The 141701-nt window shown below is 48.5% G+C and overlaps 1 long non-coding RNA gene across 1 annotated transcript, besides 11 other annotated features; it reads right to left on the bottom strand.

Annotated features, from left to right (window-relative positions):
• Nucleotides 2929-3644: an enhancer, noted in NCBI's record as "NANOG-H3K27ac-H3K4me1 hESC enhancer chr16:87132609-87133324 (GRCh37/hg19 assembly coordinates)". NCBI's record gives its function as "activates a minimal SCP1, AML or CMV promoter by ChIP-STARR-seq in naive H9 embryonic stem cells {active_cell/tissue: H9 hESC(naive)}" and the evidence as "EXISTENCE:reporter gene assay evidence [ECO:0000049][PMID:30033119]".
• Nucleotides 7880-8806: an enhancer, noted in NCBI's record as "NANOG-H3K4me1 hESC enhancer chr16:87127447-87128373 (GRCh37/hg19 assembly coordinates)". NCBI's record gives its function as "activates a minimal SCP1, AML or CMV promoter by ChIP-STARR-seq in primed H9 embryonic stem cells {active_cell/tissue: H9 hESC(primed)}" and the evidence as "EXISTENCE:reporter gene assay evidence [ECO:0000049][PMID:30033119]".
• Nucleotides 13478-14127: an enhancer, noted in NCBI's record as "NANOG hESC enhancer chr16:87122126-87122775 (GRCh37/hg19 assembly coordinates)". NCBI's record gives its function as "activates a minimal SCP1, AML or CMV promoter by ChIP-STARR-seq in naive H9 embryonic stem cells {active_cell/tissue: H9 hESC(naive)}" and the evidence as "EXISTENCE:reporter gene assay evidence [ECO:0000049][PMID:30033119]".
• Nucleotides 38656-44863, bottom strand: LINC02181 (long intergenic non-protein coding RNA 2181). The gene is made up of 3 exons (NR_126008.1): nucleotides 42148-44863; nucleotides 41463-41589; nucleotides 38656-39895 (listed from the first exon to the last, which is right to left on the bottom strand). It is a non-coding gene; the product is annotated as a long intergenic non-protein coding RNA 2181 (long non-coding RNA).
• Nucleotides 68788-68961: a silencer, noted in NCBI's record as "fragment chr16:87067292-87067465 (GRCh37/hg19 assembly coordinates)". NCBI's record gives its function as "represses an EF-1alpha promoter that drives an FKBP-Casp9 reporter gene in an ReSE screen in K562 erythroleukemia cells {active_cell/tissue: K562}" and the evidence as "EXISTENCE:reporter gene assay evidence [ECO:0000049][PMID:32094911]".
• Nucleotides 73130-73630: an enhancer, noted in NCBI's record as "H3K4me1 hESC enhancer chr16:87062623-87063123 (GRCh37/hg19 assembly coordinates)". NCBI's record gives its function as "activates a minimal SCP1, AML or CMV promoter by ChIP-STARR-seq in primed H9 embryonic stem cells {active_cell/tissue: H9 hESC(primed)}" and the evidence as "EXISTENCE:reporter gene assay evidence [ECO:0000049][PMID:30033119]".
• Nucleotides 73631-74131: an enhancer, noted in NCBI's record as "H3K4me1 hESC enhancer chr16:87062122-87062622 (GRCh37/hg19 assembly coordinates)". NCBI's record gives its function as "activates a minimal SCP1, AML or CMV promoter by ChIP-STARR-seq in primed H9 embryonic stem cells {active_cell/tissue: H9 hESC(primed)}" and the evidence as "EXISTENCE:reporter gene assay evidence [ECO:0000049][PMID:30033119]".
• Nucleotides 88711-89271: an enhancer, noted in NCBI's record as "H3K27ac-H3K4me1 hESC enhancer chr16:87046982-87047542 (GRCh37/hg19 assembly coordinates)". NCBI's record gives its function as "activates a minimal SCP1, AML or CMV promoter by ChIP-STARR-seq in naive H9 embryonic stem cells {active_cell/tissue: H9 hESC(naive)}" and the evidence as "EXISTENCE:reporter gene assay evidence [ECO:0000049][PMID:30033119]".
• Nucleotides 89272-89833: an enhancer, noted in NCBI's record as "H3K27ac-H3K4me1 hESC enhancer chr16:87046420-87046981 (GRCh37/hg19 assembly coordinates)". NCBI's record gives its function as "activates a minimal SCP1, AML or CMV promoter by ChIP-STARR-seq in naive H9 embryonic stem cells {active_cell/tissue: H9 hESC(naive)}" and the evidence as "EXISTENCE:reporter gene assay evidence [ECO:0000049][PMID:30033119]".
• Nucleotides 121801-122302: an enhancer, noted in NCBI's record as "H3K4me1 hESC enhancer chr16:87013951-87014452 (GRCh37/hg19 assembly coordinates)". NCBI's record gives its function as "activates a minimal SCP1, AML or CMV promoter by ChIP-STARR-seq in naive H9 embryonic stem cells {active_cell/tissue: H9 hESC(naive)}" and the evidence as "EXISTENCE:reporter gene assay evidence [ECO:0000049][PMID:30033119]".
• Nucleotides 123426-123926: an enhancer, noted in NCBI's record as "H3K4me1 hESC enhancer chr16:87012327-87012827 (GRCh37/hg19 assembly coordinates)". NCBI's record gives its function as "activates a minimal SCP1, AML or CMV promoter by ChIP-STARR-seq in primed H9 embryonic stem cells {active_cell/tissue: H9 hESC(primed)}" and the evidence as "EXISTENCE:reporter gene assay evidence [ECO:0000049][PMID:30033119]".
• Nucleotides 133118-133618: an enhancer, noted in NCBI's record as "H3K4me1 hESC enhancer chr16:87002635-87003135 (GRCh37/hg19 assembly coordinates)". NCBI's record gives its function as "activates a minimal SCP1, AML or CMV promoter by ChIP-STARR-seq in primed H9 embryonic stem cells {active_cell/tissue: H9 hESC(primed)}" and the evidence as "EXISTENCE:reporter gene assay evidence [ECO:0000049][PMID:30033119]".

Here is a 141701-nt window from a genome sequence, read left to right as displayed (position 1 = left end):
ACTTTTGTTACGCTCAAAAACAAAAGGAAAACAGAAGGAAAAAACCATTTGCCAGTATACTGGCTATATTACTTTCATTTGAGTAGGATCTCAAGGCCAAATATGGTCCTTCAGTGATCTGGGGGTCACACCCGTCCCTTTCCATGAGTGCAAATAATCAAAAGTTGGCCTGTTCATTCTACTTTATCAGCAAATATCTTGTTTTTAAGGGTTTCCAGGAATTGTACCTAAATTTTAATTCCTTTTCCAATTAGTCAGTACTCCAGTTGGAGGAACTGACATTGATTATAACCACTCCATCTATCAATGCCGCCTTCTCAATCCACTTTCCTTTCTTCTTTGTTTTCTAACTCACTGGCCTAGGAGACTAGTGGTGCTGCTAATTCTGCAGAGTTCACAAAGTTTCTTTCAAATACAGTTTTTTCTCCTTCGGATTTGTTGAATGAATGAATGAGTCACCATGAGATTTCAATCCAATAGATTTTTGTGTGTTTGCTTTATGAGGAATGAAATGGAACGTCATGACTTCAAGGGCCCCAGGGACATGTGGATGGGTTTCTACAGAATGTAATGCAACTTTGAGTGAGCGTTTCTGGGCTGAGAGTCCATATCTTTCAGAAGAATTTGAAAAGGCCCCAGGATCCCTTCAAAAGTTAATAACAGCTGACAGTTTCCCAGTGCCTTTTGCTGATGGCTGATTGGATGGGGGCCATATTTTAGGTGCCCTGACTGCCTCTTCTAGAGGTGGCGTGGGGGTGTCTGGAGGATGGAGTGAAGGTGGTCAGCTATGGGAGTGGGGGTGGGGGGTGGGAGAGAGCAGGGCTTTTGAAGATGCTTCTGTATTTGAGTCCTAGTATTTCACTTTGTGGAAATTGCTTAATCTCTCTGAGCCTCCATTTCCTTATCTATAAGATGGGATCTAGGAAAATGCACTTCCTAGCTCATACAATAGCTGGGGGGAAGGGAGGGTGTTCAGTAATACAATGTACAAATGAGATAGCTATACAATGTATATATATGAAAACTACTTCCTAGATCGTAGGGTAGCTGGGGGGTTCAGTGATACAATGTACATATGAAATAGGTATACAATGTATATATATGTGAAAACTACTTCCTAGGTCCTAGGTAGCTGGGGGTTTCAGTGATACAATGTATATCTGAACATATATACAATGTATAGCTTGGATTTAATGATACAATGTACGTATGAATACATAGGTACAATGTGTATGTATATACAATTATGACTGAAGCATAACAGTTCCTTTTCAGTGCAACTTTCTCTCGCTATGGTTATGACAGCTGTCATAGTAGTTGCCATTGATTGAGGACTTACTATGTCTTAGTTACTCTCCCAAACCTTTTTCCATGTCTTATTCCACTTAATCTGTCTAGGAAACCTTTGTGGTTGCTCCTGTAACACTGAAAGGCTCCGAGAGGATAGATAACTTGTCTAAGGTCACACAGCTAGTGAGTGGCAGAGCTGAGACTTGAATTCAAGTCTATCTGACTTGAAAGTTTGTGGCACCAGCTACCAGGGTGGAGTTGCATTCACTGTATGCCATGCTCCCTGCTTGAGCCCCAAGGGAAGTGGTGAGGGCAAGTGTTGGCGCATCTGCCAGATCTACCTTAAACACCCCCTGCCCCAAGTACAGGCATGTGCAAAGTGCCTGAGAGCCCAGCCATTTTGGTGGATGTGGGCCAGGTCAGCAGAGACTGTGCAATCTGTTCTGACTGTTAAGGTGGAGGTAACGCTAGGCTGAACCCCAGAGGACTCCCGAGGCTCTGGAGCAGGTGAGGAAGGGGGATGTCTGGAGCCACCCCCAAGGCCTGTGGCTCTCCCTGGCAGAGTTTTGCTGAGGCATATGATGCATACAAAATGCTCTGTGTACACTTGTGTAGGAAAAATCACCACCTCTGCAGAGGCTTGTTTACTAGGAGGGGAGGCGCATTCACAAATGAATAAACAAAAACAAGACCCCAGTCACTAATAAACATGGACCGCTGCACTGCAGGGTTCCCCTCTTCCTGCTGGGCCACCTCTGCCCGTCAATGGGTCTTGCAGCCCCGCCTGCCCCCCGTCGTGGTGTGTGAGCCCTGCAGGGTCAGAAACGCTAGGCTGAGTCTCCACCACCTACTCCACCACCTAATGGTTGAGTAACTTGGCTTTTAGCTCTGCAAGCCTGAGAGTCCTCACCTAAGTGTGACATGGGGCTAATCCTTCCCTTAACAACACCCATTTAGCACACTGCTGTGACCATGCAGTGAAATCGAGGACATTGTAAGAGGTTGCCACATGATGAGTATCTCCTTAATAAATGCTTTTCCTTCTAAGTGCTAAATAAATCTGAAAGAATAAATACACGTGAACTCGGAAAGGAAAGTTCTCTAGTCTCTCTGTGATTGGAACACACCATGTCTCTGGGCTCCCTTCACTGTGCTCTAGCGTGAGCGCTCTCTGCATGCTGGAATTGGAATTCACCCTTCTTGCCGTCCTGCTTGTCCTCCACAATGCACCCCTTTAGGCTCTCAAATGCAATCATTGCTGTGTTCTAGAACGGTGGTTCTCAAACTGGCTTCTTCCTTTGCAGTGTGCAGCATTCGGTGGCAGCCAGGGGTCATCTCAGAGAGAATGGGGGTTGGGGAGGTGGGCTGCAGACATGCTCTGGAGCCTGTGTGTGGTGGATTCCTTTCCTGGCATTGTGTTTATTCAACATGAGCCATGTTGCAAGGAATGGATTTCTACTAATTGTTCAAGCACCCACAGCTGCACATGTTTTGCTCTTAAAAATCTAAGAGTAGGTTCAGGCTTCTCCAGTTGTCTTTCCTACCCACCTCCCAGTGTGCTTTCTTGCCTGGGGCCAGTGCTTAGGACCTAGACATCTTAGGGGCCATTATTCAGGTGCCCGCAAATGGTAAAGAACACAGCGCTAGGAAAAGGTGAGAGCTTTACTACCCAAGCTACCTCCTTCTCCTGCTGTGCTTCCCATGGCACGGATCCATGACTGGCAGCTGAAGGGAAGGGGACCCGCTATCACTGCGCTGTGCTGGAGAGAAGGTTGGGGAGCAGCGCTGGAAGAGCAAATGCAAAAAACAGGTGTGAGGACATGAAAAGCTCCCAGCAAATGCTGTTTGTAGCCCTGGAGGGAGGGGGCAGTGACCATCAGGAAAACAAAAGGCTTCAGTAGCAGAGGTCACTCCTTGGCCCATTAATCCTTTGTGCTGGGGATTTTACAAGCTGTCAGCCCTCCTCCTTTGGGTCTGAGGGAGGGGTTGAACTCCCCCATTAGCTTTATGATGGCAGTTTTTCCTCCAGACACTACAGGGAGGTAATGCTTTGAGGATTTCTTGAGTTTGTCCCTTCTTACCAGTTAATAACATACTTGAAATGCTTGTTACCATGTGGGATGGGGACACAGCCTAACCAAGGCCCTTTCTAATCTGGGTCCTGCTTAATTTATGAATGCCCTCAGCATGTAACTCTGAATACCGGCCACATGGAATCATTTGCAATTTTCCTGAGCAATCCACACCCAGGCCTTTGCACAGGCGGTTCCTTCTGCCCGGAGCACGCACCTGACTGGTTCCTACTCATGCTTCAGAACCCAGCTCAAATATGGAGCTGGGGTTGGAATCTAGACCTGTCTCCACCTAGAACCCAGGTCTGTCTTCTTCTGGAATCCAGGTCTCTCTCCCTCCGAATGGCTTGGTCTTTACTACACAGTGGGACACACAGACCCTGGCCATGATCTGGGCTCCCCTATCCTACTTTTACCTCCTAGGACTTCCCGTCTAGAGCCCCCGGCCCAACTCCAGCCACTCTGGGCTCCTTCCTCACACCCAACGTGCGAGTCCCCTCCCTGGCCTTTTGCACGTGCCATTCCCTCTGCCTGGATGCCTTTCTCCCAGGTGTCTTGGAACTTTCTCCCTTCCTCGGGATATTTGCTCTGGGCGCTTTAGGACCGTGGCCCTCCCTGCCCATGCAAAGCGGCACCCCCAGTGCTCTGCAGTCTCCAGCCCTCCTCTGATTTTAAAAACCACACCATGAGGTGACATCACCAATATTGTTTGTTTTTCCTGATCTCCCCTGCCCCCACTAGTTGGCAAGCCCTACAGGTCCAGGACTTTATCGGGTGCACCTGCTGTATTCTCAGCCCCAAGATTAGCACCTGACACATGGCAGGTGCTGAATAAGCATCTGTTGGGTGAAATAATGCTGGACTCTCTCCAGGGAAGTTATTGGCCCAAGGTCATGCAGCTGTTGCTGGTGTAGATCCCAGTACTAACCCGACTGAGAGAAAAGTATGTAACAAAAGTCAGAGTGTCATTGCATCTGTGTGCATGATGGAATATTATTCTGCCACGAAAAGGAATGAAGCAGAGGCACTTGCTGCAACAGGGATGAGCCCCACAAACACGCTGAGCGAAAGCAGCCAGATGCACATAGCCACCCACCACCTGGTGCTGTTTAAAGGGAATGTTTAGAAGGGGCAAATCTACAGACACAGAACATAGGCTGCTGGTTGCCAATGGCGGAGGAAATAGGAAGCTTTTGCTTAATGGTGGTTTCTTCTTGAGGTGATTCAAATGCTTTAGAACTAGACAGAGATGGGGGTTGTACAACAATGTGAATGAACAAAGTGACATTGAATTGTTCACTTCCTTATAATTATTATGATTGTTATTATTTTAGACAGAGTCTTACTCTGTCACCCAGGCTGGAGAGCAGTGGTGCGATCTGGGCTCATTGCAACCTCTGCCTCCTGGGTTCAAGTGATTCTCCTGCCTCAGCCTCCCGAGTAGCTGGGATTACAAGTGTGCACCATCATGCCTGGCTAATTTTTGTATTTTTAGTAGAGACAGGGTTTCATCATGTTGCATCGGCTGGTCTCGAACTCCTTGACCTGAGGTCATCCACACAGCCACCCAAAGTGCTGGGATTACAGGTGTGAGCCACCACGCCCAGGCTGAATTGTTCACTTTAAAATGGTTAATTTTATGTTATGTGAATTTCTCCTCACTGAAAATAGCTCATGCACGCGCGTACACCCCCCCCCGCCCCCCCTGACACACACGCGAGAATCAATATCCTGGGTGTGACATTGTACTATATAGTTTTGTGAGATGTTACCATAGGGGTGAACTGGGTGAAGGGTACATGGGACCTCTCTATATTATTTGTTACAACTGCATGTGAATCTATAATGATCTCAAAATTTTAAGAACTGTTTCAAGGATTGTTATTGCAGATAGAAGATTGTAGATACTTATGTAAACTTCAATTACTTTGAAGTATAAAATTCAACAAATGTCTACCAAGCACACACGGTGAGCAAAAGGCAGAGTGGGGCTGGTACCTCCTGCCTGCCTATGCCGTGGGCTGGTACCCACCGCCTGCCTATGCCGTGGGGCTGGTACCCACTGCCTGCCTATGCCCTGGCCCTGCCCTGGAGTGTCTGGGAGTTTCCAGGTCTTCCCCTCAGACTGTCTTGGGAGCAAAACACAACAGCTGTCTCACGCCCCAGACGCCGGGGTTATCATGTTTATGCGCATGAAGCCACTGAAGATGGAAAATAGACAAGTTACAGGGTCTAGGTTATGCTGAGGAGTAAAATAGTTGATAAAAATGAAAATCAAGCCCAGCTTTCATCCAAACTGAAGCTGGCACGGGCTACAGAAGTTCGGTGTGTTTGCCCTGTAGCTGGCATCAGCTGGAATCAAGGCCTCCTAACATATGTTATGCAGCAAGAACGGATTGGATTATGAAGCTGTGTCTCAGGGTTGCCCAATTTGGAAGAAAAAGGGATTTTGAAGTTGATGGAACTTAAGCAGGGAGTTTGGCACAAACCCATTCTCACAAACTCCCTCCTGGGTGTTCCTGCTGAATAACCCCCTCTTGCCGCTGCACGATTGGGCATCGCTATTCACTGAGGGAAATGCCCCTCAGCGGTGTCTTTGGGATTGGAGGGCAGAGTTCTCAGTCCTCACATTTACCCACTGGGGCTCCGAAGCGCCCATTTTCAGGGGTTAGTTACAAAGGTAACATGGAGAAGGTCCCTGCAAGGTGCTCGTGAAGCCATAACCACTCTCAAAGGCATGAAAATTTCTCATGTTTAATAGAGAGCAAGCAAGCCTCAGCTCAGAGTCATGAGAAGGCAATTATAGCTAACATTTTTCATTATATTTATTTGTATGCTTATCTTCTTTTTAGGAAAAAATGATACTAGCGATTCATTTATAGTGGGGTATGTCATTACCATTTAAGATAATTAAGCAAAAAATGAGTGTATTTGGAGAAAACACTAAGTTGATGCAGATAGAAATTGTAGATGGATGCTAAAACCATGGGTGAAAATGTATTGGGAACCGGGCAGTTACACCTCTCTGTGTATGTCCCTGCAGATTAATGATGAATTACTAAGGAAAGATAAGAACCGTGGGGGACCCCACACCATAGCTAAGTGATCAAAATCCACATCACTGTTAATGGAACAAATGGCATCGTGTGCCTCTGATATGGGGCACTGAGAAGGGAATGCCTCCACTTCTGGGGTGTTCCTGCTGCAAATCATAGCCAGAGTCTCATCACAAGGACACAGCAGAATAACCCAAATTAGGGAAACTTTATAAAGTAAGTGACTCCAAAAATGCCAGTGATGTGAGGAACAGCAAAGGACTGAGGAATGTCTCAGATTAAAGGAGATTAAAGCGATGAGACGATTAAAGGCAGCACATTCTCCCCCACTGGAAAATGTTGCTGTGAAGGACAGTTGAGACGACTGGGGAAAACTGAATATGAGCTGTGTATGAAAGCATAGCAGATTATTAGTGATAATGTTCCTAAATTTCACAGTTGTAGTTCTTTCAGAGAATGCCCCTGTTTTTAGGAGATATATATTGAAGTACACATTTGATAGGGGTACTTGTGTCTAAAATTACTCAAAAATTGTCCAGCAATAATATAATTGTGTGTGTGTGTGTGTGTGTGTGTGTGTGTAGAGAGAGGAGAGAGAGAGAGAGAAGAGAGCACTGTCGGGTGTTGGAACCAAAGCAACTCCGTCTTGAGTAGGAGCTGGGTAAAATAAGGCTGAGACCACTGGGCTGCATTCCCAGGAGGTTAAGGCATTCTTAGACACAGGATAAAGTTACAGGTCATAAAGACCTTGCTGATAAAACAGGCGGCAATAAAGAAGCCAGCCGAAACCCACCAAGATGGTGATGAGAGTGACCTCTGGTCGTCCTCACTGCTACACTCCCACCAGCTCCATGACAGTTTACAAATGTCCTGGCAATGTCAGGAAGTTACCCTGTATGGTCTAAAAAGGGGAGGCCTGAATAATCCACCCCTTGTTTAATATATCATCAAGAAATAACTATAAAAATGGGCAACCAGCAGCCCTCGGGGTGCTTTGCCTATGGAGTGGCCATTCTTCATTCCTTTACTTTCTTAATAAACTTGCTTTCACTTTACTGTATGGATTCACTTCGAGTTCTTTCTTGTGTGAGATCCAAGAACCCTCTCTTGGGGTCTGGATCGGGACCCCTTTCTGGTAACAGCACTATTCCAGCAAACTGTTACTGGGTGGCTCTATGGGAAAGGCATACGTTTGTTCACTTACAGCTTTCCTGTAGGTTTGACATTTTCCAAAATAAAATCTTTTAAAAAGATAAATGAAATACCCGGTAAATAAGCAAAGATGTGATTTGCACGTGTGGAGTGGGCACAGCCCTACTCAGTCTCTGGTTGGGGAAAATGGGATGAGCAAATCTCTTGGGAGTCTCCCGGCTTTCACGTTCAAGGGTACTATCCCCACCAGCAAATGAACCATTTTCATATTTTCCACTCATAAAGCACATATGAAAATTAGCTGGGGGAAACAAACAAACAAAAAACCCGTGAGTTTCGGCAAGTTTCCTCCAGGGGCCTACAAACAAGCTCTTGTGCAGGTTCCTCTCATAAACAGGGTGCACAAAAACACAGGCTGACTTCCTCCTTCACCAAGAGCTCCTGCAGCTTCACAACCACTCTGCAGTGCATTCTTTTCTTTCGTTTCTTCCATGCTTCTGGTGAGGTTTACTGGTGAGTTCTGTTTGCTCCTTGCCACCTTGCAGTTAAGAGTTTTTCCAAGCGCCCATTGTTCCTGCTGAGTGCCTAATTGTTATTTCTTAGGCAGAATGAGCAGCCCCCTGAGACGTCTGGTTAGTTTCCAAGAGGGTCCTGGTGAGAGGTGGAGAATACCGGCCACCACCAGCAACCTTAGACAGCCAGGCAGCCCCAGGGAAAAATAAAACCTGCGCCCTGGGCCTTGAAATGAAGCCTGAACACGATATCCTCTGCCACAAACACCCATGAATAATGGCCCTGCCTGCAACAACGTCTGGCCCTGAGACCAACCAAGCCAGCCAGGAGTTGTAATCCCAGGACAAGACACGTTGTGGTACGCTGGCTTCCAGGGCTTGCTACTCACTTGGAGATGCCGTAGGAAGAAGCAGGCTTCCAGTGAGATAGACCTGGAGGGTGGGATCAGCCTCAAAAGCCTTCTGCTCAGCGACACCAACCATCCCGGGTCTCCCTGCCAGACCCTCTTCAGTTGAGAGGCCTGCTGCATGGGCCGGCACTGCGGGACGCCGTGGGAAGCCAGCTCCCAGGGTATTTGGGGAAAGGGTGTGCCCTGCTGCTGCATCCGGGGTCTGGGTGGGACCTGGGGGGCTGCATGGCTAACAACCTCCCTGCGGCTGCTGCGGCTGCTCCAAGGTCTTCATCCCATGGAACAGTCTGTCCCCAGCACAAACCTGAGTTGCAGAACTCACTTCTGACATGGGGGCCTCTGAGGAAGACACTGTTACATCTCATGCATTTTACTGTAAAACCGAGCTGCTGCAGTTTAGGACAGCCCCGTGCTGAGGTCAATCAAACCCACCATTTCCAAGCAGGGTTGGTATGCAGGCAGAGTGCGTGCTTGGACATCAGAGAGGAGAAGAATGTGCCAGTAATCACAAGTGCAGACAAACAGGGCACTGCCCAGAGCACCCCGATCAGAAGCAAATGTGTTCCCAGGGATGCTTGTCAATATGTCCATGTCCCTTCTGTGTTGGCTGCTCCCTTGGGCTATGGGATTTGCCATTTTATTCCACACTGACAGCGCCCTTCAGGCCAGAAGAGAGCACCACCCCAAGACGGCGCTCACCTTCCTGTGGCTCTTTCAGGCAATGCCCTGCCATTTGCCATGAGTGTGGGAGACCTGCAGGGGCTGGGGGTGGACAGGAGGCTGACAGGGCTCTGCTGTTGACAAAGGCCCACTTGAAGTTGAAAAGATGGCCAAGAGACACCCTGGATGTGGAGGAATTGGAGCCACCTACACTGCGGATGGGAGTGAGACACAGTGTAGGGCCAAGGAAAACAGCCAGGCAGCTCCATAGTAAGTGAAACACAAGAGTTCTAGGACCCAGAGATTCCACTCCTGGATATGTACCTGAAAGAACCAAGCACAGGTGTTCAAACAACAGCGTGCACGTGAATGTCCACAGCAGCATTACTCACAGTGGGCGAAAGGCAGACACAACCCACGCATCTATCAATGGATAAACAAATGTGGTCCATCCACCCAGTGGAATATCACTTAGCCACTAAGAGGGAATGAAGCTCTGACACATGCTACAACCTGGATGAAGCTTGAAAACATGATGCTGAGTGGAAAAAGCCAGAAACAAGGTCACAAGTTGGATGATTTTATGTCTATAAAGTGTCCAGAATAGGCAACTCCATAGACAGAAAGCAGATTAGTGGCTGGCTGGGCAGAAGGGAATGGGGAGTCATCAATGAATTGGGTACGAGGATTCCTTTTGGGGTGATAAAATCTTCTGGAACTAGGTAGTGGTGATGTTTGCACAAAATTATTAATGTACTAAATATCATTAGTGGTTAAGTTATGTGTATTTTACCAAATACAATTTTTTTTTCTTTTTTTTTGAGACAGAGTCTCCCCCTGTTGCTCAGGCTGGAGTGCAGTGGCGCGATCTCGGCTCACTGCAACCTCTGCCTCCTGGGTTCAAGCGATTCTACTGCCTCAGCCTTCTGAGTAGCTGGGATTACAGGCGCGCCACCATCCCCGGCTAATTTTGGTATTTTTAGTAGAGACAGGGTTTCACCATGTTGGTCAGGCTGGTCTCGAACTCCTGACCTCGTGATCCACCCGCCTCAGCCTCCCAAAGTGCTGGGATTACAGGCGTGAGCCACCGCGCCTGGCCGCAAAGGGGCATTTTTGATTCACAAAAGCATGGTGTAGATCTGCTTGCTGCAGGCATCCTGTGGACAGCTGGGTTGTTTAGTTTTCAGAAGAGGTTGCTGGAGACACCCAAGATGAACAGAGGAAGCACTGATCACAGACAGCAAATATTGACTGAACACTTACTAGACGCCAGGTGTGCTTCTTAGTGTTTTTGTGTTATGTTAAGTCTTTAAATCCACACAACTACCCCAGAAGGTAGGTTTTATTTTGTCTCCATTTTACATCGTAGGCACAGAGAGGTAAAATAATTCACCTTGGGGCACAGAGAGAGTCCCTCGAAGATCTGGGATTTGAATCAGAAGTCCAGTCCACCTGTTAAGACATTGCTGCTGCTGAAGAGAAAAAATGCCTGCAGGGCCCAGGATTAGGGCTCCCAGAGCCCAACATTGTTGGCAAGAAGACATCATTTTTGGAATTACCAAAAGGCCTTGTAGTTCTCATGCTGAAGGAACTGTGGATGTCAACTCCCTCAGCTTTGGCGTCTTCTCCCATGAGATGAAAAGCCTGGATCTGAGAAAGTATGTGACCAAGATGGCGGCACTAGGATGAGGGCAGGTGGGAGAGAGGCGTGGCCAGTGCTGCTCCACAGTCCTCCGAGCAGACTGCTGAGGAGGCACCATGACTGTTCCCGTTCTGTGCGTTAGGGAACAGAGGTACAGAGGGGCAAAGGCACTTGCTCAAGGTCACATAGCTCAAAGATGAGGGGGCCAGAATTTAGACTCAAGGCTGACTGAGTTGGAGAGTCTGCTCCTTGCATTGCATCAAGCAGGTCTCTCGATGCTCCCAGAGACACTCAGTGTCCTGTTTCTCATGCCAAATTCAGAAAGAAAGAGATGCAGAGGGGCAAAGGCACTTGCTGAAGGTCACATAGCTCAAAGATGAGGGGGCCAGGATTTAGACTCAAGGCTGACTGAGTTGGAGAGTCTGCTCCTTGCATTGCATCAAGCAGCTCTCTTGATGCTCCCAGAGACACTCAATGTCCTGTTTCTCATGCCAAACTCAGAAAGAAAGATACACAGAAAAAAATAGAAGGTCGCTCGTAGTGATGTCATCCAGAGAGATCTACCGTTGCCTCTTTGATGTGCTGTGTGCCATTTTAGTCTATGTTAATGCATAAATGTACATATTTACATATTCTTATAAAATTGGGATCATGACAAACATATGGTTGTCTCATACTTTTAATATTTTGTTTATATTTCAGATTAATTCATTAGGAGAAAATTTGTTTTTTAAGGCCTGCGTAGTCTTCCATCATCTGGATCCCCCAGAATATAACTATTTGTGTTATAACCGTATCTGCTGTTGACCACGTGGGTTTTATTTGTTTACAAATAAGAGTTTATTTGCTCTTAAAAATCAATGCAGTAATGATGGTCCTTGAACATAAGTGTTGAATTTGACATATAGTAGGTGCTTAATTAATATTTATGAGTGAATGAGTGATGGATGGATAAATAGATTTTTTAAGAGTGGGTCCTGGGTGTTAGCTTACTTGGTCTAAAGTAGGCTGTCTATACCACAGGTTTGCCTGCGATAGTTTCTGTTTTCTCCTGTTGTCCTGGTATAATTAGTCATAGTGCTCCCTTTTATCTTTGAAAATGTCCTTATTTGGATGGTAAATTATGAGGTCAGGCAATCAAATGGTAGGAACCTTTCTGAGGTTCTTTATACACATTACTAATATGCTCTACAGATAAGTTGTACCAATGTACACCCAACTGGTGATCTATTCCTGAAAGAGGAGGGCTGGATGAAAAATATCTTGATGAAAAATTTGAGGAAAGGAATTAGCCTTGTGAAAAAGAAACTTGCCTTGGAAAATTCAGAAATAGCTTACCAATGAGTTCAACTCCTCCTAAGTTCTTATATTCTTAAAATCCACCGCGGCACATTGAGCTTGTTACTTACCGTTCTTCCAGAATTTTAATAAAAGTTTACTGATTCTAAATGGTTATAGCTCTTAGGTGGGAGAACATTGTGATCCTGAAACTATTCAGATTTGAATCCCAACTCAACCACTCACCACTAGTTGTTAAACTTTCAGCAAATCCCATAACTGAGTCTTAGTTTCCTCCTCTTCAAAATGTGGATGGATGTATGTTCGTTTCAGAAGGCTATGAGGATTAGACATCAGGGCCCAACACCAAGAAAACCAGCCTCATGCTAACTCCATCTAAATTCATCCTTTGCCTAGGGAACTGCCCACCCCATCTGTCCAGAAGCAGCATGGGCTCTTTTCCCATTTTCCACACACATCTTCACTGTTCATTCTTGGGATCCAACTTGGTCCCAAGGCCTGAAGGAGTTGCCTTGCTGAATTAACTTTGTAGGAGGACTAGTTAGGCTTATGGCAGTTGTGAATGGTTCCTTGCTTTAAAATGCACCCATGTGCAGACTGTCATCCTGTCTGAAGCGCCCCTTTTAGAGGCTGATCCTCTCTATGTGTCTCCTCTTAGGCAATGCCCCTTAGAGCCAGTTAATTATCAGTTTCCCTCATCTTTCGGGTCAGTAGGAATTGCTTGATGTGTGGGAGGAAGATTTACAGAAAGGAAGGAAAAAGGAGCCAGGAGGTGGATCTAGCCCCCATCCTAACTCGCTGAGTTCCTCTCTTGGAGAGAGTACTGCTACCAGAACTGTTGTCCAGGCAGGTGCTCCTGTAAAGATATGCTAAACATCGAAGTGTGGAATGATCCCACATTTCTACTTGGCTGAACATGTGGCACTGGTTGCAAGTGGCCTCATGGCTGTTGACAGGAAAAAAGAAAAAGCAGGCCAGGTGCAGTGGCTCACACCTATCATCCCCACACTTTTGGAGGCCGAGGCAGGTGGATTGCTTGAACCCAGCCTGAACAACATAGAGAGATCCTATCTCTACAAAAAATACAAAAAAAAAAAAAAAAAAAAAAAAAAAACAAACAAAAGCTGGGTGTGGTGGTGCACGCCTGAAGTCCTAGCTACTCAGGAGACTGGTTGAGGGAGGAGGATTGCTTGAGCCCGAGAGGTTGAGGCCATAGTATGCTGAGATTATGCCACTGCACTTCAGCCTGGGCAATGGGAGTAAGACCCTGTCTCAATTTTTTTTTTTAAGCCAACTTTGTAAAATACGAAAAGGGGTTTATTTTGAGCCAATATGAGTGGCGATGGCCTGAAGGATGGTCTCAGTAGGTCCTGAGAAAGTGTACCCAAAGCGGTCAGGTTACAGCTTAATTTTATACATTTTAGGGAGACAGAAGTTACAGGCAAAGACATAAGTCAGTATGTGTAATGTGTATATTGGTTTGGCCCAGAAAGGTAGAACATCGCAAAGCAGGGAGGCTTACAGGTCATAGGTAGATTCAAAGATTTTCTGATTAGCAATTGGTTGAAAGAGTTAAGCTTTGTCTAAAGACTTAAAGTCAGTAGAAAGTTCAGATAAGGGGTGTTGTGGAGACCAAGGTTCTTGTTATGTAGTTGATGCCTCCTGGGTAGCAGTCTTCAGAGAGAATAGGTGCTAAAGGTGTTAGACTTTTACTTAATCTCTCTTAAATCCAATAAAGATCTGGCTGCATTAATGAAGATTCTCTACAGATGCAAAAATTTCCCTACAAATAACTGTGTTGCAGGACCATTATAAAATATGTCAAGGAAATATATTTTGGGGCAAAATATTTTGATTTCCTTCAGGCTCTGCTGTTATGTGATGCTATACTAGAATCATGTTGGGATTTGATATGTTATTGCCGCAAAGAATATGTTTTGTCTGTCTCACGATCTCTATTTTAATGTTAATGCTGGTCAGTTGTGCCTAAACTCCAAAAGGGAGGTGTGTAACAAAGTGTATCCAACCTCCCTTCCTGTTAGGGCCTGGATTCCAGTTTTTTTTTTTTTTCTTTTTTTTTTTTTGAGACAGAGTTTTATTCTGTCCCCCAGGCTAGAGTGCAGTGGTGCGATCTCAGCTCACTGCACCCTCCAGCTGGCAGGTTCAAGCAGTTCTCCCGCGTCAGCCCCCCTGAGCAGCTGGGATGACAGGTGTGCAGCACCACTGCCAGCTAATTTTTGTATTTTTTGTAGAGACAGGGCTTCACCATGTTGGCCAGGCTGGTCTTGAACTCCTGACCTCAAGTGATCCTGTCAGAAGCATGTTAACCAGAGCAACTCCATCTTGAATAGAAGCTAGCTAAAATGAGGCTGAGACCTACTGGGCTGCATTCCCAAACAGTTAAGGCATTCCAAGTCACAAGGTGAGATAGGAGATCAGCACAAAATACAGGTCATAAAGACCTTGCTGATAAAAACAGGTTGCAGTAAAGGAGCTGGCTAAAACCCACCAAAACCAAGATGGTGTGACCAAGGATGGAACTCTGATCATTCTCACTGCTACATCCCACCAGTGTCATGACAGTTTACAGATGCCGTGGTAATGTCAGATGGTTACCATACATGGTCTAAAAAGGGGAGGCAGGAATAATCCACCTATTGTGGAGTATATCATCAAGAGATAACCATAAAAATAGGCAACCAGCCACCCTTGGGGCTGCTCTGTCTATGGAGTAGCCATTCTTTTATTCCTTTACTTTCCTGATGAACTTGCTTTCACTTTACTCGATGGACAAGCCCTGAATCCAAGAACTGAGTGAGATCCAAGAACCCTCTCCTGAGGTCTGGATCGGGACCCCTTTCCTGTAGCAATCTGCCCTCCTTGGCCTCCCAAAGTGCTAGGATTACAGATGTGAGCCACTGTGCCTGGCCTGGAATTTAGTTTTTCAGGTTGCTATGGGGTCCTCTTGGCCAAGAGGGGGTGTCCTTTCAGTTGGTTTGGGACTTAGGGTTTCATTTGGGGTTTATGTGGCCCAACGAAGCAGGTGAGAACACCCAATGAAGAAGGTGAGAGCACCCTTGGGCGCCTGAGGGACAACATCTCCTTGCACCCTTCAGCTGGCTTGAGATCTCCACTCCATGGTGATTGAGCTCAGTCTCTTGGGTTTGGGTCTCAGAACTCCACTCTGCCTCCTGAGGGCTCTAATCCCACCATTTCCTCAGTGACTGGGAAGGTCAACCCCTTCTATTTTGTCCACTCTGCCTTCCCTGTTTGTTTTTAAATAGACTTAATGTTTTAGGGTTGTTTTAGGTTTACGGCAACATTGAGCAGAAGGTACAGAGATTACGCTGTTTTCATCTCCTGGTTTCTGTTGATGCGAAGGTGCACATCTACCTCCTCTTAGCTCCTGGATTCTACCCACTCAGAGTTTCTGTTTCTCCTAACCTCAGTTAGGCATGACTCCTGAATGTCTGTCTTTTAACTTTTCCTTCTTTGCTCCTGTCATCAACTGATTAATTCTTTCTTTTTCCCAAGTAAACACCCTGATGGGTGCCTCCTATGAATTGGCAGCGCTCTATTCAGGAGCCCAAAATTAACCCAGTAAATCATGGCCTCAGTGACTGCAGGATTAGGAACAGGGTTGCCTGGGGTCTGTGGGTATTGCATACCTTGTGATTGACTTTTACTGTAGCCAATTGAATTTCACATTTAGGGAGTTGTATGCTTCCTCACTCTAGCAGCATAGTAGCCCTGGGAAACAGTCTAGTCATGATTATCTGGATATGTGAATTTTGGGATGATCCCTTGGCTGACTTTCAGCAGTTAGAGGCAGAATTGCTGATGCCCAGGGGCAGGCTTTGGGTGATGGTGTTGTTGGTGGATGGGGAAAAATGGTGAACTCCTGATTCTTTCCTTCCCAGCCCAGGGAGCCAGAGGAAATATGCCAGGGGAGTTTGACTATCCAGTGTTGGATGCAGTCTCTTGTGTTTTGGTCTGTGTTGGCCACAGGAGCCTTCATTATAGCTGAGCTAAATCAGAAGCCCCAGAGTCAAATGAAGGTCATGTCTGAGGCTGCATGTGCTAGCCCACTAAAAAGCCATTTCCTGGTACAGAGTTGTAAACAGGCTTGCATGCACATATAAGCTCTTTCTTTCTGATCGCAGTAGCTGGCTGCACAGTCTGTGGCTCAGTCGCTTCTCTCTGGCCTGACCCTTCCATGGTGGGCCTGTGAGGTGAGTCATTGCTGAGACACACGGATATCCACAGCCTCTGTGGATGTCCGTGCCAAGCAGAATGCTCCTGGCCACTGTAAATCTGGCTCCAATTTGGACTTAAATTCATGCATGAGTCCTTTTCCTTGGGCTTGGATGCTCTGGGACCACCTGCTCCCTTCTGGGAAATCAGGACTTTTCCTTTTTATCCAAATCAAAGGGTGACTGAGCCAGTGGCCAAAAGGGTGTTTGCATTGGTATGAAGAGGAAGAGTGGTTCAGTCCCCCTGGAAGTGGACTCAGCACCCTCATCCAAATTCCAAACCCATAGAACCCAGCAAGGCTCCAGGGCCCTTGGCTGAATCTTATCCTTTGGAATTTGGACTGGGGTGAAATTCTTTTTGAAGGTAGCATGGACCTGGGTCAAGGAGAGGACTTGAACAGATCTCTGTCCAGCCTGGAAATTTGATGATTTACATGAAAGGAATTGAATGCTGGCATTGAATTTCTCTTGGATACCATGGGACCTAAAATGTAAAGGAAGCAAATTGAGCAAACACCAGCGTGCATTTGACTATAACGAATATACTCTGAAATGTCCTTCGGAATGTTATAGCAAAACCCAAATTGGGGCATGTCAGAAGCAACTCTGGATATAATCCTCAGCCACCTGGATTTTCCAGCTTGCACTCACCCCGAGTGGACTCCAGCCAAGTTCCTCTCTGTTCTAACACAGGAAAAAATTACTTTGGTGATTGGATGGGGTAGGTGTCTCCCACTCCAACAGCTAATTGTGGAAATGCAATTTCATCAAGTCTTGATATTTCTAAAACCAAACAGGGAAACTGTGATGAAAATGTGTTCCCAGTTCGTTCTCCATCCCTCTCCTGGGGAGAGAAGGGGATGCTGCATGGGAAAAGGACTCATGCATGAATGTGAGTCCAAGTTGGAGCTGGATCTATATTGGCCAGGAGCACTTTGCTTGGGAAACTTCTCTGTTGCTGAAGAGTTTGCTGGAGAGCAAACCTACCTGAAGCTTGTGCTTTATAGGATATAACTACGAGGTGACACAGGATATGATTATGAGGTGACTTCAAAAAGTTTGTGGAAAAATGGAATTAAAAGATACAAATAAAAAATATAAACTTTATTTCTCAACATAAGCTTCACCAAGGTCAAGACACTTTTGTCAGTGATGACACCAGCCATTTAGTCCATCCCTAAAGAACTGAAGCTCCTGGAAATTTAAACACATCAGTGTAGTCTTTTATATATTATTAACTAGAGAAAAATGGGTGCCCTTTAAAGATTTTTCAAGATTAGGAAACAAAAAGAAGTCCAGACAAGCCAACTCAGGACTGTAAGGTGGACGCCTAATGATGTCTCACTGACATTCTCACAAAATTGCCCTTGTTTGATGAGAGGAATGAGCAGGAGCATTGCTGTGGTGGGGAAGGACTCACTCCACCACCAAAGGATTTCACAGGCATTTTTCTGCTAGAGCTTTGGCTAACTTTCTTAAGCCACTTCCATAACAAGCAGATGTTATAATGCTTTGGCCTTCCAGAAAGTCAGCAAGCAAAATGCCTTGAACATCTCCAAAAATTGTTGTCACGACCTTTGCTCTTGACAAGTCTCCTTTTGTTGCGACTGGACCGCTTCCACCTCTTGGTAGCCATTGCTTTGATTGTGCTTTGTCTTCAGGATGGTACTGGTGAAGCAATGCTTTACTGCCTGTTATAATTCCTTGAAGAAAATGCTTTAGAATCTTGATCACACTTGTTAAAAATTTCCATTAAAAGCTCTGCTCTTCTCAGCAGCTGGTCTAAGCACAATGGTTTTGGCATCCACCAAGTGAAAAGTTTGTTCATCTTAAGTTTTCAGTCAGAATTGTGTAAGCTGGCCCAGTTGAGATGTCTATGGTGTTGGCTATTGTTTCTGCTGTTAATCACTGGTACCCTTCAATAAGGGCATGAACAAGATACATTTTTTCCTTGAAAATTGATGTGGATGGTCTGATGCTGTGGGCTTCATCCTCAGCGCTGTCTCATTTCTTCTTAAAATGAATTAATTATCTGTAAACTGCTGATTTCTTTGGGGCATTGTCCCCATGAACATCTTGTAAAGCATCAGTGATTTCACCCTTCTTCCATCCAAGCTCACCATAAATGTGATGTTTGTTGTGGCTTCAATTTTAGCAGAATTTATGTTGCTCTAATAGAAGCTCCTTTTAAACTGATGTCTTGTCCCTTCCTAGTGCCTCAAGCTAGATCCTGTTTAGATATGTTATAACCAGTTAACATGAGTTTATTTTTATGCAAACAAATTTGAAATTTATAGTTTTTTTCATAACACATAAGAAGACCTCTTGTATTTCTACATTATTTCAAACATTTTTTACTCTCAAAATTTGACTGGCCCCTTTCTTCGTTTGCAGAAGTTGGATTTGTCTCCTACTCCATAGAAGAAATAGAGGCCATCAGATAAGAATTTCCTCAACTTGGCCAGGTGTGGTGGCTCACTCCTGTAATCCCAGCACTTCGAGAGGCCGAGGCGGATGGATCACGAGGTCAGGAGATCGAGACCATCCTGGCTAACCTGGTGAAACTCCGTCTCTACTAAAAATACAAAAAATTAGCTGGGCGTGGTGGCAGACGCCTGTACTCCCAACTACTTGGGAGGCTGAGGCAGGAGAATGGCATGAACCCAGGAGGTGGAGCTTGCAGTGAGCTGAGATTGCACCACTGCCCTCCAGCCTGGGTGACAGAGCAAGACACCATCTCAAAAAAAAAAAAAAAAAAAAAAAAAAAAAAGAATTTCCTCAACTTGTGCTCCCAAAGATGTTCTAGTAGATTGATTATTGTCCCATACATGTTCACACTCCCTTCCCCATGCTTCCCATAGAGCATACTTCCCTGTCCAGTAACTTTGGCCTTGACCATGTGACCTGCTTTGACCAAAGGAATATGGCAGAAGTGACAAGGTACTGTTTTAAGAACAGGCTTTAGGAGTCATTTTGAGTTCTTGCTCCAGCTTTTTTGCTCCTGCCATTCATTGTGAGAAGAGCGTGCCCAAGTATCTGCTTCTCTTCCGCCTGGATCAGGGACATGGAGCAGACCCCAGACAAAGCCCTGCTGAGCCAAGCCACAGAACTATGATGGAGAAATACATGTCTATTAGTATAAGCCACTGAGATTGTGTAATTGTTTGTTATACTGATTATTCCAGAAAAAACTTGACTAATGATACAAATTCTACATATGGCAACACTCCTTCTTGCTCTTCTTGCTCTTCACTTCTTCTACAAGGAAGAATTGTCCTTCCTCACATTTATTGCCCATCTTCCCACTGGACTGTGCATTTTATCTTCCCTCATCTTCTCAGGAACCTTAATGATCAAATATTTTCTTTTCTCTTGAAATATCCTCTTAACTAGATCCTTCTCATCATTTTAAATGTGATACATTCCTTTTGGCTTCCACTCAGGGATAGAAAACTGGAAAGAGAGCCGTGCATACCCTAACAAAAAGTAAAAGTTAAAAAACTTACTAGAATCACACGTTTTCTTGAACCTATCGGAGCAGAGGTCACAAGGAAAACAAGTATTCTGAAATCTCAAAGAAAGATGAGGGCCTCCAAAAAGAGGTGGGACTTGAGCACCAGGCTACCTACCACAAAACACAGGAGGAAGACAGGGCCACCATACTAGTGGGTAAGAATATTTTAGCTGAAATTTTTAATGGATTGCTAAATGTTGGCTTGGGGCTAGTATAAGATATAGAACCCCTGAGAGCCATAGGAACAAGGGGAGTTCACATCTACTTGTAAACCTCACAACCTCACCAGGTGTTCATGAGAAATACTAGGGGAAGGGTGGAGGCTGAAGACATCTCTCTCATGGTAAGCCCTGGGGTAGAGAGCAGCCACCATATCAGAGCAGGCACAAGGCTCTGCCCAGATTCCTCTCAAGGAAATAAAAGCCTGGGGGTAGGACCAGCAATCCTAGAAACTCATTATGGTTGGGGGAAGGAAATAGGCAAACAACATTTTGGGAGACAGAGCAGGAAACCACCATGGGCCCAGACCATTAGAGATCCTCCTCCACTGCTGTGATAGGCAATATCACAGAGAAAGCCCCACCTCTGAGACCCAGGGGCTTAAGGTTTACTAAAGACTGAGGCAGAACCAGCCCAGCAAAGACCCCCTACCCTCATCGCAAGCACCAGTCTAGCAGGCACTGCTAACAATGATCAGCAGTCTTCTGTGCAGAGAGACAAAAGCATAGAGAGAGACTCCTTCTGTGATGCAGGCTCACAAGCAAAAGCTAAAGCCAAAGTGGAACAGCAAAACTGAGAAGCACCCCCTTGCAACCCAGTTCCCATCCTAAGCACCAAGTAACACTAAAATAACTGGAAACCAGCAGTTCCCTGAGGGTAATTATAATAACAACAGAACAGAAATCTATGCTCAAAGCCTAGAAAAAAGGAGGCATGCCCATTTTCAGACATAAATTTTATTTACCAAAGTATTGACTGTCCTAAACATGGTATATAGCTTTCAACCAAAAATGATAAGACACACAACAAGGCAAGGAAAGTGACTCACTGTCAAAAGACAAAGAGATCAACAGAACCAAACTTAGATACAATCCAGATGTTGGCATTATCAGACAGGGAGTTTAAAATGATTCATATGTTAAAAGGATCTATTGGAAAAGGTGGAAAATGTGTTAATTGATAGGGAATTAAAGCAGAGACATACAAACTGTAATGAAGAGTCAATTGGAAATGCTGGCTGGGTGTGGTGGCCCATGCTTGTAATCCCAGCACTTCGGGAGGTCGAGGCAGGCGGATCACTTGAGGCCAGGAAGTTCAAGACCAGCATTGCCAACATGGTGAAACCATGTCTCTACTAAAAATACAAAAAGAAAAAACAATTAGCTGGGTGGGGTGGTGCATGCCTGTAGTCCCAGCTACTCTTTAAAAAAATGGTAGCAGAGATGAAGTAAGCCTTGGCATAGCCAAGAAAAGAATCAGTGTGCTTAAGACTAAGTACACCATCCTCACTAAAACACATGAGAAATAAGAGGTGTGAACAGCAGCAACCACCACCAATGGAACAGAGCACCCAAGAGCTATGGGACAATATTAAACAGTCTCATAAGCAAAACTCAGAATCCTAGAAGGAAGAGAGAAAGAGAGAGAGAGAGAGAGATGGAGACATAGAGATAGAGCCATAGAGAGAGCTAGGGAAAGACACACACACAGAGATAGAAAAATAGGTAAAGGGGAGAGGAAAGAGGGAAGAAAAATATTTAATAAGCTAATGGCCAAAACTTATCAAACATAATGAAAGACATCACATTACAGAACCAAAAATCCCACAGAATACTAACGAGAATAAACACGAATATTTTTCATGTAGAATCCTAGATATAAAATATTTAAACTGCTGAAAACTGAAGATAAAGAGAAAATATTAAAAGTGGCCAGAGATAAAGGACATTTCTCATAGAGGACAGCAAAGGTAAGAATTACAGAAGACTTGTCCACAGAAACTATGCAAGCTATAAGACAATGGAATTATATCATTAAAATGCTAAAAGAAAACACAAAGAAAAATCTGGCAACCCAAAATTCTTTTCCCAGTGAAAATATCTTTCAAAAACGAAAGAGAAATAAAGATTTTTTTCTCAGAAAAACAAAAAAGGGGAGAATTTATTACAAGACGTTAAAGAGAGTGCATCAGGAAGAAGGTAAATGAAACCAGTCAGAATCTTAGATCTACATACAGAAATGAATAGTCATGGACATGGTAAAAATGAAGATCAATAGGAAGTTTATTTTTTGTATGTTTAATTGCTGTAAAATTACTAGACAGTTGAAAGTTAAAAGAGTTGCAATGTATGGTGTGTTTAAAATTGCACATAAAAGTAAAATGTAGAATAAGAGCAAAAACCAACATAAGGGGGGAACTGGGAGTATAGAGTTATATGCTATGTGTGAATCATATGATATTATTTGGAAGTAGATTGTGATCAAATAAAGGTGTATATTGCAAACCCCAGGGTAACTAATTATAGATTTGAACATCCGTAATGAGAAAACCCAAAATCCCAAACTTTTTGAATGCCAACATGATGCTCAAAGGAAATGCTGATTGGAACATTTTGAATTTTGGATTTTCTGATTAGGGATGCTCAACTGATGTGTATTTCTATGTATATTCCAAAATCTGAAAAAAATTTCAAAACCTGAAATACTGGTCTCAAGCATTTTGGGTAAGACATATTCAATTTGTATTAAAAATTTTTCAAAAAAGGTGTATAAATATGACCAATTCTCTGACATTAAGCAAAAAAAAAAAAAAAAGTCGTCCTCTAAGTACCACCTGATCACTCCCCTCACCTTTGAAGCTACATTTCCCAGGAGTGTTGTCTACATTTGCTACCTTCATTTTCTAACCTTCTACTGACTTTTCAATCAATTATAGTCTGGCTCTCACTTCCATTATTCTAATCAAATAGCTTTTTCCAAAATTACCAATGACCTTGCTATCACTCTATCCAATAGGCATTTTTCAGACCTAACTTCAGACTGCTCACAGCCTTTGACACTGATCTCCATGCCACCCCCCAGCACCCCTTCTTTCCTGGCTTTCCTGGTGCTGCATCCCCTATTTTCCACCTAACAGTCTGGGGTGCCTCTGCTCTATTTTTTTTTTGCAGGCTTATCTCCTCTATTTGGCCATGAAATGTTTCCATTCTTCAAAATTCATATGTAGGCCTGCTCTACTTCCTACTCGATACTTTCTCCCTAAGTGAACTTGTTCATAACCACACCTTTAACTGTTGCCTTCACCCAGAAGACAGATACAACTCTTTCTATCTACCCTGCACCTCTCCTCTGAGCTTCAGTCCACATCCTGAGCTGTAAATTGAGTATGGCTCAAAGGTAACTCAGATCTCAGAGCTCAATATAAATTTTATATACATATAAATATATTTTAAATACATATATTTTACATACATATAAAGGGATCATTTTATCCGTTTACCTGGTCTCTTTCCATGTGCCCTACCTCAGAAAATGTCACTCCTACATTCATTCCCACCGCCATTCATTCACTTTGAAAATGTTCATTGAGCACTTACTTTGTGCCAGAGGCTGGAGATATGGTCAACACATGGACAAGGTCCCTACCATCTTGGAGCTTGTACCCAGTGAGCAGGCAAACATAAACCAACAAAAAGCCAAACACCATAGAATTCTAGGCAAGGATCAGTGCTACAAGCAAAACTCAAGCTGGGTGAAGGGAGAGGCAGATGGCACTTGTGTGTGTATAATCTCCCTTGTTACAGGAAGCTAGTAATCAATCTCAACTTGGTTGACTACGGCTATGTTCTGGGGGACTTGGGCTGAGGGCTTTACCATGATGCTAATATGTTTTGGAAGAGTCCAGGTGCTCTCTGCCCTATCTGCCTTTCCAGCAACACCTCCAGGCACTTGCCCCAGCTTGTTCCCATTGCCTTGGCTTTCTGTTGGGTTCTTTTCTTTTCTTTTCTTTTCTTTTCTTTTCTTTTCTTTTCTTTTCTGTTTTCTTTTCTCTCTTTCTTTCTTTCTTTCTTTTTTTTTTTTCTGAGATGGAGTTTTGCTCTTGTTGCCCAGAGTGGAGTGCAATGGCGTGATCTTGGCTCACTGGAACCTCCGCCTCATGGGTTCAAGTGATTCTCCAGCCTCAGCCTCCCAAGTAGCTGGGATCACAGGTGCCCACCAACCCCCCGGCGAATTTTTTTATTTTTAGTAGAGACGGGGTTTCACCATGTTGTCCAGGCTGGTCTTGAACTCCTGACCTCAGGTGATCCACCCGCTTCGGCCTCCCAAAATGCTGGGATTACAGGCGTGACTGTTGGGTTCTTTCTATTGCTTTCTGTTGGGTTCTTTCTGTTGAGTCTGCCATATTCCCTCCCTCATGACGCCTTGGCGCCTGTGAGGCTCTCTACTCCCAAAGCTCTTCCTGGTTTGAATAATGAACATCTCCTGCTTCAGTTTGCCCCTTCAACATAATTTTGCACTTCCTCAGCAGGGAGGTCTCCTTCACCTTCTCAGATGAGGTCGGCTGTGACTTTCAGGCTTTGTAACACAGCTCACTTGGTTGACCCTAAAACGTATTACAGTCATCACTTTCCCTGCACTTGGTGATTTTATTAACATTTCTTTCTGCCACTGGACAGAGTTCTAGGAGGGTGGGAGATGGGTCTGTGTAGCAGACGCAGATACACGACATCTTGTTGAATAAAGAGATGCATGCGTGAACACTTGCAGAAAGCTGGAAACCAAATGGGTTTGGGAAGTGCTGACTTGAGTGCAGTGAAACAGCTCCCCCCCACAGCAGGGTGTCCCCCCACAGCAGGGTGTCCCCCCACAGCAGGGTGTCCCTCCACAGCAGGGTGTCCCCCCACAGCAGTGTGCCCAGAGCCTCTGACCTGTTGCAAAGCCCCGGGAGATGGCTGGTTAGTTACATTTGGCAAATTCTGCTTCCTCCAGGTAATTAACCGTGGAACATTTTAGTTGGAGTAAGGCATAACATTTTCTGGAACATTCATATCTTGGGGAGGGAAGATTTGGTTTGGGAAATGCTGACTTTTGGTATAGTTATCTCCCCTCTACATATGCTTGCATGTGTTCCCATTCCCCCATGTGTGCATGTATGTATATACATGTGTATGTGTGTGTTTGTATGTGTGTGTGTGTGTGTGTATTTTCCCCTTTTATTCCCATTGCCTGCAACTGCAGGTGGAAGTGACAAAGGCCATGTTTAGGTCAAGGACAAATGGAGCAGGTGCTGTGGGCGTCTTGCTAGGTCACACCAGCCTCTAGGGGGAGCTCCTGGGCCTTGGCAGGCAGCTAAGCACAGGGCCTCTGGGGCCGGTCTCCCTGGCTTGAATCCTCTCAGGCCAGCTTGTCAGCTCCTGGCCTTGGGCAAGTGATGTACCTGTGACTCAGTGGCCTCCTCTGTATGAGGGGCAGCAGCAGCAGCTACTCGTGGGATCATTGTGAGGCCTGAGTGGGTCACTACAGGCCGACAGCGGGCAGAGGCCCTGCACAGAGCACAGGCACCATGGGCACGGTGGGTACTCTGGCTGGGAAGATGACTCATTTCCCGGACTCAGTGCCCTCCCGGCCCTCAGGCCCGTCTCCTTGGGCGGGGAGTGTGAAGTCATGGATTGCTGCTTGGATTCAGGGGCAGATGAAAGGGCCTCCTCCGAGGAGAACCCAGGAAGATCAGTGCAACCACTTCAAATCCTCTGAGGAATGAGGTGTGTGGGGAAACAGACAAACCAGCACTTGCACAGGTGGCGTCATGCCTTATCCTGCAGCCCCGATTCAGCCACCAGGATCCTCCGCACGCAGCTGGGAAGGGAACTGGAGCCAGTGCCAATGGAGGGGGAAATAGATGTTTCCTTCCGGCTGAGATGCGACGGAGATAGGAATCTGGAGAGAATTCAGATGGGGAAAATAAAAGATCGATAACACCTAAGGCTGGGGGTGTGTGTGGGAAAGCAGCTGCTGGTAAGTTGCGTGTGGCTGCCTAAATTGCCGTAAGTTTGTGAGAGAGGAAAATCTGACCATTGTTTTGGAAATTTGAAACACGCGTAAAATTTGACCCTGCAGTCTGATGTGGAGGAATCTAACTTAGAGCGTCAGGGAGTAATGACACTGGAGGAGGCACTGACCACCTGATGAGCAGGGGCGAGAGCGGCCATCAGCCAGTCTTTAGAGTGACGGGGAATGGTAGGACAGATGGTGGCTCACTAGCCGCAATGCTGAGCAGTATGCTGCTGGCAGTGTGAGCGTGTTAGCGCTTTATGTGTTGGCGTTGCACACGTGTGTAATTGAGTAAAATGGCAAGTTGTTGAGTTTTTTTTGATTTTTGAGTTGGGGTCTGGCTCTGTCACTCAGGCTGGAGTGCAGTGGCACAATCTCACTCACTGCAGCCTCGACCTCCTGGGCCCAAGCCATCCTCCCACCTCAATCTCCTTAGTAGCTGGGACTACAGGTGTGTGCCACCACACCCTGCTAATTTTTAAAATTTTTCTTTTTGTAGAGATGGGGTTTTGCTTTGTCACCCAGGCTGGTCTTGAACGCCTGAGCTCAAGTCGTCCTCCTGCCTCAGCCTCCCAAAGTGCTGGGATTACATGCTTGAGTTACCTGCCTGGCCCATTGAGTAGTTTTGAAAAGAAGAAAAACACAAGCTATAGATGGGTTGGGGTGACCATAGGAAAGTGTGGAAGAATTCACAGCAGATAAACCCTGCTCAGCCTCCGCCAGTGGGGCTGGAGGAAGGGGTAGCAGAGAAACCAACCAACAAAAATATTAAAATGGGGGCAGGGAGGGGGACAAAAAATACTTATCCCTATAAAGAGAGAGGAGAAGAATCCAAGTAGCGGTATGGAGAAGTGGTCACATTAATTTGACAATTTGGAGGAAGGAAAAGGATTTGTTAGGCAAGAAGAAAATGTAATTTTGTCATTGTGGGGCCCCCTTCTTTCTGCTGGGGGCGAGGCCCCGGCATTCTCCTTCCGTCTCCTCACACCCTCTGAGGGTCAGAGCTTGTCCCCTGGCCTTCTATGACAATACTAGTCACCGCTGGCCACTGGCCCCAGCCGCGTGAGGCAGTGTCCACGCTCAGCCAGTGATGGGTGCTTTCCGACTTGCTCCGCAGCCATGTGGACTGGGGTCACATTAGGTCTAGCAGCCATGTGGACTGGGGTCTCCTCAGGTCTCACAGCCATGTGGATTGGGGTCTCCTTAGGTCTCTCAGCCATGTGGACTGGGGTCTCCTTAGGTCTCACAGCCATGTGGACTGGGGTCTCCTTAGGTCTCTCAGCCATGTGGATTGGGGTCTCCTTAGGTCTCGCAGCCATGTGGATTGGGGTCTCCTTAGGTCTCGCCATCTCTGTCTGGGCTTTGGGTTTTCCATTAGTAAATTCCCTTTCAGTGCTGTTTAAGTTTTCTCGTTGTTGTTATTTTGCTTTTGTTTGTTACTGTGGTTATTTTTAGCCCGGTGGCTGAAACCGGGACACTGAAGCGTGACAGAAAGAGACCCACCGTGAGTGAGGCGGGTCATCAACACATCCGCACTGTCTGCCAGAGCTGGCTGGGTCTCATCATCATAACCTGAGCTGCTGAAAACAAAGCAGAACAACAAAGAGACTCTGGGGCCCACCCGCTGGGTCCGGACCCAGCACGTCGCTGGGGCGTGCAGTTTAAATGAGTTTGTCTCCTGTGTACTCATCCGGAATGCTAGGTTGCTTTTGTGCACAAATACACCAGTTACATCACTGTCTGTAGATGAAAAAAAAAATAAGAAAAGAAGAAGGTGTGTAAAGCACCACACATGTTCCACGCAAGGGAAGGGTGAGCGGATCCCTGATGGTGGGAGGCAGTCAGGCAAAGCTAAAACTAGCTTCAGGCTCAGGGCTGTCTCCCCAAAGGGCCTCTTGGGCCATCTGCTGATGCCTGAAACTCCTGGTCCTTGCAGTAGCAGAGGGACGAGGCAGGAGTGGGGTATTCCTGAAGGGCTGGACGCTGGCCCCAAGCAAGGTTGGGAGGTCGCCTGAAACTCTTCTAACACGATAAGGTGGGCTTCAGTAGTCACCAGGTATGTGGAAAATGAGCGTCATTCAGGAGAAAAAGGTATTTATTTTCCTCTTATTTATATTTCTTTGTTTTTTCCAAATTTCCTCTATGTATTATCAAGGTAGTTACCTAATCATATTATGAATTGAAAAAAAGGGGTTCTCAGAAGTCTTATTACTGAAACGGAGTTAGATGTTTTGGTGTGTTTCCTTCCAGTATTTGTCTAAGCATTGGGCTATTTTATAAAATGCTGCACGTGCTATATACAGTAGGTATTTTCTATACACATTTCCCCATTGATGGTACAAGCTGATGTTACAATTCAGGCTGCGCTCTGTGATCCCAGAAGCACCATGTGAGGTGTTTTATAGTTATGTAAGGATTTATTTAGCCAGTCCCCCACTTTCTTTGACTCTTAGGCTGTCATTTCTGCCAGGCCCACTTTTTGCTTTTATTATAAATAATGCTATAATGGACATGTTTTGTGTACAAACCTTTCTTTTATATTGGTTGATATTCATATGTAATATTTATAAGTATTATTTATAATATAGGTATAATATAATTTTAAAAATGTTTAATATTATTTCTATACGTTAATTCCCAGAATTACAAAGACAAAAGTTTACATATTAAAAATATAAAATTTTATATTATAAAATTAATACATGGACATTGTAGAAAATGTAGAAAATGGAAAGGTAAATAAATAATAGTAATAAAATAAACGAACTTCTCAAATCAGATAACTATTGTTATGATTTTGGTAATAACTACTTAGTCTTTTGTTTCTGTGCATTTTACAAAATCAGACATTTCGTTCTAGGTAGTCTTTTGTAACACTTTTTTTCACCTCATGGAATATGAATATTTGATATTTAAAAAATACTCTTCAAATTACTTGATTTTTTAATGGCTGCATAATACTCTCCACAGATTTATCATAATTTCTTTTTTTACATTTCAGTCCTGCTCCTTCTGTAAGACTTATCCTCACACAGCTCCTACATTGCACTTGCTTCCCGTTTTTTCTTGCTGCAAAAATTGCCCAGTAAAGACAATAACTCTTGCATGAATCTCCACAGGAGAATGTAGAAAATGAATCAAAGTGTGCGATCACTTGTAAAACTTAGAAAATATGTTACTGAATTTCTTACCAGAAAGGCTGTTTGAATTTAAAACAACTTCGCTGTCATGAAATATTTTTTAAAACCCTCATCTCATCAATTTAAGGCAAAAAGTGGCAATCTAGTATTTGTTTCAATTTGCACTTCTTTGATTACTAGTCAGGATGGTGTGTTTAAAAACGTGTTTATAGGGCATTTGTATTTCTTCTCTTCATGTCCCATTGTACATTTTTCTCGGGGATTTGTAAGCATTATTTACAGATGAAGGACGGTGCTTTATATGTTATTTAAGTTGCAGATTTTTCTCACTTGTTCGTTTGTATTTTAATTTTGTTTTCTGACTTTTTGTCAAATAGGTGTTATAAATTGTATGCAGATGTTTCAAAGTGTACGATCTATTTATCTTTCGTTGTTTCTTTGGTTTTATACTTTGAAAGGCCTTTCCCACTCTAAAGTAAGAAATGTATATTTTATTTTATTTTTAATTTTTATTTATTTATTTATTTTGAGAAGGAATCTCACTCTGTCACCCAGGCTGGAGTGCAGTGGCACAATCTTGGCTCACTGCAACCTCTGCCTCCCAGGTTCAAGCGATACTCCTGCCTCAGCCTCCTGAGTAGTTGGGATTAAAGACACATTCCACCATGCCCAGCTAATTTTTGTATTTTTAGTAGAGATTGGGTTTCATTATGTTGGCCAGGCTTGTCTTGAACTCCTGACCTCGTGATCTGCCCGCGTTGGCCTCCCAAAGTGCTGGGATTACAGGCGTGAGCCACCATGCCCTGCCTGTTTTTTTTTTTTTTTTTCAATAGTTTAAAAAATGGGATGAGTTGCTTCTTGATCTAATGGAGTTCCCAGTCTGGAAGAGTGTAGCAGGAGCTGCGAGAACATTCACCAGGGGCCGACATCTTCATTGAGTGTCTCTTCTCTGCCTGACACTGGACGAGGCTTTTGCGTGTTATCGTACAAGCCTCCCATGAATTCGATATGAGGGTCCCCATTCTGCCAATGGAAATGCCAAGGCTCCTCTAGCTCAGACAGTCTGCTCAAAAGCAAGGACTCAGCTACCAAAACCAGGTGTTTTTAGCTCTAAAGCCTCTGGGCTTAACCTCATTTTATGTTGCACAAGTCCCTGTCACAGTGACTTTGGAAACTGTCCGTTCTCCTATAGAAGGGCCATAGGTAGGGGCTGTAACCCCTGGAGTCTTTCCAGGCTCTCAGGAGAGATCCGCTGCCAGCTGACATCTGGAAAGGCAAGTGGGATCCTGAGTCAGCATATTTCGTCCGACGGCATCCTGGTGTCCAGGTAGGAAAACAGCCCTCCCGTGACTGTGGGCTCAGCCAAGCCTATTTTCCAGTCAAGTCTCCTCTGAATCCAGCGTTTTCCCCTTAGGCTTCCTTTCTGATTCCTGTTTCCTAAAACAGTTTTGGTGAAGAAATGAATGGAGTGGAACGTGTTTTTCTTAGCTCTTGGGTTTTCATAACCAGCCTTAGCAAGAGGCGGCCCCTCAAGTCACCTCCGCTTACGAGAGGCAGTCATGGCCTAGTGGCCAGGTGCCCAGACCCAGGACCAGGTGGTGGGGTTAAAATCCCAGCTCTCCCAGCACTTTGGGAGGCCGAGGTGGGTGGATTGCTTGAGGTCAGGAGTTGGAGACCAGGCTGGCCAACATAGTGAAACCCTGTCTCTACTAAAAATACAAAAAATATTAACTGGGCATGGTGGCATGTGCCTGTAATCCCAGCTACTCGGGAGGCTGAGGTGGGAGAATTGCTTGAACCTGGGAGGCGGAGGTTGCAGTGAGCTGAGATCGTACCACTGCACCAGCCTGGGTGACAAGAGTGAAACTCCGTCAGAAAAAAAGAAAAAAAAGAAAAAATCCCAGCGCTGCCACTTATGAGCTAAACAGCAGTTGGCAAATCACTTCTCCTCCCTTGACTTGGTTCTCTGACCTGTAAAATGGGAATGAAACAGCCTCTGCCTTCTAGGGGACTTGGTGCAGTGTGGTGAGGGTTATAGGTGTTAACATGTGCTAGGTACTTAGACTGGCTGGTTGGAAGCACCATATAAACATAAACTCTGACAATTTTTTCTTGTTTATGGTTAGAACTAGCTGAAGTTTATTTTTAAATGCCACCACCAGTTAAGAAGTGCCATATAAACATCTGTGGCTCAGACTAGAAAATAACGAGGAAGGACTGTGAATGGGAGGATCCCAATGTGTCAGGCATTTCCAGCACTCTCACTGTGCCTCTTCTGGTGCCTGACCGCCCCCACCCGCAAGAGATGGTCAACAGCCTCACGGAATATGAACAACACCCACCTTTAACATTTTGAGTGTGTATTTCATGCTAGATAGCACTGATGACCTCTAATCCTCACAGCCTGGGAAGTAGGTGAAATTTTACCCATGAGGGGAGTAAGCAAGGATCAGAGGTTCAGAAACGGCTGAAGTTCTCTGAGCCCGGAAGGGCAGGAATCGGGCTCCTGTTCACAGGGGCCTGAGATTCCAAATCCCAGTGCAAGGAGTTCCCCAGTGTCCCTCCTTTTTTGGCCTTCTGTGAAATGGGAGCTGGCTGGAAATGCATCCCCCCATTGTGGAGGGGCCAGGATCTGCTCCCCCAAGCTGCAACTGGCCTGGGTTCCAGTGCAGAGAGGAATCCCATCGCACAGGGGTTGCGCCATGCAGGGCTGGCGCTGGCCACAGCAACATCCTCCCAGCCTCTCCCTGTGTGCACAGCTTCTGAAGTCATGGGACCACCCCCGTCCTCCAACCTCCACCTAGAGGAGCCGGAGGAGGGCGCCTGAGTTTGTCCCACCACCACCCGGTGGCATCCCCTTGGCTGCAGAAATGGAGGAAACTGCAAGAGGGCTGGGCTGACGCTTGGTGTGGAGCATGGTCCCAGGGTCAGCCCAGCGGCCATGCCCGCATCCACAGTGGAATGATGGTGTCTGCAGATGTCTCTCCCCAGGGAGGACACCAGGGTGGCACTGCTTCTGGTTTATATGCACTGCTGTGTCCGTCTCTCTCCCTCCCCATCTCTATCTGTCTCTCTCTCCCTCCCTCTGTTTCTCTATCTCTGCCTATCTCTATCCCTCTTATATCTGTCTCTGTGTCTCTCTTTGTCTCTATCTCTGTCTCTCTCTTCTCTGTCCCTCTCTCTTTCTCTCTCTCTCTCTCTAACCAGGGACAGGGCCCATCTCCTGCCAAACCCGGCAGGGGGGACCATCTCCTGCCAAAGCCTGACGGGGAGGCACATGTTGAGCCAGGAACTCCCAGGTAAACCATCACCCCGGAGTCCCCTCCCAAAGGAGACCTCCTCTGTAAACCTGTGGCAGGTTTGCAGACCGTGGGTGGGCAGACTCAACCCTTCTCTCTGGCCTCCGAGGACGGGGTAGTATTATCCTTTAATCCCAGTTGACAGGCTTACACTGGACTGTAAATTGGTTCGCGTCAACTGCGAAAGGAAAGCAGAATTTCAGTTTATTTAAAGTGATCTTGTCACTGCACTCAGCGCCATGGGACATTAGCGTAACAAATAAAAATGAATGAGAATACAGTTTAAACAACTTGGCTTTCATTGTCGTCACTGCAGCAGACGCTCCAAACACCCCTGTCTTTGCTGAGATCAGTCTCAGAAAATGTCCTCCGAGATGGGACCCTGCACGGAGTGGCCTCAGGTGGGAGGCAGGAATAGCTGCGCATTGGTGCGAGTTTTTTGTTTTGTTTTGAACGTTGCTACTTTCTGAAAGTCTTTTCCCAGGAAATACCAAACTGGAAGAGAACAGGCGAAGAAAAAAAATCCTATCATTTTAGCAGTGAATTTTTTAAATTACTAGACTTTATTTTTTAGAGTAGTTTCACATTTACAGAAAAACTGAGCAGAAATAGAGTTCCCCTCTAATCCTCCCCATGCCCCTATTATTCTCGTCTTGCATTGGCGTGTTATGTTTGTTACAACCCATAAGCCAAAATGGATACATTATTATTAACTAAAGTCCACAGTCTGCATCAGGGTTGACTCTTGGTGTTGAATATTCTATGGGTTTGGACAAATGTAAAGAAAATGTAAAGAAAAATATCCAGCCCTAGAGTATCATACAAATAGTTTTGTCACTCTAAAAATCCCCTGTAGTGGTGACATTTTAAAGCAACTTAAAAAAAAAAAGGAACAGTCCCAACTTTCAGAGCTGCATAAAAAGCCCAGGAGTTGGATGCCTGATGAATACACAAGTGAGGACCGACTTATTCCCATCAGTGCTCGGCAAGGACCTGAAACATGGCTGCGGTAGAGGCACTGCACCCAGAGGATAGAACACGGCTCAGGAAGGGAGCAGAGGACAACATGGGGACGTCTATAGAACATATGAGTGCATATATGTACATATGTACACGAAGGGACGGCCTGTGGGGAGGTGTGTGCTGGCCCATTGGGTCGGGCTAGACTTTCCTTTCTCTGCTGGACTCAGGAGGCAGCGGTTGTGGGTGCCGGGGCTTGTTGATTCTGTGGGTGCATTGCCACATCCGTGACCGTGCAGCGGTGCCAGCACTGAGGCTGGCGGGCACCTACGCAGGAACCAGACTGAAGGCAGAGCCCCTCTCCTGCGCGTGCTCTCACCGACGCGTCTGGCACTGGGCTGTCCTCCCTTCCTGTGCAGGGACACTGCAAACACAGGCCTCCAGCCGCCTTTGCCCGGGGATCCAGAGATCATAAATTGCTCTCTTGCTTTCTGGGGGTCCAAGGTGAGTAAGCGGGTGGCCTCGTAAAGTCCCGCGGACAAAGCGGGTTCTTATGTCCACACAGCAGTGGCCTGCGGGACATGGCCACTCACGGCTCCGGGAGCTATGCGGCCGCAGCTCCCACTAGCCAGTGTCCTAAAATAGACGCTCACAGGCCCTGGTTGGTTCCAAAGTGTAGGGTCCAGAAGGTATTTGTGTATAAAAGAAACCCTCTCATGCCTGTGTGCGCTTGATTTATTTGCTCTAATTCATGATCCTTCACTTTCTGAAAGGCAGGCGCTGGATGAGATTCCTGGGGGCTGACACATTCCCCTCCCCGACCTCGGACGGCTGGGGCAGGATCCCTTTTGTGCTCCAAGTTGCCGGGAAGACAGGCCTTGGCCACTTTCCTCTCGCATTCCCTGGCTTTGGTGTTAAATAAGATGAAAAAGCACTAATTTGTAACACATCCCTGTGGGCTGTTGTCGCATTTGCTCGCTGATCTGCCCAAATCAGACATTAGCGGCGCACGCAGGGTCTTCTTGGGAGCTGCTCCTGGCCTCCCATATAATTCTGAATATACTCAAAGACGGTTCACTGACTGCGCTCTCCTGCATTTATTCTTCCAGCTGAAATTTTCCTGACTTTTTTCCCTCTCATTTTATTAGGTTAATAAAACTTGGTTTTCGAGCATTTGGCTGCCCCAGGAGGGCCATCGGCCCCATGTCCAATTCATCAGGCGCTAATGAGTGGCCTCGCAGGCCCCGGCCCTCCAGCCCCGAAGCTCTCCGTGGCTCGTAAAGGGGAGGCCCACGGGCTGTGCTGTATATTTTGTCTGTTGGTTTCCCAAATTCTCTCGCCAGCTCGACCGTCACTTTTTGGGATTTATTTGAGGCCGACAGCACCGTCAGGGAGCTCCTCCGCAGCCGGACCCTCCTCCCTGGCCCGGGCTCCACACACCCCACACACTCAGAGCCGTAAAATAAAGTCTGCAATAAAACGAAATAGAAATGTGTCGATGCTGCATTTTAGAACATTCCAGCAAAAGGCTCTGGGAAATGCCTTCGTTTACATTAAAGAGGGAAGCTCCGTGGGAGCAGGGGTAACACAGTCAGAAAAAGGGCCTCTAGGAGGAAGACACGACCTGGTGTTTCAAATAAATAAAGTAAAAATAAAACGCAGTCGGGTGTGCGCACGCATGAAATCTCTAAACTCTTTCTGCACGTACATTTATGTCGTCCCTGGTTTATTTTTTTGGCATTTTAGGGAAAGACCAGTGAAAGAGAAAAGTGTATGGCGCCTGCCTTCTGGGTCAAGGAACTGGGCTCTGTCTCCCTTCTAGAACATTCTTGTTTTCTCTTCCCCCACGGGTACACCCTCTCTCTCGCTCTCTCACCTTCACCAAGCTGTCAGCTCCCTGCTAGCCCCAGGCGTGGGGTTGTGTCAGCCACAACACGGTTGAAAACTAGAATGTGAGCAGCCAAGAGCCCGGGGAGTATTCACTGGCGCAGTGGCCTAGGACCCGGAGAGGTGGGCGGGGGAGACGGCCGCTAGGTTATTGGGTCCCCGAATGTCCACGTGGCAGCTGGCCTTGTCAGCGTTTGTAACAAGTGTCCTGGTCCCTCTCCTCCACCTTAAACATCTAGAAAACGCCTTGCCTTCCCTTGCACTCCACCCGGGCCTGTGCCACCGCTAATAAATCACGCCCCAGGCCTGCGGCTCCAGGGAACGTTACCTTGCCCCCCTTGGCGCCTGCCTTGAGCATGGAGGGCTCTGCGCATTCTGCATGCAGCAAAAGGAGAAATGCCAAAGCCGCCTCAGACGGTTCTCCTTTGAAATTTTCAGCACCGTCCTCCGTGTGGTATTGTCCACTTGGCCCCCACGCCAGGCAAAAGACTGTCCATACAATTGGCTGGGTTTGGGGGAAGTTCTTTGGGTCCCTAGGACATGAACAGGCAGGGTGGTGGCTCCCAGGCTGTGGGGGGCATAGCAGGGATCACTGCCCCTCTGCTACGGGGTCCTTGCACTTGTGGGCGAGGGGGATTCTAGGGCAGTCTCTGGGGTCACGGGGACTGTTCTCTGCCTTGGTAGAGGTGAAGGTCCCCTCACCTTCACACGCTAAGGCCTGCGTGGAGATGCCGGCTGGCTGCAGAGATGACAGGGCACCTCTTCTGAGTCACTGGCCCGGCTGGCATCTCCTTCCTCCAACTGGAGAAGATGCCACACAAAGGGCGTCACTCTCAGTGGTGGCTCAAGATGCCCACGGCCCGGGATCTGCACCGCAGCTTCGCACACCGTCCGGGGTGCCAGGGAGGCCCTGTGTTGTTGGTGGCTTAGACGCTGCACGTGGGGGGCCCTGAGCAGCCATTTCCATGGGGGCTTGGATGGAGTCGGCCGGTTTCCTGTCCCTTGAAGAGCCTCAGCCCAGCCCTGGCTTTTCTTGGTTGTCTCCATTAAAGCTCTAGGTTCTCAGGGGTCCTTGTTCAGAATGTCCTACCCGGAGCCGGCCCTTCTCCCCCGCACACTCCTCTTAGTAGATTATCTTCTGAAAATATACTTTGAAGGGCTTTTGTTTTGTTTTGTTTTCCCTACTTGACACTCTTGAATAAAGTAGGCCATTTATCTTTCGGGCAGAAGAATTTCAACAGTGAAGCTGCGCGGTGCAGGCTCCGTGCGGGGAGGCAGTTTTACGTTTTTTTTTCATCACGGGTTTATTTCTGTCTTAGCTTCCCCTAAAGTTTGTAGCCTTCCTCCCCTCCTTCTAACGAATCCCCCCAACTGTCATCCTCTCCCCTCACCCCCCTAAATGCATCCAGCCCACCTCAAGCTACTCGAACTGAAAGAAGCACTCATGGCCAGGCCGCGTGTTTGTTTAGGCTCACCCTGTGTTAGTCCATGTGAAATGCAACAGAATGGAGAAAAATGTAATTCTTTGCCGGCTTTTGATCAAAGAGAGGACTTTAAAAAAAAATTCAAGATGGATTTCTGAAGGACAATTTTATACACATGCTGCGTGTTTCGGAGCTCCAGTATTTAGGTGATTTTGGGGAAAAAAAAATCTTTTTTCCTCTTTTGATCCCAGAGAGAAAACACTCGCACAAACACATCTCCACCCCACAAACACTGCAAGATGCCATTTTTCATAAGTCTAACCGGCTGAAAAGAGGAAGCATTTCTCTTCCAATTTATCAACAACACAAGAGAATGTAAAATACGGCCCTACTGCAACAGGCAATCTCTTTCTTGCTTTTGTGGGAATTCAGAGCAAAGTTACCCTTGTTGCTGAGGCTAATTGCAGGACCCAGGATGTCCGGTCTGGGTCCTTGAAACACACATGCGTCCACACTTCCTCCATCCATCTTAATTTCACAACCAGCATTAAACGTACGTTTCTCCTCTAACTCCCTCAGCTTCAGAGCAAATGCAAATAAAAAGTGCTTAAAATGGCAAACATTTCCTGTCATTGAAGGCCTTCGTTAGGGTGGGGGTCGCTGAGTTCTAAAGTATATTTTCATAGGAAAACTCATTTCAGATCGTCGGCAGGAGCTTAGACTGTTCATACAGCGAAGTTTGGGGTTTGCGATCAGCCTGAATTTATTGCAGTCAAGTGACCCTTTATAGGATGTAGATGTAGGAGAGCAAAGATTCCAGATTCAAACTTGGATTAACCTGGGGCCCAGCTCAGGTCACAGGAAAAAATTAAAATATACTGAAAACTGTCCTCTTCCCCTCCCCTCCCTTCAATTCATTTTCTGTTCCATTATGGAAAAAAAACCCCAAATTTGGAATTTTAATGTTGTTTTTCCTCCATTGGTTGTTTAGTTAGTGATTTTGCCGACTTCCTGGATGTTCATTTCTGGTTCTGCACAAAAGAGTCACATTTCCTTTTGGAATCAGGACCAGGAGACAGAAGCGGACTCGGGAACTGTGAGTGCCCCCCGGTCTTCCCCGGCGCCTCTGACCCCTTCCTCCATCTCGCCGCCTTCCCTGCCTTCAGCGCGGAGTTCCCTTTCTCCAGGGCTTCTTGTCTGAACTCACCCCCTCGGCTCTCAGCACCATTCTCCACTTTTAGGAAAAGAAACTCTACAATTTCTATGCAAACATCGGATAAGAAGGGGAGGGGGAGTGACTTTGATTTTCATTTTAAGACTCTGAAAGACGGAGAAAGTAAGCAGAAGCGGGCTGGTGTATTTCAGAGGCTCCCAGTGAGTCCCTACTAAATTTACCTAATAAAATGAATTTTTAAAATTTTCGTTTTCTCATTTCATTCCAGCAGAAAATGAGTTTGCCTTTATAATGTCCAGATCTTTCCAACTCTATTGAGTGAGAAATTAACTTACAAAATTTAAATACTTTGGTACACACATGCACACACACCCGAAATGAAGTAAAGTGTGCCTGTAACACAATAGCAAGCCTGATTTTAGGGTCCTAGGACACATTTTTTTTAATGATGTGTAATAAAGAAAAATCAGATTCAGTTAAAAAAATTTCTCTCTTAAAATGGGTGAATTGTAATACTCAGTAAATTTAATTGTAATTTTTATTTGTTAATATAAGTTGCCTTTTTAAAATCTTCTGCACGTCTTGTCAAATTATTGAGAGGACTGCAAAGAAAACATATGTTAATGTGCTAGGCCACAGTTGACTCCTTTCCTTTCCACGAAACTAGTCCAAGTAGTGTAGGAAATTATGAAACTATAGAGTTCTCTGTGAAAAGAATACCCTGCCTTTCATTTCCAAGATAAAGCAATTAATACTGGAATTTCAAGGCAAATCTAATGATCAGTTAGGAGGGAAAAGGAGGAGGAAGGCAGGATGGTTATTTGCGTAAGAAAGTCCAGAAATCGACATCGGACAGATGTATCGTGGAATGTGATGATATTTATAAGGAAAAATCACATAAACTTTAAAAATGAAAGTTGTTTTGCTTAAACGACTGAAAAAAAGAATTCAGAATAATATTTGGGTTATCCTAGTTTTGTACGCTTGTGTTCACCAAAGCGTTCAGGGTCCAGGAGGATTAAAGAGCTCCATCACAAGGAGTGTTTTTGTGTGTGTGCATGCGTGTGCGTGTCTGTGTGCGCGTGTGTGCGTGTCTGGGTGCATGTGTGTGCGTGTATGTGCGCGCGCGTGTGTCTGGGTGCGTGTGTGTGCGCACGTGTGTGTCTGTGTGTGCGTGTGTGTGCGCGTGTGTGTGAGTGTGTGTGTCTCTACCCAGCTCTCCTACACCTTAGCCCCAAGGATGATGGGGAGAAAAATGTGGGAGCTGACTAGGTGGAACCAAATCTTTACTCCAGAAATTTATAGCTAATATAAAACTCTTAAAAATGAAAAAAAAACAGTTTTCTTACCTTTTTAAAAAGTCTTCTCTTTGGGGGGTTATGTCAGGGGATAGAGGAATGGGCTTGAGCCAGTTTTCAAAATTGCTATAGGCCAGGCGTGGTGGCTCCTGCCTGTAATCCCAGCACTTTGAGAGGCCGAGGCGGGAGGATCGCTTGAGCTCAGGAGTTTGAGACCAGCCTGGGAAACATAGCAATGCCCTGTCTCTACAAAAAATTTAAAAATTAGCCGGGCGTGGTGGTGTGCGCCTGTGTTCCCAGCTGCTCGGGAGGCTGAGGCAGGAGGGTCGCTTGAGCCCAGAAGGTCCAGACTGCATTGAGTGGAGATCGCACTACTGCACTCCAGCCTGAATGACAGAGTGAGACCGTCTCAAAACAAAAACAAAAACAAAAACCAACCAAAAAACCAAAACCAACTCCCTCCCCGCCCCCGAAACAACAACAACAACAACAAAACCCCCAAAAACCAAATTGCTATAGACCAATATTTCCAGGTCCCTGTGATTTTGATTAGAGAGTTTTGTTCTTGTTCTTCTGTTCCGTAAACTATGGTATTCTACCTCTTAAACGCATTTTTAAGCTTTCTAGTTTGGATGGCCTTAAACAGAGAAGCCCGTCCCTGGGTGGGGAGGTTTGTCCGCTGTCCAGTAGATGGCGCTGTGACTTCTAGAGTGAGGGGGGTGGGGGTGGGGACGACACCGCGTCGCAGCCCGAAGTCACAGGGGCCACCCCGTCGCCTCTCCCAGGGTGTATCCATCGGGCTCTAAACCCAAGAAGAAAAACTTTTTGAGGCCTCTCCTGAAATGTGCTAATCTATCAAAGAGCATTTATAGTATTTAAGCCAAATGTTAATTAACAAATAGCTCACCCTCCTCAAACAGTCTGAGATAGTGCCCAGCTAGAGTTTAAAGAAATACTTCCTGGAAATGTTTGAGATAAAAATGGAATAACGTAGTAGCTATTTCAATATTTTATCAGTTGCCCATATTTAAAAAAATAAAAGATCCTCACCTTTCTCCTAGAGTAATCATGAAGAACGTACATTTTATGTTATATGAAATGTTATGTGCGTAAAAATGGTCAAATGAAACCAGGCAGGTATAGATAATGGTAGTCTCGCCTTCTCAAAAAGCGTTTTCCTTTTCATGCAGTGGTGGCGTGAATACGCACCCTGGACATTGTATTTCACTACATCAGCACCTGCTAAAATGGTAAACCAGCTTCTTAGACGCGTTAAACCTCCACCTCCCTTGAGTGATTCCAGGGTAATCTTCTCCTCTTCCCCACTCAGAAAAGTTTCTAGTTTATTTTAAAAACAAACATTTTTCTATCCCCATCTCTTGCTACAGAGAATCTCAACTAAGGATGGTGCTTATCACTCTTCAACATATTTGATATTAAAATTAAAATAATTTTAAAACAATTTTGAATAATTTCAATGTTTAGACTCTTCATGGGATGACGTGATTTCTTACTATGTTTTAAGTAATGATTTGCGATATCTTTTTTTAATTTAAAAAGAAGTAGTGTGCATGTTGACAAGTATTGTAAACAAACTGGCATTCAACAACAGCAACAAAAAGATTTATTCCTTTTCCTAAGAATGATGTTATCCTTTATTCTGGAAAAAAAAAATGAAGCAGTATTCATTTGCCTCCAGTTTGAAATACTACTTAAAGACTTAGAAATATGTAAATGTAGCTTAGGACAATGACTTCATCGAGCCTGGTAGTAATTAATCTTGTACAGTTCTTTAAAAATTTAATTGAATGACATGTTAGTTTTATAGTTGTATGAATTTAAAAATTGTGCAAGTCACTCACTATTCATAACTCGAGCCTATGTATTAATAAAATGATTGTGCAAAAAACCAGCTGTTTAAATAAATTCTGTTCTGCTTTAAAGATTTTGCCCTTTGGGGAGAAAGTCATTTAAGTATTGAGTGGCAGTGGCCAGTGAACAATAGTCAAAATGTAAATAAATCTTCCTGAAACTTAGTTCTAATTTTCTTGAGCAAGATACTAACCCATAAAAAATAAACATTGTTTATTGAACCACGTTTGCATCAGTGAACCTTTGTAAAATGATATGGAGAAAATATGAACTTCTATGTCCCAAGTACTTTACTTTGCTTCCTTAGCAGAACAGAGAGAGCTATTCGATAGGTATGAACTGAAGAAAATAGAATTAGTGCCTCTGGTGAGAGAGTCATTCAGATTTGTACAGTTGCACGGAGGTGATCATACTAGAATTAACACCAAAAAATTGTGTCATTTGGCATCTTGGCTTAAGGGATAATTTAATTACACCACCTATTAGTGTTGACTTACGTTTCTGCGCCAGCCAGCCTTCTTATAATCTTGTTTATTTCCAGAAATCACATTTGTGACAGCTCTAATAGGCCATTCAACAGCAAAGATTTTCTCATTTAGTTGAAAATATTTCAGGCTTCAGAAACTAGCAAGGAAGGAAAGGCATATTTAGACTTCATATGTCAGAGTAAACTGATTTGGGGCAAGATTTAAAAACTGAACTCAACATGCCTGTTTGACCAATTTCAGCCTAAAATATTTTTATGTTTTAATTTGACAACTAAGCTGACAAGACTTCAGCTGATGCAGAGATTATTGCTCCGTCTGACTTGTGTGTGTGTGTGTGTGTGTGTAAGGGTAGAAAGTGGATCAGGCACGGTCTTTGCATGTGGGTTTACAGAAACACCTCAGAGGTTTGCATTGCCAGCAAGTGCGTCCATCTGCACCTATCACTGACTTGGAGTAATGGTGAACTCTTTCAGATTCTGGGTCCTGTGTTTGTAAACTTCCCACTTTTCGTTTTTTGAGAACGTTATTTTGATCTCTGCAAACGAAGGTGGGGAGATGTAGTTACTTCCCTCTTAACAGCTGAATGCAATCAGAGTGCTTTTGGGTGTTGTTTTAGTTAAGAGGCAAAAGAGAAGAGAAAAACACACCCAAACAAACCAGCAGACACACTTGGCATCCAGTGTTTAACGCTCACCCTTTAGTCCCGTCAGTGGGGGAGTGAATCCTGCAGGATACACCACGTTTCACGTCCTCCCCATTCTCCCTGCACCCCGTGAAATTCTCTTGGAAGGAGATGGAAAACTGTGGGGGTTTCATTTAAGGGTCAGCTCACATGTTTAAGCTGCATGTCAGGAAGAAGAAGGCTGAGATCCTTTGAGCAAACAAGTGCCAGAAACTGAAACCCCTGCCTGTCTCTTGTGCAACGCCTCCCCAGCGGTTTGGAGACTTGAGCATTTGAATGGGAGGCGTCCCAAACATTTCAGTCCAGATCTCCTCCAGGAGAGGGTGCTGGGGACCCAGGTCTCTCTCTAGGGCTTTGAAAGAGGCTTGCTCGGTGGAGACAGAAAACATGGGAGCAGTCCAGGGGAGCAGTTGGGCTTTCACAGAGCAAAAGCTGCCATGGCCATCCGGTTCCAGGCACTTGCCATGCAGACATGGGCATGAGGCCTAGCCAGGCCAGGAGCTTGGACAGGGCCACACTGCTACTCAGTGACAGAGGCTCTCCTGACCACTCCAGAGCGCCATACTTTTCCTTGGAACGCTAATCTTGGTCATTCAGTCCTTTAACAAATGCCTTAGTTTTTAATTTGTTAGGTGACCATCTCCCATGACTAGAATCTTTGTTGTGATTGCTATATTCCCAGTGCCTTGAGTGATCCATGAGCTGCACTTATAAGAAAGCTCGGTAATTATCCAGAGTTTACAAGGGAGCGGGTGCGGCATGGGATAACTCAATGCTACCTCCCAACAAGTCAATGAGGTAGGAAATGTCATTACTCCCATTTGACAATCAAGGAAACTGAGTCCCTGAGAGGTTGAGTGAAATTTGCAAGGCCACACAGCTAGTGTGGAGAGTTGTGGGGCAACAGGGATTTGAATCCAGGCTGTCAGATCGAGGACCACACATTCTTAACTGGGCCTCATAGTGCTTTGGTAAATAAATATTGGTTGAGTGAATAAATAAGAAGATGAAATTGAAAAACAGTGGGGTGCGATGTCTGCAGCGAGAGTTTCAGAGGAGGGCAGATTTGGGTTCACACAGGCCTTTACTCTCGTTTACTGATGACCGGTAAATTCCTTAAATTTTCTGAGCCTCGACAGTTTCCTCCTACATGAAATGGAACTAACCATCTTTCTTTCTGGGTTGGGAAGACTTGAGCTTGTGAATGAAGGACTTGGCCCATAGCAAGTGCTGAATAAAGGGCTGCATTATGACTATCTCTGGGCCAGCCCCCAAAGCCCAGACGTAAGCGGGCAGAGGAGCTGCTGCCCGTAACACATCTCTGACTCCAACCAACTGGGTGACCCTGGTAAGTTTCTCAGCTTGCTGTGTCTTGCTTTTCTCTTCTGTAGAGGATGGCTCACTCTTAGTTCCTGCCTGGAAGGCTTGCATGAGGAAAGGGGGCCAGGCCCAAAGTCAGTACTGAATGATCGTCCACTTGGAGGTTCACATTAGGCACTTGTATCCTTGCGGCACTCACATGTTGGGATGCGTGGCCCACTGGTGGCTGGCGGGAATGCCCGCGCTCGGTCATGCTTCGGTGCTTTTGCACACGCTGGCCCTTCGCCCTGGAGTGTTTTTCCAACCAGTGAATCTCCTTTCACCACTTAAGTGCACTGCGTCGCTGAAGGGTAATTATCTGAGTGTTCCAACTCTCCCTCTTGCCCTTTCTGGGCTGTTCTATCCGAGAGCATATTTGTCACTTAGCGCTGGGTCACCTGGGTTACCCATCTCTCTGACTGTGGAGTGTGAGGGTTAACTCACGTCATCCCAGACCAACTTGGTAAAACGCCCCTGGCCACATTTCCCTACGGATACAAGATGTAAGGGTGTGACATTGTGGTAGAAGAAGGCATGAGTGTGATAGAAGAAGGCATGAGTGTGGCAAAAGGAAGCTTTGTTTCTAAGATCTCCAAACCCAGGCCCACGAGCGGCATCCATGCATTCACTCTTGCAGCTGGTTGCCGTTCAATCAGCAAGGAGTATTTATTGAGCACCTGCTATGTGCCCGGCACTTGAGTGGCTCTAGGTTTAAGGCTATGAACAAGAGACCAGGGCGACCCTTACCCCTCCACAGCTTATCAGAAGGACGACACCGCACGGGCGATAGCAGGCCTGGGTGTGGCAGGCTTGGTGGGGATGGTGGGTGTCTCAAGGAGGAAGTTTCAGGGAAGGCTTTGGAGACGGGGCCTCTGAGCTGAGGTGCAAAGGATTAGCCTGGTGTAGGGACGGGGCAGAGGCTTTGCAGGCACGGGGAGTGGAGGGTGCAAGACCGCGGCGAGGGGGCCGGCGAGGGGGGCGTGGGAGTCGGGGCAGGACCCTGCTGGACACCTGGTCTGTCCTCAGTGCCGCTTTCCCCAGGGCCACACAGGCTGGCTCTGGTTATACCCATTTTACAGACGGAGACACTGAGATCAGGGAGCACCGGTGGCCCTGGGAAATGGCCGGGCCTGCTCGTTAATCCCCAGGTGAGCGGGATTCGCTGGCCTGGGGGGCTCCTCTCCCAAGAGACCATCTCCAGGGACGTCATAGTTCATGTCCTGAGCAAGCCGGCAGGCTGGTTTTACCAAGAAAGTAAATAGGTAAATAAAACAAGTAATACAATAAAACAAAGAAACCGATCAACGACATCTTGACCTTAGTATGCCCGGGTGGTCTGCTTTTCGGTGTCCCCAAGGAGAGAGGAAATGTTGTAATTGGATGGCATTGCTGTCAATCATCTCAGATTGGCGGAGGCTGCGGAACCCCTGGGCCTGGGAGGTTGTTGCCATGGAGACGGCCTGCGGCCATGCGGGGCGGGAAGCCCCCTCCTCCTCTCCTGGCCGCCATGCCTGTGGCCTCAGGAGACAAGGTGAATGCCGCACCTGTGGACTCTCAGCCCGTCTAGGAGGAGGATAAAGCACAAATCCGAAATGCAGTGTCCCTGGAAGGGACGCCCTCTCTGGGCCCGCTGGCTCCCGTCTCATTGGGCTGAATGGGGTCATGTGACCACTCTCCGCTGCAAAGGAGTCTGGGAAATTGCATTTTGTTGTTGTTGGAACTCATTTTGAAGCCAAATGAAACGAGAATCGTGTCAACGAGGAAGGTTTAGGGAGGGGGTGGATGTGTAGGCAACCAGCAGAGGGCCCCGAAATCCGTGAAGATCAGGTCTGACGGTGGCTCCATGCTCCCTCCATTAAAGGGCTTCACAAAAACCCTTCCGAAAAGGTATTTCTTGTTTAATATTCGGAATATTTCACTCACTGCCTCATTAGAAAGACAATAAATTAATGTGTTCACGACTTAGAAAAATCAGGAGGAATTAGAGGAATCGGGATTTTTGGGCCAAGAGTCTCCTTGAAATAGGCGCGGGTCGTTGATGATTATCTTTCCACACGGAAGGAAATCCAGGCTCAGGAAGGTCTGGTGATTTTCCCAGAGTCACACAGGCAGAGGGACTCAGACCACAGAACCCCTGCCTGGCTCCAGAATCCCAGCCGCGATGGGCGATGCGGGGGAGTCATCGCAGGTGGGGGCCTGGGAGGCCTGGGAGGCCTGATCTCATCCTCCAGTGTGGCCCTGCCATGTTGCGCCCTGGGGTACCCAGGGCTTCCTCCCCCTCCTCCCGCCCTACCCGGCCCACACCTCTCAGGCTCCCGGTTGGTCAGGGATTTTTTGCAAGTCAGTTATCTGAGCTCAGACTGCTGGCCGTGGAGGGAACCCTTCTCACTGCCTCTGGCTGAAAGCGTTTGCCTCACCTCTCTAAGCCCCGAGGGGACAGAGGAGGCTCTATTGCAGCGGGCGGGCCTGACAGGTCACAAGGAGAGCCCAGATGTGCCGGCAGCCGCCTGTGTTTACACCCATCCCCAAGCATCGCAGCATCGGGGGCAAGACGCTAAGTTTCTCTCAGGTCGTGGCTTCCTCATCATGAGAGTGGGCAGCACACGGCCCCCCACGGGGCTCTTGTGGGGTCTGAGAGAGGAGTGTGGTCACATGGCGCCCGGCCTGCAGAGACAGCATGAGGGCTGTGGATGCCAAGGCCAGTATCTGCCGTGGCGGCCACAGCCCTCATGCCTCCCTGTCAGGAGGCACCAACAAGGCAGTGGGACAATGCGCCCCTTTCTCAGTCTGAGTCCTGTAACCTCTCAGCCTTGGATTCCCGGTCTGCAGTAGGGGAAAATTCCCCAGATCTCCCTCATAGGGGTGCTGTGAGCATGAGAGAGAAAAGCATTGCAATGATGAGTAGTTACTGAGCACCATGAGTAGTTACTAAGCACTGCTCACTTGCCAGGCTCCTGGCTGGCCCTTCTTCTCTCTTCTGCAGAGCTGGGCATCAGAGCACACTGAGCAGCAGGATGAAATGCCCACAGAGCTTCTGAGGCCAAGTCCTGTCTGACAGGTAGGAGGTGGGCCCATGACAAATGACCTTGCCTTCCTAACTCCTTGATTAACTTATCCATCCATGAATGCGCAAAGGCAGTCCCAACACCTCACTAGAACCCATTCCTGGAAACTCCGTTGTAAAGTAAGGAATAAAATTGGTCGGCAGGAATCAGCTTAGAAATAACAACACAGTAAAGTCACGTTCCTGAAAATGGACTGTGCACTGATGAAGTCATATTGAAGATAAAGGGCCTGCTGTTAAGGCAGAGCCCAGGGACACTTATCCTATGTAACCATTTCAACTGGAGAACAATTTCACCCAGTCTAGGACATGGCAGACTATGAACACACCTGTTATCCCGGACACCTGATCTGCCATAGAGCAGCCCTGATGCCTACACAAACCCACTCTCTTGTTTATTGCAATTAGCTTTTTCTATTTTTTTTTTTTTTTGGTCTTAGGTCTACTTTATGATTCAGTAAACATTGAATTAACAATCCATTTTTCTTCTTAGAATGTTGAAGGCCGTTAGGGCATTATATGGAAGGAAAATATTTTCTTAGGAAACCCTGATCTTATTTTCCCTTTCTCTGCCAGAAAAGGTTCCAAAATTCATCTTCACACCTCAGCACCATCCTAGGGGGTTCAACTCATTTAGCTGCTAATGTGGTTTCTCTCCCATAAAAAAAAAATTCTTCAAAAAAGAACTTTGAAGTAAAGTCCCCGTCAGGTGACACAGATGCCAAGTAGGAATGCACTGGGCTTCAAATCACAATAACCCAACTTAAGATGGCTTAAACAAGGGCAGGCTTGTCCTTATCATGCAGTAAGGATGTCGGAGGAAGGCAGCCTCGGGTATCTACTCAGCTATTCACCAGCGGCAGAGATGGCACCTTCTTCCTGCTTGTAGTGGTGTCCCGTGGCTGCTGTAACAAATGCCCATCAACTCAGTGGCTTAAAACACACATGCTTTTATCATCTTAGGGCTCTGTAGTGTAGAAGTTCAGTGCTGGTCTCACCGGGCTAAAATCAAGGTGTAGGAAGGGCTGGTTCCTTCTGGGGAGACCCCTCTGATGATGCCAGGGTCTGAAGATGAATTTGGGATGTCTCTGGAACCTTTTCTGGCAAAGGAAGGGACAGTAAGATCAGGGGTCCCTGAGTGTGTTTCCTGGGAAAATGTTTCCATGAATGTCATGCCGAGTCCTTGCCTTCTCCAGCTTCCAGAGGCTGCCTCATTCTTTGGCTCATGGCCCATTCCTTCGTCTTCAAAGACAGCAGGGTCCCATCTATCCCTCCACCCTCTGCATCCGTTTCTTCTATGACTTCCTCTTCCAGCTCTATTTTCCACTTTTATGGAGCCTGTGCTTACACTGGACTCACTCAGATAATCCAGGACTATCTCTTTATTTTAAGGTCAGCTGATTAGCAACCTACTTCCATCTGCAACTCCAGTGTCCTGGTTCTGGAGTTTAGGATGTGGACATCTCTTGGGGGGCTAATATGATGTCTACCACATTGCTATTGTCTGTTCTGTCATGGCCTCAACATGGCTGCTAGATCTCCAGACATCAGATCTGTATTCACAGAGGGAAGAGAGGAGAAGGTTACTAGCGCTGTGCCTTTTGATTAAGAAAACAAAAGGTTTCCCGGAAGTGTCCCAACAGACTCTGTTTGTATCCCATGGGTCACATGGTCACATCTAGCTGCAAGGGATGCTGGCAAGGTATACAATAGGCAGGAGGCAGCAAGGGAGAAGTTGTGTGCCAGTGACTCAAGGAGGCACATCCGTGGAATCTGTGCAGCCTCCTCCCAGATCCTTAATTTCAGCAAATCCTTGAGGACAGGCCACCCGTAATAGGAAGTGGTGGCTTCCAAAGTGTTTCTTTATGGCTTTCTAGTGGAATATAGTTTATAGGCGCTCTGGGAGTTCTAAAACAGAACTTTAATATCTACCCCTGGAATTGTGCGGGAGGCCATGGGCTTTGGAATGGGCTGACCTGGGTTCTAGCACCTTTTTGACTTGAGAACTAGAGAGAATGTGTGCATAAGTTAAGCTCTCCCTAGCTCGAAAACGCTTCATAACCTGGCATACATCAGTTTCCTCATGGGGTAAATGGTACTGGTAAGGGCGTGAGGCTTGCAGGCCTCTGTGAGGTGAGATGGGATCATACAGAAGAGTTCAGAGCATCTCAGGGTCCTCAGCCGCCAGCCGTTAACCAAACCCACATGATCACAGCGAGGCCTGGAAGAATGCAGAGGGGTAGTTTCCACCTGCAGCACCTTTTAGCAGGTGGGGAAACTGAGGCACAGAGACAAGCGGCCACTCTTCCAGGCCTCCGCAACCAGTATGTGTTAGGGTGGAGCTAAAGTCAGCCTGAGGAGTGATTTCAGGGATGAGCAAAATCAGCGACCAGGGTCCCCGGTCAGTGTGGGTCCCCCTGCCCTGACCCTGGGCCCCCTCCCCAACAAGGTCCTGTCCCAAGGTGGGTGAAGGGTGAAGGGGCCTGCGCAGCTCCCCTGCTGGCGGGCGGGTGCTTCCCTGCCAGGCTGTTTGTTTTGGGCATCTTTCTCATGTCCTCCAAGCTTGCCGCCAGCAGTGTGCTCCCCGGGGGGATGCCGGCGGTGAGAACCTGGGAACTGCCTCTTATCTCTGCAGAGCAGGATGTGTCCTGTGCTGCGCGTCCCCGGTGAGCTTTCCAAGCGCTGTGATGAGCTTGCAGATTTCAGCAGGCGATTGCTCCGGCCGTCCCCCGCCAGCCTTGGGGGGGCTGTGTTTTGTTTCCCAGGCCCCTCGGCACCGCACCAGGTATCCTGCCACCTCCTGCTCCCGTGTCCCTGGCCTTTCAGCTGCTCTGAGTCCATGATCGCCCCTGTAGGTCCGGCCCAGCCGACGGCCAGTGAGAAATGGCACGGGGTGAACTCCTGTTTCCGCCCATTCTTTGTGCAGGGGCAGTGGGTGGTTCCCAGCTGGGGAGGGCTGGGGGCGGGGGGAGGGGGGGCGCAGTGCCCCACATGGCCCTCGGAGGCGCTGTGCAGGCCCGGTTCCGCCCTCATCCCATCCCATCCATACCAACTTCTGAAAGGTGCTCCGACCCAGTGGTGAGTGGATGGAAACAGGTAATTAACCTAATTATACAATGGAGTGTGGGCAGGGCGTCTCAATCTTACCTCCAGTGATATTTGTTTAAAATGCAGATTCTCAGGTCCTGGGGTTCGGCGAGGCACATTCGAACTGGGGTAGGACCCATGATTCTTAATTTACACCAGGCCTCCAGCGATTCTTCTGATGTGGCAAATTTGGGAAAATACTGGCCTGGCAGTTTGGCCCAGGCTCTGGAAACAGGCTAAGTTCCAACTTCACTGCAATCCCCGGTCACTGCGCCTCTTGGAGCTTCTCAGACCACAGTCTCCTCTTCTGTTGACTGGGTCTGATGTTATCTTCCTTCTGTGATTGTTGGGAGAAATCCCAGAGTGCTCTGCACACAGCCAAGCATCCACTGGGTGTTCAGGAAAGGATTAATGCTTATTGTCCAGATGATATTCAAAGACAGAAATCTCCTGGCAAGGTTTCTGATAATCACAAAAACCAGACAGAGCAAACTGAGCTAATTGGGTTGGAGTTAAAAGTAGAGACCTTGAATGTTTTGAGCACACTTGGTGGCCTCGTTTTAGGCATGAACACAATTTCCATTGGAAAATTTTAAACATTGACAGCAATAGAAGGGACTCCATTTCTTTGCTGTCCTCTGTATCCAGGAGCCCTTAAGGAGATCACTGAGTAACTGTGGGGTTCTCAGAGCTGAAGGCATTGGGGCAAGAGAGGGGGTTGAGTCTTCTCAGGATACAGCACGTTGATGAAAGAACCAGCACAGTCGAACATGCATCCCACAAGGAGACATACAGCGGCAAGGAAGGACCCTGCGAGGCCATTGGAGACACTGCTGTCAGATGGGATGAGCAGGCCCCTTCTGGCAGCATCTGTTGAGTTAGCATCAGGCTGGACCACAGAGACGATGCCTGCAAGAGCTGCAAACGCAGGCCATCCCGCCAGCTCTCGTGCAGGAGATGCTAGCTCCTCATCAGGCTCTGAGCCAAGCACATCATCTGCCTTCTGCCCCTCAGTTTCCTAGTGTGTAAAATGAGGATGTTGTGACTCTTACTCCATCAGTCCTTAGGAGGATTCAGGGAGGTGAGGCATAGGAAGTGCTCTGCTTGGTCGCTAGCGAACATCGGTGTTGGTAGAGTTATTTCTTTTTTTACACGTAGGAGAACTGGAGCAGGCATGGCAGAATTCCTCACTAGCAGAAGACCCCCTGGCAGACGTGGAGAGATCTGAGCCACTATAGACACGGCAGCAGGACAGGGCTCTGGAGGAGGGACCTGAGCGGTAGCCTTGGTCCACTGCAGACATCAGCAAGTTCTTAGATCAGGCGGGGAACCGGTCCACCCACTCATGCTCTGGTTTAGCTCCCTACTCTGCTTTCTGAGAGTCAGTTTGGAAGGGAACCTAGCGGAGCTCCTCAGAGTCTCAGGGTCCTTGTCTTTGATGAACTTTCTGCTTGGTCATAGGCAGCCTCTGAATATTCTCTCCTCCCAAGGTTTCTGTTGATCCCAAGCAGGAGGCGCGTGCGCAGAGCTGGTTTATGCCGATTGGCTTGTGTTTTGCCAAGCAAGGGTGCAATGAAATGGGAAGAGTGGGGGCTGCAGGAACGGCCTCATGCTGTATTTCTGAGAGGTGTTTTTCTGCAACAGGAACACATATACACACATGTGCTCACCAACACACAATTCCCCTGTACACACACACACATTACATGACATGCATATACACACACTGTACACATTCATTCACATGCACAGAACATGCACCAACATACATGTACACACACACACACACACACACACACACACACAAGGGGACTGACTTTGGAAACCCAAGTCAAGCCCATCCTCCATGACCCAACCCGAGCTCCTTCCTCCCCTCCACCTGAGACGCGGCTGCTTCTGTGCATTAGGTCGTTCTGTTCCTGTTGAATTCAGGCTCCACCACTGTGGGGTCTTGGTCATATTGCTGAATGGCCCTGATGCTCAGCTTCCTTGTCTGTGAAGTGGACACAGTAACAGCGCTTACCTCATTGGGCCACGTGGAACCTGTGCAGAGAAAAGGGTTAGGAGAAGGCCTGTGCATTGCAAGGCTCCTGCTGCCTGATCACCTGAAGTCACATCACTGTCACTTGCCTGATTGCCCCTAAGCCACATCACCATCCCCTTTCCATGCTGACCTTCTCTTCCAAAAGGCCCCTGTGGGCTTCCAAAACTTTTGAATGTCACCAGCTTGACATTCTGTCTGGTTTGCTGGAGCAAGATGTTAGGTAAGTCATTTCATTTGCGTGTCTTCTTCGGGGTAACAAATGTGGCCTCATATTAACTTACGGACCAGTAGGGCTCAGGATCTCCAAGAGAGGTCTGCAGATAAAGGCTTATTGAGGGATGGAACTAGAATGATTCATTTATTCAAACACAGATGGCGCCTGCCCAGCCTGGGCAATGGGGACAGGGAGATGAATATACTCAGCCCCTGCTCAGGAGCTCACACTCTGGGGAGAACGAGAAAGGAAGGAAACAAACGACTGGTTGTGTGGCCAGGCATCCCCCGTGCGGGCCAAGTGCCTGCCCAGTACTCGGGGGAGATGAGCATCACAGCTCCCGACCTCAAAGGGTGGGGACACTGGGACCCGTGAAGTCAGCACGGACATAGCTGGGACAGAAGTGATGACGTCTTTAGTTATGAGCAGGAACCGTCCAGGTGGCCAAGGGGCAGACACGTTTCCACCAAAGAGAATGGCCACTGTCAGAACTCAGGCATGCGCTGCAGTGGGGACTGACAGTGGCTTAGGAAGGGGTCGGTGGACGGCAGGATGGGTCTGCCTCTGACCTACCAATGAATGAACGCTGGGTGGGTGGGAGGGTCTCAAGACAGGCTGGCTTTATGTGGGTGTCTCAATGCAGGTAGCTTCTGAGACCTGGAATTGTCCCTGGAAAGCCCTAGTTCATGCGTAGATAAATTGGTCACTCGCTGATGATGGCACCACTTGTGTAATTTAAGGCCTTGTTCTTCTATATTTCCTGTCAAAGAACTTCTAACAGAGGAGGATCCCCTTTCCAGGAGTGTGGGCCATAGACCAAAACCTGCCCAAGCACCAGCGTTTGGGCATTTCTTTATGTGAAAAGTCTGAGCCCATTTGTTCCATATTCCTGACTATATACACATTTATTGTTGAAAGCCATTGCTTCCTCTTCCCCCACTCTTATTTTGGTAAAAATGATAATATTGGATCATCATGTTGATCTTGGGTCTTGATATGGTTTTGCTGTGTCCTCACCCAAATCTCACCTTGAATCGTAGCTCCCATAATTCCCTTGTGTTGTGGGAGGGACCAGGTGGGAGATAACTGAATCATGGGGGTGGTTTCCCCCATACTGTTCTCATGGTACTGAATAAGTCTCATGAGATCTGATGGCTTTATAAGGGGAAACCCCTTTTGCTTGGTTCTCTGATTCTCTCTTGTCTGCCACCATGTAAGACACTCTTTTCACTTTTTGCCAAGATTGTGAAACCTCCCCAGCCACGTGGAACTGTGAGCCATTAGACCTCTCCCCAGCCACGTGGAACTGTGAGCCATTAGACCTCTCCCCAGCCACGTGGAACTGTGAGCCATTAGACCTCTCCCCAGCCACGTGGAACTGTGAGCCATTAGACCTCTTTTTCTTTGTAAATGACCCAGTCTCGGGTATGTCTTTATCAGCAGCGTGAAAACAGACTAATATAGGTCTTCTCCGAGCCTCTTGTTTGAAAAGCCAAATGGATCTGAAGGTGGTAACATGAAGTGCAATCTCCTCTTCCTCAGTATCAGTCATTTGCACCTTAGCAAGAATGGGACACAATCTTAAGGGCAAGTTTTCAATGACAACACGAGATGAGACACCCTAAAACCCAAGGTCCCTGTGCAGGTCGGGAGAAGGGAATACTGACCTCTAAAAAGAGTCAAATGTAACGCAGAGTCGGAATAAGTATATTTGTCAGTTTCTCTCTGGGGTCTTGGCCTCCCCATCACTCTCTGCTGTGGGAGCTGCTGTTACTAGAATCCTCTTGGCAAAGATTGGGGACGAGAGGCTTCCATGGAAACTTCCGTCCCCGGCCAGGCGCTCAGTGTTCGTCTCTCCTTGGTTTCCTTCTGCTCCAACCCAGGGCAGAGGAAGCTTCTGATGTGCTGCTCTTTTGTACCTGCCCATTTTCACAGGTTTGTCAGAGCATGAGAAGTATCAGTGCCTGGGCTCTTCTTAAAATATTTGGACTTTTCCAAGCCCTTACACAAACCTTTAGCTTGGCTTAGTAGGTACAACATGTCTACTGTGTATTAATAAAGTTTTTATCAAATTGTTTTTAAAAATCCAATGGAATCTTGGTTGTATACATTCAGAGTGTCTGCTTCCTCACTTAGTTTCAAATCCCATTCCCACTACTGGCCAGCTGTGTGACTTTGGGTAAGTTAGTTAACCTCTCTGTGCCACAGTTTTCTATAAATGGGGGAGAAAAACAGTGCTTAGGTTATTGTGAGGATTAATAAGTGAGTATGTGTGAAGTGCTGGAAATGGTTCCTGGTACATGTGACTTCCATAACTATTGGAGGGGTTTGTCCCCATCCCTGGAAAGAACAATGTGATTTTCAAAACAGACACTGGACTGTGATCCGTTGCAGTGCGAGACCACTCTGCCGTGTGCTGAAAGCCTCACTATAGTAACTCCAGCTCACGGAAACTCAAAGGGGTGAATTGACAGACAGTCACATACGGGTTTTTGGCAGCAGGTTGATCCCCATGTGGGGTGCCCCCCTGTTTGTGCTGATGGAGAAACAGTGCCTCCCGGGGGGCTGCCCCGGGGCAGGCAGGCCGCGGACAAAGCTGTAGGGGGACATGATGGGGTCTGAGCCTCTAGCTTGCTGTTTCCAGAAACAGCATGCTTTGAGCTTGCAGAACTGTCTGGCCCCCCAAATGCACTTGGGTCTCAGGGCCTCTGGGCCTGTGATCTCCCTAGGCAGGCCCCAGGGGCCTGTGTGCAGGGCCCCTCTGTTTGGGGTGGGACGCATGTCATTTGTCAGTGGCATGGGGTGACTTGCTGGGCACCCCTTGCAGCGAGCTTGCGGAGTTCAAGGCTGGGCGCACCTCAGCTCTCATTATCAGATCTAATTGTGGGCTCGGATTTCACAAATCGGGGCCTGTGCAGGTGGAGGACAAGCGGCAGAGGTCATGCCTAAAAGCTTATTAAGCTGCCGGTGTGAAAGGTAAGGCCATCTGGTTGCCATTTGACAACTTAAGTGGTAATTACACCATTTGGCACAGGAATTAGTGAGAGCTGGGGCTTGAACTGTGGCAGGGACCACTTTTTTTTCTGCAGGAGGGTGGCTTGGGGCAGTCCCGATCCTAGCAGCTCACAGTCCTAGCCGCTGTTTGTGGCTTACAGGTTCTCTGCCCAGCTCCTTGGATGGGCAGGCTTGATAACCAGGAACACCTGCCTTTTCAGCTCTCCTGTCCAGGGAAGGGAGGTGGGCAGCGGGGGCAGCTTCCAGCAACATTCCACCCCAGCAATATGGAAGTGCTTAAGCAGGGTTTGCACCAGGCAGGGTAGCTGAGATCTGAACCTTTAAATTACAGCCATTCCCGGGCTGAGGAAAAGTAAATAAACAGTTCACAGCTGCAGCCAACTCAACACAGAAACGGGCTATCTCTTCTGATTGCAGGGCAAGTAATTAAGTGAGAAATGTGAGCCCTGCAGTCAGGGTGAGATGGTAAAGGTCTGGAGCAGTAAGTCCACCCAACTCCAGAGACCTTCCGATTAACCCTCGCAGAGCCAGGAGGGGAGAGGGACGCGCAGGCTTGGAGGTGAAGCCCAGATGAGGGGCACTGGCTTTGTGATTGTCAAAAGCCAGCTAACTATAAATGACCTTACCTCGCTGTGCTTGGCTGAGGGAATACGCTGAGGGTGAGAATCCGCGTTCTCAGCAGTCCACCCATGGACGCACGTCTCAACAGGTACTGTCTCTGTTTACTCATTATAGGCTGAATTTTGTTCCTGATAAATTCCTGTGTGGAAGCTCTAGCCCCGGGCCCTCAGAATGTCACCATGTTTGGAGATAGGGTCTTTAAGGAGGTGCTTAACTTAAAGTGAGTCATTGGGCCCTAATCCAATGACTGGTGTCCCCATAGAACAGGGGATGAGGACACAGACACATACAGAGGGATGACCATATGAGAACACAGGGAGAAGATGGCTGCCTACAAGCCAGGGAGGGAAGCCTCGGGAGGAACCAGCCCTGCTGGCACCTGATCCTAGATGTTCAGCCTTGAGAATGATAAGAAAGTGCATATCTGGGGTTTGAGCTGCCTGGTCTCACGACGTGGTTATGGCAGCCCGGGAAAATCAGTTCACCCAGCTCTGCCTGCATGCAGAGAGCCACGTGTGCTTTAGAGTAAGGGCTGACAACGACGTGGTTCACGGGCTGTACCAGGGCCCAGCGAGGTGTGTGTGTGACACGCAGCTTCTCACACCAAAGCGGTAGCATTCCCATTTCACAGATGGGGAAACTGAGGCCTGGGGAGGTCAAGCAAGTATTCCAGGGTCATGTAGCTGGAATCTGTGGACACAGCAGGTGTTCTCAAACCTGGCTTCACAGTGCAGTGGCATGGGAAGCCTTAACAGGCACTGACTCCTGGGCTCCAGCCCACACTAAGGGAATCAAATTCTGGGCAGCAGTTTTCAGGGCGCCCCAGGCGATTCTCAGGTATAGCCAGGTGCATAGCTACTGCCTTGTACCTCATTCGTCTGGCTGGCCTTAAAAAACAAATAAAGTACGTTAGCAGTGCCTTCCGTCCCATGCGGCAGCTCCCGTCTCCATTTCCCCTGGCAAAGTGGGTTCACTGTGTCCCTCACACTCATGGTGGGGCAGCTTGTGTTTCTGAGACCATTAGCACGGGCTCTGGAGCCCAAATGGCTGGGTTTGAATCCAGTCTTTGCTACTCATTTGCTGTGTGACCTTGGGCAAGTGGCTTGGTCTCTCTGGGCTTCAATTTCCTCATCTGTAAAATGTGATAAGAGTACGTACCTTGTAAGGTTGTGATTCACCAAGTTAGCCTTTGTAAAGTGCTTAGAGCAAGGCCTAGCATGTGGAGAGTGCTGGAAAAATGTTTGTTACAAACAAGACAACTGTCTCCTGTGCGTACCCTGGATGATGAGAAGCTGGGGAGATGGGTAGGAGATGGGAGACAGAAGCCAAGCCTGAGTCCACGCCGTGTTCCCTGGGGACCCGCGGCATCCGACACAGGGGAGGCCTCAGGAAACTTTAGCGTCGAGGAACAGGTGTCGTTTGTGCAAGGTATTCGGCACCACCTCCCCGCACCATGCACACCCCGTCCCTGTGGGAGGGATGGCGAAAGCAGCCCCTTCTGTTCCTGTGGAGGTCGTAGAGGGAGGCGCACTGAACCTGTGATGACACCAGCGTGGGTTTCTCCTCCAGGAGGGAGGCTTGACACCGAGAACCGGGAGGTTCCCTGCCTGTGAGTGCTGGCGGCAGGATGTGGATAAGCCTGTTCTTTTGTACTTGGTATATTCTCCTCCTCTTCCTGCATGAATGAATGCATATCCCTTTCGTTATAACAACGTAGTTTTGGGTGGGGGCTTTTTGGTAAAAAAAAAAAAAAAAAAAAAAAAAAAGGATAATACAGAAGTTGACTGAGTTACTTCAGGCAGATTTTTCTCTGGGGCATGTTTTAGCATTTCCTTGACATCCTCTGCAGGCTGCTCCAGGCCTAGGCCCCATCCTCACCTCTCAGAGCACACACCTGCCTGTGTTCTGGCTTGTGGTTCAGGAGCGGACAGCCATGTGTCACCTGGCTGTGGGTCTCCAGGAGCCATTGCAGGGGACCGGCCACACGGCCATATTCCAGAGGCCCTGAGCCCGGAGGCACTGACTGCATGGAATCATGGATCTCTGGGCTTGTGGGGCCTCGGGGACCTTGTGCAGAAAGCACTTCTTCTGGGGGGTTGGGCGGGCAGGAACACATGGCTTCCTTACGTGAGCCACAGTTCGGGTCCAACTGGGAGGGGCTCCCAGAAGAGGCTTGGGGACAAGAACAGGAGGGACCCTGGACCCTCTGCACTGTGAGCTCCCTCAGCAGGTCTGTGGCCCGTGGAGACGGCCCAGGTTTCCCCATTCGCTGGCCAGAAAGTGCAGAAAGGGAACTGCCGGAACCCCAAGTGTGCCAGCTCCAGAGCTGCGTTCAGTCCCAGCCTGCCTCCTCAGCTGACTCAGTTCTGCCCCGTCTCCTCTTCTGTGAAATGGGAATAAGAGCAAAACCTGCCTTAGAAAGAAAAAGGCTGCTGGGCGGATTAAGCAAATTAAAACAGGGGATGGTGCCTGCCACTTAGTCAGGCATCTCTGGTGTCAGCCCCTGGTACGATCTTCATTTGCTTTGTTTGTTTGTTTTTTGAGACAGTCTCTCTCTCTCTCTCTCTGTCACCCAGGCTGGGGTGCAGTGGTATGATCTCTGCTCACTTCAACCTCTATCTCCTGGATTCAAGTGATTCTCCTGTCTCAGCCTCCCGAGTAGCTGGGATTATAGGCACACACCACCACGCCCAGCTGATTTTTTGTATTTTTAGTAGAAACGGGGTTGCCCAGGCTGGTCTCGAACTCCTGGGCCCTAGAGATCCACCTGCCTTGGCCTCCCAAAGTGCTAGGATTACAAGCATGAGCCACTGCACCTGGCCTAAGATCTTCATTTGCTTTCTTGTGACGGCTCTGAGTCGTGTCCACGTGCAGGGGACCTGGAGACTCAGGAGGGTGATACATTTACTCAGCTCTTCAGCCAGAGGGGTCAGCCCTGGAGTAGGTGCTGGCACCTAACAGGAAACGAGCTGACATTCCACCTTGGGACACATAACATCTTTCGAGGGAGGCAGCCGTCAGTCAAACGATCACAGGAAGGGATTATAAAAAAATTCTGAGGTGGCCAGGTGGGGTGGCCGAGTGACTGAGCTGGGGTCTGAGGGCAGTGAAGGAGTTAGCTAGGAGATAGGAGAGGAAGTGTCCTGGCAGAGGGAACAGCCTCTGTGAAGAGCTTGTTCCCCTTCAGAGGAACAGAAGGAAGCCCTCTGTAGCCGGCACGTGGAGAGGGAGGCTGACACGGCTGATTGTTTTCCACCCTCGTTTCCCCCTCCCTTCCACAGTGAGAGTGTTTAACTAGGCAAGCTACAGAACACGGAATGCTTTTCCCAGGCTTTTTGACGGCTGATGTGTGTGTAACAGGCTGCGTGTGTCTTGAAGTAAGAGAAGCCTTCTTGCAGTAGCTGGGTGGAGACACGGTACCGAATCGCTATTGTGTGGGTGGACACAACCATTAACAAGAGAGGAAAATCCTGGTGATTTCAGAGAGCACAGCTCAGACCCTTATGTGAAAAAAACAAATTCCACCAGCACTTTGTTGGAGCCGCTGCTCCCGTGGTGCCTGTGGGTGCAGCTGAATCCTGGCTGTAACGCAGTGCACTTGGATGCTGGGGCTGGAGGCGGTGGGCAGGAATCTCCGCTGCACCAGCTCTTGGCATGATCTGGGCTCCAACCCTACTCCCTGGTGCCAAACAACATGCTCTGAGGTTGTTTTATCACTTAGTTCAGCCCAGTCTGGCTTCAGTTATGCTGGGCAAATGCTCTCGTCTGATAACCTTCTAGGTCACAATATGAACTGTGATATTTTTCCAAAAAGCCATGGGAAGCCCGGGCGAGGTTTGTGGGACTAACCAGTCACAGGGCCCGTCTGTGACAGCACCAGGGCTCAGAGGCACGTTCATGGCCCTGGTCTTTTTACAGAGTTCATGTCGATGTGAGGAATGGTGTGGTTTGGGGAAGCTCGTGGTTTGGGGAAGCTCGTGGTTTGGGGAAGCTCGTGGGTTGGGGAAGCTCGTGGTTTGGGGAAGCTCGTGGGTTGGGGAAGCTCGTGGGTTGGAGAGGCTCATGGGGAGGCTGTGAATGCTCCGCTCACACCTCGCCTGTCTTAGGGGCCATTCGGCCTGCTGCTGCGTGCGGGACATGGCACCCAGGGAGCCCGGGTGTGATTCCTCCAGCCCTGGAGCCAGCTCAGCCTCCCAGGTCCCAGGGGAGATGGGGGCTTTCTGGGGAAAGGTTTCTTTCTTGCATGGAGGAATCCTGGGTACATGGTCTCCCTTCTGTCCCTGGCCTCTGCCTGTCTGGATGGAGGCAGCAAGTACACAGCTGGCTTGCTGCCAGGCGGAGCAGGAGGCTGAAGTGCCCCAGGCAGAGCAGAGAGATGGGAAGACCCAGAGTCCCGAGGTGTTGATGAGCCTCCGTCACCGTCCCTAACGTGGCCTGTCCTGGGGCATCCAGATGGTGGGTTGGTGCATCTCCTTTTGGCCTGAACCAATTTTAGCTGAGATTTCTGCTGCTTCCCAACACAGCGTCTTCACCAAGGCTGGTGCCAGCATCTGTCCTCTGCACGTGTCCTGACAAGACACCTGTTAGGTGTTTTCCTGGGGCTTTCGCTTCTCTGGACGCCCCCTCCTGGGTTCCCTTTGCTTTTGTTGATGGCTCTGCCTGTTCCTGCCCAAGACCCACTTTCTCAGGGCTTCCTGGCCGTTTCTGATGCCACCCTGTGCAGGCTGGGTGGACTTCGGAGGGGCTCACCCCATCATGGTGCTCACACTGACTGGGGAGGAGCAGACCCCATTTCTGTGGTCCTGAGAGCTCCTGCTGCTGCTTTTTTTTTTTTTTTTTTTTTTGAGACAGAGTCTCACTCTGTCACCCAGGCTGGAGTGCAGTGGCATGATCTCAGCTCACTGCAACCTTCTCCTCCCGGGTTTAAGCAGTTCTCCTGCCTCTGAGTAGCTGGGATTACAGGCACACACCACCATGTCTGGCTAATTTTTGTTTTTGTTTTTTTAGTAGAGTCGGGGTTTTACCATGTTGGCCAGGCTGGTCTCGGACTCCTGACCTCAAGTGATCCGCCCACCTCTGACTCCCAGAGTGCTGGGATTATAGGCATGAGCCACTGCGCCAGGCCTCTCCCTGCTTCTTCATTCATATGAGAGCCCCCTCTTCTGACGTCAGAGGCTCTCGGATGCCTTTGTGATGCTGTGGGACCCAACCCTCCTAGGCCGTGTCTTCAGGAAGGAGAAGTGGAATTAGGAGGGTCCCCAGGAACCCACCCGGTGCTCACAGAGCCATGGGACGTCACAGCACCCCTCTCTACCGTAGCCTCCTGCCCCTCTAATGCTCTCCACTGGGGCCTCACCTGGAATTTCTCTTCTGGAATAATGATCTGGGCCTTCCCCTTCCCCAACGAGGCCTTGCCCAGCAAGCCTGGCTGCCCCAGCTCTTCCCTGAGGCCTCTCCAACATGTGGGAAAGCAGGATGTGGAGGAGGAACCAGGGCTGGGGTTGGAGAGGCTACCTGGGTGCCCGTGCGGGGCTGCTGCTTGCCAGGGGTGTGGTCTTAGGGAATTACACGCTACTCATGTATCCCGGCTTCCACATTACACAACGGGCCTCCACACCGTTCCCCACATCCTGGGGTTGTTTGAGGATTCCATAAGAGACTATCTGGAAGCAGGGCATGCGGGAGGAGTTGGCGACGAGCCAGGCAGGTCCTGCGGGGCGTGGGTGGGACCGGCTGCATCACTGGGGGTGGGGGCGGCCCAGAAAGTCATGAAGAATCTCACGTTGGCAACAGCAGAGGGTTAGACCGAGGACGAGGTCCTCTGTACACTTGAGAAGCCAGCCCTGCATGTGGGGAAGAGAGCCCTGGTGGCCAAGCCCTTTTAATATTTATGTCCTGGCCCAGGTGATACTGGAAAGTGGCAGGACTCCCCAAACACCAAGGTGTCAATGGGCAGTGACACTCAACTGTCACTTCCAGGAGCCTTTGCCCTTTAATCCAATATCGCAAGCAGGGCAATATCCAGAGACATCATTCCCTCATGGTGGAGGGTAGGTGGTGTCTGTGAATGGCATAGTGTGGGAAAGAAGCGTGTGGGTTTCACAGGCACCCTAGGCTCCAGCCTTAGGACCAGCCTGAGGGTGACAGCCCCATGCAGCTGGAAACAGCTGATTTCCAGGTTCTGGGTTCCAAGGTGGGCAGCCCCGCCCACCACGGTGACATCATGTGCTAGGGAGGCCTCTGGACCTCATTACTCTGGCAGTTTTTATAGGATTGGGTGCCAGGCCATAAAGCTGTCAGGGAGGATGCTGCCCCTTGGCCTCCTTTATGCCAGTCCCGGTTGTCCCACGCTGCCAAGGCCTGGGCCTTGCTGACCTCTGGCTCTGCAGTGACCGCTCCCATATCCACGCAGAGCCTGCCGCACGGCTGCATCCCTGTACATGCTGCTGACTGCAGCTTGCCATTTGGTGCCAATGATGCTTCCAGGTTAAGTCTCGTTAGGATAATAAAAGGGATGAAAAAACAGTATTTGAGCTGTATTTTTTCCTGGGGTGTCATGACAGATTGAGGACCCATGGCTCCAGCACACCAGCTGATCCCAGCTCCTGTGATCCTGAGGGGGGGTGAGCACACGGACACCCCGCGGACTTCCTGTGCAGACCTGGCCTGGCCCCTCAGCCCCTGGCCCATCTCACTGGCCCTGCTCCCAGCAGTGCCTGTGGGAATGTGGCTTTTTGGAGGCCAGGCTGATGCCCCTGTCCTGAGAGCCTGTTCAGCCTCCTGGGTCCTGGAGAGCATCATTCAAATGGGTTAGCTGCCCCGGCCCTGCTGGCTGAGTTGCAGGGGACAGAATTGGCCAGGCTCTTCCTCTTGTACTCAGGACAGGAGAGAGCCTGAGATAAGTGTGTGTCTGGGTACCTGGTACCTCACTGGTTTGTCTAGAAGAGTGGCTTGTTCTTTGCTATCCAAGGGATGCTGCTCCGGAAAGCCAGGCTGGGTTCTGCCTTCATGGAGGAATTCCTGATAATAAGAATGCTGAAAAAAGGGTCATTGTACCCATATCCCCATCTATACACTGCCCAAACTCAGCAAATCCATCCAAATAGCAAGGGCCACGATGCACCTGTAATGAACATAACAGCACTCCCTCTCCGAGTGCTTGTGCTGTGCCAGACACTGTGTGTGGAGCATCTGAGCAAAGGTTCCCAGCAGCTCCAATGAATAATAGTAACAAAACACATCACACATGTTCCGTGCCTGCTAACGCCGATGATAGTCTAAATCTTTGCGGCGGTTGAGGAGGTGCTGTCGGTGCCCCCCCACTGCTCTTTACACAGAAGGAACACAAGGGTCAGGCAGGTGGAGTGACTTGGCCACAGTCACAGAGCTGGTGCATGTCCAGAGCTAGAACCTCACGTGGTCAGCCTTGCTCCAGGGTCCACTAACCTTTACCATGCCCATAACGTGCCGTGGGTCTTATTATTGGAGGCTGGTGCTCTGATGCGAGAGTGGCAGCTTCTCCAAGGGCTTCTGGATCAACTGATGAGATAATAAAACCCCCAAGTCTAGCATCTAGATTGAAGCAAAAGAAGCCTAAATTAACAAACAAAAAATATCCTCTAGAAAGCCCCTGAGATGGCAATTCTGGATTTGCATCTGACTGTCTAGACAATCATCTGTTCTGTTCTACATATTTTCATGGATCCCTGTTCTCTGCCAGCACTGCCCTTGTTTCAGTGATATATCAGGGCTCCCAGCCCTCATCTTTGTTATGCAATTTGGTATTTCTTTGAGCTCAGCCTGGGTTCATTCCTCCTCATCTTGCCCCACATCATGAACCCACTAGCTGACCTTGCAGATCCTCCCTGAATGCAAACTGAATTTAATATTGGCCCAAACCAGACATAAGCAGCAAAGTCAAGGAGGGGCAGCAAGGACCAGCCCAGCCCAGGTTCCCCAAAGCCACCTGAGTGTGACCTGAGTCTCCAAGGGAAGCTGAGCCCAGGGCATGGTGGTTGGTTAGTCCCAGAGAGTCTTGCCACTCCAGGGTCCTCTTTTTATAAAAATTCCTAGAATGATCCTTAACTCAAGATTTTCTTAAGAGGAATAATTGAGGATATCTGAGCGCACACTCTGAAAAAGACATATCCATTACTCATTGTCAGTGAGTTCTGATGTCAACTTTTTGCTTCCCTGCTGAGTACCTGGAAATAGGGTTTAACAAGCACGGGGCATAGAAGTCTGGGCACTGTTCCCCTTGCTGTGTGTTCCCTGCTGCTCTCAGTTTCCCTGGGAGGTCTTGTTTCAAAACCCTGAAGCCTATCTCACGTTAGTCCTTTACTTTTTCTTCTCCTTTCTTTTTTCTTTTCTTTTCCTTTCTCTTTCTCTTTCTCTTTCTCTCTCTCCCTTCCTTCCTTCCTTCCTTCCTTCCTTCCTTCCTTCCTTCCTTCCTTCCTTCCCTCCCTCCCTCCCTCCCTCCCTCCCTCCCTCCTTCCTTCCTTCCTTCCTTCCTTCCTTCCTTCCTTAGATGGAGTCTTGCTCTGTCACCCAGGCTGGAGTGCAGTGGCACGATTTTGGCTCACTGCAACTTCCACCTCCTGGGTTCAAGTGATTCTCGTGCCCCAACCTCCTGAGTAGCTGGGATTACAGGTGTGAGCCACCATGCCCAGCTAATTTTTGTATTTTTAGTAGAGCCAGGGTTTCACCATGTTGGCCAGGCTGGTCTTGAACTCCTGACCTAAGGTGAACTGCCCACCTTGGCCTCCCAAAGTTCTGGGATTACAAGAGTGAGTCACTGCGCCTAGCCCCTTTGCATTTTTTTATGAGCCTCTCAAAGCACTAACCTGAGGAATATAATGCTATGAATGGATTCCCTGGAAACCTTTTTCTTCCTCTCAAATGCTCTGTGTGGAGCTGGTAGTCAGCTCTCCTGCATAAGGAAAGTGGCTGCCTGGTGGTCTCTGTGCTGGTTCCCAGTAGGGTCTGCATTGTCTCTATAGGATCAAAATTATTTTGTTTTCCTTGGGAGTTGGAGAAGAGTTTTAAACTCTTTTGGTGGAAAAAGTTACTCCTGCTTGAAGTTCAAGCTGTAAATGGGCCCACCTGTGGTACATGAACTTCCCTTTGTAACACCGCTCAGTATCTCCCCAGTAACACAACCTCCTGGGCCTGGTCTGATTTCCATTTACTCCCTTATAGTGCTCCTGGATTGGTGAAATCCATGGGCCACTTTCATTTGACCTGATTGTCCTCACTGACCTTGCAGGCTCAGAGAAAAACAAGACATGTCATAAAAATGACAAGAATTCTTGAATTTGGAATCACCGAGGAGTTCATATAGTAAAATCCATCTATAAAGTTCCTTGTTCTGCTACTAATTTGGTCACTCTGTGGGTTAAAACATATGTACCCTGAGCCGGGCATGGTGGCTCACACGTGTAATCCCAGCAGTTTGGGAGGCTGAGGCAGGTGCATCACCTGAGGTCAGGAGCTCAAGACCAGCCTGGCCAACATGGTGAAACCCTGTCTCTACTTAAAATACAAAAAGTTAGCTGCTCATGGTGGCAGGTGCCTGTAATCCCAGCTACTAAGGAGGCTGAGGCAGGAAAATGGCTTGAACCCGGGAGGCAGAGGTTGCAGTGAGCTGAGATCATGCCATCGCACTCCAGCATGGGAAACAAGAGTGAAACTCTGTCTCAAAAAACAAACAACCAACCCCATATGTCCCCTGTCCTTTGTGGGTGTAGAGGTAGCTCAGGAGGGGCTATCGGGAGGTCTGGGCTGAAGCCCTTCCTCCACCCATGGGTGGGGTATGACCGTGTACAGGTTCTCACCAAGCCTTGTTTGTTTCACTCATGCCCTGGAGGAATGCCCTGGCATTCCCAGTCCGTGCTACAGAGCCCCGCACCAGGATCTGGTATCACCATTTCCACGTCGCGATGAGGTGTGTGCCTCTCTAAATATAAAACCAAGAGGAATATCACACTCTCTCAATGCCTGGAAAAACATTTCATTTCCCTCCCATCTGTGTGTTTCTCTAATCAGAGTGCATTTTGTCACTGATGAGCACATATAGGCTGGCATCTCTTTGCTCCTTAAAATCTCTTAGCCAGTTGATGGTGAATCACAATCGATGTTGCCTTAGGATAGAAGAAATACAGTAATCATGAGGAAGGCTGCTCATCGATGGCCCCTCTGTGCCACTTGGTTTTACTTCTATTCCCTCACTCAGTCTTCACCAGCAACCTGTGAGGAAGACTCAGGTGAAGCAGGTGCCGGTGTTTCCATTTTGTGGCATAGAATCGGAGAGAGTGAGTCGCGTCTCCAAACTCACACAGCTGGTAACTGTTTTGATTTTGAACTCAGATCTAACTGTAGGCTGAATGGAAGCCTTTTTCATAAAATGTAGCTGTACATTATCAGACATTTTCCATGGGTACTCTGTTGAGAAGCCTTATTAGCTATAATTGTGTGTGGGGCTGCCATAAAGTCCCACAGACTGGGAGGCTCAGACAGCAGAAATGCCCAGCTCCGGAGGCTGCAAGTCTGAGGTCAAGATGCCTACAGGGTTGGTTCCTCCAAGGCCCCCTCCTTGGCTCGCAGACGTACGTCTTCTCCCTGGGTCCTCACGGGGACTTCCTTCCGTGTCTGTGTCCTCCTAATTTTCTCCTCTTATGAGGACACACCGGTTCTATTGAATTGGGGCCCACCCTGATGACCTATTTTACTCTCATCATCTCTTTAAAGGCTGTGTCTCCAAAGACAGTCGTGTTCTGAGGGACTGGGGGTTAGGGTGCAACACGGGATCCTTGAGAGAATCCAGTTCAGCCCCTATTTGTGTTCTTTCTTCTTCTGCAGGGTGGTCCCTTCTATCTTTTTTTTTTTTTTTTTTTTTTGAGATGGAATCTCGTTCTGTCGCCCAGGCTGGACTGCAGTGGTGCGATCTTGGCTCACTCTGCCTCCCAGGTTCATGCCATTCTCTTGCCTCAGCCTCCCAAGTAGCTGGGACTACAGGCGCCCGCCACCACGCCTGGCTAATTTTTTGTATTTTTTTTTTAGTAGAGATGGGGTTTCACTGTGTTAGCCAGGATGGTCTTGATCTCCTGACCTCATGATCCACCCACCTTGGCCTCCCAAAGTGCTGGGATTGCAGGCCTGAGCCACTGCGCCTGGCGACTTCTATCTTATTTTATGGATCTATCTCTTATCCTCTGTTTTAGCAAGATGGAGTTTTCCATATTAGAAATAATCAATTATTGGTAATAAAACAATTTCTCTCCTGAACAAACGGAACCTTTTAATTTGGTTGTGTGGATGCGGTATTCTTACGTGTCTCAAGAGCTGGTTAAGTAACCACATGAATGACGTTCTTGTGCCTGCTGTGTCAGGCCGGAGGTGTCCGAAAATGGACACAGGGTGTTTTCCTCGTGGTGACTGTTCTCACACGTATTTCTTCCGTGCACATACAAGCACACATGTGCACACACACCAGTATCTCCCAAAATGTGTCCTAGGAAGGGCATCCTATGAGAGGAATTAATACATGTCTTAGAGAGGGAAAAGTTTTTTTAAAATTAAATGTAGTTGAGAATATTATGCTAGACCAAGTGGACTAGAGTTCCCTGTGGCAGGATCTCTCGGAGTGTTTAACGTGCTGACTCTCTAATTTGTGAATCTCTAAGGTCTTAGAGTTTGCTGACCCCTGCTCTGCTCTATCTCTAAAGGGCCAGCTAGTAAAGCTTTTGGCTTCGTGGGTCATCTGGGCTGTCGCAAGGACACACTGAGCTGTTGTGGCAGGCAGCTGCCATGGACAGTCTATAATCAAATGGGCATGGCTGTGTTCCAATAAAACTTTATTTATAAAAACACGTGGAGGGTCCAACATGGCCCCGGGACATGGTTGGCCAGCCCTGTCTTAGAGTACCTTGTGCTTTCCAAGCGTATTGGACCATGAAGTTCTTTGCCAAGTGTTGCTGATGTCCCACAGGACACTTCATTCAGCCAGGGCCTGGAATCACAGCCCTGGGGCATCGTCCCACTGTCCCATGCCCATCGTCCTGTTCCTGCCGATGCCATAGCATGAGGGGATGCTCTTTGAGTATGCTCATCTGAGGACTTGGATAAATCATCCAGACTCCTATTCGGAATTTCTCCTAAATGATCCAAACCACACTGGGCTGGAAAAATTGCCCAGATAGGGTTCGCATACGTGATTTTTTTTCAGTACTTCTTGGGATCGGCAGAACTTGAGGCATGTTTTGTTACAGTACTTAGTGACTCTGGAGAGACCATGCTTTATGGAGAGCCTGATTTTTCCTTCTTTCAAATTAGTCATTTTCGTGCTGTCCTTGGGGCCTGTGTGTGTATATTTGAGGAGGGTGAAAGCAGAGAAAGGGTTAAAGTGGGAAGGAGGTGTGAGTCAGGCCTCGCATTTGTCAGCTACCGTCACTTATATTTAAAAAGTGTTCAGTCTTTGTCTTTAAGCTGATGGCTTTGAATTCATTTTGGACAGAGAGTTTTAAGAAAGGGGGAACTGTTTGTATTAAGGCAGATGTGGATATAGTCTTTCAAGGTGCTAAATTTGTGCTGACTTGGTCCAAAATACAACCGCATCTGGTTATGTCTGGTGTTGACTACTCCAAAAATGCCCTAAATTCCAGACAACCTCTTGGGCTTAGAAATAGAAGTCATTAATCCTGCATTTGAATTTAATATTTGAAATTTTATCCTAATCTTTTTTTTTTTCTTCCACATGAATTAACTTTTGAACAGTTGGAAAGAAACGTGAAGTGTTTTTATTTTGTTTTTTTGGGTTTTTTTAAGGGCATATTCTTAACAAAAGGGTATAAAATTAAACTAGGTTTGACCTTTTGAGTTGAGCAGATTTTCCACCTGGTCGGAGCAGGGAATAGGCTTCTGGGTGGGACGGCAGCTGCCTCCCCCGCTTCTGGAAGGATACTGTGTACATTCGCAGAGTGGTGTGCTTCTTGGCCAAGCCGTGATGTGAGTTCCTTGTTGACGGTTAGTAGATAAGTGGTGAGGTTGTGCATCTGGGTAGATGATCCAATTCAGAGAATGGTTCCAGGCAGCTCCAGTTCAGTCTCATCAGAAATATTTAAGCTCCACTCTCCCCACCAAAAAATGCACATAATTCTGCAGGAATCTCACACGTGGGTGGATAGGGCCAGCTTGAGTTTCATCCGCTCAGGGGCCAACTTCTTTCTGGCATGAGGGGTGCAAGCTTGGGGCTTAGACCCAGCCACCTGGGGATTTCGACTGACCTGGTAAAAGAGAGAATCTGGAAAGGAAGGGTCTGGTAGCCTGCTGGTTGGGGGACGGGAGTCGGGAGGTCCATGCGGGAGGGAGGGGGATTACCCCTTGGAGCAATGGAGGATTTGGAATGTTGTGGCTCTCAGAGTCGGGGATTTGGGGAACATGACTTCTGGCACAGATGGCTGGGGGCCTCCTTCCAGCAGAGGAGGGGGCTTCCTCCGTGAGAGTCATCGCCGCCTGCTCATAAGGGCGTCTGCTGCTTCCGACAGCCAGGGTTTGAATCTTGGCCATGTTCTACTGAGTGAAAGACTGCAGAGAAGCCACTTAACCTCTCTGAGCCTTGGTCTTCTCTTGTGTAAAATGGGAATAAAATAGCACCTTCCCCCCATGGGCTGCTGTGGGGCTCACAGGGGATGACACGTTTACTGTTGGCCTCAGGGCTGGCACCCCGTGATGGGATTAAAATGCAACTCCCTTATGTAACTCGAGATTATTTTTACTCTTGAATTTATCGTGTTCGCCAAGGCAAAGGAGAGGGCCCGCCCGGTCCCTTTTACCATCCCCCGCCTGCCTTTTTGTGACTTGTTTTTCCTTTCAAGGGTGGTCTCTGTTCACTCCACTCTGATGTCACTGCCTAAAAATGTCGGGTCCTGGCTTGGGTGGTGGAAGTGGCATGCAGGGCGATCTCTCCCTGGCCAGCCCTGTGCCCCCCGGGGCCGCCCTGGCGTGGGCTCAGGAGTTCCAGGGCTCTTTCCCAGAGGGATTTATGATTCCTTCGGCCGGGGCTGGATTGCTCACTCCAGAAATAAAGCAAAGTTATGGAAAGCTGAGGCCATAGCCCTTACTTTTTTCTTCCCTTATTCATAAGATTAATGAAGCGACAGAAGAATCAGGTGCAGGCAAAGTGTCCGGACTGAACTGGGCTCCGATGTGAAGTTGTCATCAAACGGCTGTGGGGCTGGGGCCTGTCACTGCGACCTCGCTGGGCCTCAGTTTCCTCACTTGGGAGAGAGGGATTTGCACCAGCAGACATGAAAGGCGTCCTCTGCTTCACTGATTCTATTTTAGGCAGGTGAAGTGAGTGTTTCCAAAGTGTGGGACTCAAGAGGTCTCAGGTGACACGGGCATGATTATTTCGAGCTTCCACTTAAATAATTCTGCAGGACTGGAACTGAAGTAGGGCAGGTAAGATGCTTGCCTTGGGTGAAAATTTAAGAGGACATTAAAAACCCCCATAATCATTGAGATACATAATAATTTAATCCAATGTAAAACAATCAAAATGCAAAAATATTCCCGATGAACAAAATACTGAAATTTTGAACAGAGGTAGCATCCATATTATTGATGTTTTCCCTTCTGCCTCCAGCTCTAATATGGCCTGGCATATGCAAATATGCATTATTGAAACATTTCGAACACATTGCAACCCTCGACTTCACAGGTGCCACTGCCTACAAAATGGCCACATTCAAGTTTAAAAAGTGAGTTTATTAAAAGGAGAAAAGGAAAGGCTGTCTAGTGTATGGTTAATGGTAAATAGATACAGCAAAATATTATGACAATTGGAAGAAAAAGAGTATTGTGGGGGTGTGAGCTGGTGGGAGAGGGATGAGGTAGACTGCAAGCAGCTCTCTAACACCAGTCACCAGTACCTGGGAGGCTGTTTTTGTACCACAGAAGTCTGTATTAGTCTGTTCTTGAACTGCTATAAAGAAATGCCTGGGCTGGGTGTGGTGGTTCACACCTGTAATCCCAGCACTTTGGGAGGCCGAGGGCGGCAGATCACTTGAGGTCAGGAGTTGGAGACCAGCCTGCCCAACATGGCGAAACCCCATCTCTACTACAAATACAAAAAATTAGCCAGGCATGGTGATGGGTGCCTGTAATCCCAGCTACCTGGGAGGCCGAGGCAGGAGAATCGCTTGAACTTGGGAGATGGAGGTTGCAATGAGCCGAGATTGCACCATTGAACTCCAGCCTGGGCGACAAGAGCAAAACTCGGTCTCAAAAAAAAAATTAATAATAATAATGCCTGAGGCTGGGTAACTTATAAAGAAAAGAGGTTTAATTGGAAACTTACAATCATGGCGGAAGGCGAAGGGGAAGCAAATATATCTTACATGGCTGGAGCAGGAGGAAGAGAGAGAGGGGAGGGCCCCACACGCTTGTAAACGACCAGATCTCGTGAGAACTCTATCATGAGAACAGGACTAGGAGGATGGTGCCAAATTATTCCAGAGAAACCACCCCCATGATCCAGTCACCTCCCCGCAGGCCCCACCTCCAACAATGAGGATGACATTTGATGCAAAGTGTAGACAGGGACACAGACATCAAACCATATTATGGTCCACCCCTTTGACCTCAGTTAACTGGTCCCGGAGGTCACCCCACCCCCACTAGTATGATCAGAGCCTCCTGTGGGACCCAGGCTGCGCTGATGTCTTCATGGGGAGATGTGCACACGGGCGTCCTGAAGACTGCCCCTCTTGGCTCTGCGGATGGAGAAGCAGAGAAGGCAGAGAGAGGGCTGGATGCAGAAGCAGTAATTTGGGGTGGGCAACGGCCTTCCAGTTCCTGCTGCAGCCTCATCCTGGACTTCCACAGACACCCTGAGTCCTCATCACTACCCCCTCCTTTGGTATATGCCTGTTGGATTGAGTTTTTTCCTTTTAAAATGAAACAGCCCAACCAATGCAATGAGGAAGAAAAAGATAACCTACTTGGGTATTAGGGAGCAAAATCTGCAAGGTGATTTTTTTCATCTAATGTTCCCCAACTGTGGTTACATATTAGAAACATCAGAAGAACTTTTAAAAATACAGATGTCTGGGTCCCCCCAGATTCATTAAGTCAGAATCTGCTATGGTCTGAATGTTTGTGCCCCCCATTAAATTCATGTTGAGACCTAATCTCCAGTGCAATTGTATTAAGAAAGAGCTTTTAAGAGGTGATGTGGTCATGGAGGCAGAGCCCTCAAGAATGGGATTAGTGCCCTTATAAAAGCGGCCTGAGGGAGGCTGGGTGCAGTGGCTCATGCCTGTAATCCCAGCACTTTGGGACGCCAAGGTGGGAGGACTGCTCGAGGCCAGGACTTCAAGACCAGCCTGGGCAACATGGGGAAACCCCGTCTGCATTAAAAATACAAAAACAAATTAGCCAGCTGTGGTGGCATGCCCCTGTAATCCCAGCTATTCAGGAGGCTGAGGCATGAGAATTGTTTGAACCCGGGAGGTGAAGGTTGTAGTGAGCTGAGATTGTGCCACTGCACTCCAGCCTGGGTGAGACTCTGTCTGAAAAAAAAAAAAAAAAAGAGGCCTGAGGGAGTTTGTTTGCCTCTTTTTCCTGTGAGGATGCATAGAAGGCACTGTCTGTGAGGAATAGACCTTGAATCTGCCAACACCTTGATCTTGGACTTCACAGCCTCCAGAACTGTGAGCAATACATTTCTTTTGTTTATAAATGGCCCAGTCTAAGGCATTTTGCTACAGCAACCTGAATGGACTAAGACAGAATCTCTGGGCAGTGGGGCCCAGGCACTTGCATTTTATTATTATTTTTTGAGACAGTTTCGCTCTTGTTGCCCAGGCTGGAGTGCAATGGCACCATCTTGGCTCACTGCAACATCCACCTCCTGGGTTCAAGCGATTCTCCTGGCTCAGCCACCTGAGTAGCTGGGATTACAGGCGCCTGCCACCACGCCTAGCTAATTTTCTGTATTTTTAGTAGAGATGAGGTTTCACCATATTGGTCAGGCTGGTCTCAAACTCCTGACCTCAGGTGATCCACCCACCTCAGCCTCCCACAGTGCTGGGATTACAGGTGTGAGCCACCACTCCTGGTGGCATTTACATTTTAAAAATGTTTCTTAGGCAACTCTAACCACAGTGGTTTAACCACTACACTTGTAAACACAAGCGTCTACCTCCCCTCTGGGTCACCTCTCACTTTTTACTCCACTCTTCCCCTCTTATCCTGGTGGAAACACCTCTCTACCTCCCCGGTAGGTCACCTCTCACTTTTTACTCCAGTTTTCCCCTCTTAGCCTGATGGAAACACCTCCACTGATGGTCTGGAGACAGGAGGTGGAGTCCTTGGTCTTCACCAGCTACTGACCATGTGCCCTTGGGAAGTCATTTTTTTTTCCTCACCATCCTTCAAGCTTCCTGACATGCAAATTGGCCCATCCACTTTGAATAATAGCATCGATTCTCAGAGGATAAGGCCGAAGCATTTTAATAGAGTCATCTTCTTAATTACATTTTAAGGGTACCTGCAGGTGTACTGGGGGTTCAGTGGGAGAAAATAGGCAGAAATCCTCACCCATCTGGAGCTTCCTGAAGCAGAGCCTGAGACAAGGACCCAAACCTCCTCCTCCAGGAGGTGATTGTGGGAAGCTCTGCTGGGTGTGGGGTGGGGAGACGAGGAAGAGGAGGGACCAAGAAAGCCTACGCAAAGGGGCAGCACATTGCTGGGCAGTTGGAGCTCATCTTTCTGGGGGTATTTGGGTCTATACTGAACCACCTCAGTGCTGTGCTCCAGAGGGCGAGAAAGCTGGGCCACTTGCCTTTGGGGAAGGCAAAGGAGGCTGCCTTTGGGGGCATTAGCTCCCGATTCACACATGTCCCAGGTGTGGCCCTGGAGGGAGCCTCAGCAGAAGCTGGTGGGCAAGAGTGGAGGGCCCAGGGCACTTGGGGGAGGCGTCTGCTTGGGGGCAGTGGGTGGCCGATGTGGCTGGAGTCAGGTGAGTGGTGGAGGATGAGAGCGGAGAGGTGATGGGGGGCCTGGAGCCTCGACCTCTTGGTGCTTCCTCCAAGAGGCTGAGGTGGAGCCCCCAGAGGTGCTGAGCAAGTCTGCCTGATGCCGATGGATGGGCCTTTTCCATGGGGAGCCACAGGTGGTGGTCAGTGGGGAGGAGAGGGGCGTGGAAGGGCCACCATGTGGGTGTAGAGGCCAGGATGGGGCCCAGCCTCCCTGCTGGCCACAGATGAGCTCCCAGCCCCGTAGTCAGACTGGTTTTGCAGCTGTCAGCTGAGTCCTCTCAAGGGGTGGCCTTCTCTGCCTATGGTTTGATAGGAGAGAAATGAAATGTCTGTGGACAGAGATGCTGGGGAGAGTGGTAGCACCAGGGTTCTCAGCTGGGATTCTGGAGGACAAATAGCAGCGAGGGCGGAGCTGTCATTCGGCATCCAGCCCCTCTCCTTGTGATTCTGTTCTGCAGGCCCTTCAATCCCAGCCGGGGCATTGGGTTTTGCTCTGATGTCTTCTCTCTGCCAAAGGATGTGGAAACCCACCCTTCCCTAGGGAGGCTCTGCTTTAGGCAGTGGACTTCGGCTCTTGGTTTTCTGTGGGATTCTCTACTTGCCACTTAAAGGGTGACCACAACCTGGACGCAGTGTTCCTTCTGGATGGTCTGGGTGGCGTCTTCTACCACAGGCCAACTAGGCACCCCCAGACCCAGGAGGTGGGGCTTCTTCAGACCCCAGGAACCCAGACGGCTCCTTTCCCGTTCAAGCTATCCAAGTTCCAAGGACCGTCTTTTCTGGAAGCTCTGTGACGACTCCATCTTCCTTGAGCTCTGACTTATCTCAGGATCTCCACCACTTAGACTGCGGCAGTCAGTGTGACTAGTCTCAGATAGGACCCTTTAGTTATAACTGGAGTAACCTTCTTTTTAGAGGAGGTTCATTTGTTAGGTTCCCTTCCTTGAGAGAGTCAACTCTTGGTTCCACAGTGATCTGTGTGACTCTGGGAAGGCTGGCCCTGCTTCTGGGGCCATGGACAGTGTATGTCCCAGGTCTGGATACCCAGAGTTTCCGCATCCATGGTAACAGGTCCCCAGGCAGATGTGGGACCATCCAGGCCAACCCGTCCCCCCCAGCCTCTCCCCAGGGCCATGGGGAAAGCTGTACCCCCTTCGCTGGGACCCCCAACTCTTATGGTCCATGAAGACCTGCGCTTCCAAGGTTCATTTTGACTTGAGAACGAAATCAAGACAGCTGGAGTGGAGAGAGAGAGAAAGAGGCAGATTCTGCATGGCTTCCATTAGGTCCCTGGACCCAAGTGCACCTGAGGCCAGACCCAACCCCATAGATTTTCTGGTTGTGGGAGCCAACAATGGCCTTTTTGGCTAAGCTGGTTTGAGATGGGTTTCTGGTACTTGCAGCTAGGAGTCCCAATTAATTCTCCATTTCACACGAAGAAGCAAGAACAAGCAATTATTCTGTGGAAGGATACTGGGACCCAGCTGATTCAAAGGAAGAGCTAACCCTTCTGCCTCCCGGGAGTAGGAGCCTGGCCGGCATCAGGCCTTATGCACCTGAGTCCAGTGACTGCACAGGCAGGGCCATCGCTATGCTGGCTCCACAGATTGCCATGCCCGTGCTGACGTCCGGGAAGAAGTGATCCAATGGGTCCAACGTGGACCCCATGCCCGACCTGCAGCTGGGAGCTGGGGTCCCCACTTCAGGGCCCTCCTGCCGTGGAGGAGCCATCACTGCCCCTTGGGGAAGAGGATATCGAGGTGAGGGATGCAAGAAGCAGATGTCCACCCCATGGCTGGGGAACGGCAGCAGACGACACACAGGAGCCCTTTTCTCTCTGGTTGGCTGAGATGACCTGGGAGGGCTTTTGCTGAACAGCTTGGCGGACAGAGCTGTGTGTGTGTGTGTAACACTGAGTGTGGATTCCCCGCAGGGCCCTCGCCTGAGTGTGGGCATGTCCTTCCACCTCGGGCTTGTCCCACCAGGACAGGAGACCATAATGATGCCACCTCTCAGAGCTCCTGGGATGGTGGAGTGAGACCAGGTCTTAGCAAGTGTACTGCAAATGATACTTAAGCCCGTTTATCACAAGGACCAATTTCCATCTAGACAATGGCCGTGCTAATTGTAAACATCTTTTTTCCTCTACCCACCGCAGCAGCTGATGGGGTTGCACTGGATAAGGTGAACTTGTCGCATGAAAATGTCCTGCCAGGTCATGGAATTCCATATTGAACAAAGGCATCTCCATGTTAATGTCCATGCTCTCTTTTGAGGAGCCTGAAGGCCTCAGTCTCGGATGGTAACTGAAATTCAGAAGAAATACTGTGATAAAACTCATCAGAAGGAGGCGGCTGAAAATGCGTTTGTCTTTCAGATGCAGGTGGTGCCGCTGGGGTCCCAGCGCCCGTCTGGGGAGGCACTGTCTCCTCCTCCATGGCAATCCTCTTTTGGAATTATTCTGTAATTCAGGCTCCCTTTTTTTTTTTTTGAATCGGGGTCTCACTCTGTCGCCAGGCTGGAGTACGGTGGTACGGTGGCACGATCTCAGCTCACTGTAACCTCCGCCTCTGGGGTTCAAGGGATTCTCCTACCTCAGCCTCGCGAATAGCTGGGACTACAGGTATGCGCCACCATGCTCGGCTAATTTTGTATCTTTTGTAGAGACAGGATTTTATCATGTTGGCCAGGCTGGTCTCAAACTCCTGACCTCAAGTGATCCACCTGCCTCAGCCTCCCAAAGTGCTGGGATTACAGTTGTAAGCCAGTGCACCCAGCCAGGCTCCCCTAATTTTTTAGTGTTGGGGGTCATGTTTGTGCTGAGATTCTAGCCTTGGCTTAGAGGTTGGACCCCATCGCTGCCGATTATTCCCTGAGAATAAGTCCCTCTCGGGTAAGTCCCCTTACCCTTTGGGCCTCAGTTTTGCCATTAGCAAAATGGGCATAATAATAACCTTCCCTATAAGGTTAAAGGAGTTAATGTGTTTAAAGCTGTTATGATAGCTTGGCACATATATCGTATGCAATAAATCTGGGTTATTATTACTGCTCCCAACTAGTAAAGATTTAGACACATTTCTAGCACTTCAAATGTCTACATTGTGTGTGCTCTCTCTGGAATAAGCTACATCCTGAATATAAAAAAGGTCCCCATGCTTAGGTCTGAGGCCATTTATAGCAATTCCTGTTTCCACTGTGGAGTTCAGTTTTGCTGATATGGAGGGAAAATTTCAAGCCCTCTGCTGTATAAATTTAGTTAACATTTTATTGCTTGTGACTTTTTTATCACATGACTTTTGTTTCTCATTAAGTTAGTGAATGAGATTTACTAAAAAGCCAAGTAAAATCTAATAAGGGCAGGGGCCTTTTCCTGCAGAATTAATTCTCTTGTGAACCCGCAGATGTCAGGAGCTCAGGCTGAGTCACACAAGTGTGTCCCTCACTGCTTGGAAACGCTGAACTGGGATACACTCACTTTGCAGTTAGCACAAAAGCTGGTATAACTGTTGTAGATTTGTTTCCTGAAAATCAATATTAGTTGCCTCAATGATCAAAAACAAAAATAGATGTGAAAGACAATGGAATTGCCCTGGCAATAAAATGCCTTAAATACAAATTTGTAGTCCACACTTGATGGGTGACCGTCATGAAAATGAGATTGAGATGAATTTAGAGTTTTTATTTCCTTTTTGGTTATTGAAAAGTTCTGTTTACAAGGCATGAGACGAGTTAATTTGCCTCAATCAAATGTTAGTATATCATTTAGACCTGTACAGGTTTGTTTTCACACACCTGAGTATCTGCTGGAAATACTGTTATTGTTGTGAGCGTTTCCAGAATTTGCGTGTTTCCTGCCTACTGAAAAGAGTTCTGATTTCTTTTTCCTTTCTAGGTTCTTTCCTTGTTTTTCACTCTGTTTTGCTGTTAACAGTCATCGATGCTTAATGTTTTTCCATTAATTACTTCCATTAATTGAGAGCTGCAGGATCGTGATATTCTAATTCTCTCATTGCGTTTTCGTTTTATGAGTGGAAGTAAGTTGACGTAGAGATGCACTCCTGTGATCATTTGTACAGTTCACATATGAAAGGGAAGATAAATAATTGACTCTTTCCTTTTACCCAGAATTTACTAAATTCTGAATATTATAAATGGATTCGTTCTCATTCTCAAAAGGTGACCCAGTAGGGTTTTGTTTGTTTTGAATTATCATGAACATGTAGATTTAAATATATTGAATGAATTTCCACCCACTGCAGTTGATATCCTTACTGAAGCTCAGGTTGTCTCATACTGACCAGCAGGGAACCTCAGGGTGTCTCTGGGTCTTTCTAATGGGATCCCAGCAGCGCTTGGTGCCTTATTTCTGAGTGGTGTGTCTGTTACTCCACACTCATCTGGAACACTTCTTCTCCAGATCTAGGATCGGCCATTTCTCCACGAAGCCCTGGTGTGTTTAATGAGAAACGATATTTTAAACCACAGTCTGGGTGTTAGGGATTGTTACTAAGTTAGTCTTTGTTTCTAGGTATTTCCTAAATAAATGCTTCTTGTGTTCATATGGATCGTTCTATTTCCAATTCAGGACTACAGAGTTTTTCTTAATCTCTTTTATATATTCTTTCTTCCACGTTGAAAATTCTGGTTATCATGGATATAAGAGTTGATATCATTGCAATATTCCATAATTGCTAATACGCTTTAGCTAACTTTACACATACAGTGATCTCAAAATAACAATATTAATATTACCACCACCAATTAGAAGACCTAAAAATGGTTTAACTTTTTGCTCTGCATGAGCTAGCCCTCTCTCTTCCCCTTTTCTTATTGGCTGTCTTCTATCTACCTTGTCAGAGCTTATAGCCATTACCCCTTTTAACCGTCATCTAATAAGGTTATACAAGTATAGCAACACTTGGTTTAACAACAGGGATACATTCTCAGAAATCTGTCATTAGGTGATTTCATCGTTGTGAGAACATCACAGAGTACATGCACAAAAACCTAGATGGCAGAGCCCACCGCACACCCAGGCTAGATGGTGGAGCCTGCCGCACACCCAGGCTAGATGGTGGAGCCCGCCGCACCCCCAGGCTAGATGGCGGAGCCCACCGCACCCCCAGGCTAGATGGTGGAGCCCGCCGCACACCCAGGCTAGATGGTGGAGCCCGCCGCACACCCAGGCTAGATGGTGGAGCCCGCCGCACCCCCAGGCTAGATGGCGGAGCCTTGTGCACCCCTAGGCTTCAGACTTGGGCAGCATGAGACTGTACTGAATACTGTAGGCAACTGTAACACAGTGGTAAGGATTTGTGTATTCAAACATATTTAAAAATAGGGTACAGTAAAAATATAATACAAAAGATAAAAATGACATGCCTCTATAGGGCACTTATCTGTGAATGGAGCTCACTGGATTGGAAGTTTGTCTGGGTGAATTTGTGGTGAGTGAGTGTGAAGACCTAGGACATTAGTACACACTACTATAGACATCATAAACACTGTACACTTAGGCTAGACTACATTTATTAAAATTTTTGCTTTCTTCAATAATAAATCTTACCGTAATGTTTTTACTTTATAAACTTTTTAGGTTTTGAAAAACATTTTGACTCTTCTGTAATACATATCTTAAAACACAAACACATTGTGCAACTGTACAAAAATATTTTCTTTATATCTTTATTGTAAAAGCACCACCACGAACATGTGAGTAACACGTTGTGTGCTATGGCAGGCAGGCGATAGGAGTTTTTTTTTTATCTCCACTACAATCTTATGGGACCACCATCACATATGCGGTTCATTGTTGACCAAAATGTCATTCTGCAGTGCATGGCTGCAATTCTATATTTACTGCTCAGCACCAGCCCTTGGAGAATGTCACTTCCACTATTTTACCATCTGAAGCCCATTCTCTAGCAGCTGCCCATTAAGAGATCATGGGAACAATATTCCCTGCGTTCTTGCACACTGATTATAGTTTATCTGTAATCTGTTTTTTTCTTCTTTTTCTTTTCTTTTTCTTTTCTCTCTTTCTTTTTCTTTCTTTCTTTTTCTCTCTCTCTCTCTCTTTCTTTCTTTATTTTTTCTCTCTTTCTTTTCTGTAGTGTTTGACTGTCATTGCTCAGGCTGGAGTATAATGGAGCCATCTTGGCTCACTGCAACCTCCACCTCTCAGGCTCAAGCAATTCTCTTGCCTCAGCCTCCCAAATAGCTGGGACTACAGGGCACATGCCACCACACCTGGCTAATTTTTGTATTTTTTGTAGAGACGGGGTTTTGCCCTGTTGCCCAGGCTAGTCTTGAATTCCTGAGCTCAAGTGATCCTCCTGCCTTGGCCTCCCAAAGTGCTGGAACTACAGGTGTGAGCCACCGCGCCCAGCCTCTTTATTCTTTAAGATTAGCTTTAGTGAATACAAAATCGTTGGCTTAGATTTTCTTTATTTGAATATTGCAAATACATTGCTCCATTTTCTTCTGGCACAATGTACTGCTGTCAAAAAGTGTGAAGATTAATTTTGTTTTTTTTTCCTTTGCAAGTCATCCTCTTTTTGCCTAGTTGGGCAAAGAGTTATTTATTTACCTCCAAAGTCCAGGGTTTTTTTTCTTTACTGGTCATTTGGATTGATATTATCAGGTATACAGTATGCTCTTTTAATATATAATTTCAAATGTTTTTAATTTTAGGGAAATTTTCTCGAGTTATGGGTTTACCACTTGCTTGCTTCTCTCTCTTTGGCTTTCTTCCTCAGGGGCTCCTTATCTGTATGTTGGCTTTTCTTTGCCTAACTTTGAAATTTTTTTCAAATCCTTACCAAAAAGGATTTTTAAAAGCTTCCTCTGTTTACCTCTAATGTATCAATTATGATTATTTTCCCCATGTGTCTCTAGTCTCCATTCATGAAGTGACTCTTTTCCCTCCTGGACTCCCATCACCTCCTTCGTGAGATTTCCTGATTCCAACGGATGTTGTTCTTTCATGACTTTAGTCATTTCATCAATATCTTTTAGCTCATTTTGAAGTCGGTCATTACAGTTCCTTTTTTTCAAAAAATTAAAGTTTGCTTCTGTCTGGCATGCTTTTGTTATTTATAGCAAGGGTCAGCCAAGATTTTCAATAAAGGACCAGACAGCAAATATTTTAGGCCTGTGATTTGCAGAAAATCGCTGTCACATATTTTTCTTTTTCTTTTTAACAATGTAATCGCAGAACTTTGGGAGGCTGAGGCGGGCGGATCATGAGGTCAGGAGTTCGAGACCAGCTTGACCAACATGGTGAAACCCCGTCTCTACTAAAAATACAAAAAATTAGCTGGGTGTGGTAGCGTGTGCCTGTAATCCCAGCTACTCAGGAGGCTGAGGCAGGGGAATTGCTCCCGGGAGGCAGAGGTTGCAGGGAGCCGAGATCATGCCACTGCACTCCAGCCTGGGTGACAGAGTGAGACTTCATCTCAGGGAAAAAAAAAAGTGAAAAACACTCTCAGCTCATGGGCCCTGTGAAACAGACTGTGGGTCAAATTTGGCCACAGGCTTCTTATTCTGTTCCTTATTTTCATTCTGCTTGTAGTAAATTTGTATCCTAGTTAAACTCAATAATTTTTTCTCCCCTCTTTTTTTTGATGTGATTGTCCTCCACTTTTGGGAAATTACCTCTGGTAGCTGATCTAAGTCAGGGAGCTCCTTTCTTTGCTTCTGTTTGTTCTCATATACTGTTAACGCTTTGGTAGCTGGTGTGCTGGTATTTCCTGGCTCCTTCCCCGTCCCTCCCTGTTATCTGGTCCCACTCTTCCTTTGTCTCTGTCATCCCTCTTGTCTCAGTGTTGAATCTGCTGTCAGCAAGGGCCCTGCCCTGGAAGGAAGCCCTGGACATTCATTCTGGAGAATCTATGGAGGTCAGCCTACCCTAGACTAGACTTCTTGACATCACCTGCTTTTAGTTAGAAACTCCTCTCAGCTTCTGCCACAGTCCTGTGGTTTGTCATGTTTGCCTCTGAGCATCTGTTGGCTACTTTGCTGTTCCCTGATCTCCAGCCTGCCAGAGCCCTGGAGCTTCCCTTGCTGTGCCCTACACAGATGCTGGTGACACACAGGTACTTGTATTTGGTGCCCTCCGCCACCTGATTGTATTTGTAGTTTGGGGACAGCTTGTCACCTCATTTGCTGTTGAGGTTGTCTAAGGGTTTAGTTTTGCCTTCTCATTGTTCTGTCTGTTTTTATTGGAGATTTGGGAAGGTTCGAATCTGTGCTGCTGCATCCCTATCCCCTGAAATGAAACTTGACAGACGCAATGAAACGCCGCAGGAGACAGTCAGCTTGCCATCACCAGGAGTCTCCCAATTTTGGTCAAGTGCAGAAAGAAACGCTGGAAAAAAGCCCATGGGCTTTGGAGTCAGCTAGACCTGGGATGCAGCACTTGCATCTCCACCATCATTTCTGTGCCTTTGGATTGGATGCATTTCCCTTGTCTGAGTCTTGGTTCTGTCATCTCTAATATGGGAGAAACAGTGACAACCACATGGGGCAGGTGGGACGAGGACATGGGAGGTTTCCCAGGGCCCTGGCCTGGGGCTTGGTGTGTGGGAGAGAAGTTTCTGCCCCGTGACCCTGGGGACTGGGGAAAGGGGTCAGGATGTAGCCCTCAGTGTAATTTCTTTTGGGGTTCTGTGGGCGAAACTGACCACACAAGCATCCCAGACTAAAGTGCGAGTTGACATTCCTGGCTCTAGTTTTCATCACATCTTCCTGCTTTACACCAGGAGAGTCAGCCTGGTCCAGGTGTGAGTTTTTGTCTTAGACTTTAAGAAGGGGAATGGAAACACCTGAACACTTGATCATTACATGGCACGTCTCTTGCTGTGGGAGGGCCACGGTGCCCTCAGGGACAGCTGACCTATGGAGGACTTTTGGCTCTCAGTTAAACGTCTCCTGACTGCCATATGCATGTCTTTATTTTTTCCCCATTGCCTTTAATATTTTATATATATATATATAATATAATATATAACTATATATAACAATATAACATATAAAACTATACATAAAATATATAACTATATATAACATATATAACTATATATATAACTAGGTAGCAATATAATATATATAACTATACATAAAACAATATAATATATATAACTATATATATAAAAAACACCCACACGTACACTCATTAATTAATTAATCTACTATATCTGATTTTACTTTTCTCTGTTCCTTTCTAATGTGATCATTCTAATGTGTCTGTACAAAATAATCAAGTTTGTTAGAATTGTGTTTAAACAAAGAGTAAATAAACACAGAATGAGTGTTGGAGGCATAAATAAAGCCCATGTGTTTTACTATGCAGGTTTGTTGTGTGTTCGGGCACTCAAAGACTTTCCATGCCTCCTTCTTAAATGAGTTCTGGATCACCGAGACACCTGGAGAGTGGACAGTGAATAAATCGGATGTCTGTACAGCACACATGGGCGATAAAACAGGACTCAGTGCAGAGATGAAAATGACATCTCACAATCACAACAGTTAGAGACCAGTTTACAGCCAAAGAGAACTCCTTTTCCCAGGGTGGAACTGAGGCTGTCGATCGATGCTGCAGATTCTCAATTCCACTGGCTGCAGGGGTTTTTTTGTTTGTTTGTTTGTTTGTTTTGAGACAGAGTTTTGCTCTGTCGCCCAGGCTGGAGGGGAGTGGTATGATCTCAGCTCACTGCAAACTCCGCCTCCCTACTTCAAGCACTTCTCCCGTCTCAGCCTCCCGATTGGCTGGAACTACCAGTGCGTGCCACCATGCCTGGCTAAGTTTTGTGTTTTTAGTAGAGATGAGGTTTCACCATGTTGGTCAGGCTGGTCTTGAACTCCTGGCTTCCAGTGATCTGCTTGCCTCAGCCTCCTAAAGTGCTGCGATTACAGCTGTGAGCCACCATGCCTGTCTGGCTGCAGTTTTTATTTTTTTTATTTTTATTTTTTTTTTGAGATGGAGTCTCGCTCTGTCACCCAAGCTGGAGTGCAATGGCACGATCTCGGCTCACTGCAAGCTCTGCCTCCTGGGTTCATGCCATTCTCCTGCCTCAACCTCCCGAGTAGCTGGGACTACAGGCGCCCGTCACCACACCTGGCTAATTTTTTATATTTTCAGTAGAGACAGAGTTTCACTGTGTTAGCCAGGATGGTTTTGATCTTCTGACCTCGTGATCCGCCCGCATCGGCCTCCCAAAGTGTTGGGATTACAGGCGTGAGCCACCGTGCCCGGCATGGCTGCAGTTTTGATTTCCTGGTTGGGTGATCCAGGTGGCCTATATATGCTCAACAACTGGTCGGCATCACTCTTCACTTGCGCTTGTTTGGCCGAGTGGCAAGGAGAGGAGCGTGGGGTGGGCCAGGTGAGGCAAGTGCAAAGGCGTCTTGCGGCAGTTGCCTCCCTGCAAGTGTGTTTGGGAAAGGAGCTGCCAGCAAGGGGAAGGAATGAGCTCCCCTCCTCCTCTCCCGGCCTATTAGGACGTGTGCAGACACTTCTTGTACCATCTCTAGATCTTCATTCTGGCGTGCAGGGCAGGTGAACACACGGTAAACTCAGGGGCCTCTGTCTGCAGCACGGTGGAGTCAACATGAGTGTAAACCCACAGGCAATCATGGAACGCTCCCAAGGCTCAGTTTTCACTTCTGTGAAATGGGAATAAGGCACACCCTCTAACATTATTGTTGGGATGAATTGTGGTCATGTCTATAAGTTTTAAGAACATGCCTAGTATATAGTCAGAGATCCATAAATAATTTTTTTTGTCATTATTGAGATAGAAAGGTTAGCCACCTCCAAGAGTTATCCATTCAATTGTTTTATTATCTTTCTCTCCCACCAAGCTGTCAGTTCTACGGCGCCCACATAAATTGTGTTTGTTTTGTATGAAGATGTGACAGTTGATTTCTCGCCTGGGGTAGACAGAATAACAGTCCCCCAAACAGTCCATATCCTAACCCCTGGTACCTGAATGTGTTACCTTACATGGCAAAAAAAAAAAAAAAAAAAAAAGACTTCGCAAGATATGATTGAGTGAAAGAGCTGACACAGGAGATTACCTTGGATTGTTCAGGTGGGCCCATCTATAAATAATCCAGGGAGCGTTCGGTCTCTGGCAGAGGAAGGGAGGTGAGGGTATAATGAGGGCTTTATCTCAGTCTGGGAGTTAGGCAAGGCAGCCCCAAGAGATTCAGGTTCAAGGTGAGACTCAGGATGGCGGCACTGGCCCAGGAGAGGAGGCTGGGAGGAGAGCTCCAGGCAGAAGGGCCAGGGTGCAGAAGCCAGCTGAATTCTCACAGCAGATGAGGTAGCCTAGGTTTTACAAAGGCAGAGCCCACCGGATGGGTGATCTGGGTACCCGTGCACACAAATGAGAAAATAGCAGCTCAGAAAGATCAGGAACCTTTACACATGAGAAGCAGGAGAGGGCGTTGTGCTTGATAGAGTAGATTTCTTACTCTCTCCGTCAGGAGCATTTGTGTGTGGGATTATTTCCTGTTTCCTGGGCATCCCTGAGGTCAGGCTGGTGACTCACAGCTTCTTATTAGGTTGGTACAAGCCACTGCAGTTAATGGCAAAAACCGCAATGACTTTTGCATCACCTAAAAGGCTGATGAAAAGTCTCGCTCACAGGCAAAGGCAGAACCCTCTCCAAAGCCCATTCCAGCTTTGTATGCCTAGAGCTTTGGGAAATAAGCTCTGGGGGGTTTGCATTAGCCACACATGTCTTCTTCTAGGTGAGCAGAATCCAGAAACATTGGGGTCCAGCCTCTGTGTGCCATCACCTCTGGATCCACGGAATCTGGCAGAGGAGAAACTGGATGTGCCCGTGACAAAGGGATGGGGGTGGGCAATGCCTCGGGTTCACATGCTGGCATGAGCCGGGCAGACACTCGTCACTTGCAGCTGCAATTCTGAGCTCCACTGTTGGCCCCAGAAGAGGAAATATCCCTTCAATTGCCCCAGCCATGCAAGAAACTTGTCCGTCTGTGTTTTCCTTGCAGTTACCGAAATCCTCCGGCTCATGTTTAACGTCGGTTCCAGCTTGACTTTTGTTAAAATGTTGAAACCTAATTTTTTCATTGAGCGATTTTCAGTTTGAGGCCAGCATCAAATTAGAAGCCTCCCCACTGGCAGGGACTGGCAGTTGGGCAGGCGAGAGCCCCACACATGCTTGGGATATTCAATACACTGAGTTCTGCTCGGTACAAGAAACCCAGTCAGAAAATCCTGATTTATGGTGGTGCTCAGGCTTCCTGTTACTCTAAACCATGAAGGTTTTGAGCCGCACCCTGCGTTCCTGGCCAGCGCAGCTGCCTCCACCACCTTCCCTCCTATCGCCAGCCTCACCATTTATATAATAATGTCAGGAATGGAATAATTGACTTTCCAGGACTTTGAATTGTCCTGAACTTCAGTCTGTCTCTTTTTTTTTTTCTATTGAGGTGAAATTCACATAACATAGAATTAACCATTTCAAAGTGAACAGTTCAGTTGCATTTAGTGAGTTCACAATGTTGTGCAACCACCACGTCTATCTAGTCACCAAACATTTTCATCACCCCAAAAGGAAACTCTGTTCCCGTTAGGCAGCCACTCCCCATCCGCCTTCCCCCCAACCCCTGGCAACTGTTAATCGTCTTTCTGTCTCTATAGAATTTGTCTATTCTGAACATTTCATAAAGCAGAATCATATGCAGCCTTTTGTGACTGGCATCTTTCATTTAGCATATTTTCGAGGTTTGTTCATGTTGTAGCATGAATCAGTACTTGATTCTTTTTCATGGTTGTATAGTATTCCACTACATGGATAGACTACAATTTGCTTATTCAGCATCCATTGGTGGACATTTGGGCTGTTTCTACCTTTTTGGTTATTATGAATAATGCCACTGTGAATATTCATGCACACATTTTTGCTTGAGTCCCTGTTTTTATTTCTCTTGGGTATTTACATGGGAGTAGAATTGCTGAGTTGTGTGCCAAATCTATGTTTGACTTTCTTTCTTTTTTTTTTTTTTTTTTTTTTTTTTTTTAGAGACGGAATCTTGCTCTGTCACCCAGGTTGGAGTGCAGTGGTGCAATCTCGGCTTACTGCAAGCTCCGCCTCCTGGGTTCACTCCATTCTCCTGCCTCAGCCTCCCGAGTAGCTGGGACTACAGGTGCCTGCCACCATGCCCGGCTAATTTTTTTTTTTGTATTTTTAGTAGAGACGGGGTTTCACTGTGCTAGCCAGGATGGTCTTGATTTCCTGACCTCGTAATCCACCTGCCTCGGCCTCCCAAAGTGCTAGGATTACAGGCGTGAGCCACTGCGCCCAGCCCTATGTTTAACTTTTTGAGGTTGGGGAGAGTTCCCTGGAGGAGGTGCTGTCCATGTGAGGACCCTAAGGAACAATAGGAACTCACCTGTGTGTTGTGGTTGGATGGTGAAGCAGAGTGAAGGTGACAAAACCAGTTCCTGGAGGCCTGCCACTGACATTCAGCCCTGACCTTAGGCCTGAGGCTACCCAAACCATGCCCCCCACACTGCTGAGGGCCTATGGAGTCTGGGCTGTGTGCTGGGTCCTCCTTAGGCAACCATCATGTGGAGGAAAAGGCGTCAGTATGCCTCAGGAAAGAGGCCTTTGCACCTGGTGGGGCCTGGCTGAGACACTCCTGCCACCCCTATGCTCATCCAAACAGGCCAGAGTTCTGATCCTGCTGCGTTGTCCCTGCCCAATCCTACGCTGGAGCACACTTTGGAGCCGCCTGCATGGAATTCCAATTCTGGTTCTGCAATTTCCTTAGCCGTGTGGCCCTGAGTCAGTCTCTCTACCACTCTGACCCTCAGCGTCATCATCTAGGAAATAAACAGAATTGCAGCAATAGGGAGAGTCAACAAGTGCTGTCTGTCCTGAGCACTCACTGTTTCACAGAGAAGAACTCATTTAATTCCCACAGCTCTGTCTCTGGGACAGGTGCTATTGTCCCCATCTCACAGATGAGGAGACTGAGGTACAGAGAGGTTGACAGTTGCCTGGGGTCAGATCCCTTAGTAAATGGCAGAGCTGGGCTTTGAGGCAGGCAGTGAGAACACAGGCCCTTCACTCATCATTGTATGGCCCTATTGTTGCTGTTAGGTGGTACCATAGTTTCAAATGAAATTTCTCAAAGGTCAACAGAACGGGATAATGAAGATTGTGTTCCCACCCCTCTGCCATGGCCAGTTCTGCCCCTCACACATTCCCAGCCACTTCCCCCTCTCTTGCTTAATGTCGAAGCTGGTCCTAAGCACTCTATCATTGTATCTGTAAATATTTCAGTGTGTGTCTCTAGGAGAGGACTGCATTTTTCAGCATCTACCTGCCCCTCTGTGTTCCTTGCACACCCAAAACTTTCAGCACTAGCCCTGACACACAGGAAGTCCTTTGTGTTTGCTGAATGAGTGAGTAAATGAGTGAATGACTGAGTGAAGGAGTGAGTGAATTAGTGAAGGAGTGAGTGAATGAGTGAGCGACTGAATAAATGGGTGAAGGAGTGAGTGAATGAGTAAAGGAGTGAGGGAATTAGTGACTCAGTGAGTGAGTGAAAGAGTATATGAAAGAGTAAGTGAGTGAAAGAGTGAGTGAATGAATGAGTCAGTGAGTGAGTGAATGAGTGAATAAGAAATGAGTGAGGGAATTAGTGAAAGAGTGAATGAATGGGGGTGAGTGACTGAAGGGGTGAGTAAATTAGTGAATGAGTGAGTGAGGGAATGAATGAGTGGGTGAGTGAGGGAATGAATGAGTGGGTGAGTGAGGGAATGAGTGAGTGAATGACTGGGTGGGTGAGTGAGTGAGGGAGTGAATGAGTGAGTGGGTGAGGGAATGAGTGGGTGAGGGAATGAGTGAGTGAGTGAGGGAATGAATGAGTGAATGAGAAAGTGAGCGAATGAGGGAGTGAATGAGGGAATGAATGAAAGAGTGAATGAGTGAGAGAAAGAATAAGTGAATGAGAGTGAGTAAATGAGTGAGCGAGTGAATCAGTGAATGAGCAAATGAGGAAATGAGTGAGTGAATGAGGGAATGAATGAGTGAGTGAATGAGGGAGTGAATGAGGGAATGAATGAAAGAGATGAGTGAGGGAAAGAATAAGTGAATGAGAGTGAGTAAATGAGTGAGTGAGAGAATCAGTGAATGAGCAAATGAGGAAATGAGTGAGTGAATGAGGGAATGAATGAGTGAGTGAATGAGGGAATGAATGAGGGAATGAGTGAGTGAGGGAATGAGTAAGCGAGTGAATGACTGCGCGAAGGAATGAATGAAAGCGAATGAGTGGGTGAGGGAGTGAGTGGGTGAGGGAGTGAGTGAATGAGTGAGTGAGTGAGGAAATGAATGAGTGAGAGTGAATGAATGAGTGAGTGATCCCATGGAGCCAGCTGGCCAGGACCTCACGTTTTCTGTGGATCCCATGTGAGAGTCACTCTTTCGTTCCCCAAGAGCTAACGAGGAGCCCTGGCTGCCCTGAGCTGGGAGGGCCGGAGACCTCCCTGGAAACGAGGCCTGCGACCCCTCAGTGTAAGTAGGTGACAATTTATGACAGGGATAAGCGCGCCTAAGCCTCAAAGAAAAACAGTGCGTGTTTATGCAGGGCCGCACTTCCAGCCTGCTGAGGCCTCTGCAGACGCGGCTTGGGAGGCTGCCGCCCGACCCGGGCCAAATTGGACAGAGGTGCAGAGAGCCAGCCCACCCACTTCCCACCCGGCCCGCCGCAGCCTGCGTGTGTGGGGCAGCAGCGGGGGGAGTGCCCCTGTCTGTCTGGAGGAGCGGAGGCCACCTGCGTGTTCCGTGGGGTCCAGCCAGACGGGTCCCTGCCTCAGCAGCTGGAGGGCAGCGTGTGGGCTCGCCCTCTGGCTGCCCATAATTGCATCATTGTGTCTGTGAACTTGCAGTCGAGGGCAGGGTTGAGGAATAACGTGGATCTTCCGAGCCCAAATGTCTGCCCTGTCTTGGTTCTTTTCAATCCCGCTCACCCATGCTAACCCAAGGCCTTGTCTGCTGGCCGTGGCTGCGGTCTCCAGCATGTGTCTCCTCCAAGCTGTCTCCAGCCCTCTTGCTCCGTGCTCTCATCCTGTCTCATTCACGGACCCCTATTGGCTCCTGCTACTCAACTGAGGCTGGCAGTCCTGAATTCCCAACCGATACTCGTCTTTAGGGTTTGGGGACAATATTCCTGGGAAATCACAGTAATTCGTGAAATCATAAGTTATTTTACATCTTCCAAAACACTTCATGTGATTTAAATAAGAATGAGAGATCCTAATAGTAAACGGGAAATCATTTTTCTGTGATACAATTAAATCAAAAGTCCCAGCGTGTTTTATATTAAAAAAAGACATAATGATAAATACTTGGCTTAATGTTTTATATCATTATCTTTTGACAATATTATGTCATTTGGTAGCATTTCACATTAATCTGTCCCTTATTCAGACATGTGATAACAGAAAATATTAAAAGAAAGACACAATAACAAAATAAACCTCAAAAATCATTAAAAAATTGAAGTACCACAGATATTTAGTGTAGTTACCAATCTTACGGTGAAATTTTAGAAAACAGTGTACTAATGTTTTAGGCCTGTCTGAAGGTCTTGATCTTTGCTTCATAACATTAATCTGGACGTAGAAACGTTTATTTTGCTGTTAACGTTGTTTGGATTGCTGAGCGTGCATCCCAAAGCGTCTGCGACTGTGCGTTAGGTACCTGTTGCCTCATCTACGTTTCTTTCTTTTTTTTTTTTATTATACTTTAAGTTCTAGGGTACATGTGCACAACGTGCAGGTTTGTTACATAGGTATACGTGTGCCGTGTTGGTTTGCTACACCCATTAACTAGTCATTTACATTAGGTATTTCTCCTAATGCTATCCCTCCCTCAGCCTCCCAACCCCACGACAGGCCCTGGTGTGTGATGTTCCCCACCCTGTGTCCAAGTGATCTCATTGTTCAGTTCCCACCTATGAGTGAGAACATGCGGTGTGTGGTTTTCTGTCCTTGTGATAGTTTGCTGAGAATGATGGTTTCCAGCTTATTTCTTTTTTAACGGTTTCCTTCTTAACAGTTAACAGAAGACAATATTTTGTCTCCTGGCTCTTTGGATGGTTTGCCACTGAAATTGGGTTTTACTAACTGCGATTGAAGATCAGTCTCTGATTTTGCTTGGTGGATTCTATAGTAATATTCATTCCTTCTTCGGTTTGCATTTCTTCTTAGATCTTTATAAAGTTCTATGTGCCCTGGAGTGCCTATTTCTACTCCAAAAGCATGCCACATTCAGATCTTCTGGAAGTGTTGACAGCCCCACACCGAATCATGTATTGAAATGGCCAATTTAAGGACTTACTTTGATTCCGTAACTTGTTATTTCTTGGAACACCTCTCATAGGATTTGTATAGAGTATTCTATGGGTATAAAGGTATTCATATTAATTTTATTTGCAAGAATCACTCTGTATTCGTGGCAGACCCTGACCTCACGGTTCCAACATGACAACTGCAGTGAGATCAGCAGGTTGGAGGCACTGACTTGATGGTCCCCTCCCTCCTCCACACTCCACCCGGTTCCCAGAGATGTGGACCTGCACCATCGTCTCCGAGGGCCAGCATTTCCTGGGGTCACTTTTGAGGACTTTGTTGGGTTCCTTCAAACTTGTAACGTCTGTATGTTGACTGTTAAGCTTACTTCTTGCAGGAGAATTAGGACATATTTTCTCATTTTCTTGATTTTTCAACTGTTTTTGATTTGGGGGGTGTGAGGAATGCTGAGAAACGTATCTATAATGACAAACACCTGCGAGGAATTCCTGCACTGGAACCATGAGTTCAGACTCTTCCTAAAGAGGGTAACCCAGTGACGAGTAACACACACCAACATGTTGCCGACAAGGTGCTCTGGTGCGTTCACACATGCGGATGTGCAAATCACATCCAAAATAGATGTCATCGCACGACCATAAGACAGGAAAAATGTAAAGTTTGATGGTGCCAAGCCCTGATCTAGACACATCTCGGCTTCACTGAGGGCTGGTAGAGGCCCTTCCTTTACCTCTCCCCAGCAGCTCCTGGTCTTTGACTGTGTGGGCTGTGTGCCACCCTATGTCACACCCCGGGATGCACATTGTCCCTGTTACTTGCTCAGCAGCCCTAGGTGGGAGACACACACTTCTGATTGCCAGCTCATGGGGGCACAGAGCAGAGATGTTAGGGAATTTCTTACTTCACCTGTGCTCAGAGCCACTATCTTCCAATGTGTTAAATGCCAAAAGCATGACCACATTCTACTTGCTCTGTTCATTCATTTCTAGGCAAACATTACCAGGACTTAGGGAGGGGAGGTACAAATCCTTCCCTCACCACCCTCACCACCTTTGTCCCCAAGGTCCTGTTATTATCCTCATTTTATAGGTGATGGATCCGGAGCCTGCGGATGCTATGCACCTTGTTCAAGGGCATCCAGTGAGTGACAGAGCCAGGCACGTTCCACTGTGATTCTAGACTTCCTCCTGATTCTAGAATTCCTCCTGTTTCCTGTTCTGGCATCCCAGAGTCAGATAAGTTGAGCCTGCCTGCTGCCCGGCTATCCCAAGAGGAGAAAGGTGGCTCAAACTCTTTCTCTCATTCTCTCTTTCCCTCTTTCTCTTTTTATTTTCCTGTAACTTTAAAAAATAATAGGTTTTATTTTACAGAGCAGTTCTAGGTTTACAGAGAATTGTGCAGATAGCACAGATTTCTCATTCCCTCCATCTCCCCTCCTAGGCTCCACTGTTTTTAACATCCTGCATGAGTGATGTACATTTGTGACAAGGGATGAAACGATATTGACATGTTGTTACTGAGACCCACAGTTTACACCAGGTTCACTCTCTGTGGTGTGGTTCTAGGGGCTTTGTCAGATGCACGGTGTCCTGTATCCACCCTTACACTGCCAAGATAGGTTCACTGCCTCAAAGATCCCCTTTGGGTGGGACAGTTTATTTTATTTTATTTTATTTTATTATTATTTTTTAGACGGAGTCTCGCTCTGTCGCCCAGGCTGGAGTGTAGTGGTGCGATCTCGGCTCACTGCAAGCTCTGCATCCTGGGTTCACGCCATTCTCCTGCCTCAGCCTCCTGAGTAGCTGGGACCACAGGTGCCTGCCACCATGCCTGGCTAATTTTTTTGTATTTTTAGCAGAGATGGGGTTTCACCAGGTTAGCCAGGATGGTCTCGACCTCCTGACCTTGTGATCCACCCACCTCAGCCTCCCAAAGTGCTGGGATTACAGGTGTGAGCCACCGCGCCCGGCCTGGGACTTTTTTAAAAAGTACCATTCTGCCTGTAAATGTCCCAACACAGTTCCTGGTATATACCAGACACCCAAGGAATTACAGTCATCCCCCCTTTACCGGGGGACTATTCCCTGGCTATAGACCTAACCAGGGTCTGCTCCATCCCCTAAATGATGCTGGCCCCCAGTGCGAGCCTTGTCAGCAGAAAAGGGTCCCAGAAAACAGGATCACGATGCTGGCATCTTTAAATAGATGAATGCCACCAGGGAGTGGCTTCCACAGCTCTGCAGGTCAAAGGGCCACTTGTGTGGGTTGTTGACTTTGGGCTGGCCACCACGGACCTACCAGGTCGTGACATCACAGCTTGCAGGCTGAGCAGCTCAGCCACAGATCTGCACCCGATGATGGAGGGCACAGAAAACAAGAAGTGACAACAGGGGCCACTGAACTTAAACTGGCACAAACAGTGATGAATGATGGGGTTGGTTTTTCATGCTTGCCTGTCCAGAAGGTGGCTACAGTATAGGATATCCTGGCTTCCGGCATTCCTTTCCAAAGGAATTAGATCAGAAGGAGGCTGTTGGCATCTGCAACAGGTTGTCATAATGTTGGTGCAAATAGAGTGAGCTGCAGAGGCTAAATCATGGGCTGTTACAGGCGATGCTGGGAATGTGTTTCAGTTGCCTATTGCTTCCTGACAAACAATCCCCACATTTAGTGGCTTTGAGTAATAGTGATTTTGTATTTCTGTGATTTTCTGGGCTGGCGGGGTGGCTCAGCTCACCCTGTGTCTCCAGGGCCATTTGCTGGCTGCATTCAGCTGGGAGCTCCTTGATGTGCCACCCGGCTCCTCCCTCCCGTGTCAATCCCCAGCGCCCCTTCTGGGGGCCTCACTCTAGCAGGAGCACTTGTGCTTCCTCACATCATGGCTGCTGGGTTCCAAGAGGCCACACCCAATTTGCAAGCTCAGGAAGCCTTTGCTTACATCACATTGGCCAATGCTCCATCAGCCAGAGCAAATCACAGGGCCAAGCCCAGAGTCAGTGTGGGAGGGGGCGACCTAGGCTCTGAATGCTGGGGGACTTGTGATTCAGTGTGGCCCACCAAAGTCACTGCCGGCCCAGCTTGGAACACCCCAGAACGCACCCGAGAGGTGGTGGGCCAGCTTTCCCTTCAGCAGCACCAAGTCTGCCCACTGTGGTCTCCTGGTGCCCATTTGTAGGTCTGTACAGTGTCAGTCTCCAGCCCCTTCCAGCCCACCCAAGGCTCACTAGGAGAAAAGGGATGCAACTTGAAGCACCTTGATGAAAGGTCCCAGCCCCCAGCCACCAGCAATCTAATTCTTTCTTGTTCATCAACGATGACTTTCCGAGGTTTCATCTTGAAAGGTGGCTGTTCCTCTTCCTGGTACTGGTTACCACCCTTGCCTGTCCTCATGGGAAATCAGGAGCCACCCACCTCAGTGGTTTTCAAACATTGTTTCATTTAAGCCTTCCGGCCACCCTGCTTTACCTGTTTTAGAGAAGAGGATGTGAGGCTCAAAGCATGAGTTGGTACCAGGACACAGCCAGCCTGTGAGGCCCCCGAGCCCGCAGCCCACCGCTGTGCCCACAGGGGCTCTTCAGACCTCGTGGTCACAGTGCGGTGGGCTCTGGTGTGTGCCTGCCACGTGCGAGGGGCTGCTTCCAGCCTGAGGCCCAGACATCCTGCAGACATACAAGAGCGGAGGCAACTCATTTCTGCCTTTGGACCGTGTGTACAAAAGACTTGTAGCAGCATCCATTGATGATGGCCCAGTTCTTTTTGTTCCTAATTTTTAAACACAGGGTTCCCTTTCTTTGGCATTGGGAAGTGGAGATGCTGGTGCTTTCTGTAACACAGCTGATTTTCTGGTGTGTGAGCCCCATGCAGCAGTGGATGCAAACTTGGGTCTCAGCCCTGCAGAGGTTTCTGGTTGAGTGTTGTAAACTTGTCACTGTTGTGGTTTGACAGAGATTTGACTGAGGGCTCCCCAGCAGAGACCAGCTAGGCCCAGTTGGGCCCCAGGGAAGCAGGGCTTGGCTGAGGTTCCTGCAGCCCAGCCCAGCACCTCACTCCTGGCCTTGTAGGCCCAGAAATGTGATCTGGTCTGTGCCCTAGAAGTGCTCAGGCTCTGGAGGACTGACTCACAGTAACCTAATTCACGAGAGACAGATGCAAACCCAAATGCCAGTGTGCTTGAGTGCAGCGAGGAAGGAGCAGCAGTGGGGGCAGATGTCAGTGTCAGCTGGTCAGTGCAGTCCCTTTCCGGGTCAAATTACTCCTTTATAGTGAGCCCCCAAGTGTCCAGTAGGCTGGATGTTCGTCAGCTTGGCCAGCACATTCCTCCCTGTGGGAAAGCTCTGTGTGAGCTGGAATTCTACTCAGAAGGTTGCTCAGTGAGTGCGGAATCTGAGCTGGGGTGTGGGCTGGAGGGTCTCTAGGGTGAGTGGCAGAGCCAGCTCCAAGGCTTGCTAGGGCCTCGGCCAAGCCTGGGTGGACCTGTGGGCTTGAGGTAGGGGAGAACAGAGCTGAGTCCTTGTCTCTGTGCAGGCACGCAGGAGCTGGGTAGTCTTGGGCAGGTCTACTCACCTCTGAGGCTCCTGTTCCTCCTAACTAAAATCAGGCTTGGCGCCCCACTCTGCAGAGGGCCCCACTTTACCCCCACTTGCTCTCTGTCCTGAGATCCTGACCCCCACTTCTGGGTGGGTTGGCTAGTGGGGCCCCCTGGCGTGACATGGAAGAGTGGGGAGCAAAGTCAGGGTGTGACCCCCCCAGCTCCCCACACAGGAGAGGGGTCCCGTGATCTGGCTGGGTGCCCATCCCAGGCTGCAGCTCATCCTGGCCGGTCCCCTCCCACTGCTGCCACCTCCTGAGTTCCAGCAACCGCAGTAACTTCCCCCTCCCAGCTATTTATTATACCCTTTTCTGGGGTCCCCAAATGTGAGCCACATATATACATTCCCATGTATTTACTTTTGGTTTTATTTTTTACAACTTTAAACAAATAAAGCTCATCTTAGCTCCTAGGCTCTACAGAAATGGATGGCAGCCAGATATGGGCTGCGGGCCTGATTGCAACCCCTTTCCTCATCTCCCCCGGCTTGCCTGTGCCACCCGCTTCCGCAGGGACCTGGGCTGATGAGTGGTCATGATCATGATGAGATTGGATGTTCCAGCACAGAGCTGCCCAGCAGCTGGGGCCACCATGGCTCTGGTGCATTGAGGGATTTCCCCTGAGCTCACAGTATGTGGCCATGGCTGAGGGTGTCGGTCCAGTCTCAGGGCCACAGCTGCCCTTGGAGGGGGACCTGAAGGAGACCCTTCAGCACTGGGGTCTCTGTCACTGCGGATGCTGGGCTCTGGCTCTTCTGAGGTCAGGTGGGGCTGTCACAAGAGCGCATCTCAGTGCTGGAGGTCAAGGAGGTCCGTGGGCTAGCACAGAACAAGTGACTTCACAGAAAAACCACGGCCCAGTTGGAGCCCAGCCTTGCAGCTCTGTGTATCTCACAGGTTATGATGTGACAGGGAGGAGTCCTTTCCTACCTCCCTGCAGGACCCCGGGGGTCTCTGTTCCCCAAAGCATGGCCTCCTGTGAGCAGTGGCAACTCCCAGCCACACTGGCCTCACTTGTGGATGCCCAGGGGACACCTGTGGGCCATCAGGGAAGCATTTGGTGGAGGAAGAGTTCCTAGCGGTGGCAGGTGGTGACAGGTTCCTGGGAGGCTCACGTGGTTGGGTTCTTTGGACACCATCACGACTCACTCATGGGGCAGCAGGGCCCCAGGTCCCTCTCTCTTTAACAGTGTGGGTCTTCCAGCCAGCTTGTGGGGCACCTTCAGCTTTGACTGTTCTGACTCTCTGTTTGTGCAAACTGAATCCCGACCCTGCTTGTCTGTTGATCTGTTTACCTTTGATCCATGGTTTCAAATTTAGCTCTGTCCATTTTACCAGAGTATTTGTTTGATTAAGGGGCTTCTGCTGTGTGATAGCCTCATCCCAAAACATGATGATCTCACTGGTCCAAGCTCACGGTGCATTTGTCTTTGAGTGGCTCAGGGTCAGCCCAATGTGCTGTTGACAGATGCAGAGGAAGTATGGGATGCTTCCTGGCCTGGCTTGTTGCAGATTCCCAAGTGCGGGCAGGTGGGGGCTTGCCCTGGCTCTCCTCCCCCACCCACCCTGAGCCTGTCCTTCACTGGAGCATCTGCTGGCTGCCCGTGGCAAGGTCCAGTTCCTTGGATCCTGCTGGTCAAAGGCTTATTGTCTATGGTGCCAGAGGAGCAGGCTCAGAGAGCAGAGACTTCCCTCCTCCCGACAGAAGTCACCCTGCTGAAGGCCTTGGGGAGTGTCATCCACAGATCAAAGTGCTTCTTCCTGTCTGAGGATGAAGACACTGGCAAGAGAACAAAGTCCTTTGTTTTAAAAGGAGCATCCAAAATGATGTCACATGGACCTCATATGCAGTGTGAATGATCCTGGCTTATGTCATGTGGGCATTGTGTGTAGTTTGAATAGTACTGGCTCACTGTCATGTGGGTGCTCATGGAGGCCATGGGGCCCTCTCTTCATCCATTGTTTCCTCTTTGTGTCCAACTGGGGCCACTTTCTGGCTCATGCCTGAAGGTGAGAGGTCAAGTTTGTGAGGTTCCTGAGGGTCTCGAACAGGGTTGGAGAAAGGAACCTCTGGGATTCAACCCAGCACATCAGCCAGGCTGATTCTTTTGAAGTTTAAGTCAATCATAAAGATTTACTCTATATTTTCCTCTAAGGGTTTTGTAGTTTTAACTCTTACATTTGGGCCTTTGATCCATTTTGAGTTAATTTTTATATATGGTGTGAGGTAGGGGTCCAGCTTCATTATTTGGCATGTGGATACCCAGTTTTCTCAATCATTTATTAAGGAGACATTTTTTCCCCCTATAGAATGGTCTTGGCACCTTGTCAAATAAAGTGACCATAGAAGTATGAGTTTATTTCTGGACTGGGTTCTATTCCATTGTTCTATATTTCTATTCTATGCCAGTACTACGGCGACTGATTGGGGTTTCCAAAATTTGTAGTAAGTTTTAAAAATCAGGGAGTGTGAGTCCTTCAAATTTGTTCTTTAAGAAAAAATGTGGTTATTTGGGGTATCTCCGAATTGTATATGAATTTTAGGATCAGCTTTTCCACCTCTATAAAAAGGATTGTTAAAATATCCATGCAATGGAACATGACTCCACCACAAAAAGCAGTGAAGCGCTGACCCATGCTGCAACGTGGATGGGCGTGAAAAACACGATGCTGCATGAAGTAAGCTGGTCACAAGAGACTGCATGTTGAATGCCCCATTCAAATGAAGTGTGCAACACTGGCGAATCCATAGAAACAGAGAGCAAATTGGTGACTTCCAAAGGCTGTGGGAAGGGGTGAATGGGAGTGACTGCTAATGGGTGTGGGGTCTCCTTTTGGGGTGATAGAAATGTTTTGGAATAAATAGGGGTGGTCACACAACATGGTGAATGTACTGAATGCCAACAAGTTGTTCCCTTTAAGAGTTAATTTTGTCGGCCGGGCGCGGTGGCTCACGCCTGTAATCCCAGCACTTTGGGAGACCGACGTGGGTGGCCGAGACCATCCTGGCTAACACGGTGAAACCCCATCTCTACTAAAAATACAAAAAATTAGCTGGGCGTGGTGGTGGGTGCCTGTAGCCCCAGCTACTTGGGAGGCTGAGGCAGGAGAATGGCGTGAACCCGGGAGGTGGAGCTTGCAGTGAGCCGAGATCACGCCACTGCACTCCAGCCTGGGTGACAGAGTGAGACTCCATCTCAAAAAAAAAAAAAAAAAAAAAAAAAAAAGAGTTAATTTTGTGAATTTCATCTCAATATAAAAATAATTTAAGCCAGACCCTGCCACTTCTTTGTTCAATCCCCTCCAGCACCTTCTTGCAATGATGAAAGAGAAAGGCCTCACAAGAGCCCCCTCATTGGTGACTCCCCCCAACTCCACCCCATGCCCCCCACCCCCTCTCTCCTTTGTTTCTCTCTTTAGCACTTCCACTGAATGACATGCCAGATATTTATGTTATTTATTATTTTATTTTAAAATATCGTTTGTCTCCAAACTGAACACAAACTCCATAAGAGCAGGGACTTGACTCATCCCCTGGCTCACTGCTGTGGCTCCAGGCAGAGAACAGCCCCTGACACTTAGGAGGTGCTTCCTGGTTATTTGTATGAATGAGTGCCACAAGCTCATTTCCACCTCTCTCAGGGAGGCAAGTTTTCTGCCCTGGAGGGCAGCATGGCCTCCCCAGGTATTTGCGGTAAGTTTTTAAAATCAGGGAGTGTGAGTACTTCAACTTTGTTCTCCCCAGCTTATCACTGTGGGGCTCTTGTTTTCTCTCCCAGCTTCAGGTGAAACATGAGGGAGGGGCCCTGGTTGGCCCAGTTACTTGAACCAATCCCTGGCAGGGGGAGAAGGGCAGGGCACTGGGGACTCTGACTTCCCAACCTGGCTCATGGACTTGGTCATTCCAGTCTTCCTGGGGCCTCTCAGCCAGACCCAGGGCCAAGGCTGCCTCAGTTTACCAGCCTGCATCACTTGCTCTAAAATGTGCAGCCCAGAGCAGTCCAGTTTGTCCCCACTGGTCAAGGGCAGTGGAACCTACACCCATTGGTGCCATTCTGGGTTTTCCCTGCCCTTTTTCTCTTTCCTGACCATCTTCACCCTGCACCTCCCCTGCCAGGCAAGCAGCTGCTTCTGTCCACAGAGGAGCTCCCATTCTTCTCTCACAGCCAAGCCACAGATTTTGTTTCAACCTCACCACCCACCATGATTGCAACACACAGAGCAGAAGTGTCATGGAAAATGAGAAATATACACATGGCAATCTTTTCTCCAGAGGACACAGGGAGTCACAGCCCACAGTTCAGGAAATAACAGACAGCAGTGTTTCCAGTGGAGTCTCCTGGACTCCCTTTGCTCTAAGTGGTTAGTGAAGGTGATGCCAGGATGGGAGGGCTGGTCATGGGGGCCCTGGAGGGCACACTGGGGAGAACAGAGGGAGGAAGGATGGAGACCTGGTAGGAGTGGATGTCACACTTAAATGGGGTCCTTGAGGGGAGTTTAATGGCATCTTGGCAGAGGTGTGGCAGGGTTGGGGTTAAGTGGCTACCCAGGGTGGAAGCCTAGAATCTTGGTGTGCAGATGAGCAGGAATGGGGAAGCGAATCCTCCCATAAGATCCTTTGTTCCTTTTTATGACTGAATACATCCCACTGCATGGAGAGGCCACATTTCTTTATCTACTCACCAGCTGATGAACACTTGGGTTGTTTCATTTTTGGCCACTTTGAATAATGCTGCCATGAACATTTGTAGTGAGTCTTTGTGTTTTCTAGGTTTTAACACATAGGTTTTCATTTATCTTGAGTAGATACCTAGGAATAGAATTGCTGATTTGCAGAGCAGTTTGTTTAATTTTTTGAGAAACTTCCAAACTGCTTTCCAAAGTGACTGCACCATTTTGCACTCCCACCAGTGATAGAGTTTGGCTCTGTGTCCCCACCCAAATCTCACTGTGAATTGTAATAATCCTCACATGTTGTGGGAAGGACCCGGTGGGAGGTAATTGAATCATGGGGGTGTGTTTTTCCCATGCTGTTCTCATGGTAGTGAATAAGTCTCAGGAGATCCGATGGTTTTATAAAGGGGAGTTCCCCTGCACAAGCTCTCTTGTCTGCTGCCATGTAAGACATCCCTTTACTCTTCCTTGTCTTCTGCCATGATTATGAAGCCTCCCCAGCTGTGTAGAACTGTGAGTCCATTAAACCTCTTTCCTTTATACATTACCCAGTTATAGATTACCCAGTCTTGGGTATGTCTTTATTAGCAGCATGAGAATGGATAATATAACCAGCATCACAGGAGGGTTCCCATTTCTCCACATCCTCTCCAGCACTTGTTATTGTCTGTGTTATTTATGATAGTCAGTTCAGTGGGTATAAAGTGGTATCTCACTGAGGTTTTAAGTTGCATTTCCCTAATGGCTAATGATGTTCAGCACCCATTTCATATATGTATTAGCCATTTGTATATCTTCTTTGCTGAAATGCTTGTTCCTATCCATTGTCTTGTTTTGATTGGATTTGTTTGTCATAGAGTTGTAGTGTTCTTTATTGTATATTCTGGGTCCTTTATTGGATATGTGTTTTGCAAATGTTTTATTCTCAGCTGTTGCTTGTCTTTTCATTTTCTTAGTATTGTATTTTGAAAATCCAAAGTTTTAAATGTTGATGAGGTCCAATTTGTTAATTTTTTTTTTTTATTTTATGGATTGTGCTTCTGATGTAATGGCTAAGAAATCTTTGCTTAACCCAAGGTCTCAAAGATTTTCTTCTGTTTTTTTTCTAACAGCTTTGTTGTTTTAACCCTTACATTTAAGTTTATTATCCATTTTGAGTTAATTTTTGTGTGTGGGGTGAGACAAGGGCCTAAAGTGATCTTTTTGCATATGGGTATCCAATTTTCCCAGTTTCGTTTATAGACAGACTATTGTTTTTTCAATTAATTGTCTTGGAACTTTTGTATACAATCATTTGACTACCAATATAAGGGTTGATTTCTGATCTCTCTGTTCATTCTGTTGATGTATGTCTCTTCTGATACCAGCATCACAGAGTCATGAAACCATAGCTTCTTTGCACATTTAAAAATCAGGATATGAAAGCCCAGGGTATGAAAGTTTCTTTTTATTCAGAAATGTTTTTGTTTACTCTAGGTGTTTTGCATCTTTACATAAATTTTAGAGTCTGTTTGTCAGTTTCTGTAAACAGAGCTTGCTGGAATTTTGATAGGAATCACACTGAATCTATAGATCGATTTGGGGAGAATGTACATTTTAACAATCATGAACCTTCCAATCCATGAACATGGGATGTCCCTCCATTTATTGAGATCCTTGATTTTCCTCTGTGAAGTTTTATAATTTTCATCAGCCAAGACTTGTACTTTATTTCTAAGTATTCTCTTCTTTTTGATGTGATTGTGAGTGGAATTGTATTATTAGCTTCATCTTTTGATTGTTCATTGCTAGAGTACAGAGACACAACTGAGTTTTGTACATTGATCTTACATCCTGTGACCTTGTGTATTAATTCTAATAGTTGTGTACAGTGTATAGTCCTTAGGACTCTCTCTGTGTAAGGTCATGTCATCTGAGAATATGGTAATTTTACTTCTTCCTTTCCATTAAGGTATTTTATTTCCTTTTCTTGCCCGATGGCACACCCCTGAGAATTTGCAGTCACACCTCTGATAGGTGTGGGAATTCAGTCTCTGCAGCCAGTGGCTTATCCTTTTCCCATCTGAATTTTGCTGTGAAGTGTCCAGCCACTCCCACTCTCACCCTCCAAAACTGGATAGTCATGGTTGAGGGAGCTCTGCAGCCAGACTGGTGGGTTTGCATCCTGGCTCCATTATTTACCCACTGTGTGACCTCGGGAAAGTTAAATATTAACCTCTCTGTGTTTCAGTCACCTTGTCTTTACAGAGAGGATGTTGGTGATGCTGCTACCTGCCTCACAGGCCTGTTGGAAAAATTTTATGAGTCAGTTCACATAACCTAACCATGCCAGGTGCAAAGTCACCCCTTAATACATGTGAGCTATTCTTACACCCTGTTGAAGGTGAAATCAGAGAATGTAGAGACGGTTGGTGGTTGAGGACCTGATTATCTTATTACACTCTTATCTTGTGCATGAAGAAACCAAAGCCTGGGAACATCAGGGAAGCATCTAAGGCCTCTGGCAAGCTGGTGTATTCATGACCTTCTCTTAAACTCACTGCAGACGCCAAAGGGTGGCCCAGATCCTCCTGATTACTTTTCACTTTGCATTTCACTGGTCCTGAAGTCTCTTCCCCTATGCCCATGTTTAAGATGAATTAAATAGCAGCACGGAAACACAATTAAACTATAGCCATCTGGGCACATTTTGGTCCAGATGGGGGTTCACTGTCTGCTGCTAACGCCATCACCTGCCTGCCTGACTGTGTCCTGGCTCAAATTCCTGGTAAATCACGTGTTGGGCTTTTTCCCTAAAAATAGGCTCACAGGCATCCTCCTGACTCAGCCTCTGGTCTCCCTCTGGCTGAGAATGGTTCAAACCAAGAATGAGTGTGATGAGTACAGACACAGAGATGGTGATAGAGAACAGGATGGGAACACGGAGGGAATGAACGAAGAAGGAAGAAGGGGAAAGGGACAGAAAGTGGGGAGAAGGAGAAAGAAAGAGACCAGGAGAGAGAGAAAAAGAGAGAGAGAGAGAGCGTGTGCGAGAGAGAGAGAGAGAGAGAGAGAGAGAGAGAGAGAAAGCAGTGATGCCTGGATGCTACTGAATGTGGCAAAGAGGACTCCAGGTTACAGGTACAGCACAGCGACAATCATGACAACACAGAATCACAACAGTGCGGTGACAACCATGACGGCACAGTGAGAATGATGACAGCACAGTGACAATCACAACACACTGAGAATCACGACGACACAGTGACAAACCCAACAGCACAGTGACAACCATGACAGCACAGTGAGAATCACGACAGCGCAGTGACAATCACAACACACTGAGAATCAGGACAACACAGTGACAAACGCAACAGCACAGCCACAATCATGACAACACAGAATCACGACAGCACGGTGACAATCACGACAGCACAGTGACAGTTACGACAGCAGGGCAGCAACAATGACACAGCAGGAACAACAACACAGGAACGACAACACAACAACGAAACAACAACTCAGCACCAATGATGACAACATCACATCACCAAAGATACATCAACATTAAAAACCACAACACAGCAGTGATGACAACAGCACCAATAACATGACACACACAGCACCACCGTGACAGCAACACCAACCCCAGCAACAGCACAGCCACAACACCACAACAGCGTGACAAGGACAGCAAGAACACAGCAACAACAGAGCAACACAGCAGCAATGACAGTGCATCATCATCAACAACCACACAGCAACACAAACGTCAGGACAACTCGGCCACAGCGAGAATGCCAGCAACGCATCATGATCAAGAAAAGCACAACAGCAACATAGCAGCCACAATCACACAACACAGTGGGAACAACACTGCAAAGTGGCCACAACAATGCCAACACGCACACAACACCACACCCCCACCATACAGCAGCAGTGATGACAACATGGCTGCAGCAGCAGCAACCACCCCAAGCCAGCTCCTCGGGCAGGAATGGGGCAGGAGGCCGTCCCTGGGCCCTGGGACTCCTTGGGCAGCAGCTCTCCTTGCTGGTTGGGCAGCGCCACGCAGGGGCGGTCAGGGTGCCTGAGAGCCTCCCTGGAAATCCAAAGCTTCCAGACCAGGACACCCGACTCCAGCTTCCAAGGCGAGGCCTCACTTCAGCCGTGATGGGCAAGATCCAAACGCCTTGGTGATCGCAGCTGGGTTCCTCTTGCCCGTTAATACTTTTTCCACGCCACCAAGAACTGGATAAAATTCATCTGGGCACTTGTCACATGCAGACCTCAAGTATTCAACCCAGGGGTCTCATTTATAAATGAAGTTAAAGAAACTCCAAGATTGCTAAGTGTTAAACGTTTTTTGTCAAATAATAATTTCTCTGGGGAAACTGGGTAACTTTCTTCCCTTCTTCCCCCATGCTTTTTTTTTTTTTTTTTTCCCTGAGACAGGGTCTCACTCTGTCATCCAGGCTGCAGTGCAGTGGCGTGATCTCTGCTCACTGCAACCTCCGCCTCCTGGGTTCAAGCCATCCTCCTATCTCAGCCTCCTTAGTAGCTGGGACTATAAGTATGTGCCACGATGCCTGGCTAATTTTTTGTATTTTTGGTAGAGATGGGGTTTTGCCATGTTTCCCAGGCTGGTCTCGAACTCTTGAGTTTCACCTACCTCAGCCTCCCAAAGTCTGGGATTACAGGTGTAAGGCACCGCATCTGGCCCATACCTGTGCTATTGTATTAACACAAGAAAAAAAAATCTTAAGAGAGGTGTATAAAGCAGAATTCAAAAGCAACTACTGAGGTCCAGGTCGGTCATTTCATAGCAAATACAGAGCCATTTGCTTCCCCATACACTGCTGGCTCCCTCCAGGAGGAAGGACAGGGACCTCCCTCAGGGTCTCATCAGTCCACTCGCAGGGTGGGAGCCGGTCAGGTGTCTCTGGCTCTTGGAGAGTGGCTTCGGTCGCCTTAGTGGTCAAGGGAAGTGTGTTCTGTGACATTTACTGCAGAGCGGGCCAGGGACTATCCTCCTTACAGCATGTCTTGAGAGCTGAGATCATTTTTTTTTCTAAATGAATGTGGCCAAGCAGATAAAAAGAGGACAAATAAGGAGTGTGTGCACCGAAGCCGCCCCTTGAAGGCCAGGAGGGAGAGGGCTGTGTCCCGGGGAGGCAGAGGCGGGCACGGCACTGTGGAGGGGTATTCATTAGAGGGTTCACCCACTCATGGTGAGGGGGCTCAGCTAGCCCCCCGAGTGGGCTGGCCTCAGATGTCTAGAGATTAGCCTAGAGCAGCTGACTAGTGGGGGTCTAAGGACAGATAAGCACGAGGCCACAGAGCGCGTGACCCACAGGGAGCTCGCTGTCTTTCTGACCGAAACACTAGTTGCCTCTGTGATCTGGTGCAGGTGTTTTCTCCGCGGAGCAGAGGTGCTCAGGGAGGAGAGGAGGAGCGGACATCAGCACGGCTCTCGGGGTTGACACTGATCACGTGCCACCACTGTGTCAAATGGTTCGGAGGCTTATCTCACTGAATGCTCAACCTCTAAGACTTCGGAGGTGGCTACTCCTTCCATCCCCACTCTAAAGATGAGGGCACGGAGGCCGGAGAGCCCCAGTGCCGTGCTCTTGGCCACCCACCCAGGAGAGTCTCCATGCACACAGGCACATTCCAGGCTCTGACAAGTCCTGTGGTGAAAACAAATGGAAAAACCTGTTTAAATGTCTCAAATTCCACTTTTCTCAATGCCGGCCCTACTTCATTGAGTTATGGTGCAGATGAACGGTACCGGGGCCCCATGTGGCCTCAAGTCTGTGCACATGGCCAGTCACCTAAATACCAGCTTGAGAAGCTGCACGCCTCAGAAAAAGTCCCCTTCCCCCTGGAAGGAATCTGGTATGTAGAAAGTGCTTGATAGGCATTACTTGAGGAGTGAATGAGTGAGTGACCTGTGGGTCTCTGTACTATCCTTGCCTGGCTGGCACTCGCCTCCCCCATGGCCCTCTCCATAGTCCCAAGTGTTGGCTGGCTGGGTGAAATGGGGCAGAATCACGTCCTTTTGGAAAACAAGGAGCTGCAAGGTAGGCTAGCCCGGCCATCGCAGATGTGGCCTGGGACTTCAATACTTGTCCCTCTCGCTGCCACCCACGCCCAGTCGTTTCCAGCTTCTAGTGAATGTAATACGGTTGTGTCCATAACCCCAGGCTTCATCCCCCACCAGAGCCCCTCCAGGCAGGAGAGCCATTCCTCTACAGGAGCCTCCCTTCATGAAGGGGGAAAACCTTTCCCCACCCGGCATCCCCGGAAGCTTCCCCAACCCTGTTGGCGGGAGTTTGGGTTTGGATGCTCACCTCAATGTGAAGGCATTGTTGGAGTCTGGTGGAGGCATCTGCATTACTAGCCCCTAGAATCTCAAGAAGGATGGTTGGGAAGGCTGGAAAGACCACATCTAAAGCTCTCAGCACAGTGGCGCGTGCTGTCTTGATGCTCATTCTTGCTTTGAAGGTTGCTGTTGTTTCTCATTCCCTCACCCAGTCGGCACATCTTGGTTGAGCGCTTGTTAATGGCATGAACTGTTATCATCGCTTTACACATTGTAACTCACGATCCTCCTCACAGCAGGGCAGAGGAGCGATGGTGGCTTCTGATTTCAGAAGGGGAAACGGGCACAGGATCTAAGGTGTGTGTCTGACCTTGCACACAGCCGGCCAGTGGTACGCGGGGATGCAACCCAGGGCGCGGTCCCCCAGCCACCGCCTTGCCTTCCCCCGTGCTGGGTTGCCTAAGCTGGCTGGGCTTTCCCATTGCTTGCTGCTTCCACCACCTTGACCGCATCTGGTCCCCATGCTGAGGGGCGGCAGACGTCATTACCCCAAGGACAGATTGGGGCCAGCAGTGAGCTGTCAACTTCTGCCCTCCAAAGAAATCCGGGGCTTGCCTGACTAAAATCCATTTAAGAAAATTAACCCTGCGACTCTCACTCTGCTTGGATTTTGTGGGCGGCAGGAGCTGCAAAGTACTTAAAAGGTGCAAGGGCAGATTAATGGAGTCCATATGCCTGGATTCTAAGGGTCTCTGTGCTGGGTGGGCTTATCAAGTCTCTTGTCATAACAAAGGGTGGGACAGTTCAAAGGACTGGCTCTCTCAGACGCTGGGCTCTCACGGGGGCTCCTCTCCAAACCCCGCTGTACAAATATTGTCATCTTGCTCTTGCCTGGAGCCCTTGCCTCTGGCTTTATTATTTTTTTTCTCCTTTTTACCCTTTGACAGTGCAGTAGGGCACTTTGTGAGAAATCTTCCTGTAGAAGGACTGACTTATCACTCCACTTGGGAGTGAAACGACCTCTGGTGATCCCTACCTGGGCTCGTGGGGCTGCAGGGAGGAGCAGCCCAGGGCACTGGTCCAGCGTCCAGCGTGACTGCTTAGAGCTCACAGCCTGCACCGCGGGAGGCACCTCCCTCATCTACACAGTCCCGGTGGGGAGGATGATGAAGCCATTGTTGGAGCATGTCTGCTGGGGCGGAGCAGCAGGCTGGACCCTGTCAGCGGGGTCATTATCTGCCCACTGGCTCGAGTGACAATGAGTTATCATCATCGGCTGTTCTGTGGGAGACACATCAGGCCATTTCTTGCAGATTCTTGGGAGTGGGACATGATTTGTCCAGATTGGATGTCTACAAGTGCCTGGAAGATGAGATAATCTCCAGCTCTCTGCACACAGACTGAGCTTCTCCTGGCCAATGACTCAGCTGTGGTCTGGACTGGGGGGTAAATGTTTCCTGGTTTTGACAATGCGTTTAAGTTACAGGCTTAACTTCCAGGCTGGGTAAACGAGCCTTTAAAGAACTCCCAGGGATCCAATATTTAACCAGAAATTAACTAGCATTTCCAGAACACCCCCTGGCCACAAGGCTTTTTACAGAGATAGGAGATAATACTTAATAATAGTGTTCCCTATTTGTATTTGATTTGGATAAAGGGTCCTGTGTTCTGAATTGTCCACTTCCTCCAGGAAGCCTTCTTGGAGTATACCAACCTCCGAGTCAACTCTTCTCTCCCTCTTGCTCAACATCCAACAGTTGCCCAATCCTGTTGGTTCTTTCTCCATCACTCATTTTGGGTGGGTGGGAAGTTGCGTGTTTCAGAGGTAAAACCACACTTCTCTGAGCCTTAGTTTCCAAATTTGTAAAATCAAAGAAGTGATAAAAGTCTTTGCAGGGAGGCTTAGTAGATTAAGATGAAGCCGAATTGTGGGGTAGATTCTGGCCCCGTGGGAGCTCGGCAAGGCGTGGTTTCTGCCGTCCGCTGCTCTGCTGCCACTTCTCTGTGGAGCGGTGTTCATCTGGACACTTAGGTTTCCTTCCTGGGTCTAGACGAGCTTTCATGATCGTCTTTTGTCCCACACGTGGCTTTCGTTCCCCCACCATCCTTCTAATCCACCCCTGCTCTTATCTTGGGCTCCCCAAAGGCAGCCGGCAACTTGCCCGTGGAGCAGTGGTGGGTTCCTTGGGAGGTTGTCCAGGGCGCATGGGTTCAGTGGCAAGTCAGGAGGAGCAGGCTGTGCGATTGACGTCGCTGCTGGGGCACGGGGTGCAGTCCCACCGTGACCTCCTAAGACGTGCACAGAACACCTCCTAGAATTGTCTGCCCAAAAGGAGTACTTATCTATGGATCTCGTCCCTTCATGGGTCAAGCGCTGACTCCCCACTTCCCTGCGGTGATGTGGAAGGCCCGAGGGGCTTCCTCAGCCTCACGGCACTGGAGAAGTTCTGGGAAGGACTGGAGACCAGCGGCCTGTGCTTGTGGCACAATGAGCCAGCACGGAGGGGCTGGAGCCTGCATGGACTGGTCCGCCTGGCTGCGGCGAGGCCAGCTGAGGTGGGTGGTGGGGGGTAGGGGGTGGATGTGAGCTGGCAGCGGCTGTCCTGTCTGTCTCCTTGCTGCTGATGAATCTCCCCGCCTCACAGGCCTGTCTCCTGCCATCTTCCCGCTTATAAATCCTTCTGCTCATCAATGTTTCCCCAAGTATGTCAAAAAAGAGCTCCTGCTCCAACAGGGCTGAGAAATGCTGCATTAAGCAAATCTAGTTGGATTCCTTACTGCAGGACTTCTCAGAGGCTTGACTCTGTTAACATCATATTAAGAAGGAAGTGGGGGGTGTAGCTTTTTCTAAATGTCTTCATGATGAAGCTCTTACCTTCTAGGTGTGTATTACGAGACTCAGGTTTCCTGGAGAAACGCTAGTATGTAGAAATGCATCCAAACTCCTTTATCTGAAATGTGAGGCCCTTCATGATCTTGGGGCCAGTGGTGTTTTCTAGCCTTATTTTCTCCCATTTCTCTTCCCACATCCTCAACTCTGACAAACTCATCACGCCCCTTAATTTCTGGCCTCTGGATCTTTGCTCATGCTGTTCCTTCCAGCTGGAATGACATTCACTCTCCTGGGTCATGCTCTCTTTCAAGTCTTTGCTCGATTGGTGCAACTTCTCCAGGGCTGGCTCTGAAATCGGGCAAGCCCTGAGGCCCACCACCCAGCCTCTGTTACAGTTTTTTACACATAGATCTCATCTGCCCTACTAAACCATGAGCTCTGCAAGGGAAGAGTCATGTGTGATTCACCACTTAGCCAAGTCTTTCTGTAGCAGTGAGGCTCTGCTATGCTATGCCGCCCTAACAAACAGCCCCCAAATCGCAGTAGGTAACACAACAGAAATCCAACTCTCACTCATGCCAAGCCCACTGCAGTTTCAGGCAGCCCACCAGGGCAACTGTCCTCGGCATGGTGACTCAGTGGTCCAGGCTGATTCCCTCTCATTGCTCTGTCTTCCCAACATGACGCTTTCACACTTGCCAGAGAGGGGAGAAAGCACACAAACTTGAGAGTAAGACAGTCCTGCACGCTCTTTTATGGCTGAGTCTGGGGATGGCCCAGGTACGTTACCGTGCTGACAGCCCACCCCGAGCCACTCATGGGAGACTCTCTCTAGTGACGGGAGAGCTGAAAAGCACAGTCTTCCTTGTGGCCAGGGCAGAGGGAACCTTGCATTTGTGCTCATTGGCAATGTCTAGCATGCCCATTTCCCTTTTCGTCGCGTGCACACCCCACTCTGGCAAAACCTTCATGCCCTGCACTAGAAGGAGCCCTCAACACATTTACTCAGTGGTGGATAAATGCAAGGTGACCCCTCCTGTCTTTGGAATTCAGAGCACTTGCAGCCTGAACCATTCATTGGGCATTTGAACAAATGTTGTCTTGCAATGATATATGTGGTTCAAATCTACAACCAGAATGTGTCCCAGGTGATGCTCCATGAAAAGATCTTCCCTTGCCCCATCACTTGGGGAAATCCAGCCTCCTCTATCTGTTTCTTAGAGATTCGCGGTGCACATAAGCACAAGCATATTCAAGGCTCTAAAAAGTCCTGCAGTCAAAATCAATAGCAAAACCTGTTTACATTTCTTTAACCCTGCATTCCCCAAATCTCTCCCCACGTTAGGAGGTTGTAATGCAGACTAATTGCAAGTATGTTTACAGTGAGCACGGTGCCTGGTGACTAACAAGTGTGCAGTAAATGACAGCTGGTGTGATTCACTCTCTCTGCACCTCAGCTTTCCCATCTATAAAGCAGGGGAGTTAGGTGGATACACCCTGTGATTCTTCACATCCGATATCTATAGCGAATCTCTTGGTGTTTTCACATCTTAGGGCTTGAGTCAATGTGGGGGCATGGGTGTCTTCCTCAAATGCCTGTATTCCCCTTTCTTGTGAAGCCAGGGCTGGAAGATTAAGTTTGAGCCCGACCCATCATTTTGGTCATAGACTGACTCGCCGTGTGTCTTGCATAAAATACTTTTCTTCCTGTGTCTCATTTTTTTTCTTGTATCTAAAGTAATGGGCTTCATTAAATTATCTCCAATGTTTTTTCTGTTCCTAAAATTTAGGATATCATGATTTTCCTAACTTTTTTCAGCGATGCCTAACCAGTTGATTTCTAGGTCATTAGAAAAATGCCGTATTCCCATTCAAGAGCCTCCTTGCTTACCCACTGAGATTTCTCAAGGATTTAACTGTTCAATAAAGAGTTAGGTCCCCGGGAAAGGCAGGGCATCATCCAAAATTCTTGCAAGAGTGTAAATGACTGATAGGGGAAAAAACTTGCCAGGGAACAGTGTGGTGAGTCTCAAGAACTTAACTGTTCCATAAAGAGTTAGGTCCCTGGAAAAGGCTGGGCATCATCTGAAATTCTTGCTAGAGTGTAATTGACTGATAGGGAGAAAACCTGCCAGAGAACAGTGTGGTGAGGAGCAAAGGGTTAGAGTGAGAGAACAGCAAGTGCCAGGATCAGGATAGAGGGTGCCCACTGAGGCACTAGAAGTGGAATTTGGCTGGGTCATTGAAAATAAACATTTCACTTCATTTGGGAGTGAAAAGGTGAGATTCTGATAAAAAAAAAAATTTCTCCCACACTTTTGGCTCAATGCCTGAAATTTTCACCACTCAGTTTCTGAGGCTGCAGCAGCCCCCTCACCTTCACAAGAGCCATCCCCTGGGAGATGTGCGTGGTGAACCCCCTTCCCAAAGTAGGCAGATGAAAGGTTCCTTCACCATTTTCTCGGAAGGAACAGAGTTACTGTGACTTCCTTTCTCTGTGGCCTCATCTCAAGCCTCAGTTAATAAATGCTGATGTGGTTTGACTGTGTCCCCACCCAAACCTCAGGTTGAATTGTAATGCCCACGTGTCCGGCGACGGACCTGATGGGAGGTGATTGGATCATGGGGTGGATTTCCCCCAGGCTGTTCTAGTGATAGTGAGGGAATTCTCGCGATAGTGAGTTCACGTGAGATCTGATAGCTTAAAAGTGTGTGGCACCTCCCGCTTCATGCTCTCTCTCTCCTGCTCTGCCGTGGTAAGATGTGCTTGCTTTCTCTTTGCCTTCCACTACAATTCTAAGTTTCCTGAGGCCTCCCAGCCATGCTTCCTGTTAAGTCTGCAGAACTGTGCATTGTGTAAACCCCTTTTCTTCATAAATGACCCAGTCTCAGGGAGTTATTCATAGCAGTGTGAAAACAGACTCATACAAATGCCAAACAGGTATTTATCTCTTCTAGTGAGTACATTCAAGACAATATAGAACCAGAACAAGTTTATGAAGGAAGGATTCTTTGCAACTGGGAGGCACGTGAACATTGGTGATTGAAAATGCAGAGCTGGCGGTGGCCAGCTGGGTCTCCTGGTAGCTCCTTGGACAAGTTTCATGATGTCTTGGCACCTCGGAGTTCCCATCTGTGAGGTGGGGATTCTACTGCTGCCTACCTTATAAAATTGTTGTGTATCTTAACAGAATTAATACATACTAGGCACTTGCAACTGGGCCTGGCGTGTTTTGCAAGCCTCTTCACTATAGAAAAACCATTGGAAAATGCAGGGAAAGCTCAGAGAAGAAAACAAAAATCACCATTAATATGCCACTTCTAACATTGGATGTGTACCTTTGCATTTTTATTTTACCTCATATCTGTAAAAATGGGGTGCTATGTGAGGTTGCACAGGTTGTGCACTGCACAGCTCCAGGTGTCATTCACAGAGATAAGGATAAAATGGCTCCCCTTAAAAGTGTTCAGTGTACAATATACATGCAGCAGTGACAATACGCTGTGTAATGGCTTTCTCCCCCTTACTCTACAGTGAAGCTCTTTCTCAGCCAGGGCATCAAGCGATCCAGTGTTTCATAGAACACGCAAGTGGTTCTGCCTGCAGAAGGCAGCCTGACTCGTACTGGGGCTTTTCTAGGTCTTGCCACCTCTGATACCTTCAGGCCAGGGCTCTGGAAGAACAGAGTTGAAAGGGATTTGTTATTACTCTGACCAATTAGTCTCTGGTTAAAGGTTTAAAGGGCTTAAAGAGACAGGACTGAGGGCTGAGCCAGAGGGAGAGGAGGGAGAGAGCGAGGGCTGTGTTTATGGAGCAATAAAAGGAACATTACGCTTCAAGGCTCTGCTAAATGTCTCCACAGAAGCCGGCCCTCTTGCCAGCTAATTTGGGGCGTAATAAATACTAATCCCACAAAGGGGGCTGTTGGAAGCCATCGGAAAGCCCTATCTCCCTGTAATCAGAGCTCCATGAAACTCCCGTCTCCCTGTGCTCACGACCTGCCAAGGCTGTGATGCTGTGCGTGGGATTCTGCAGCCTCAGAACCGACCACGCCTGCCCTCACCTCCGCCTCCCCTTCCTCCTGGGGCTCACCCTACAGCCAACCTGGGGGCCGCCCTCTCTTGGGACATCTTTGCGAGGCCACCAGTTACACAGCGCAGCTCTGCCTCTATCAAGACCTGCCCCCAGTGCCGGGGGCCGGGGGAGGTCGGGGTGTCACAGGAGCCCCGCAGAGCAGCAGCAGCACTCTGGATGGTGCGTCACGCACGTCACCTGTGTCATAGCATTTTGCCCCACTTCACAGCTGAGGTAGGAAGCCACCGCCTGCCAAGCCACTTGTCCAAGGGTTCACAGCCGGAAGTAATGGAGTGGGATGTGCGCTCAGGGCACCTCTAACCCCTCCACCACCTGCCCTGTGTGGAAACTCCCGCTCTTCCCGGCGGTACGGGCTTCCCAGAATCTTCTCACCCTGAGGACTTTTCCACTCTGCAAGGCACCGGAGCCCTCACATCCCCTCAGACGTGATCCTCCTACAGCGAGAGGCTCTGGAGGGCAAACGTTCTCCTTCCCTGGGCCCCTCACACATTTTGCCACTCTGGGCCTCAGTTTCTCTAACTCTTAGCTGGTGCCAGCGCTGACCCCACCCCACAGCAATGGTGCAAGCATCTGGATCCCGTGTGTGGAGATGCCATAGCGAAGGCCCAGGCCTTGTGGGCTGGCACAGGCCTCTTCTGGTGGAGCCTCTTGCACTCTGTCATTCCTTCCCCTCACCCTCTTTCGCTGAGCCCCCTTCCTCCACCGTCCCAGCCGTGGCAAAGCTGGGTCTCACCACGTGGCCCTCAAGGCTAAAAATAGCACAGGGGCAACTCGGGTTTGCCGATGACCTCCGCAGTTCGGTCAAGTGTACGTGGCCTCCCTAAGTTAATTAGGGCCAGCCCCAGACCCTACACATCTGTATCTGGGCTCCAGGGGTGAACAAGGTCCTGCTCTCCAAACAACGGGGCGACACAACGGCCGGTGCACCGTGCATGTCTCTGCTCTGTGTGTCCCTGCTCTTTGCTGGGGACACTTTCTCTTAGAGCTTCTCCCTGGACTGCCAGAGCCAGGGCTGCTGCGGAGCTGTGGCCAGTGCGGGGGACAAAGGTGCACAGGGCAACTGTGGTGCAGGCCCGGGTGGATGAGAAGACGGCCCCAAGCCACTGTGCCCCTGTTCCTTTCACTTTTGTCTGTGGTCCTCTTGTGCAGTGACAGGTGCCTGGAGGCAAAGGGGACACCCTGGGGGGATGGAAGCTCCCTGAGGGTGACAGCCTGTGAGTGGGCACCAGCAGCAGCCCTCCACACGCAGGTCTCCGGGCACGGTCGCGGGTTCCTCGGCTGTCCTAACAACCACGGCTCGAGGGCGCACAACAGCAGGAGCACTTTCTCTCTTGGTTCTGGGGCCAGACTTCTCAGTGTGGGCAGGGGCTAAAGGCTCCAGAGGAGGGTCTTTCCTGACTCTTGCAGCTGCTGGTGGCTCCAGGCACCCCTTGGCTTGTGGCCGCATGGCTCCAATCCCTGACTGTCTTCACCGGCCTCTCCTCTGTGTGTCTCTGTGTCTCTCTCCTCTTGTAAGGACACAAGTCATTGGGTTTAGCGCCCACCCTAGTCCAGTATGACCTCATCCTAACTCACACCTGCAGAGAACCTATTTCCAAAGAAGGCCCCATTCTGAGGTTTGAGGAGGCTGTGAATTTTGGGGAGATCCTGTTCAACTCTGTACATGCATTGTCCTGTAATGCTTTATTCCCGTTTCCCAGAGGAGAGGAGAAAACTGAAGTTTGGACTGGTTAAATGGTGATTAGGCCAGAGTGAAACTTAAAAGCCACTGGGTTTTGGGACCCCGCCCTCAGCCTGCGTATGCCCTCAGCCTGCATATGCCCTCAGCCTGCGTATGTGCCTTCAGCCTGCGTATATGCCTTCAGCTTGCGTATGCCCTCAGCCTGCGTATGCCCTCAGCCTGCATATGCCCCCGGGGTACCAGAGGGAAGGCTTCTTGTCGTCTGACCCCTGAAATGGAGATGCTTGGGGGTGTCAGCTGCCGACACAATGCGCAAGGCCTGGGGTGGGCAGGAGGGGGCCAAATATGAGGAGAAAAGGCTCCGCCCTTCCTGGGGGCTTCTCTGGGAGCTGGGTTTCAAGCACAGGGACACGGCACACACAGGAGACAGGGCAGGATTTAGTGCAGGGAACTTCACAGGTAATGACATCCGTAGGCGTTCAGAGGAGGGGGCTGGGGCCAGGAACTGGGTACTTCACGCAGCTCTAAAGATGCGACTTGAACAGCAGGGTCCTGCTCCCCCTCCCCCTCCCCTCCCCTCCCCCTCCCCTCCCCTCCCCCTCCCCTCCCCTCCCCTCCCCTCCCCCTCCCCTCCCCTCCCCCCTCCCCCCCCTCCCCTCCCCTCCCTGATCTGGGAGTGGCCTGTTGGGAGTACTCTACTCTCGTGGTTCAACATTGTGTTAGTAAGCGATGGAAAGAAAACAATATTTAAGAAACATTCCCAGAGTGGCCTATGCTCATAGGAAGTCAGACCTTTCCCTCTGAGCACACACACAGCCAATAGCACACTTACACGTTTTAAAAACAAAAGTGGGATTATTCCGAAAGTTGATATTGACCCTTAAAAGAAGTGGGCATTGGTCAGTGCACACAGTCATCCGATATTTATCGAGCTGCTACCGTGTACCAGGCATAGTTCTAGGACCCAGGATATAGCGGTCAACACCCAGATTCTCCCTCCTGGAGCTCCCAGGCTAGGAGTCAGTTCCCTTATCCTCAATGAATGTAAATAATCCAGTGTGAGGAGACACCATAGCAGGGTATTCTTGTTTTTTAATGAACACACATCTTCTGAAAATTAGGACCATGGCCGCAGAAGAGGGTCTAGGGAGCTGTCTCCACAACGCACCGGGGCTCCTGCGAAGCTGCAGATTCTGGCCTGGTGGTCTCAGGTGGGAACTGCATCTCCTGTAGGCTGCCTGGAGCTCTGGTGCGTGACCCCCAGCTTGTGGACCTGACCACCTCTTCAGGGCTGGAAAGGGCACACCCACCCGTCCATGTGTCAAAAACCGTGTTAGAGTTTTTCATGGGATCCTTTCAATATTAAATAATATTAATAAATAATGTTAAATCCCCTGCTGTCATGAATATGTATATTTATAATGCATTTCAAAGAAACGAATTACCCAGATGAAACCTAAACTAAAAAGGGCCCAAAGCCAAAACACACTGAGTGACAACGTGTGCCCAGAAGTGTGCAGGAGCCGTGGGAAGCACAGCGTGGTCCGCCCTGGAGACTCAGACCTGAGGGCGGCCGTCATCCGCTCGCCAACACACCTACTGAGCACCTACTGTGTGCCAGGTACTGTCAGGTCCTTGGACCCAGCGGCAGGCAAGTGGTCACTTTGGACAGTGAGCAGCCAGCTGCTGCCCAGTAGCAGGAGGTCACAGCGAGGTGGCACACCCCCTTAGGTCTTGTCCAACCCTGCAAGGGGTTTCAGCCCTGCAGCCGCCCCAGGCCCACTGTTGTCTTCTTGCTACAAGAAGAGCAAGAAGAGGCGTGCATGGAAAAACTTCCTGTGCCGGGAAGTCCAGGGCCTCACACTGAGAACAGGAGGCAGAGCTTGGAGGCCCAGTGCCCCCACGCCTTGAAGAAGCAAGTGCGATGCTGTGGCCAGTCTCCTACAGGCCTGTTGTCTGCCACATTCTCAGTGTTTCCAGAGGCTGTTCAGAGAGCCTTTGGGGCAAGGGCAAGGCTGGGCCACCCGCAGCAAGCCACCCCTTCTCTCAGGAACCAGCCCACATTCCAAGGGCAGGGGGCCTTTCTGCCTGGGGATTTACTGCCTGAGCAATTTGTAAGTAATTAGCCACCATGCCGTGATTAGAAGCTTGCATAATTATGGCAGGTAATTGCCTCTTCACCCAGTGGAACCGTCCCTCCAACCAGCACAGAATGTCCTTTCAAAGCAGTGACAGTTGCCCTGGAGGCCCTTGGAGGGAGGTGGCTACACCCTGGTTTTTCAGCCACTCTTGGTGACGGCCCACTGGGGTGTCATCCAGTGGGTGCCAGGCTCTGACGGCTGCTCAGCCCTCCCTCGATCGCTTCCAGATGCGGTCATTGGACATTCCTCCACTTCTATAAATAGTCATCCAGCCTGGGCATCGTCAGCAGAGACAGACAGGTCCGTGGCCCAGCAGGGTGCAGCCTGGGGGTCTTAGAAATGCTGCTCCCCACTTCCATTTCTCCTCCTCTTTCCTGATTTTCAGGGCAGGCCCAGGCGCTGGATGGCTCTGGAGGGAACGCTGGGTGGGGTGAACATCCCAGTGGCTTTTACAGGTCGGGGGCTTCCCCAAAGTGCTCCTAGCTGACAATTTGTGTGCTCTGGGAAGACAGCCCATCAGAAGTGGCAACGTGGATGCGGGACCCAAGTTCAGGGGAGTCTGAGCGATAGGAGATTTGAGATGGAGACTTTTCCTTTCTGGCCACTTTCTGCTTTGCTTTCTGGGCCATATTTTAAAGGCCTCCAACGTCAGGGGTGGCCCATGTGCCAAAGATCAGCTCTGGAACCTGCTTTCATGAAAATCGTTCAACATGGATGGTTTTTCCTCATTTTCTGGCAGTGGCTGGACTCAGCCCTGCACAGAGCTAGGGGTGGCCCAGAGGACTCTAGGCCGCCTTCCCCTGCCCCCATCAGATGCATGGATCTATAAACACGTCAGGACAGTTGTAAAAGAGATGGATTCTGCATCCCAATGATACCCCCATCGGTCTGTCGCCAGATAATTCACGACTGGCTTTTATGATCAAGTTCCCTGGGTGTGCATCCACGCCGGACGACCCAGGGCCCAGGGCACAGCTTGGAGCCAGACTGTCCCGCTCAGACCCTGGCTCTGCCCTCACTTGCTCCCTGACCTGCAGCAAATTACTCACTATCTCTGTGCCTCAATTTCCCCAACCAATAGAAGGAGGATAAAAAGCAGAATGTTTATAAGTGGAGTTGATAATGGTAGGTGCATAGCAAGCCCCTCGGAATTCCTTTTTCTTGTTGTTGGTAAGGTGATGGAAACGTAGACTCCTCAAGTCCGTGCATACCGGTCCCTTAACCCGTGCTTGTTCATATTCTGCGCTTGAGGTGAGGGTTCCAGGAGGAACCCTCAGGCTTCAGTGGATAATGATATATGTTATCTTGTTTGATTTGCGTAACATCCGAAAGCTGAGTATTATCAGTACAATTTTATAGATGAGGAATCTGTTAAGTGAGAGAAGGTGAGCCCCTTGATGAAGGCAGGGTTGCAATCAAACATAGATCTGAGTCCATAGCCCTCAACCTCACCTCAACTCCCAGCCTCCACCCCCAGCCTCCACCCTCAGCTTCCATCCCTCAAGTTCTACCTCCAGCCTCCACCCTCAGCCTCCACCTCCAAACTCCCCAGCCTTCACTCCAAGCCTCCACTCTCAGTCTCCTCCCAGCCTCCACCCCAGCCTCTACCTCCAATCTCTTCCAGCCTCCACTCTCAGCCTCCTCCCAGCCTTCACCCCCAGCCTCCACCCCTGCTTCCCTCCCCTAGCCTCCACTCTTAGCCTCTCCTCTAGGTTCTACCCCCCAAATTTTACCCCCAGGCCTTACCCTTAAGATTACCCCAGCCTCTACCTCAGCCTCAACAAACTCTTTTTTTTTTTTTTTGAGATGAGGTCTCACTCTGTTGCCCAGGCTGGCATGCAGTGGTGTGATCATGGCTCACTGCAGCCCCGACCTCCCCATGCTCAGGTGATCCTCCCACCTCAGCCTTCTGAGTAGCTAGGACTACAGGTGCATGTCACCATGCCCGGCTAATTTTTGTGATTTTTTTGTAGAGGTGGGATTTCACCATGTTGCCCAGGCTGGTCTTGAACTCCTGAGCTCAAGCAATCCTTCCGCCTTGGCCACCCAAAGTGCTGGGATTGCAGGAGTGAGCCACCACGCTGGGCCTCAACAAACTCTTGAGAAGTCCAGTCCTGACCTGTGCTTGTGTACAGGCTGCCACACATATTAGTTCCAAATTTTAAGTTGCGAGAAACGTGTATGTAACACAGTAGAGGAAAGACACAGGTCTCACCCAGATGTGATGCAGACGGAGGGCGACGTGGAGAACCGACGTCTCACCTCTGCAGCTGCTCTGGTGCAAACTCATGTCCATCAAAGGCTGCAGAAGCACTCTGTGTACTGACGTGGAGGCTCCCAGACCAGGCTACTGAGTGGAAAAGCACAGTAATGAACAGTAGCTGAGTGCGCCACAAGTATTTGCTTGAGAAGGAGAGTGGGGCTGCACGTTGACCGGGCTGGGAGCTGTGTGCACAGCTTCGCCTGAGGAAGCCAGGAGGTGGGGGACAGAAGGGGACAAAGTTTCTGAATCTAGACCTTTTAAATCATTTAGACTTCAGAATTGTGGAGATGCCTTTCCCATTAAAAATTATTAAAATTGGCTGGGTGCAGTGGCTCATGCCCATAATCCCAGAACTTTGGGAGGCTGAGGTAGGCAGATCCGGTGAGGCCAGGAGTCCAAAACCAGCCTGGCCAACATGGTTAAACCCAGTGTTTACTAAAAATACAAAAATTAGCCGGGCATGGCAGTGGGTGCCTGTAATCACAGCTACTCGGGAGGCTGAGACAGGAGAATGGCGTGAACCGGGGAGGTGGAGGCTGCAGTGAGCCATGATCACACCACTGCACTCCAGCCTGGGTGGCAGAGCGAGACTCTGTCTCCAAAGAAAAAAAAAAATATTAAAATCGTTTCAATCCTTTGTTATCTAATATCCATTTTAGGATAAGCCTGGTCTTTAATTTTTACTGAGTCACATGCAGTGGGGAGCACTCACCCCAGGGTGCCACGCAGGGGCTTTTCCAGCATCCCCCACCTGCATGCAGCTGTCACCCAGGCCAGTGCATGCAGGGCGCTTCCCCAGTGGACGGTGCCCCTTCCACGGGAGGTGCTTCCATCTGATTCTGCCACTATAGATCAGCCTCTCTTTCTTTCGTTCTTTCTTTCTCTTTCTTTCTTTCTTTCTTTCTTTCTTTCTTTCTTTTTCTTTTTCTTTCTTTCTTTTTCTTTCTTTCTTCCTTTCTTTCCTTTCTTTCCTTTTCTTTCTTTCTTCTTTTTCTTTCTCCTTCCTTCTTTCCTTCCTTTTTTCTTTCTTTCTTTCTTTCTTTCTTTCTTTCTTTCTTTCTTTCTTTCTTTCTTTCTTTCTTTCTTTCCTTCTTTCTCTCTTTCTTTCCTTCCTTTCCTTTCTTTTCTTTCTTTCTTTCCTTTCTTTCGTCTTGCTCTGTTGCCCAGGCTAGAGTGCAGTGGTGCAATCTTGGCTCACTGCAAGCTCCGCCTCCTGGGTTCAAGCCATTCTCCTGCTTCAGCCTCCTGAGTAGCTGGGACTACGGGCGCCCGCCACCACGCCCAGCTAATTTTTTTTTGTATTTTTAGTAGAGACGGGGTTTCACCGTGTTAGCCAGGATGGTCTCAATCTCCTGACCTCGTGATCCACCGGCCTCGACCTCCCAAAGTGCTGGGATTACAGGCGTGAGACACTGCGCCCCGCCACCAGCCTCACGGTTTCTTGACTTGGATGTAGCGGGGCTGTATAGAATGCGCTCTTCTTTCTCAGCCGAATGAGCGGTCCATCCACACTGTTGCTTCTAGCGGGTACAGAGATTTTAAACAACTTATTTGAGGGCGGCTCTCTTTACTGCTTGGCTATTTGACATTTCATTCCATGAAACTTCTAAGGAAAACACGTTTAAAAGATTAAGCCAGGAGCAGTGGCTCATGCCTGTAATCCCAGCATTTTGGGACACCAAGGCGGGTGGATCACTTGAGGTAAGGAGTTCAAGACCAGCCTGGTCAACATGCAAAACCCCGTCTCTATTAAAAATGCAAAAATTAGCTGGGCTTGGTGATGGGTGCCTATAATCACAGCTACTTGGGGGGTTGAGGCAGGAGAATCACTTGAATCTGGGAGGCAGAGGTTGCAGTCAGGTGAGATCATACCATTGCACTCCAGCCTGAGTGACAGAGCGAAACTCTGTCTAAAAAATAAATAAATAAAAAATAAATAAATACATCATGTCCATGTGTCAGGAACAATATTAGAGCTTTTCATGTGATCCTTCTAAAATTAAATAATATTAATAAATAATGTTAAATCCCCTGCTGTCATGAATATGTATATTTATAATGCATTTCAAAGAAATGAATTACCCAGATGAACCCTAAACTAAGAAAAGGGCACAAAACCAAAACTCACTGAGTAACAGTGTGTGCCCAGAAGTGTGTGGGAGCTGTGGGAAGCACAGCAAGGTCCACCCTGGAGACTCAGACCTGAGGGCGACCGTCATCCACTTGCCAACACACTTACTGAACACCTGCTGTGTGCCCGGCACTGTCAGGTCCTCAGACCCAGCGGCAGGCAAGTGGTCACTTTGGACAGTGAGCCGCCAGCTGCTGCCCAGTAGCAGGAGGTCACAGCGAGGTGGCACACCCCCTTAGGTCTTGTCTGACCTTGCAAGGGGTTTCAGCTCTGCAGCCACCCCAAGCCCACTGTTGTCTTCTTGCTATAAAGCTTCTCTTCTGCCTCTTTCTGCAGCTCCAACAAATGCCCTGAAGCTTTCACAACAGTGTCAGTCACGGCTCCCCAGAGAAACGGAACCAATAGGAGGATCACTCTCTCTCTCTCTCTCTCTCCCCCCCCACATCCATCTATCCATGCATGTATCTATCTATCTTCTATCTACCCATCTATCATCTATCTTCTATCCATCAGTCTTCTATCTATATATCTATCCATGTATCCACCTATCTATCCATCATCCATCTATCAATCTATTCGTCTATGATCTATCTTCTATCTATCCCTCTATCATCTATTTATCCATCTATCTATCCATCCATCAGTCTATCCATCTGTCATCCATCCATCAATCTATCCATCTCTCTATCCATCCATCAATCAAACTACCCATCAATCTTCCCAACCATTTCTTTCTATCTATCTATTTCTCTCTTCCTACCTATCTATTCATAATCCATTATCTATCTCTCTATCCAACCATCCATCTACCCACCCATCCATCAATCTATTCATCTATCTATCATCCATCCAATTACCTATAAATCAATCTATCCATCCTTTTTCTTTCTACCTACCCATCCATCATCTAACTATCTATCTATCTACCTATCTATCTATCTATCTATCATCTGTCTACCTATCCATCAGCCACCATCTGTCATCCATTAGTTTCTCTTTCTCCCCCCCCCCCACTTTTTATCTATCTCTATCTTACTCTGTTATTTTTATCTATCTCTTGTGAAAGGAAAAATCTTGGGTCCCCAAAATCACCAAGCTAAAAGGGAAAGTCAAGCTGGGAACTGCTTTGGGCAAACTTGCCTCTCATTTTATTAAAAGTCACCCCTTTTCTCACTGACATAAATACATATCTGACTGCCTCCTTTGGAAAGGCTGATTGGAAACTCAGTAGAATGCAACCATTTGTCTCTCATCCACCTATGACCTGGAAGCCCCCTCCCACTGCCTTTCCAGACCAAACCAATATGTATCTTACATATATTGACTGATGTCTCATGTCTCCCTAAAATGTATAAAACCAGGCTGTGCCCCAACCACCTTGGGTACATGTCGTCAGGACCTCCTGAGGCTGTGTCATGGACGCGCGTCCTCAACGTGGGCAAAATAAACTTTCTAAATTAACTGAGACCTGTCTCGGATATATGGGGTTCACACTCTATAGGATATATACAAATCTATATGTAAATATAAATTTATTTGCTTATTCATTTATGTAAAGGAATTGGCTGATGTGATTGTGGAGGTTACCAAGTCCAAAATCTTCGAGATAGGCCAGCAGGCTGGTGAATTGGGGAAGAGTTGCTGTTGTACGTGGACTCTGAAAGCCGTCTGCTGGCAGAATTCTCTCTTCCTTGGAGGAGGTCGGTCCTTTTCTCTTAAGACCTTCAACTGATTGGGTGAAGCCCACCCAGATTGTGGAGGGTAACTTGCTTTTCTGAAAGCCTACTGATTTAAATGCTCATCTTATCTAAAACAATAACTTCACAGCAACATCTAGATGTGTTTGACTAAGTATCTGGGTACCATGACCCAGCCAAGTTGGCACCTCGGATTAGGATGCACCACCCCGGTGGTCCTCTTTCCCAGAGCTTTGCACAGCACTCGATGGAGCCCCAGAGATCATACAAAGAGCCATGAGAAGGGTGGGGCGGGGCCTGGGGGGATAGCCTGGGCCCCTTGACCCTATAACCAAGGGCATTTCTGGTCCCTAAGCAGCCCGCCCATCCCTTGCTCAATCCCAGCCCTCGTGTTAAGGGAAGCCCAGGATGGCCATGCTGCTCACCTGGGCTCTACAGTCTTGCCCAGCCCAGCCCTGCCCTCATCTCACATCCCACATCTGGGCCTCCAGCTTCCTGGCTGCTGCATGGTTACAGTCACAGCCTCATGCTTTCAGAAGTTGCCTCATGCTTCAGGGCCTTGCCTGCCTGCCAGGCCTCCCTCTCCAACCCACTTCCTTCTTGCTGGAGCAGATCCTGAAGGCCCGGGCTTTCCGTGCCTCGGGCTCCCCTGGGCTTTGAGAGGGGTCTGCCTCAGGCCATGAGGCCCAGCCCCGTGCATGCCTTGCCTGCTCATCTCAGCGTAGGATCCTCCTGTACCACGCTCCTCTAGGGCCTTCCTGCCTCGCCCTGGGTCGCGTGCAAGATGAAAGCTGTTTGCTTAAGCCACCCAGGGAGGCTGGTGGATCCCACTTGTGTTGACTGCTGGGTTCCCAGCCTGGAGAGGATGGGGACGGTGAGAACAGACCCCAATGCTGGAGACTCAGGGAGACAGAGTACAGCACTCGCACTTGCATAAGAGATACTGCTTTATACAAAGTGTGTGTGTTAGCATTGCCCCAAACAAAGAATACACAGTGGGAGGGACCTGGCTTTCTTGGAAACAGGCACTGAATTGAGTGAGGACTTTACAGGGAAACTTCTACTGAGTTCTTCTACACCTACAGTCGTCTACATCTGTATCTATACATCGGCACCTATGTCTACATCTGTATCTATACATCAGCACCTATGTCTACATCTGTATCTATACATTGGCACCTGTGTCTACATCTGTCTACACCCATGTCCATATCTGTATCTGTCTATATCTATATCAATGTCTATATCTACATCTGTCTACACTGACATCTGCATCTGCAGATGTCTACACCTATGTCCATGTCTATATCTACAGCTGTCTACATCTACATCTGTAGCTACAGCTGTCTATACCTACATCTATATCTATACTTATAATGTCTGCCTGTTTATATCTGCATCTATGTCTATCATCTATATCTATATAATGTCTATCATCAAGATCTATATCTACAATGTCTATCAATATCTATATCTATAGCTAATGTACATATCTATATCTACATCTAACTGCATCTGTATCTGTAATGTCTTCCTACATCTATATGTCTCTACATCTATACCTATATCTACATCCTTATTTGTTTCCATAGTAAGCACAGCAAGAAAGAGATTGTGACCAGCCCTTAGATCTCCCCCTATCCCTGGCTGACCACTCCCCATCTCAGGCTGAACCCCCCCAAATCGTGGGCTGACTGCACCCCCAATCCTGGGCTGATGGCGTCCCTCATCTCCACCTGACCTCCCCCACAATCCTGGGCTGGCCTCCTCTTCAGTACTGGGCTGACCACCCCCATTGCTGACTGATCCCCCACCGCCCCCGATCCCCAGCTGACCTCCCCCTCTCATCCTGGGCTGACCACCTCCCCCTTCCCGGGCTGACCGACCCCCACCATTCTGGGCTGACCATGTCCGCATCCCAGCTGACCATCCTCTAACTTCTAACACCAGGGCCAAGGTGAGCTCTGCCCTCAAGCAGTCTGTGGGAGGCTCTCACAGCTGGTGCTCGGGCTGGGCCGTGCCTACTCGCACTGCTGCAAGCGTCCTCTGCATTGCTGTGTGTAGCAGCATCTCATTCGTTCCCACTGTGGGGTCTCTTATTGTACAGCTGCACACAGTTGGCCCCTTCATGTCCTGGGGATGGGCGCGGGGTGGTTTCCGGTCTGGGTGCCCCAGGGATGGGCGTGGGGTGGTTTCCAGTCTGGGTGCCAATACACGATGCTGTCTAGGCATTCTGACACCTGTTTCGGTGGACACCCACCTTCAGGTCAGTGGGGGTGCAGGTAGGGGTGGAGGTGCCAGGCCACAGAGCACACGGATGCCCTGCTTTACTAGAACGTGTTGCCTTCAATGTTCTCGGCATCCCTGAGATGCGATTCAGATTATTACTGGGTTTTTACAAACGAGGAGCCTGAGGCTCAGACGGGTGAAATGATTTGCCCAAGTCCACTCTCAGAAGTTGAGGAGTTGGGTTTGAGCACAGGAAGTCTGATTCCAGATGCAGACAGTGAACTTTCCACCACCTCGCTACCCTGGGACAGACACTTTGGCCCCAGTTAAAGGTGAGGCCCGGGTCACTCCTGCTCTGACAGCCTTGATCTGTGTCTTAAAGTCACATCTTCCTCTCACGAAGGGGGTCAGTCTCTGAGGACACAGTCCTTTTGTAGGAGAAAAAAAAAATACTTTTAGCACAACCGTGATCAAATCTAGGCTGAGCAACTTAGTAGCTGTGTGACCCTGGGCAACTTAATGCAAGGAGATAACTGCAGATAAACCACACACTGCAAAGCTGAATGCAGGGACACCTTCTAATAGTCTAGTCAAATCCCCACATGAAGAAAACTTTGCTTATAATTAAGGAAAAGTTCCTGAACTGTGGGAAGCAAGAAAACATTTGTCATCCCTTTTCTTTGTATGTACTTGGGAAGATTGTTCCTGTAAGAGCTGGAGATGAACACTGTATTTCTTGCCAACCCTATTATTCTGGGGTGGGGCATGTGACTGCAACCCACCATTCCCTGTAGGACACTGGGCATGTGATCCCCCAGGGATCAGAGCAGATCAGTCTCTTGCCCTGAATGAAAAATCAGTCCAAAGATTATTCTCTCCCTCTCTTTTTTGCTTATGTGCAATATCTCTATCATTTCAGATTGGAAGTTACCAAAGTGTTTTGTATGGGTTGTGAGGAGGTGAGAAGAAAAAATAAAAAAGCCATGGACATTTGGGGACTGTGGGCTCACATGGACTTTAACGGCTTTCTTTGCTGCAGAGCTTTTCAGAACCTTTAATAAACTAATCCACATTGACATGTGGCGGATATCACAGGCAGCATTTACTAATTCAAGCAGGGGATTCTGTTTTCCATTCTGTTTGTGGAGTGTATTAGTTAGGATACAAGTCTGGCATCTTGACAAAGACTCAGGTTAACAGTGGCTTGAACCAGACAGACAGTTCTCTCTTTCTCACAGAAGCATCTGGATGCCAGTGGTCCAGGGCTGATGGGGTCTTCTCTACCTGGTGACTCACAGACCTAGGCTCCTGCATCTCCCCGGTGTTAGCCTTGTTGATGTGGGTGATGATGATGACTCATCATCACCACATTTGTGCTCCTGCCAGCAGGAAAGGGCTAAGGGTGGTGGGACCAAGCCAGCTTTCTTGGCCTCCCGTCCATTCACACCCCACAGCCCTTGCCTTTTAAGGATATTTCCCAGGAGTTGGACCCATCACTTCCCATTGGCCAGAATCCAATCACATGACACACCCAGCTGCAAAGGATGCTGGGGGATGTAGTTTTTTCTGGACAGTCATGTGCCCAGCTAAAGTCAAGTGCTCTAACACTGACCACAGCAGGGGAAACAGACTTTAGAGGAAAACTAGCAATCTCTGCTCTATGGGGTTGGTGGGTCATGGAACACAGTTTAGGAAATGGTGTTCTGAGTGTATATAAACCAGATACGCGAAGGACATTGGTGGGAATAGAGGTGCCAAGCATCACTTGCTGAGAATTGGAAAGCCCACTTAGGACACAAGGTTCTTTAAGATGTGTCAGAAATGCATAATTGTACTCTCAAAGGAAGTGAAGATCAGTGGTTGCCCAGGGCTGAGAGTGGGGTGGGCAGTGTGACTGCTAACGGGCATGAAGTTTATTTTATTGTGATGGAAATGTTCTAAAACTAGACCGTGGCACTGGCTGTGCAACTCTGTAAGTATACTAACATTCATTGAATTGTATGCTTCAAATGAGTACATTTTATGCTGTTTAATTATATCTCAATACATCTGTTAAAAACAAAAAAAATTAAAAAGGAGTTGTTTACAATTATAATAAATCTAAAGGACAGATCTTATAGACGAATTTTAAAAATGTATGCATCTAATTGGGTACATTTGAAGCATCTTGACAATCTACCAATTTCACTGTGTTTAGAACAACCACTCCCTGCCTTATCGCCAGCAAAATGACTTGTCTCCAGAGCAGGGGTCAGCACCCTTTCTCTGTAAACAGCCCAATAGCAAATATTTTCAGCTGTGGAGTCATAGGGTCTCTGTTGGGACTATTCAATTCTGCTGTTTTAAGCAGCCACAGACAACAAGCGAGCCTGGCTGTGTGCAGACAAAAATGTATTCTGGATGCTGAAATTTAAATTTCATGTACTCTACACACGTCATGAAATAAAATTCCTGTTTTGATTTTATTGCAATAATTTAGATCTGTGAAAAACGTTCTTAGCTTGTGTGCGGTGCCAAAGCAGTTTTGCAGACACTGCTCTGTGGGTGTGCCCGCACATGGGGGTGCTCTGCCTTCTTTTCTCCCAAAGTGCAGCTAGGAAAACACTCATCAAAGGAGCCAAACCTGTACCAAGTTGACTTTCTGTATCCTTTGTCTGGGCTGCACCAGAAGCTCTGTCAGCAGTTGGGGCTGGGCTCAGCTGGCTGACTCTTCAGCTCTGTGTGGGGTCAACTGGGATCACTCAGTGATGTCAAGCTGATGGCTGGGCTGGGTTGGAGAGTCTGGGGCAGTATCTCTCACAAGTCGGGAGTCCTGGCCTCAGCTGGCCTCCGCCTCCACATAGTCTCAATGTCTCTCCAGCTGCCAGCTGGACTTGTTAATGGCAGCCAAGGGATTTAATAAGTGTTTAGTGAGGCCTGTGGGGAAGCCTCAAGCCTTAGGACTAGCCTCAGAGCCTGCAGCCTCCTGCTGGCCAAGCAAGTCTCTCTGGCCAACCCACACTCAAGGGGAGGGAAATTAGGCTTTGCTTCTAAATGGGATGGGAACGTGTAGCCACCTTAGGAACCCTTCCAGAAAGCTATTCGCTGCTGTAGCTTTTTAAGTGTCTGTGCTGATGCTGCTCTGAAGTGAGGATGGCAGGCTGGGTTTCCAAGACAACCAACCTGTCCTTAAACCCCTGACTGTAAGAGCAGGAGGAAGCTTTGGGCTCACACGTGAAGTCCAGCCTGCTTGTGCCTAGAATGCTGATAGGCTGGGACCCTATCATGCTGGGTGGTATGATGGTCTTCCCAGTTGCTGATGGCTTCACTTAGTTTCCTGTAGCCCTGAAGTGAATCTGTAGGATTCTCTCCAAACACCTAGAGGCACCTGCCTGTTTGGGATCAGGCCTGGTTCTCCACCCTTCTGCTGCTTCTCTGTCGGAGAAGTGTCCCATCCCCATTCTAAAAAATTTAGAGTCAAGTCATTCTTATGCTTAAAAACAACAACAACAAAAGTCAACAAAAATTAACACCTTTCCCTTACATATGTTGCTTTAAAGTTTCTGCATTTTCTTAAAATAAATGTCTTTTCTTGTACTTTAAAATTCATCCTGTGCATTATAGAAAATTAAGAAAACCAAGAACGAGGGCTAAAGAGAAAGGCACGTTGCAGAGAGTGTGGACTCTTCCAGCCTGCTTATGTTGCTGTTGGTCTGTAATTATGGTCTTTCTCCAAACAGAATGCTGCATTAACTGATCTTTTAAATGTGTTTTCGATGTCCTTATGTTTTAATATCCTGAAGTCACCTCTCCTCTTCCTTAGGAAAGAAGTAGTATTTAAACTGATAACAAATACACCAGACAAAATGGAATTCACTGCAGAAAATTAGTTTTGCAGATATCTTCATGAATAAATCCTGAAGCTCCCTTGCTTCATCCCACACCAAGGATGCTAGTGTTGAGTCCATCTGTACTAGGGGCACAACCTCTAAGGGTTCTCGGCATTGACAGCAAGGAGAGACAGATGCAGTCTAGTGTCGCTAGATGAGGCACCCAGAATTGACCTTAAAGGACAGATGGAATACAAATAGCAAGAGGAGAGAAAAAAAGAATAACAGCCATGATAATAATGGAGAAAAAAGATTGTGTATATCATAGGGCTGTTCATTCATTCATTGATTTATTCATTCTTCACTCACTCATTTACCTAGCCATCATCCATCCATTCATCATCTATCCATCTACCATCTGTCTTTGCTTTCATCCATCCACCCACCCATCCATCCATTCATCTATCCATCCATCCATCCATCCACACACCCACCCACCCACCCGCCCACCCAACCATCATCCCCATTCATCCATCCATTTATCTATCCATCCATCCACTCATGCATCTACCCACCCATTCATCTATCCATCCATCCATCCATCCATCTATCCATCCATCCACCCACCCACCCACTTACCCATCCATTTGCCCATCCATCCATCCATCCATCCACTCACGCATCCTTTTGCCCATCCATCCATCCATTCATCTACCCATCCATCCACCCGCCCCTCCCTCCCTCCATCCCTGCATCCATCTCTCCCCCATCCATTAATCCACCCACCCATACCTCCACTCATGCATCCATCCATCTATCCACCCATCCATTTATCCATCCACTCCACCTTCCACCTAGCCACATGACTCACTCCCAACCAAGCTGAGGTTTATACTCATGGGCACCTTAGCAAGGCCTTTTTGTTCACTCTAGAATTTTCAGCTCTCCAGGCCTCAACATTTCATATGTCGCCTCCCAGTTTTCTGTTTTCTTCTTGGCACTTATCATGCTTTAAAACATTTTTTTTTTTTTACTTCTGTACTAATTGCCTTCTTCACCATAATGAGAGGTCAGGGACTTCTATCTTTTCTGCTGTCCTCTAAATCGCAGGGCTTAGACCAGCCTGGCTCATGGGAGGTGCTAAAAAATGTTTGCTGCTGAATCTAGTAAAATCCACCTACTCCATTGATTCTCTGAGTACCTATTGTGTACCAGGCACTGAACTGAGCCCTGCAGCTGCCAAGGTGATGAAGGTTGGAGCTATAGAAACACAGAGAGGGAATGGGAAGGCCTTCTTTGGCAGGGGCACCTTAGCCAAGACCTGGAGGCTAAGTCAAAGACGGGCTAGGGCAGAAGAGTCTACAGAGGCCTCAGGGAGATGTATGGCCAGACCTGGACCTGGGTTGAGAGCAGGTGGGCCTGGCTGGACTGTGGATTGTGAGGTGGGGATGGGTTAGCATGGGGCTGGGGGAAGCTGGTGAGGTCAGCAGAGCAGAGTTCTCTGAAATACAGCTCAGGGGCTGGGGTTGACTTTGAGGGCAGTAGCAAGCTACTGAAGATTCTCCAAGGGCAGGGACATGAATACATGGAGGAGCAATGGGGCCGCAGAAGCAGGACCTGGCATGCAGCAGAGCTCCATGGCCCCTGAGCTCTTCCTGGCTCCCTGCTGTCTTTAGAGGCAGATGTTGCACCAGATGTTCCTGCCTCAGCAGCTTGGGTTTGGCCACATCATGCTGCCTGCTCAGTGGATGGGCCAAACCCCTCCAGTGAGGGCACAGGCTCAGGACCCGCTCTGGGCCTCTCCTCTCAGCCCACTTCCTGCTTCCTGCTTCCGCTAAGCTTCCAAAGGCCTTTTGTCCTCAGTCCAAATGGCCCAGAGGCTGCCAAACAGCTGGGACATGGCTGTGGAAGACCAGAGCCAGAATGAAGTTCATAGTGACGATCACATTTGCCACGCACTTCTCCCGTGCTAAGCATAATGGCAGTTAACCCTGACCGCATTCACGGGGGTAAATGCGATGATTCTTTCCTTCTGCAGATGAGCAAATGTAGCTCCTAGGAGTTAAACACCTCCCCAAAGCTCACGCTCTTGTCTGCAGCAGATGTTGCGTCCCAGCCCAGGCAGGGGGAACTTGGAAGCACTTGCTTAGCCACAGGGCCACCTTGCTTCTGCTCCTTGATGGAGACGAAGACTGTAGACTTGGGTCTGTGACTGTCAAATGGGATTCGGGGCCCAGACCTCAGAGACTTTGCCCCTGGGTGAAGGTGGTGAGTCTGTGTGGAGTGTGGAATCCTCAGCAGAGCCATATGGTGCTGGGAAGAGATGCATGGCAGGAGGAGGCAGTGTGGTCTCATCCGTCTGGATGGAATGATTCCAGAGTCATGCTTGCTCTCCTCCTGGCCAGCACTAGCCCCAGGGGAAGTGAGCCCTGGCATAGGCTCAGTGTCTAGGCCAGGCAGACGGGGCTTCTGTGGGAGATGGGAAGGTGGATGCCAGGAGACCTGCAATTGAGTAAAATCTTTCCTATTTGCCTAAAGAGACCCTCTCTGGGCAAGCCCCCCCAGGCCTTGGGTCAGTCAGATACCACTTCCTTCCACTATCTCTGCTTCTGAGGAATGCCGGATTTGATGTGTTTGGAGGAAGGACTTGTGATACAGACATTGCAGGTAGAGGCAGCCCCTGCCGCAGCTTCACTCAGCAGTGTTGAAACTTCCCCTTTCTTGGAAGTAGGTGGCAGCCCTTGGGGGAGGCCCTGCAGGTGGTTGTGTCAGTGTCCTGGGGCTGTGGTAGCCAATGACCACAAAACGAGAGGCTCAAAACAAACACATTTATTCTCTCACACTTCTGGAGACCGCAAGTCTGAAATCAAGCTGTGCACGGGGCTGCACTCCCTCCAGAGGCTCTAGGGGAAGCTCCTTCCTACCTTTTCCAGTTCTTAGTGGCTCTCGGCATTCCTTGGCTTGTGGCTGCATCAATCCCATCTCTGCCTCCATCATCATCACGTGCCTGTCTCCTCTGTGTGTCTGTGACAGTTTCTACTTCTGTAATAACGATGTGCAACTGGATTTAGGGCCCACCCTAATCCAGTATGATCTCATCTCAAGATCCTTAACCTAATTACATCTTCCAAGATCCTGTTTCCAAATGAGGTCCCATGCAGATTCCAGGGCTTGAACATATCTTTTGGGGGCACCATTCAACCCACTGCAATTGTCTTGGCCAAGCTTTGAGGGAGGGTGGTGCTGAGGGCCTGCCGAAGGCCCAGAGGCCTTGTCCTGCCATGTGGCTCTGGACGAGCTGCAGGCCTTCATGCAGGCTGGAGGCCAGGCTCAGGGCAGCCACCTGGATGTACATCCTCATCACCTAGAAGTCATTGGGAAATACAAATGCCTGGACCCCACCACTCCAGAGCTCCTAAGCCAGGATGCCTTGGAGCTAGGGGTGGGGTGGGGTTGGATCAGGCGTCAGTCAGAGTATGGGTCCTCCAGGTGATGCCACAGCATCCAGGCTTGGGGTGGACACTGGAAAACCCCTTCTCTCAGGCTCTTTTCCAGCTTGGACATTCTAGAATTCTGTGACATGAGGTTGTAGGGTAGACAGAGGTTGTATGTCCCAAGTCTGAAGTCACAGGCTGAGCCAGGACCATGCAGTGTCCTCAGTGCGAAATCTTTGTGGAGGTGCTCGAGTTTCAGTAGGACACGCACATGTCACCCACCCACCATCAAGGGATATTCAATGGGGCTGATCCTTTACGTAGAAGACTCAAAGTTTGCTTTGATTGTCATCAAGTTGGGGTGGACCCCATTGAAAAGATGTTAGATTTCTTAAAACTAGGTAAACAGACCCTGCCAATTCTTTCTGATGTTTTGGCTGAGAGTCTTTGTAGCTTAAAAGAGAAGAAACTAAGGGCTGCTGGAGGATGAAACATGTTTTGCCCCTGTAATAAATGACCTCACATACACTGATGGTGAAAAAATTCTTCGTTTCTCTGCAAAATTTGGAATGTATTTGTGATGACCATCTGGATGCTACACTATTTATGTCATTAGGTATTTGACCACCTGCCCTGAGGAAAGGAGCCCCTGGAATGCGAGGCTGTCTCAGAGAACCTGGGAGCCTGCCCTGTGCTCCAGGGCCAGGCGCCGCTGTGTGGCAGGGCCCCTGGGGCTTGGGAGGAGCTCCACCGGCAAGCCCTGCCCTGACATCTGTTTTAGCTCTCCCACGCAAGTGTCTTTCCTGAGCCTGCCCTCGTGACGGATCGGACCTCGCGTCTGCCCGTCAGTCACCAGACGGCGACTTCACAAATGGTGACTCCAACTGGGGCATCTGAGGCTCCAAGTAATTCACCGCGTCTGGTCATCTCCTCTGTTAATACCGAGTGGAAAAGCTATTTGCAGGGGGGTCAGTTGTGGGGTGGGTGCCTTGGTGGATGTCTGTGACAGTCTGTTGAGAGGTGAAGGCATTGTTAGGGACCATGCCCGTGGCCCCTTTATCATCCTTATTGTGGGTTGTGTTTTATTAAATGGCAGAATGTTCTGTTTTAATGTCTAGATCCCCGTCTTAGATAGTGTGAGATGCTTCCCTTTTCCTCCTAGCACATTCATGGGTTTCTGTTAATAATATGGTACCAGCCCGTTTCTCTGGACTGAATCGTGTCTCCGCCACATTCATACGCCGAAGTCCTCCCCGTAGTGGGATGGTATTTAAAGCGGGAGCTCATGCCAGGAACAGGGCCCTCACCAGTACCTGACCATGTGGCACCCAGACCGTGGACTTCCAGCCTCCAGAACTGTGAGAAGATCAATGTCGGTTGTTGAAGCCACAGTCTCTGGTATTTTTCTTTTATGGCAGCTTAAGCTAAGAAACCTTTCATTTAAAATAAAACTCAGGCTGGGTGTGGTGGCGCGCACCTGTAGTCCCAGCTACTTGGGGGCACTGAGGCAGGGGGATGGTTTAGGCCCTGCAAGTTGAGGCTACAGTGAGCCATCATTGAGCCACTGCACTCCAGCCTGGGAGGCAGAATTAGGCTCTGTCTCAAAAACAAAACAAAACACAAAAACAGAAATGAAATAATAAAATAAAATAAAATGAAATAAAACTCAATTGAGGATGTGAGCAGGTGTTCTCAATCTTGCTGCGCAACAGAATCAATAGGGAAGTGATTAAAACGTAGCAACACCTGGGCCCCCCCACCCCCCACCCCCCACCCCCCGGTAGTTCTGATTTACCTGGTCTTGCACAGGACCTCGGAGGCTTGATACATTCACAAAGCTCCCCATGTGGTTTTAAGGTGCACCTAGGGCGCAGAGCCATTGAGCCCTGCGTAGTGGATGTTTGCTGTGTCCCTCCCCGGCATTCATCCTCCTTCTTTGGATAACATCCAGATTTTCTGGATGGGACTTAGGAGCCCATGACCCAAGGCTCAGCCCCTCAGCCCTTCCGTGGACAGCCTGCTTGGCTCAAATGTGGGTGGCTGACCAGAGACAGCCCAGCCATACCTCCTGGGTGCCTTGAGACCGAACACTTTCTCCTTCCTGCTGGACTAGCATGTAGGCAGATGTGGCCCTGGGAGATGCTGGCTGCCACGTGAGTCTAGATGAGTTTTGAGCAGGGGCCCAAAATAGAAAGACTAAGAAACAAAGAGAGAAGAACCCATTTGTGCTGATGCTGCTTCAGCCTGGGGTCAGGTTGTACCTGAAGTTGCTCTACCGCCGACTGTTCAGTTATGGAACCTAATTAATTCTCTACATTTCACAGGACATTTCAAGGTCGGTTTTTCTATTATTTGCAGTGGCTTCCTAGAAGATGTAGCTTTTGTCTACTGCAAAGGAAAAGGAGAATCAGAGAGGTTAACTTTCCCAACTTCACATAGCTAGTGAGTAGGAGAGCACTATTTTCCCTTTTGTTTTTCTCCTGTAATTCACACTCTTTAAACAAAACACAGCCACCAATCATTGAAGGAGGACAAGGTAGGGAGAGGAGTAATATGCTCTGGACCTAGTCATATTGGCAAGTCCTGGCTGTGCTGTTCCCAAGCCAAGGGCTTCTCTGAACCCCAGCGTCCTCATCACTGGCACAGCAATCTTAACATAGCGACTTTGTAAGATTTTTACGGGGTTGTATGGGTTACAGCAGTCATATTTTACTATCAGATTCTAAGTTCCTCCAGGGTAGAGAAAAATGTCCCCCCTTCTCCACACTGCCACAGTGCCTGGCTCTACGGAGCATGTCTTCAATGTTTGTAGAATCTGTGAAAGCACAGCAGTGCTAACCGTGAGCTGGCAGGCCGTGAGTGCTCGGGTGCGCTGGTGCACGGCATGAGTATTAGATCATATTCCAGTGATGGGTTTTCACATTAGTTCACAGTGATAGGTTTTCAAGCAAGAGGAACAGCATGATGTGCTGTGAAGGACGCAGGTTCTGGAGTCCGATGGCATTCAACGTAGTAATCCCCACTCTGCCTTTGGGCAAACAATGACTCTCTGAGTCTTCGTTTCTGCATCAGTAAAGTGGGTGCATAGAGTCCACCTTGGAAAGCAGGTAAGAGCCGCAAAGCAGATGACAACCAGCCTGTGGGAAGCATTCCACCATGGCGGCCTAGTGTCCTTTGTTCAATACAGTTTTCTGTGCAGAAAGTTCATACACCAGAGGGCCAAACTCTAATGCAAGTTTCTGTCCTCAGCACTAGCAGATACTTTTGTGATCCGCACCAGTTGCAAAGCATTTTTATTTTCACTGTGTGTGTGCATGTGTGGTAGGCTGAAAAATGGTCTGTCCTAAAATATCCACATCAAATCCTTGAAGCCTGTGAATGTGACCTGATTGGGTACAGGGTCTTTGCTAATGTGATTACATCAAGGATCTTAAGATGACAGCATCCTGGACTGCACAGTCATGAGTGCTTTTATAAGAGAGGCAGAGAAAGATGTGAGACCCAGACACACCAGGAGGAGGCCACGTGAAGACAGAGGCAGAGACAGGAGCATTGCAGCCACAAGCCGAGGAACACCTGGGCCAGTGGAAGCTGGAGGAGGAAGGAAGGGTCCTCTCCCCAAGCCTCTGGAGGGAGCACGGCCCTGCAGACACCTTCATTTCGGACTTTCTAGGCTTCATTTTGGACTTCAGACTTCAGCCGGACTTCGGCTTTCTGCGAGGAAGTAAGCTTGTGTGGTTTCAAGCCTCCCAGGTTGTGGTCATTTGTTTGAGCAGCTGCAGGAGACGTGCACAGCCCATGACACCTGCTGCTCCTGCCCGTGTCTCCAGCGTGTCCTGGACCTCCAGTTCCAGGGTGTTCTTTGCTTCCGGCGGTTCTGCTCTCAGACCAAGATAACACACTGTAGCTGGGCAGACACCTTCTTCACCCCCTGGTTTCCTCACCTGTGGATTGGGTCATTAATGTCCTTGCTGTTCGGGCTTGTGACCCAGTGCCTGTGAAGTGTGGTTCCTGGCCAGTATTCAGGCTCAATCAATCAGAGATGCTGTCCCTGGCTTTCCTGAGTGCCCTGAAGTCTTCCTCCTTTTCTTCCAACACCCCAAACCCTTGAGCTCATATTTACTTTACATGTGGGCCCTTCGAATCCCAAAATGCTGGGGCTGGTAAAATTTCAGATACTTTAGAAGCATCTAAGTCTGGCAAAAGCCTTTCCCCCGGCCAAGCAAGAGTACAGGTACAGGCCAGATCAATGCGAGGGTGTCTCTGGGCTTTGGCTGGGGGTGCTGGGATGAGCACATTCACTCTTTCGTGCGGCACTGACATCGGGAGCCGTGCGGTGCCAGGGGCGGCTGGCAGCACCTGCTGGCTACACAAGGCCAGACGTGGGAGCCCCAACCCAGGTGACAGCGTCCAGGAGTAGAGAGAAAAGTCCGTTTCTGGAGACACTGTTTGAACTCTGGAGGAAACCCTACCTGAAACTCCCAAATGACACTAGGGTGACCATTCTGTTATATAAGCAAATAAGTTCCTTTTACAAGCGAACAAGACAAGAATGTCATCACTGCCCAAAACACATGGCACGACAGATCCCGAGCACGGGCTGGGGCTGGGGTTGGTTGTGGCTCCTCACCTCTTTGCCTCCAATTTTGCCAGGCCTGTGGCCTGCTGCAGCTCACACCTGGCCCTGCTGTGGAGCCCTGCCTGTCCTGGGGGCGTTCCCCAGATTAGAATCAGCAGCAAGACCCTCCCCCGGAGCCCCAGGAAGGGGAATGCAGGGATTGGTTTCCAATCAGATAAGGCAATGGCGGCTAAGATGCTGCCACCGTTGCGGGGCATGGCAGGGTTCGGTTTCATGAGGCCGGACACATTTATAACAACTTGGTCTCTGCAGAGACGCTAGAGGGAGGGCAGGCAGGGGCCGGCGGGAGATTTATCACCATACTAGTGGCCCTGACAAGCCTTGGGAGTAAGATGTCATGTGGTCGTGGCGGGGGTGGGGGCGAGAGGGGGTGGGGATGGGGCCTCACCTTAAACATAAATTAGGGGTGAGCAGCTGAGGGACAGCTGCACCCAGTCCCTGCCAGAGCCACACACTGCCCTGGAGGTAACAGTCGTCTCCAGCATTTCCCCAGGGACCATGTAATCCGCCAGCATCCTCACTGGTAGACACTATTTTCCAGCCTATTATACAGATGAGGAAACTGAGGCACAGAGAGGTAAAGTGACTTGCCCCAGGCCACACAGCTGGTAAGTGGCAGAGCTGGGAGCAGACCAGGGGTCAGCCTCACTCTGAGCCCAGCCATTCTAGAAGTGGTCACAGGAGGATTTCAGTCATCCTGCGAAATGCGTTCCTTACCATTTATGGCAGAGAAGCACGGGTGGGCTTGGGTTTCCCGGGCAGCACTGTTTGGGGAAGTGGTTCAGGCTGTGGGGCTGGATGGGCCTGGGTTTGAATCCTTCCTTCCCATCGCCCTGCAGCCCCTAGCTAGCTGTGCTTCCTTGAGCAAGTGCATCTGCCTCTCTGAATCTTAGTTTCCACCTGGAGAGAATGGGGCGATACCGCCCATGCGCCATATGGGTTGTGAAGCTGAAAGCACACGGATGCAGACACTGACTCAGGAAACTCGTAAACCAAGGTCAGCTCTGGGGCTCGGCGGTGGGAGCTCATCCTCCTCCCTGCAGATTCGAGCACAGTCCCCGCCCCTGGCCTGCTGCTGAGGATGCGGCACGAACCAGGAGGGAGGAGGCCTCAGCCCCAAGGCATCTGTGCCACTAGGCATCTCGTGTCTACTTTGGGGGCCTTAGTTTCCCTGTGTCTGTTGGACGGGGGCAGTGGTTCAGTTGGATCCACCCTAGATCCACCTGGCTTCCCTTAGAGATGCTGCTGTAGCTGATCTGGGGTGGGGCCGGGCTTGGATGTAGTATTTAAAAGTTATTGGTTCAATTGTGTCCCTTTGAAAGGCATAGAAGTCTTAATGCCAGTGCTTGTGAATGTAACCTTATTTGAAAGTAGGATCTTTGCAGATGTAGTCAAGTTAAGATGAGGTCATTAATCTGATATGGCTGTGTCCTTACAAAGGGCACGTGGGTAGAGGTATACACAACCCGGGAGAAGCCTTCACAGAGATGGAGGCAGAGATTGGGCCATGCATCTACAAGTCAAAGGAGGCCAAAGAACCCATGACACACCCGATGCCCCGAGAGGCCTGGGACAGAGTCCCCTCACAGCCCGCGGGGAGCCTGCCCTGCTGACACCCTGTTCTTGGACCTGGGTCCTACAGAAACGTGAGAATACGTTCCTGTTGTTGAAGCCCCCAAGCCTGTGGTTCTTTGTTATGGCAGCCTCAGAAAGCAGATGCCACAGTGGGTTTTAATGTGCTGGCCTCTTGGTAGCAGAGAACATCTAGGCCTCCCACCTCCAGCGTCCGCATCCCCAGGGTTTTTCTTGGAAGTGATGAGTTCTGGAGTACTTCGGAAAGAGCCAATTCTAAGGGAGTGGGAGTCTTCTTTCCAAGCTCACCCTTTCTGGGGAGATGCTCTAGAAGAGCAGGGACCTGGTGTTAGGAAGGGGCTTGGTCTTGGGCACAGAGAGGCAGGCGTGGGAAAGGTTACCCGTGGGGCTTCACCCCTGCAGCGGATGTGCGGCTGATAACCTCCATGAGGGAACAGAGGGGATGGGGCAATGCTGGTGAAAAACACTCCGATAAGGCAAAGCAAACAGGCCTGGCTATCGCTCCTGGCAGCCTATCAAAGCCCGGCACCCCACCAAGGCAGCGGGTGTTCCGGGAGCCTCTCCTGGTTTGCAGCTGGTCACACAGCCACAGCATCAGCCCAGCTACCTCTGCATCCACCCACCCAGCACCGCTGAACACGGAAGGAATAATCAGGGGTCCTTGGTCAGTGGTTGGAGACATGGAGGAGCCAGTTCGGGGGTGGAGAATAGAAGGCTAGAGCTGGAGGGAACGAGGCACCTTGGAGGACATTGGAACTCAGGGACGGAGGTGACAGTCACCACTGTTTGCTGGGGGCTGGTCCCCGGGTGTGTGCCGAGCCTTCTAGGTACATCAACTCATTTGTGACACCAATCCCGCTTTAGGGAGGAGAAGTTTGAGAGTTAGAAAAGGGAGGCAACTTGCCCTGTCTTGGGGCTGGTTAGTAGCAGAATGAGGACTAGAAGTCAGTCTCCTCTGGGACCCAATGGTGTCAGTGTCTCCTGTGCACCCAGGGTTTGGTTGATCCTGGGCTCCGGGGTTTGGTTGATCCCGGGCTCCAAGTGAGTGGCTTGGTGCCCGTGGTCTCCTTCTGCCCTCATCCCCAGCCCAGGAGGAGGCCTTGACCCATCATTCTTTATGCCTGACCCTGCTGCATTTTCTTTCACGGCATTTGTCACCATGTGACGTATTTATCTATCCATCTTTTGTTGTGTTCATTTAGTGTCCAGCTCCTCCTCTGGCATGTAAACTCAGAGGGCTGGGCGTTGGTCAGATGGGGTTCCTACTGAAGTCCCAGCTCTAAGATCAGGGCAGGTGGGGACTGAGATCAAGGCTTCCCAAGGGCGTGGCACAGCTGAGGGTGGAGCTCCTCTCCACCTCCTTGCCCCCTGCCCAGGTCAGTTCTTCTTCTCCAGGGACAGGCCGGGAGGCAAGGGCCCTTTCTTCATGTCCTCAGAAGGAAGAATAAAACTCACTGTATACGGTCCAGGGGTGGCCCTCCAACAAATAAGTCCAAGTCATCCCCAGAGTCTGTGAAGCTGACCTCATTCAGAAAGAGCACCTGTGCAGACGTGGTGAAGTTAAGGAGCTCAAGGTGAGATCACCCTGGATTACCTGGCTGGGCCGTAAACCCAATGACATGTGTTCTTATAGGAGACACACAGACAAGAGACACACAGCGAGGAGAGACCACACGAAGACGGAGGCAGAGACTGGAGTAATGCAGCCACAAGCCATGGAATACCTGGGGGCCACCAGGAGTCGGAAGAGGCAGGAAGGGCCCTCCCTTAGAGCCACCGCAGGAAGCACGGCCCTGCCGATGTCTGGATTTGGGACTTGTGGCCTCCAGAACGTGAGAGAGTAAGTTTCTGCTGTTGTAAGCCCCCCAGTGTGTGGCAGTTTGTTGTCCTGGGAAACCGATATGCTCACTCATTGAAACCTCCAGCAGTTTCTGAATGTGTCTTTTGATTGCACTGTAATTTATGAATCGCACAAGCCAGGTAGAAAGTTGGCTCCAGGTCCAGTGTCTGCAAGAAACGCGGGAGTTGCTGAGAAATCAGCCGGCATCACATTCCTGCAGTCGAGGGCAGAGAGAGTTGAGGGGTTGAGATGGGGAACAGATTTCCTTGTAATCAAATCCAGAGGCCGCCTCATGAACCTTATTTCAAGAGACCCTCTGGGTCCTGAGCGTGGGCAGTGAAACGGTGGATTTGATTCCTTCAAGCAGGCAGATTCCTGGGGTTTGGCCGCCCCGGTGATTCCGGGAGAGGAACGTGGGCGAAGCTTGCAAGTGTGTCACTCAAGCAGCTCTGGTCTGTCTCGCAGATGGAGCGAGCAGCTGGCTGCTATCATTCTGCTAATCGCCTCACTGCTGGGACAGCCCCACAGTGTTGGGGCGCTGTGAGGACCTTGCTGGGGCGGGGGGGTTGCTGGAAGCCCCTACCACATGAAGGCTGGGACAAGCTGGGAGCTGCTCCTCATCAACCCGCTGCAAGCAAATTGGCAAAGGGAATGCAACATGAATCTGCTTTCCAACTATGGCAAATGGGGGCCAGAATTCCTCCTTCCGGAACTGCTGCATTGGGTCCTGTGGGGAAGAGTGGAACGCATATTTCAGACAGGAGGATTCAAGTCGAGTATAAGCTGCCCACCAGGGTTGGCCTGGGGTGCTTGGCCA

The sequence above is a fragment of the Homo sapiens genome, chromosome 16, assembly GCF_000001405.40.
Source record: "Homo sapiens chromosome 16, GRCh38.p14 Primary Assembly".
NCBI lineage: Eukaryota > Metazoa > Chordata > Mammalia > Primates > Hominidae > Homo > Homo sapiens.
Note: the sequence above shows the minus strand (reverse complement) of the source record. Positions and strands in the feature narration are given on the sequence as shown.